Source organism: Epinephelus fuscoguttatus, linkage group LG18 (assembly GCF_011397635.1).
Source record: "Epinephelus fuscoguttatus linkage group LG18, E.fuscoguttatus.final_Chr_v1".
NCBI lineage: Eukaryota > Metazoa > Chordata > Actinopteri > Perciformes > Serranidae > Epinephelus > Epinephelus fuscoguttatus.
The window spans coordinates 18,531,158-18,634,215 of record NC_064769.1 but is presented as its reverse complement, the minus strand read 5'-3'; the positions used below and the strand labels follow the sequence as shown (position 1 = coordinate 18,634,215).

At 41.8% G+C, this 103,058-nt stretch overlaps 6 protein-coding genes across 11 annotated transcripts; 2 read left to right on the top strand and 4 right to left on the bottom strand.

Annotated features, from left to right (window-relative positions):
- Positions 1 to 16,868: 16,868 nt before the first annotated feature.
- On the bottom strand, positions 16,869 to 32,666 carry zdhhc8a (zinc finger DHHC-type palmitoyltransferase 8a). 2 transcript variants are annotated; one of them, XM_049604795.1, is made up of 10 exons: positions 32,219 to 32,666; positions 22,664 to 22,785; positions 22,425 to 22,582; positions 21,768 to 21,940; positions 21,551 to 21,653; positions 20,641 to 20,762; positions 20,422 to 20,551; positions 20,178 to 20,292; positions 19,023 to 19,135; positions 16,869 to 18,541 (listed from the first exon to the last, which is right to left on the bottom strand). In XM_049604795.1, the coding sequence occupies exons 1-10, from the start codon at positions 32,320 to 32,322 to the stop codon at positions 17,261 to 17,263; spliced, it is 2,421 nt and encodes an 806-aa protein (XP_049460752.1). In that variant the 5' UTR covers positions 32,323 to 32,666; the 3' UTR covers positions 16,869 to 17,260. The 2 variants fall into 2 exon arrangements, with proteins under 2 accessions (XP_049460752.1, XP_049460753.1); XM_049604796.1 differs by having other exon boundaries at positions 20,641 to 20,732; positions 32,219 to 32,664.
- A 2,833-nt stretch (positions 32,667 to 35,499) lies between these two features.
- Positions 35,500 to 36,649, top strand: LOC125878542 (rhodopsin). The gene has a single exon (XM_049559818.1). The coding sequence runs from the start codon at positions 35,534 to 35,536 to the stop codon at positions 36,647 to 36,649; it is 1,116 nt and encodes a 371-aa protein (XP_049415775.1). The 5' UTR covers positions 35,500 to 35,533.
- A 1,628-nt stretch (positions 36,650 to 38,277) lies between these two features.
- Positions 38,278 to 55,770, bottom strand: nup155 (nucleoporin 155). Of its 2 annotated transcripts, XM_049604533.1 has the most exons (34): positions 55,627 to 55,770; positions 55,215 to 55,381; positions 53,991 to 54,128; positions 53,749 to 53,845; positions 53,493 to 53,563; positions 53,122 to 53,214; positions 51,529 to 51,792; positions 51,366 to 51,439; positions 51,169 to 51,260; positions 50,967 to 51,064; positions 50,711 to 50,878; positions 50,487 to 50,587; positions 50,094 to 50,264; positions 49,875 to 49,985; positions 49,592 to 49,686; positions 49,414 to 49,499; positions 48,210 to 48,351; positions 47,977 to 48,043; positions 47,755 to 47,870; positions 47,137 to 47,240; positions 46,774 to 46,907; positions 46,388 to 46,579; positions 45,419 to 45,557; positions 43,969 to 44,104; positions 43,718 to 43,871; positions 43,525 to 43,629; positions 42,359 to 42,513; positions 42,046 to 42,175; positions 41,841 to 41,954; positions 41,603 to 41,723; positions 41,380 to 41,490; positions 40,888 to 41,024; positions 40,647 to 40,753; positions 38,279 to 39,590 (listed from the first exon to the last, which is right to left on the bottom strand). In XM_049604533.1, exons 2-34 carry the CDS (start codon positions 55,354 to 55,356, stop codon positions 39,452 to 39,454), a joined length of 4,104 nt encoding a protein of 1,367 aa, XP_049460490.1. In that variant the 5' UTR covers positions 55,357 to 55,381; positions 55,627 to 55,770; the 3' UTR covers positions 38,279 to 39,451. The 2 variants fall into 2 exon arrangements, with proteins under 2 accessions (XP_049460491.1, XP_049460490.1); XM_049604534.1 differs by lacking the exons at positions 53,991 to 54,128; positions 55,215 to 55,381; positions 55,627 to 55,770 and having other exon boundaries at positions 38,278 to 39,590; positions 53,122 to 53,216; positions 53,494 to 53,563; positions 53,749 to 53,804.
- A 1,284-nt stretch (positions 55,771 to 57,054) lies between these two features.
- On the bottom strand, positions 57,055 to 83,401 carry LOC125905496 (nipped-B-like protein B). 2 transcript variants are annotated; one of them, XM_049603461.1, is made up of 47 exons: positions 83,278 to 83,401; positions 81,831 to 81,979; positions 81,097 to 81,262; positions 80,333 to 80,433; positions 77,066 to 77,174; positions 76,832 to 76,980; positions 75,203 to 75,318; positions 75,014 to 75,104; positions 74,369 to 74,884; positions 72,603 to 74,282; positions 72,289 to 72,375; positions 72,001 to 72,135; positions 71,122 to 71,193; positions 70,939 to 71,028; positions 70,742 to 70,845; positions 70,569 to 70,655; positions 70,231 to 70,456; positions 69,818 to 69,969; positions 69,633 to 69,713; positions 69,409 to 69,509; positions 68,489 to 68,618; positions 68,325 to 68,407; positions 68,038 to 68,170; positions 67,780 to 67,923; positions 67,591 to 67,680; positions 67,100 to 67,305; positions 66,897 to 66,999; positions 66,707 to 66,805; positions 66,332 to 66,478; positions 65,838 to 65,972; positions 65,615 to 65,713; positions 65,444 to 65,497; positions 65,244 to 65,352; positions 65,012 to 65,148; positions 63,865 to 64,005; positions 63,634 to 63,727; positions 63,186 to 63,340; positions 62,230 to 62,320; positions 61,932 to 62,105; positions 61,620 to 61,810; positions 61,367 to 61,474; positions 60,829 to 61,029; positions 60,550 to 60,696; positions 59,933 to 60,348; positions 59,650 to 59,824; positions 58,431 to 58,619; positions 57,055 to 58,103 (listed from the first exon to the last, which is right to left on the bottom strand). In XM_049603461.1, exons 2-47 carry the CDS (start codon positions 81,892 to 81,894, stop codon positions 57,744 to 57,746), a joined length of 8,238 nt encoding a protein of 2,745 aa, XP_049459418.1. In that variant the 5' UTR covers positions 81,895 to 81,979; positions 83,278 to 83,401; the 3' UTR covers positions 57,055 to 57,743. The 2 variants fall into 2 exon arrangements, with proteins under 2 accessions (XP_049459418.1, XP_049459419.1); XM_049603462.1 differs by lacking the exon at positions 83,278 to 83,401 and adding an exon at positions 83,076 to 83,201.
- On the top strand, positions 83,092 to 88,948 carry mlana (melan-A). Of its 2 annotated transcripts, none has more exons than XM_049603467.1 (5): positions 83,092 to 83,225; positions 86,878 to 86,970; positions 87,141 to 87,237; positions 87,718 to 87,825; positions 88,498 to 88,948. In XM_049603467.1, the coding sequence occupies exons 2-5, from the start codon at positions 86,882 to 86,884 to the stop codon at positions 88,564 to 88,566; spliced, it is 363 nt and encodes a 120-aa protein (XP_049459424.1). In that variant the 5' UTR covers positions 83,092 to 83,225; positions 86,878 to 86,881; the 3' UTR covers positions 88,567 to 88,948. The 2 variants fall into 2 exon arrangements, with proteins under 2 accessions (XP_049459424.1, XP_049459423.1); XM_049603466.1 differs by lacking the exon at positions 83,092 to 83,225 and adding an exon at positions 85,677 to 85,816.
- Positions 88,929 to 102,737, bottom strand: LOC125905498 (uncharacterized protein KIAA2026). Of its 2 annotated transcripts, none has more exons than XM_049603464.1 (10): positions 102,210 to 102,737; positions 100,948 to 101,682; positions 100,431 to 100,631; positions 98,730 to 100,354; positions 98,576 to 98,637; positions 98,283 to 98,372; positions 97,608 to 97,723; positions 97,208 to 97,425; positions 93,370 to 95,421; positions 88,929 to 91,591 (listed from the first exon to the last, which is right to left on the bottom strand). In XM_049603464.1, exons 2-10 carry the CDS (start codon positions 101,646 to 101,648, stop codon positions 89,574 to 89,576), a joined length of 7,083 nt encoding a protein of 2,360 aa, XP_049459421.1. In that variant the 5' UTR covers positions 101,649 to 101,682; positions 102,210 to 102,737; the 3' UTR covers positions 88,929 to 89,573. The 2 variants fall into 2 exon arrangements, with proteins under 2 accessions (XP_049459421.1, XP_049459422.1); XM_049603465.1 differs by having other exon boundaries at positions 100,948 to 101,659.
- Between the last annotated feature and the right edge of the window lie 321 nt (positions 102,738 to 103,058).

Sequence of the window (103,058 nt, the reverse complement as noted above, 5' to 3'; positions counted from 1 at the left end):
TCATTTTTAAAAAAGAGAGGCCAACAAGAATGTCTGGTCTCCCTATGGTTGGTTTTACCTGCAACACGAACTCTTTCTAAATATTTTTAGAACAGGAGCATGTCCTTCACAAATAAAAGCATTCTATGGCACTTTCTGAATAACACAGCACCCGAGCCTCAGGTCTGCACTTCAACTAGATGTGAGGTGCTGCCTATTAAAGCTTAGGTGGATGTTACAGTCTATGACATACCTTGTTAACAACACTAAATCTGAAGACCTATCAAATATAATCGCCATATCAAGCTGAACTTAGGCACAACAGTAGGCTACTTTCCAGCTAAATGCTAATGTGTTGATGTTTAGCAGGTAGCCCAATGTTCATTGCCATCTTTTTCTTTAGCACGTCAGCATGCCAACATTTGCTAATTAGCACTAAACACAAAACAGGGCAACAACTGACGAGTATGGGAATGTCATAAACAAATGTATTTGGTATTCATGGTGGCACAACATGAAAAGTCTGAGGAACAGCAGAGTGTTTACAATTTATCCTGCTGGGAGCGTGGATGTGTGTTCGAAATTTCTCGAAAGTACATTTAATGGTTCAATGTCAATTTAAAGGTGGCAATAGAGCAGGGGTAGGCAACCTGTGGCTCCGAAGCCACATGCAGCTCTTTCGCCCCTCCCCAGTGGATCCCTGTGGCTTTATCAAAAAATATATATAGAAATTAATAACACCTGTTTTTTACCATTTTAGTTTAGTTTAGTAGAGAATGTAACAGTGCGTGGACATATTTGTTTGCCTTTACCGCCCACCCTGCAAACAACCATAAATAGCCAACTGTAGAGTAGTCACCTTGTTTGAAAACATATTAATAAAAGCTCATTTAGACCTATGTTGATGGGCGATTTTAGACTGTTACTTTCATTATAAGGCTCAAATATGTTTTGCGGTCCAGGCATTTTATTTAAGAGCTTTTTTGGCCAAACAGGGCTCTTTTGATAGTAAAGGTTGCTGGCCTCTATAGAGGAAAAGTCAGGTAATCATCAAAGTCATCAAAGATCCCCTCTACTAAAAAAAAAAGAAGCTCTGGCGAAAGTTCAGTCAGGAAGACAATACTATTCATGCTTTGTCCGTAACTTTCTTCCTCACCCTGCTATTCACCCCTCGCAGGCGTGCTCACTCTCTATCTCTGGCTGTTAGTGTTCGGGGCTGTCAATTGAGTTATCAGCTTTTCTACAGCTGTAAGTAACCAATAGCACAGTGACACACCCTCTCCGTCAGCCTATCATCGCTCTGCTCCTCATTTTAAATATGGTTTTCTGCCTACAGTCCATTCATGCTGCTGCCGTGCGTACCCTCCACCTCCCCACCACCACCTAGTCTCCTTGGATGCAGTCTCATTTCACCTCATCATACATCTACCAAGTCATCAGCCACCACCACCTCCACCAGTGTCTAGACTCCATGGGGGGATTTATCTTGCTGCAGCTCAGATGTCCCACAATCTCAAATAATCTCCCTGTGGTGTCTAAGCGTTAAAAGTTAAGTGTTAAAAGTCACAATCATCTGTTAATCTGTACACCTATATTTCACATCAAATTTGATCTTCACTCCTTACTCCTGCCTCCTGAAATGTCTTTGTTTTATGTTTATGTCCCCTAACATGTCTGATCTTGACTAACTTGTATCTGTGCAGAGTTTGTCACTACAGTCGTGTTTTTACATTCCTCTACTGAGGGAGGTAATGTTTATGCACTCAAGTATGAGATTTGAACGACTGCCGAGCAAGCTAGATTAGGAATGTCACAAATTCAAAAAGTTGATAGAGTGGTGCAGGGATGAGATTTCTTTGTAGGCCAACACGGACGTTAGTGTCACCCTGGTTCCCTCGATAAAAAAAAACAAAAAAACAATAGGATTTTTTCATTGGATTTTGGATTACTGCAGAAAATAAGCTTTGTGGCAAACAAAAGTTTGAGACTAACACATCTTATTCATCAAGATAATCGCCACAGATGAACACCATTTTTATTATTTTAAAGGGCAAATGCAGTCACCAGAAATATAATGTTAGCCTATAAACAACCTACACCATGGTTGCATGACTTCAGCATCACCACCACAACAAGGCCATGAAGCCATGTTCAGCAGAATGATGCTCAGTAGTCCCATTTAGCAACTGTTAGTAAGCTTTTTTAAGACGTATAAAAGTTTCAAAATTTATGAGTGGGATATTTACTGACATATTTTATGTCACAGAACAAAAAGTGAAAGTCCCTTAAGCTTGTGTTGACCACAGACCTTATTTCAGGCACCTTACTGAAACCCATTCAAAAAGTCTATTGACTTTGAGACAAGGGAACTGGGAGTGCTTGTAACAACTGGTGAACCAGGCGAGAATGGACTCAAACGCACGGGTCTGTAGACAGGTCAGGTAAAATAACACTGTCTTTACTGGTCAAAGGACCAGGTTCAGTACACAGAAGGACAGTGGAAGCAAACAAATCCAATGGGATGAGGCAGAAGCAGTCAATCAACAGGCTAAATCCAAAAAAACAAGAAAAGGACACAGAGTACCAAAAGGCTGGGACACTAGACACACCAGGAGCTAAGATGAACTGGCACTGAGAGAAAACAAGACACACAATAAATACTCTGGTGAAGGGAAGGATAACGAGACACAGGTGAGGGTAATCAGGGTGGGACAGACAATCAGATACAGGTGAACTCATCAAAATGGAGGGAAAACACACAGGAGCAGAAAGTGACATGATCTGAAACTTGAGGAGATGTGAGTTTCCAAGTAAAACAGGAAACAAGACAAATGAATGAAATAAAAAACAAAACCTAAGAAACTTGAGCTGTGACAGTGCTAAAATGTTAACTAATTTTCAGGTTTTAGGACTCAGTCCTGCACCACTCTATTGATATCTAATATGCAAATGCCAGCAAAGTAGCCTGAAACCACCAGCACAGAGCGGACTTATCACACATAATGTAAAAATCTTAGCCAGAAGGAATATATCTTTTTGCAAACTTTGTTTAGACTTCTTGTATGTAATTATGTAATAACATGTGGCAATGTGGACACGCTTTAACACTGTAGGTGCAGGTTAGCCTGCAAGTGAACAAACAACAATAATAAGATGCTAGGCACACTTACCATTTACTACGTCTGCTGGTCACCAATTTTGAAGCACAACAGACTTCTCAGTCTCGGTCTCACAGATGCTCCAACACGTGGCTGAATCTCTCTCTGTTTCCTCTAACACTAATGCTAGCCATCTTGATGTGCACTGTTCTTTCAATGGTCAATCTGCAAGCAAATGCAGCAGTAGTCGGCGGAGCAGAGACCAGATCCAGAAATTCTTACTAAGGGTGAGGTTGCTTTTGCTTTTTACTTTTTAGGTGGGAAAAACCTTGTTAAACTAAATATTAATCATATGAGTATTTTTACATACATGAAAACATATCTAGAGGGGAACTTTAAAGCCCAGTTCAGACCAATGATTCCTGACAAGATGAAACCGTTGTAGAACGTTGCAGTGACAAGTTATAGCAGTAACTGGCTGGTCTGAGCGCAACTCAAGCCAGTGATGATGTCACCTGCAACTCAGCTGGTCAAATCGCTGGCGGCTGGTTTTAGAACATATGTCATGTCACTTGTTTCAACAGCCAATCGGCTTGTAGTGAAGTCCACTGATAAAGTCAAAATGACCGCAGGTGGCATGTTAGCTTGTTGGAGCAGGTGCTTCACCTCTGCCGAGCCCTCTGTTTCTGTCCTCATGGTGTGCCGGTGTTGGACGGTGGGTCGCTGTTGCTCGCTGTATGTGCTTATGCCCCCTCACACACACATTCTCACTGACTGATTCATTTGCGCCAGTTGTTTATTTACTATGAATACAGTCCATCTGATGCTCATTTCGGTCTGTTTTTCACTGTTTCATCACTACTACAAATGCAGCTGTAGCCAGTATCTCACTATCACTATCCTCATTCACATTTTAAGAAGCTACAAATTACATTCAGCAACAAAATAAACTTGAAAAGCTGGAAATCAGAACTGGAGTTGTTACATAGAGATGATACACCATCTCATCCAGCTGCATTGGTGTAAACCGGCAGGTTTTTACAATGTAAGTAGCATTGTAAGTAGTTGCCTGTTTCAACTCGTCTTGTTAGGGAGGGATTCATGAGTGACTGTAACAGCTATACTCGATATGTTAGTTGTAATGATATTTCACAAATTAACAAAGTTGTCAATCTCATGATGGTGCTAAATATAAAGTTAGGAGATCACCAAAGTCATTCGGATTCAACCTCTGGGGACCATGAATGCCTGTACAAGATTTCAGACTATACATCCAAAGCTGAGGTATTTCAGTCTGACCAAAATGATGAACCAACTGAACAACATTGCCATTCACAGACAGATGCTGCGAGCATATGGCTAAAGACAAGATGAAATACACAGGTATAAAGTAAAGCATTAATAAAAGCCAGAATGCCAGAGCAATGAATGACCCCCAGAGAAAATTTGTTGAAGGATATGAAACCATTCCTACAAATGAGCACATGTAGGCTACACTATAAGCTGATTATACAGTCTAACCTCTGGTGGTTTTTAGCACTATAAATTCTCAACAGTCGCTGTGAAATGCAAAGTAAAGGTTGGTCAAGCAAGCTCACTACTGTCTGAAATTAGAAAAATTTGCATTACCAGATTTAATATCTTTACTCCGTCCTCCCCGTGGCTTTGCATGAGTCCATCAAAACAAGCAAGAAGTGAAGTTAAAATTAAATCCACACAGGTGACTGGGAGTCAGTGTGAGATAGCAGGGTATGACACCTAAGCGCAAGAGCTGAAAATGTCACTCATGATGGATTAGACCTTTCTATACTTAAAATGAATTATACCGGATTTATTGACATTTCCTCAGGGTGTAAATTTTCGGAAATTACTTTGAGTTTATTGCACTTAACGTTACAAAATGTCAGCTGTATAGATCTGTGAGCCAAAATTAATGTTTCGTTCATTACAAGCCTCTTCTCACATGCTGGCAAACCTCGTCTGATACCACCTCATATGCATGCTCCTGTTTTGCAACAGACTACGCACGCAGATGCTGATAAACAAGTCTAAACCACAACTTTTCCCTCAAGGACTTACTTCTGCATCATCTCTACAGGCTGAATAGAGAAACGGCTTCATTGTTGGAATGACAGCGAGGGCTGCTGTGACACAAAGAGTCTGCAACCACCTGATACACACACACATCTTCCAGTGTGTCAGCGTGTCTTGCCTGCAGGCTCTGTCATTTTCACTGAATTGCTTTTACTTTTAGGCATTTGCATGAGCCTACGGTAACACCCCCACAGTGAACTCATTACTCAGTCCATGTGGTTAAGTGGCCCTTCTGGATTTTAAATCCCAAATGACTGGTTACCCTCCATCACCCATGTGCGCCCTGACACACCAACTGCCCTCGTGGACACCCTGCCTGAATGCTCATCACCCGTCTCCGTTGGGTCTGCCACATGATGTATAATCACCATTTATAGATGTCATTAAACTTCAGCATGCGTCAGCTTTACGAACCTAAATCTCTCACTTTCTTTTGCCTTTCATTTCAACTGACATACTGTTGACAATTCCACACCTCATGACGCACCTGCATTTTGTTTTCTTTTCACCATGTGTCACACCACAGTTTTACATTTTTGTTCAACTACATATAGATCAGCTGAATGGGGTAAACGTCACATGATTTTCATGCTCATCAAACTGTCTCATATCCACCTGTGGTCTGTGGATGGAGGAGGAAAATTGCAGTTACCAGGACTCAGTATAGGGTGAAAGTGATCATTCAACCTGACTTTATATTTACGAGATGACTTCTGTTAAAGAATAAATAGTGTTTGTAACTGAACTATGGACTGTTGTAGCAGTGTCTGCCCAGGTGTGCTGCATTACTTAAGGAGATGCATTGTACCTGGCATGGAGGAGGGGCTTGAGAGCAGCAGAGGAGAGAGGCCTCTGGTGTGGGGACTGCTGGTCCTACTGCCTCTCAGACTGGGATTTTTTCTGTCTTCTTTGCTTGCTTTGTTCATAAATCCCATAGATTTGAGTGTTTTAAGGTGTCTTATGTGGTTATTTTGGGTCAGTGGTGGAGTTTTGTTCGTCCCCAAGGGCCGACCAAGGCTGGAGCGTGACACTTTACTTTCTCAGGGTTTACGCAGTCTTAAAGGGACAGTACACCCCAAAATCACAAACTATATTTTTTTTTCCTTTTACTTGTAGTGCTAGTTATCAGTCTAGACTGTTTTGGTGTGAGCTGCCTTTCATCCAATATATAAAGTTAATATGTTAACTTAGGTTCGGCAGCAGGGCCACGCCTCAACCGCACCCCTGAATACCTGCCAAGCCTACTTATGCCTGGTCAACCCATCCTGCTCTGTTTGTCTCAGATTTCTCGACCCATCCTCCCTTTCCCTACCCTTCATCCTTCATCCTGTCTTCCCTTCTTCCCGCATCTCTCCTTATTCAATCTGGTGCATACCTCTCCCATGTCACATTCTGGTACCGTCTGGCGGGTCTGTAATCAGCTTGCGTGGGAAAAACGCTGAGATGGAAGCCCCACACTGGCCGATCTCCAGTTCATCCTCCCAGACCAACCTAACAGAAGTCATCCCTCTTACACCTTCACCCCCACTTAAATCCATCAACCATTCCTCAACAACTAACACCTCCTGAATTGCAATTAAAGACATATTGTTGTGGCGTGGTCCTTGCTCATGAAAATGGAGCACCACAAGCCGAGTGCCATCTATTTCCATTATATCCAAGAGAAGGCAGACATCTCTACAGCTGATATCTCCAACACTTGGCAACGCACACCAAAACAATCTAGTCTGATAAATAGCACTACAGGTAAGAGGAAAAATATGACTTATTTGTTTGTGTACAGTATGTATGTGATACATGTAGAAGAAATCACACAGACAGGATCTGCACACTGTAACTTAATGAAAAGTTGTAGTTGGGGGGAGATGAGTAAGCCTGTTTTTAATTTTGTTTCTCAGATATCCTCATGTAACCTTCTACAGCATTTGTGTTGCTCTCTCTCTGACCTTTCCCCTTGTATCTTGCTTTTTCTATGACTTGTGCAGTGTTGTTGAAAAAAAAACTCTACAGATATTCTTTTAAAAAATTCTCTTTGTTTACCAGAATGCACAAATAATTCTTTACTGAAGAAATACAACACATAGCATGTACAATTTGAGTAAAGCTAAACATTTGTCACACATCAGATGGTCTATTTTACTTGCTGACGACAGTACAGTGTGACTCACATGACCATGAGACACTTGCCGCCTCTCAGTAAACCACTTATGTGTTTTTTGACTCAGAAAGTCGTAATGACTGCGGGGAGCATCACAATGTCAGCCAGGTTATGAGCCCTGTTGAAAGTCGGGGATGTGTTATCAACCTAGTCCTAAAGATGGAGATCAGTGCTGCAGAGGAGACAGTTCATTACTCTGTGTACTCAGGTCAGATAAATGGTGTCTTTTTCAGCACTGCCGTTGCACAGCGCCTAAACAGAACATTTTCAATTGTGCACATGGTGGCTGTAAAACCTTTTTTTCTCTGTCCAATCAAAGCAGAGTATAAAAGGCTAAGCACTGCAGTGTATTCATGAATAAAAAACATATTCGTCTGTTTAATTCCTCACAAACAGATAAATTGCGAGATTTTCTTTGTAATATCAGCAAGTCGGGAGGCTTTGTAGTCTAAAGGTGCATGCTGTGCGCTTAGTATTCATATGCATGCAACATTCAGGGTTGGGGACCATTTTGAATGTTATCACCCTCTCCCTCTCTCCCCCCATATTTCATAGTGCTCTCCAGTGTTTACTAACTAATAAAAAGACAGCAAAAATGCCTTAAAGGGATCCACAGCAGCGACTACCCTGCACACTCTGTTGACGTCAAGGACGTTTTGTGTTGGGATTAAAATGTTATAACTCCAGCCACTTTTTTTTCAACTTAAGGACATGTTCTCCTAAAGTCTACCTGAACACAAATTATACCAGAAAATGTTTTCATTTTGTTGCTTTTTTTTTAAGTCTGTGATTTATTCTCTGCTCCCATTGCCTGGCCTGATACTATTCACACACATACACACACACACACGGAGGAAACAATTTTCCCTATGCAAACAGCAAGAATAAATCCTGTTCTATTTAGTGTATTGATGAATTGAAAGCGCACATTTTAGCAGCCATACACCTCGTCTTTATGTGTAAATGCTGCTTTGTTGTAGCTGTCATCACCACAGTAGCTGGATAGTAAATTGGCACCACCATGTGACAGAGATGAATGTAATTATTGCTGCCCATTATCTAAACACACTGGGACAAACAGAGCGGGCACAGTAAAGTGTAACGCACAGGATCTGTCTGACAAACACCCACATAGAAAAAGACATATTGCATTACAGCGTGTATGGTGCTGTATTAATTGCAATGAAATGCCCACACAGTCTTTGGTGCTCAGCGGGGCATTTCACATCCTTTTCCTGTGGACTCTGCCACACAGAGGCACAGTCAGTGCAGATTTTTGTCCTAATTAAACCCCCGCGCTGCCCACCTCTGCTCTGTTCAAGCTGGCATGCGGAGCTGAGGCTAATTCAATTTAACGCGGAGACAAAACATCTATCAAGAGTTTACCAAAAAAACAGGGAATCGGTGCCAGCAGTGTTTTGAATGCTGCTTGTATTTCAGATGGCGCCGCCACACAGAGTGCATAATAACACTGGAAATACCAGAAAAGGTCACCAAATTCAGCTTCAGAAGAGAAAGGTCACATCTCATTTTCATAGTCAAATATTCAGAGGAACTAACACCAATTTGCAGTAAGTTAACCTGGAATCTGTGTAAATTCTGGAAAGGATTCAGTCAGATTGAGAGTTTGCCCTCAGACTATAAATGACAAAGCACCTGACGTCCTGACTTTCACATCAACTTACTGCTGCACCCCCTTGGTGAGCTATAGGAACAGCAGTAGCTTCCACTCAGGATCACCCATACAGAGAGCAACTTCTCCTGGAGCGGCACTACAATACATCCCTTCACAGGGATTTGATAAATAATGTAAATATTATAAAATGTACCCCCCCTCCTCTCCCCTCCAGGGAGAAACAAACCAGGGTGCTATTAATCCAACTCCTCTTTGTCAAGTGTGACTGCAGCAAGTGCTTAATCACACCAACAGAGAGCCCAGGGAGGAAATGAAATGCATCAGTGGCACTGCAGCTGAAAATGACAATCAGCCAGTTCAGCGATGCCTCTGATGATCAGGCATATCAATGAGCTGAGAGAAAGAGACTGAGAGAGGGAGAGAGACACCCGCTGCTACAGAGAGAGTCAGCCGCACAAATGTAGGTCAGTCTGCAGCACCTCTAAAAGTATCATGAAAGATTTAGGGGAACTGGAGATTGATCACAATGAAATTAACTCAAGTCAAGAGGTTATCGTGAGTCCATCGTCCTCATGAAGCCCCACATTATTATTATCTGCTCTTTTTTCATGGCTCTTTTCATCATATTATCATGCATCTAGATGCAAGAACCATGGCAACGCAGGGGAATCTGTGATCCAGAGGCAGAAAAAATGAATGTGATTGAACTATTGAAGAGTAATTGCTGGTTATTAAAGGGAAAGTTCAACCCAACATTTATAAATGTGTAATTTTCCTCTTAACCTGTAGTGCTATTTATCAATCCAGACTGCTTTGGTGTGAGTTGCCAAGTATTGGACATATCAACCACAGAGATGTTTGCCTTCTCTCAAATATAATGGAACTAGATGGCACTCAGCTTGTGGTGCTCAAAGTGCCAAAACATACATTTGAAAAACTGAACAGAAATATCACTTTCCAGAAATCCTGACTCACTTACTCAAGATAATCCACAGACCTTGTTGTGAGCACTTTCATGCAGGAACTACTTTCTTTCTACACCAGTCAACTGCATCACCATGCAAGTCAAGTTTTTTGGCACACTGAGCACCACAATCCCAGTGCCATCTAGTTCCTTTATATTTGAGAGAAAGCAGACATCTCTACAGCTGATAACACTTGGCAACTCACACCAAAACAATCTAGTCTGATAAATGTAGGAACTATTTTCTTTCTACACCTGCCAAATGCATCACTGTGCAGAAGGAAGTGTGCATTTACTCATGAACAAGAAACTCATGGTCATGACAGTGCGAGATGTAAACATTAATGGCGTCCTCCTCCGCTGAGCTGTGACAATAGCTAGTTCATTGGTGCTAGGTGAGCTAGCAGTAGATGCATGCTACCTTATTTGCCGAGTGCTGGAGATATCAGCTGTAGAGATGTCTGCCTTCTCTTGAATATAATGGAACTAGATGGCACTCAGCTTGTGGTGCTCAAAGTGCCAAGAAAAATACTTTTAAAGAACTCAACAGCAATGTTTCTTTCCAGAAATCATGACCTGGTTATTCAAGATAATCCACAGACCTTGCTGTGAGCAGTTTCATGTAGGAACTATTTTCTTTCTACCAAACTACACGCACCAACAGTATCACGGCGCAGAAGGAAACATGCATCTACTGCTAGCTCACCTAACACCACTGAACTAGCTAACGTTACAGTTCAGAGGAGGAGGATGCCATTAATGTTTACATCTCACACCATCACAAGTACAAGCTTCTTGTCCATGAGTATATGCATGCTTCCTTTTGCGTGGTGATACAGTTGGCGGATGTAGATCTGTACAGAGAAAATAGTTCCTCCATGAAACTGCTCACAACAAGGTCTGTGGATTATCTTGAGTAACTGAGTCATGATTTTTAGAAAGAGACATTGCTGTTGAGTTCTTCAAATGTACTGGACTTGCACTTGTGTAGGGTCTTTCTAGTCGTTTGACCACTTAAAGCTCTTCCATGCCACCTGCGACTCAGTTTTCAACCAGTCAACGCATTCATCAGGAGCAATTTGAGGTTTAGTATCTTGCCCAAGGATACTGCGACATGTGGACTGGAGGAGCCAGGGATAGAACCGCTGACCTTCCGATGGATGACCCACTCTGCCTCCTGAGACATTTTTACACATTGAGCAACACAAGCAGAGTGACATGTAGTTCCATTATATTCAAGAGAAGGCAGACATCTCTATATCTCCACTCACAACTTTGCAACTAACACAAAAACAATCTAGACTGATAAATAGCACAAGTAAGAGGAAAAATATACATTTTTGACTTCGGGGTGAACTGACCCTTTAATGTCTAGACTGAGGACTAAAGGTGATCAATGTTGCAAGCATTGATTACTTATTGATGAAAACACACATTAAATTCAGGTAATGATAAAGGTAGCGTTTTCTATTAATTTTACTTCAATGCAATATAATGCAATTATAAGTGGATTTAAAAGGTTTCACTTTACCCATAATTATATCTAGCCATGACTGTTTTAGTTTCACAGGTTTTGAGATATCTATCCTAGATTGTTTTAAAGGGCAAGTTCATATTTTTTAAGTGGTTTTCAGATAGTTATCAATTGTGCTATTATTCGTCCAGTCCATGCATCTGCTCTTGAGTGGATTCTAATGTAAGAGATGAAGGACAAAACTCAAAGTCCTCTGTGTAGAAGTGGATATTTTCCTTTTTGACATGAAATTCTTTCTTTGAGTCACTGTCCCTCCCTCAGAGCAAGGGGACAGTCCAAAAGACTCATTTTAGAAGACACCCACTTGACCTGTCAAAATCAGACTGACAAATCTCATATTAGTTTTGGCTGAATTTTAAAACATATTTTTGCACAGAATGAAGGCTGTGGAGTTTAGTACTGTACACTGCTACCATCTGTTTGCAGGGTTGTTAGCTCATTAGCTAATCAGCTGTAGCACATTAAACACCATATAAACTTACTTGCAAATATGACTGATCCATTTAGATGCAGACAAAACATTGTCTGTCCATGGTTATAGCCAAGTTTGTTTACCCAATCTCTTGTTCAGGTGCAGGAGCTCAGCCTGTCAGCTGCTGTCAATCAACCAAAGACACCGACACTCCCCTCCATTTCCCCTGAGACCTTTTATCTTCCTTTCATAGAACAAAACTTTTATCATTTTTTTAAGATGTTGACATTACTTGAAAGACGTGTAATTCCAGTTGGACTTTATGTTTGATGTCTATTGTTTACCACGCACAACAACCAAAGACGTCATGGTGTACAGATCAGCGTTGCTATAGCATCATACCTCCAGTTAGAGACATATTTGGGACAAATGTAGAGTATGAGGCAACCAGTCTCTTCTAAGTCGAATTTGTTATGGAGACAAATTGTAAAAATAGCATGATGTAAGACGGAGGACTTCTCAGACATTCTGCACGGAATACTTTTGATCCACTCCTCTAAGTCAACGACCTGCAATCCCTCTTTGCACAGCAGCCTTGTCATTACCGTCATTACAATTTTACCCCTGGCTACAGAAATTAGGATGGGTGAGAAGAGGGGAAGGAAAACAGCAAAAAAACCCAACAGGGAGCAAGGGAGAAAAAAAACATCAGGAGAACATCCAAATGTCTGTCCTGACATTAAATAATTTCTGCAATATTCACTTTTTAATGAACAGGTTAAGCAGTGGTCAAACACATGGATTTTAACAATGAATTGTATTTGATTGTGTTGGATTTGAAATAAAAAAGTCATTTCAACATTTCAGCACCATTACCTTCCCAAGACAAACAACTTACTTCAACATTACAAGAGAATAATAGAGACTACAGGACGGGAAAATAATAGAAATGTGTGAGGAAATAGATTTGCAAACTGTCAAGGAGAGCATGATTGAAATGTGTGCTTTTCTCTCACCGTCTTGTGTTATTTTCTGTTGTAATGGGATTGTGATGTGTCTCTTTCTGTTTATGAAAGGAAACTCAATAGTGCTTTCCTAACTGAAAATACCAGCCTTAGAGAAATGTTAAAATTGCTGGAGCAGGAGCCATATGACTAGATACAGCAATGCTTTTTGGTGTAATTTGTTTTTTGTTTGTTTTGTTTTTGGGAGACAGAGACTGGAGAATAAGTTTTCTGTCTTACATAATGCAGTGCTGGACCAAGGACATTCAGCACCCTATTTATAAAGTATTTTGGAGCTGCCACCCAAAATTATTATTATTATATTTCATATTTATTGTATCTAATACTAACAAGAATAAAAGCCAATGAAAAATTAACACAAGTGATCAACTAAGCTACTAAATGATAACAAAAAGTGAGAAACAATAAGAGAATATAGTATGTGGCTTTTCTTTTTTCATTTTCTACTGAAGTACTTCTACTGAAGAAATGGACTGCTTGGCAACCAGACCAAGCCTCTAATCGATTAATAATTATTTGACAAAATGTGGAGCTACACCGGGCTAGTAAAAGGGACTGGGCGTTTAATTGGGACTAGGCTTTTAAATGAAGTTTGATGGTGGTCTTGTATGTGTGGCTGAAAGATCTTTTCTCAGCCAAACATTCACCTAACCTCACTGGGCTGGCTTACATCGTGGTTTTGCAAAATACACCTGTGTACCTAAAACCCGAGCCAGCATTCAAAGATTTATCCACTGTGATGACCATTTTGCAGTAGCATCTTTATTAGGAGGGGAAAACACATCTTTAACTTTAGAACTGTGGTGGTCACAGCCAGTTTGGACTTAAGGAGCATTTGCAGGGGCCAAAAACTGTTTCAATGTAGATGCAAGCATTTTAAAAAATGGGAAATGTATCCTTTAATAAACAGGATATTTTTAAATTTAAGTTGAGGCAGTTTTTGAAGAGGGATCAGACATGTAGTCTGGGAGATTAGGTGCCTCTCACTGGGTCTTTTATGTTTATTTCTTAGTGAGCTGTGTGTATTTTTAAAAAGACGGGTGCTCCAAACTGCTGCAGCTCAGACTGTGACTGCAGTAGTCTGAGGTCTTGGTCGATGCTGCATACGTTCCCCTGTAAAAAGAAAATAATAGATTGAAGATAAAACATTTTAAAGAGCGAGCTCTGGCTCTCAGATACTCGAGGAGGGGACGTCAATGAATCATAAATTGCAGCTTGTTCACATCCCTCTTGGGTCCTAATGAGGCTTTGAAGGCCCTGATATTGTCCTCATCTCTCTGCTCTGAGTCTTGTGAGTGAAAAGACTGTGTAATATAATCTGCTATCTTGTTAGACATATTTGGCAAGAACAACTGCTCCGATGACTACCGAAAATGTTTGCACTTTACTTGTTGCTCTCTGGCACTCCAACTGAGAGGCTTTTTATTTTTTTTTTGTTCACGCTCCACGTCTTTTGTTGCTGTCGGGTCTTTAACTAAGCCTGTGCGAGTGTGTCATTCCCACTGAATTTACCGGTCTGGTGTGAGATCTGTCGGTTATTCAGCTGCGTCGTAAATTCCTGCCAACAGTCTTAAATCAGTCAATCCTCTCAAAGCTCTCCTGGTGTCAAATCTGCACTTCCCACCTGCTACAAGGTCAACTGCGACAATAACTCACATGAAACGCTCCAACCTCAAAGTGTCAAGCCTTGTCATTTACTGCCTAAACAAAAGTGTGTGATTGTTGATCAGACTCTCGGGGTAATAAAAGTTGCTGTCATTAGAAATATTTCTGTCACAGAGACCCTGGGTGACTCATGAGCCTGTCCTGGGACTGAAGGCCAGTCAGCAGAGCGAACTGGAAAAAGAAAAATGCAAAATGTGACACTCATCTGACCCCATGGAAACATGAAAAACACTTCACACATGCTTTTTTTCCTCCTGTAGTTTAAATGGAAAAGGCACAAGATTTCTGCCTTATAAAGTTTTGCATTAGTCTTGATTTTTCTTATTATGTTAATTTGAACTACCTGCAGTGATAACACACTGCGGTGTGAAATGGACCTTTTGGAATATAGGGCACATTGGAGAGCCTCCCCTGGTCTTTTCCATTACTTGTAGCCCTTGACATCGGCAACACGCTGTTTTCTGGCATTTTATACACAATAGCATCATCTGCTGGATTCGACAGCCTCAACAATATCACACCAACTTCTGAGACTGTTCACTAGAGGGTGCCAGACACAAATTCAATGCAGGAACTGGCATTGCAAACCCAAGGCATTAAACTCCCATTACATGTCTCATTTTTTTCCCAGCAGCACCATCATCACTGCTGTACAAATGTATGCATTGTAGCTGCTTGAATTGGAAATGACTGCAAGTACATTTTGCTTCTATCTCCATAAAGCATTCCATCTGCTGAGTTATGAGTTGTGAAATTATGGTTATGGGGGAAAATGTTGTACAAGTATAATATCTTTGAGGTAAGATTGATAACCAACAGTAAAACGCATTTTTTCCTTGTGCAGGATAGAGCTGCAGGTGCTATAAAGGTCAGTGGATTTAGGGGGTTATACTGGCAGTAATGGAATATGAGTAAGTTTTATTTAATGTACGATCACCTGAAAATACGATTGTCATGTTTTCATCACCTTAGAATGAGCCATTTATATCTACATAGGGAGTGGTTCTCATCCACGAAGACTGTCATGCACCGCCATGTTTCTACAGTTGCCTGGAATGGACAAACCTAACACTAGCTTTAGATAGGGCCTTTCGCCTTTTCACAATTTCAATTCGGCCACCATAGTTAGCAGCTCCTCTGCAATTAAAGTGACAGAAAACACTAACATGTTTTTACATGAAACTGCTTTCACCCAGAGACCTCTGGAGATAATACAGCTCCTGGTATAAACCTCTTGAAAGTCAGGATCTAAATCTATAAGAGGAAAAAAGGTGAGCACGCATTAGCAGGTGTTGGGCTAGCAGCCTCTCTGCAAAGTGTCAAACAGTGTAGGAGATGTGAACTGTGAAACTGCTTTATTCTGTGTTTTTACCAGTTTAAATAACTGGGTTTGTTTGTTTTGAAGAGGAAAAGTCCTCTATGAATAATTAAGTTCACAGTAAAATCCTAAACGAGAAAGAGACCTGGTCCGTTTGTTTTGGAGAACAGACCTCTGATAATAATTTGGCTCCTGCTAAAAACCCCTTGAACTTCTGGATCTGAAGTTATAAGAGAAAAAAAGGTAAGCACCTACTGGGGGGTGTTGGGCTAGCGACCTATTTGCAAGGTGTCAAACAGTGCAGGAGAAACACTAATTTGCAATGTGAAACTGCTTTATTCAGTGCTTTTACCAGTTTAAATATCTGACTCAGTTTGTTTTAGAGAGGAGGAGACCTCTGCGGATGATTCAGCTCCCACTAAAAACCCTCTTAACACTAAAGGGTGAAAAGGTGAGCACAGAGTTTTTACCAATTTCAATTACCAGGTCCGTTTTGTTTGGAGAGGAAGAGACCTCTGCGGATAATTTGGCTCCCGTTAAAAACCTCTTGAACATCTGAATCTTAATTCATCAGAGAAAAAGGGTGAGCACAAATTAGGTGCTGGACTAGCAGCCTGTCTCCGACATGCCAAACAGCACAGGGGAAACACTGATCTGCAATGTGAAACTGCTTTAGTCTGTTTGTTTTGGAGAGGAAGACACCTTTGCGGATAATTCAACACTGAAAAATATTCTAACAAGGAGAATTTTCAGCTGCAATCTGCAATTCTCACGATTAGATGCTACTAAATCCCCCTAAATCTTACACACTGTTCCGTTAAATATGTAAAGCCTCATTCACAATGTCATTAAATTCTATTGCAGCGCTGTGCAGGTGCCTTCACTGGCAGCCATTCACATGACAAAATAACCATAAAAACAGAACTGAAAATTACAAAATAAGTTTATTCATATAAACAACTACAAAATTCTATTAAAATGGGTATTTTTTTTGCAGCAGGACACATATTACATGATGTGGTATTACGTTGTTTCACAAAAGCAATATCAAAACACATAAAAACAGATAATAAGTTAATCTGTATTCTTCACATAGCTCTTCTGCTTTGACTGAGTTTATAGAGCTCGCTCTGTTTGTAAGAGGAGGCACCACTATCCTGAGATTCACCGTTTTGCGGATTTGGTCAAACTTGCATGACATTTCAAGAATATTTCTAAGTCTATCCTTCACTGTGTATTCTCATATGGCCTCCCACACAGGAAAAGTCCCATATGGCCTCTTATTTACAAAGTATTTTGGAGCTGTGAAGACTGAGACTAACACTGCATAGATGATTCATTCACACCATCGGAAACACAGAGTAATTTTTTTTTTTTTCATTTCAGGGCTCCCAGGGTGATTGAGTCCTTTCCCTCAGAGGAGTATGTGAGCGAGGATCGTTTTGCGGTGGCATAGGAGGCGTACGAGGGGGCAGAGGAGGTGGAGGAGGAGGGTAAACGGGGCAGGGTGGATGTAGAAGAAGGGAGGGGTTGAGTCTGTCTGTCAGGAGGGCAGTAAGCCGGAGAGGAAGACCTGCCCTTGCTCTGCAGGCTGCTGCTGCTGCTGCTCTGCAGAGGAGAGCTGGACGTTTTTGGGCCTCGAGTCAGAGACGACGTGGAAGAGCTGGAGAGAGGCGAGGTCCTCATGCCATAACCGAGGATGCCTGTACTCATCAGAAACTCCCTAGAGCCGTAGGCCGGAGGAGTTGGTCCACGGGAGCCTGGAGGTCGGATGTTGTCTGGTGGTAGGCTCCTCCTGCTGGGGATATCATAGATCCCCACATCTGGGCCGTAGAGGGCCTGGGATCTGGCTTGGAGACGCAGCATCCTATCCCTCTCCTCCATCTCTCGTCTCTCGTGGATTGATGCCATGATGGTTTTTGAAAAGTTGTCATAGCGTGCGGCGGCAGACTTCTGAGGTGTCAAACCCTGTGGACCGAGGTCGCGAAGGCTGTCTCGAAGACATTGAGAGGTCATATCGCGCATCGCCAGACCTGGAGGAGGGAGGTCTCGTGATGTTATGCTTTGGGATGCAAGGTCTCTCGGCAGCAGCCCTTGAAAACCTGGAGAAGAGTCTCTTTGAATGAAACCTTGGAATGAAGGTGAGGGATCCCTTGAGGTGAGGCCCTGCAATGAAGGTGAGGGGTCTCGGGGCTGAGGTGACTGTCTGGTGACGCCCATAAACACAGGGCTGTAAGCGTGAGGAGGGGGCCGCTGCACCACAGTCCCATCTGTGCCCAGAGTCATGAAGTGAGGGTGGTAGCCGACTGATGGAGCCCCTCTCTGAGCCAAGAACTGAGGGTCTGCAGGGTTAATGAGGTTATCATAGCTGCTGTGGTTGGCCAGCAGGCTGGAAGAGCTGATGATCCCCGGTGGGGGATTGGATCCCAAACTGTCATGCATGGCAGGTAGCTGGGACTTGCTGCCATGCCGACTGCTGTGTTTGAGGGTGAGAGAGCGCGAGTTAAGCGTCAGAGAGTTGAGCTGCAGCGAGCTGGAGATGGTGTTGGCCTGAACAGGATGGCCGGCCTGCTGACTGCCTCTCCTCGGACTTTCTCTGGACTCAGAGCGGAGGTCAGGACCTTTGTTGGTCCCTTGCTGCTCTGATGTCTTCAGCAACTAAACAACAAAAAACAGACAGCAATGCCTGTCAGACAAGGATCAAAACCAGGACTTGGATACTGAGAATCACTGTGCAAAAATACAACAAATTAAAAATATACTAAGCAGGATTTTCCTAAAAAACAATGCCTGGATTCATAAAGAAGTAATCCCTCTCAATCATCACTTATGACCCAGTAGAAGTGTGTAGCTGTGTATTTTTCTGCAGAGACTCATAGCCCTCTGTTTGTATTTTCTTATTTTATCCTTATTTGGTGTTCAGGACGTTTATGTGCATGTACCCTCACAGCGCAAGTCTGGGCTTTATAAAAAGGTAGTGACAGCGCTAAAACAAAAAAACTCAAATATAGTGGGGCAAAATGCCAAACAAGAGAGAATCTGGGGTTGGCCTTTGCTTTCACTTTTGCTGGCAACTGTGTTTATATACCATAACCAACAATTCTGCATAGTAAACCCTTAATATCAGACTGAAAAGCACCTGCTCTGGGGGAATGGGTGACGATCCTCTGGATATAGCTTCCAGGACGGGCCGTAGCTGCGGCACGGTGGGAATGGATACAGGAATGATGGATTTGGTGTGGTGTCCCATCTCTGGAAAAGAAAAGCCCTTGTGATTAATTACAGGATACAGATAGCAGATATTCTGTGTTTTTCTTGTAGTCAACAAATTGCAGGAAAAGACCAAAACCAACATTGAGTTTGTTTACTACTGAAAATTAAATCTTAAAAAATGTGAGTTACAAATATAGATGTTATATCTTAAAAACGACTAAATAATTCTTAAACACCTGGGCACTGTAGTTTTCAGCAGACATTATTCAAATAGGAGAAAATACTGGATTTGTTGGGGACTACTTTTAGCTGTGGATTAGTACACATTTGGTGCACTAGCTGCTAGCTAACACATAAATATGGCACTAGGATGGTGTATGTGGGATTGATTTAAACTAAACTACAACACCCTTGTTGATGGTAATGGAGGAACATGTCTTTTAGTACCTCTCTGTGGCTCAGTGATGAGTTTTTATTTGTTTTGGGGGAAAAATCGAGGTCTTTGGCACAGAGGAATAAGCTGTATCAGGCTTTGTAGGATCAGTTCATTGTTGGGTTTGGTCTTTCGTGGTACTTATCAACAATAAGAAAAATGTATGTAAATGTAAGCTTTAATTCCATGGTTCCCAACTGGTGGGTCGTAGTCCAAAAGTGGGTCACGGGTCCATTCTGTATGGACTGAAAGTGACTCGCAAATGTGTCTAGTTTGTATAAAACAAACTTTATTTTGAAGTACAATGAATTTCCAGCACAGAGCTTTTATTTTGAAATGCCGGATGCTGCTGTAGAGTGAGTGAATGATGTAAAACTACTTAACAGAGACAGCAAACTAGCACGGTGACATGGCCAAAATTAGGTATGATGCTGAATATATTAAACTGTGTGGGCCTTGAACTAATGACTAAGGAGAAATCTGGACCCTGTGTCTGCACCAGCTGAGAACCACTGCTTTATTTGACTCTGCAGGCTTATAAAATAAGACATTTCCTTGATGTTTTGTTATCTTTATCATTATATAAGTATGTATACTGTAAAATATGTTATCACAGTACATATATATATATGTGTCATTCTACAGTACCATCCATGACAGCTAGTTGGCTCTTCAGCAGGCTGTGGTCTGGTTTTGGTGGCAGCGGTGGTGGAGTTTTCATTTGTTTGATGTCTGACAGCTCGACAGCTCCAGCTGATGTCCGCTGGCAGGGGGGAAAAAAACCACAAACATGATAGATCTGATCCCTTGACAACTGAGGTTGCAATCCTTAGATGATGTGTGAGAAAATATTTAACTCTTGAAATTTGGCATGCAAGTCATTCATGCATACTTTATTTTGGAGATCCTGACTCTGTATGCCGTTGTCCCTGACTTTCACCGGCCTCTGCCTGTCGATCTCTGGTCTCAGGAACGGAGGCTGAACATGGATCACTGCTTTCTTACAGGGCCTCGCTGTGTAGCTGGTGTCACATGACAAACAGGGTGTCAGCCAGTGAGTTATAGGGAGGTCCTGAAAGACTGAAGATTAGGTAGAAGAAATGGCTCTTACTTTGGAGAGATGGGGCTGCAGACTAGATACTCCAGGTTGTTACAGCAACCTCGTGTGAAAGGATTGACGCCACCTTGAAACTTCCCAGTTACCTGTGGGATCATGCAGAAATAAAAGTGCATCTGTATATGAATCATAATTGTTACGTCTCAAAGGGACAGTTCACCCCAAAATCAAAAACACATATTCCCTCTTATCTATAGTGCTATTTATCAATCTACATTGTTCTGGTGTGAGTTGCAAAGTGTTGGAGATGTCTGCCTTATCTCAAATATAATGCAACTAAACAGCACTGGGCTTGTGGTGCTCAAAGCACCACAAAAATACATTTGACAAACTCAACAGTAATGTCTCTTTCCAGAAATCATGACCCAGTTATAATCCACAGACCTTGTTGTGAGCAGTTTCATGTAGGAACTATTTTCTTCCTACGGAACTACACCCTCGAACTGAGTCACTATGCAAAATGAAGTGTGTTCTTCAGCTGAACTGTAACATTAGCTGACTCAGTGATGCTAGGTGAGCTAGCTGTACATGCAGGCTTCCTCCTGTGCGGTGATACGGTTGGTGGGTGTAGTTCCGCAGCAAGAAAATAGTTCCTACATTTAACTCTTTGGATTATTTTGAATAATCAGGTCATGATTTCTGAAAAGAGACCTTACTGTTAAGTTTTTTTGGCACTTTGAGCACCACAAGCCGAGTGCCATCTAGTTCCATTATATTCAAGAGAAGTCAGACATCTCTACAGCTGATATCTCCAACACTCGACGACTCCCACCAAAACAATCTAGACTGATAAATAGCACTACAGATAAGAGGAAAAATATGTAGTTTTGATTTTGTGCAGAACTGTCCCTTTAAAGATTTGTCTTATAGATAGAGCCTTCACTTTCAATCAAATCAAACTAACTTGTTCGTTGGTGGTGCGTCCTCTGGACACCAGGTACAAGTGGAATCCAGTAAGCCCGAGGACCGGGATGAGAAACAGCCCTGATATACTGATCACTACCAAACTGTACATGCTGTTAAGGAAGACTGATTCTTTTAATCGCACTCAGACAGAGGATTTATACATTTACAAGATAAGCTCACAAGCACACACACATACTGAGTGTGTATAAGGATACGTGACAGTGCAGTGCAGCTTCCATAATTCATCCATGTGGTGCAGGACATATATGAGGCCAAAGGTGAAGACGCCAATCATGTGAGCTGTCAGTGACAACAGGAACAGGAAGAAGTAGCGGTAGTTTCGCCTCCCGATGCAGTTGTTCACCCAGGGACAGTGATGGTCAAAGTCCTGAGGGGAGATTGTGGGGAAAATGAAAATTAAAGTGACAGAAAAAAACATCATTCTCCATCAAATAATTTGCAATACTGATAAACTAGCATTCGTTGAAAACTTGTGGAACATCCAGTGTGCTTTCTAAATACACTTTGTTTAATGCAGGCTGTCTGAACCCTCTTTAAAATTGCATTTCTACCGAGACCACAAAGGATCTGAGAAAGGGATTAACCTGATTAATGAGATCTCTCTCTCTCCGTCACACTCTGTCCATCATTCACTCTGCAGAAATCCCCTTTATTGACTTTCCCCACACACACTGCTACACTCACTCATAAGCGCTACTCATTTTTCTCCGCTGATCTGTCCATCCATGTCCTTATCACTCATTTTCCACGATTTAAATTGTTTTGCTTTCTCCCCTGCGTGTAGTTTTTCTTCCTAAAAACTGTCAATACCATGACTCTGCTCTTGTCTTTATATCTGTCCGTGCACCAACCTCCACACAGTGATCACAGACGCTGCAGTGGGAGCAGCGTGGGGGTCTGTAGAAATGACACGAAGCACACCACTTCATCCGCACCTGGACGCCCTTCACATCCACGTTCTTGTATAGCGGAGCGCGGAACTCATCATCCTTGTCCTCATCCTCGTTTGCTGGAAACCAAAATGCGAAACTGTTACAGTAACACTTCCACAGCACTCTACTGTAAGCATAGCATCACTTTGATTACTAACCCATTGGGAGCACACCGGCATCCATAAAGGTTGCCATGGTGAAGTTGGCCAGCACAAAAAGGAAGAGGATGGCACAGCATGGCGGCACAGCAGGGCAGATGGTCGCAGCAAGCCACGGGCATCTGAATATACAAACACAGGAGGGAAAAAAGAGAAACATTTCCTGTACTTGTCACAAAGTGTGTTCACTCAAAGCAGAGTTCATGTTGTAAATCAAAGGTTTTACAGCATTTTCTGAGCCTTGCAAGTATCTATCCCTTAGAGGTTGAGGTTAACACAAATCAGGGCTACAACAAAGATTTTAAGGGATAATCTTCATCCCATTTATTCTGATGGGAGCAGTGGATCCCAAAAGTAATTGTTTACAGTGAAAGATAAGCATGTATTAGTGCGTGTTCAACAGTGCCCACAACAAGGGATTAAATGATGGGGTTTCTCCCAGGAAAGAGTTTCTGCACCATACAGTAAAGGCACTGTATGTGTTACACAATGATGCAGGTCTGGATGCTTAAATGGCTGCAACTAATGATTTTTTTCCAATATTGATTATGTTTTTAGCCATAAAATGTCAGACAATTGTAAAATAAGTTCCTCATTCCCAACGTGTTCCAAATATATTCAATTTATGATGATTCAAAACAGGCAAAAGACGCAAATCCTCACATTTGAGCACCTTGAACCAGCATATATCTGAATTTTTTTCTTCATAAATGACTTAAACAACTTCTCAATCATTAAATATACTGAAAATTAATTTCCAACTTCACATATATCTTTAAGGAAAATGACAAAAGACAGGTACTGCAGTGTCTGATGGTGACTGAGGATTACAGCCCGGTCATATTACTGTTGTGTTATGAAAAGCAAAAAGCCTGGTTTATACAACAGGTTCATAGGTTCAAGTAGAGCTAGTAGTAATCCGAGAGAGTAATCAGCAGATTAATCAATAAAAAAATAATTGTTAGTTGGAGCCAAATGTGTATTGGAATAAGGTTTGCACATTATCACTGCACTGACCATAATAAACAGATAGATAGTCACTATAATTAAAGCTGTCCAGTTAAAGCAAATGTTGAAATGAGTGAATGCGCTAAAAGACAAAATGAAGAAAATAAATTTAAATCTGTGGCATTAGTGTTAAAGGGACAGTTCACCCCCAAATCAAAACTATGTATTTTTCCTCTTAGTTGTAGTGCTATTTATCAGTCTACATTGTTTTGTCACACCTTTAAGGTCCTTCATAATCAAGGCCCTTCCTACCTGTCTGAACTCCTTCATATCTACACTCCCTCCCGTACTCTTTGATCCTTTTCTGCAGTCCAACTCACATCACCATCTGTCTGCTTGACTACAACTACTAGAGCCTTCAGCCGTTCTGCCCCCACCACTGGAACTCTCTACTCAACGACATTCCCAATATTGGCTCCCTTTCCACTTTCAAATCCCGTCTGAAAACACACCTTTTATTTTATTAACATTTATTGTATATTGTGCAACATGATCTATGGATACACTGCTGCTTGCTTTTTTAACTGTCTTGTAAAGCGTCCTTGAGTGCTTTAAAAGGTGCCTATAAATAAAGTTATCATCATTATTATTATTATTATTATGATTTTGGTGTGAACTGCAGAGTGTTGGAGATATCGGCCGTAGAGATGTCTGCCTGTAGTTCGGTAGAAATAAAATAAAATAACAATCTAGACTGATAAATAGCACTACAGGTAAGAGGAAAAATATGCATTTTTCATTTCAGGGTGAACTGTCCCTTTAAATTAAATGTACATGCTTCTTAACGAATAACATAATGTCAAACTATCTTTTTTAAATCACAGTATTGAGAACGTTCTGTTAGGATTATATCGAGTGTAACATCTTTCTGTGTGCCCTAAAATCTTAGAGGACCATCACTTATCTCCTCCACTGACTCAGTGTGTGTGTGAGCATGTGTGTGTGTGTGTGTGTGTGTGTGTGTGTGTGCGTGTGCTGAATTAAACTGAATGGGAGTATGATTATATCTCCACTGTGTGAGATTAGAGGGAGGGGCAGTGTAATCAGGTTACAGTGGTAGACACAGAGGAAAAGATTCACTGGATTATATTTACAGTGTTTGATTGAACATCACATGTTTAACCTACATATACACTGTGTGGGAATTTTCCTTTTGAATAGTCGAATGTTACAGTTTTTGGTTTGGTATTAGCAAAGGTATCAGAAAAATAATCATGTACTTTCTGGACTGTTAATTGGAAATAGAATAACCAGGGTCAGGTTCCATTTCCCATGCAATTGTTTTCACACATGACTCCATGGGGAAGTAAACCACGAACACATATGAGCGATTAAACAAAAGGTATTAACGAAAGTGAAAACACTGACAAAATTAAGAGTCATCCGCCTCAATTATGTGCTTCAACCCAGCGCAGCTCCAATCCCCAAACCCCCCCGGCTGGTTTTAGGTTGTGGGGGAGGGGTCCACCCCCTCGAGAGGAACGCCTGCTGATGCCATGCCAGCTGCAAACCCAGTAATCCCTGGATTATGATCTCTGGATTACAGACCATTTCTGCCAGTCCAGTGTATTGTGGATTCCTCACATTAGACACCAAACACACAGATCGTGCGGTCACCATATATCACAGCACACGCCACCATGTACTGTAAATCCAATCGATTCACTCCACACCTGCAGGAGACTCCCTCGTACAACAGATAATGAGGAAACACTGGAAATAGGACAAGGATTTCTTTTGTAGTCTTGGACAAATTTAGCATAATGAAATTATGAGGATCTTAAGAAGCAGTGAATATGTGACAAAAAGATTAAGAAGCATAGCATGATCCCACCCCCACACCCCCAAGGCTGCTAGTCAGGATGTGTGTCAAAGTTCCTCTTACTAAACATGGACATGTTTGACATGTGCTTAAACTGTCACAGCTGATCAGATACATTAATCTGTGTAACTCGAGCTGGATAGTAACAAGAATCCTCTCATCATCCTACAAAAGATCTTTAAAATATTAAGTGAGGATAATCATTATTTTTTCTGGTTTGCTGTTAAATTACTACTCAGAGTCTGAAATAAGAGTGCTATTCCATAGATAGATAGATAGATAGATAGATAGATAGATAGATAGATAGATAGTGCTGCAGACGAAACACTGAAGGTGAACTGGGAGCCTGTATGAGTTCATCCATCTGATTTCTTGTGGGCCAGATTACAGTGCGGACGCCTCTGCGAGGACGGCGAGCTTCCATCATCGGTCTGAGGCCATCTGGACCGCAGAGAGAGACAGTTCATTACACTGCAGCGTGGCAAAGACAAGCCCCACCTAATGAAACGGCCCGGGCAGAGCTGTATTAAATCACACAGAACAGTAAGCTGCTCTCTCAATCTGCACGCTGCCCTCATCCCTGCAGTGGGTCAGTGGCACAGCAGACGCCGCACGGTTGGTCAAGCGGCAAGTTCACCCCTGCTGGCAGCCAGGGCACCTTTTGTGAAGTATTGTCACGGTTACATAAATGGCATCACCGCCATGTGATCTGTCAGACTTCTAGACATCACATCACATCAGTACAAAAAGCACTGGTGGTGAATAGATTGCCACAGACTCAGACAATAAATTTCTTCATGGCGTGCAGTGTCGTGGGTTCAACTTTTTTCACGTGATCCGTGACTTGTGTCATCCACATTCATCATCACTGTGCACCACTGCATACAAATGAAGGAAACTGAGGATTGTGGCTGAGTAAAGCATCTAAAAAAACGATTTTCAATGGTCTACTGGACTTCTTCTTTTGATGCATGCCAGTAACACACTTTAAGCTTTAAATCAGGACTGAGATGGAGCAGGGATATACAGTATCTATATATCTAATAGATGCATTCTAGTGTAGTGCATGAACACACTAAAAGAGCACGTTCATCAAATATCCTTATATTTTTAGTGAACTGTGAACTGAACGCATCACTTTGCAACTTATGATCTTGAACGTGAGCATCGTTCACTGTCGCAACAGTTAAAAACGCTCATTTTACCGCACCCAGCATGCTGACACAACACCTGCATTGCAAGTACAACTGTCAATTTGGACAACACAGCTACCAGTCCTGCTTAAGACAGTTTTGATGGATAATAAAGGATGTCTATGAACAAATCAGTACAGATTAAAAAAAAACAAAAACAGAAACATCAGACATTTTTTTTTGCAAGTAGTGCCCGCCAGGTCTAAAAAACACGTCTGAACGGCAGCCTAATTGACAACGAAACTACACATCGAGTTGAAGCATCAGACCATTCTGAGGAAACACCTGTGAGTGAACTATTATCACAAAATTTTATTCTACAAGACAAGGAAAAAATGCCAGACTAAAAAGGGAGGAAAACAGACTAAAAAAGAAAAAATAGACCACACTAGGAAAGGCTACAACAGTGCGACGGTTAACGTTTGCTAATTTTAGCAGACAGACAGATAACGCAGAGTAACTAGCATTACTCAGTCAGTTCAATGACTTGAGGACTCATCCTTTTCTGTGCTACCGTTAACCTACACTGCGCACATGTACAGTATATTAGCATTTAGCACATTGTAATTGCCATTTGTGGCCATAGTGGCCGCTCTCCAGCATAGGTTACATAGTCAAGGATAGGTTGGATTTTGTAAGTAGGGTTGTATGAGGTACTTATCCACAGTCAGTGTATTATCGAAAATAGACGGCCATCAGCACACCTTGCCGCTGCCTCGATTGGTTAGCTTGTGTTGTTGTGTGACTTTGGTGTTAAAGGGTTAGTTCGGATTCATCAAAGTGACACAATAACACTCACAGATGGAGGCAACAGTAGACCAGCGACTCCCGTGTTCTGCAAGGTAAAATTACTGTTTTTGTCAGAGGAGTCTGGTGGCTTTAAAGAGAGCAAAACAGCTTCGATTCCCCACAGGAAAGGGCTGTCTGACGACGAAGGTTATTCTAGGTAGCTGAAATACGTCTTGCTGCCATCCCCAACCACAGCAGTACGTTGCTTAGCTCCCATGGCGGTACCCCTGCCTGCTTCCTTAAACTGGGGGCGTACCGACTGCCATCAACTGTATGTAATACCCTGACTCTCAAAATATAATACCCTTGTACCTCATAGAACCCGACTTAAAAAATTCTGCACTATCCCTTTAAGTGTTTCACTTAAACTGCACCTCCCGTACAATATTTCACATGCAAAGGCTGACATTCTGTCCCGCTACAGTGTTTGCACATGTAATTTTCAGCATAAGTGAGCACACCTCTCCGCAGAATATGTTTCCTTTTCTACTTTCAACATATTTCAGTATTCTGTACAGTTTACTCAGTAGATAAGCAAGATGGTCTGAGTCTGGGCAGAGTGAAACATAACTTAATTAACAAGGGACATTTTTCTTGGTCTCTGATGTACGCGGCCTTTGTTGGGCGTCGGCGACCAGCCTGAGTTTAACAATGCACAAAACCTTAAGCACTAACCCAAACAAAAGTTCACGGTCAGAGGAACAAAAGCAGGAAGCCGGTAACTGATGAATTTTATCGGGCGAGGGAAGACAAAAGAACCTGCACAACCTTAAAGGTTGTTTTCTAGGTCTAGCAAACTGGCAATGGAAACTGAATTACTAATGCACACACACACACTCACACTGGCTGATAATTGCATGAATATTACCAGATGAAAGGACTTTATATGACTGGAGGGGTTATGATTAAAACTGGGGATGAAAGTGTTCACCAGTATAAAAAGTGACAAAACAATAGGACACGAGGCGCGACTGGATGGCATGCAGTGTGCTCCTATGATTCACAGTAACCAGGGTAAAGGCCAAGGTGATGTTATGGCAGATGACAAGCTACGTCCCTTTGACTCAGTGTAACCATGGCAGGGCTGAACAGAGCGTGGCACCTGTCCATCTCTGCTTTTGGAGGTAGGGAGCCGCTCCAGCTGCAGCTGCTGACTTGGCAGACACACAGGATATCAAACAAGTTATTGCTCATATCAGAAAAGTGTGATATTATCTGGCAGTTGACGAGACACTGAGTTTCTGCCAATTTTCTGCTGCATGCTGATATGAATGGCCTTTAAGTTTACTGTATGTACTCCCAGATTATAAGGGCAAAAAAGCACACAGGCACATTAATGGGTCAGTCAGACAGCGAGGTTATCAACTTCCCTTAAAGGTTGATGTATAGTCGTCAGAGTGCGCCGAGACTCGCTGTGGGCTCACTTTAAGCCATGAGCTCTTTTCTACTGGGCTGTGTTAATTAAAAAGATTTTTAGGTTATAAGGTCATTCCAGCTAAAATGCAACCCTTGTCCCACAAGAAGCAGCAGATTCATCACTTGTTCGTTCAATCATTTGCAGTATCCTGGTTTTGCTGGTTTAGCAATGCAGTCCCAATTAAGCAGTCTCTTCTCAATCTATCACGTCTGCGGGCCATTGATTTTTTTTCCTCTCTCTCTCTCTCTCTCTCTCTCTCTCTCACAGAGAATAGATGGAGTTCATCAGGGTTTCTCTACCTTTTCTGGACTGTGAGCTTGTCTCTACATCCCAAAGGACTCCAGCAATTAGACAGCTGGGAATTTGAGTGTGGCATATTTTTGTATTCTTGCATGGGGAGAGCGCTGCAAATGGATGAAAATGATTCCAAATGTCAAACCCATTTAAGTAGTTTGTGTAATAAAGTGAGGTAGATAAATACATCACCAACAACAAAATCTGTCCAGATAAAGTAATGAAAAGCGTTGGATATAGTTCCCACATGAGATGATGTAATCATAAGACATTTGTAAGACATTTGTGTCTTAAGAGCAGTGATACTGAATCTGCAGCCTGTGGGCCAAATCTGGCCTGTTATAGGGAGCCAGGTGGGCCGCTGACAAGTATTTGATTCACAAAAAAATAAATTGATTCTACAGTTGTTCTGATACCAATACCAGCATCAGGAATGCCTCTGACACTGTCTAAATGCTGGATTGGTTATCAGCAAATATACGAGTCTACGCACTGATCCAATACCATGTAATTTATAGATATGCTTTAAAGTAGTTTCACACATAGACAAAAAGGCAGTTTACCTGGAAATCAATTCTTAGTTAGCCAGCATACAAAGTTGTGCTCTGCAGCCACTAGCAACTACTGTTTTAGAGCGACGAGGAATTGTTTTCTCGCAAAAAACAAAAAAAACCCAAAAAGTGTAATGTGGGGCGTCTACTAGCTCCTCTGGTGGAGGGGGTGCCCAGTGTAGGCTACATGTCCTTGCCCCAGTGGCCGCAGTTTCAATTCCAAACCATGGCCCTTTGTTGCATGTTACCCATCTCTCTGCCCATTTCACTCAAAAGCTTTCCTGTCCAATTCAGGCAAAATGCCAAAAAAATAATCTTTAAAAAAGTACAGTATCAGCAATTAGCTAAATGTCAAACTGAGGCAATAAATATTCTATGGTGTTCATTCTCTGGATGATTTGCACCTTTTACAAAGGGCTTTAACCTGAACCATGCTATACAACAATTTATTTCACATCCATACAGTGTTAGGAGTAAAGATGGGAACCAAAGAGGCCCCACGATACATAATTACCATGATATTTAGGCCATGATACAATATTATTGTGATTTTAAATGTTTTGTAATATGCTGAATGCTGCAATAACATATATTCCAGTATACTACAATTTATTACCTCTTAACAGCTGCAGAATGTCTCCAAAGGAAACATTTGTCTGCATCTGTATTTATTCATAAAATAAAATTTCCAGTCTGTTCATCTCACTTCAGTCATTTTTATTGCAGCAAAATGCATTTTGTGGACTGAAAAAAAGTGACTAATTTTTATATTCTAGCGGACAATCACAAGTTTAATTTGTATTTGCAATATTAGTCAAAATTAAAATCAATTCTTGGTGCCTATGTATCGATATAATATTGTCATACAAAATATCACAATACTATGCTGTACTGATTTTTCCCTCCCACCCTTAGAAAGAAGAAAAATGGTTTTGGAACATCCCTTAGTTATTCACACTGGGATTTTGTTTTCTTTGGATGTAAATAATGTGTCAGAGTGCATTAAGCATCAAAATAGGGTTTGTTTATAACAAAAAAAAAAAAAAAAATCGGGAGAGAATCCTCCAGACACCCCAACAGAGGTCTGGGCTAAATATTTAGGCTGTGTATTCATTATTAATATTTGTTTGTTAATGGGCCCCTGGCCATTTTGCAAAAGTGGCAAAGCAAGTTTAGTCTCCCTGCTTTAGAGCATCTCCCATGAACAAGCACCCATATTTCTGCTGACATCTATAACTCTGAGCTTTTCATACCCCTATAGAATGGAAAATGGAAATAAGGAAAAGATAATAGAGTGGCGCGTGCAAAAATAACCACTGAATGAATGTGTATTCCACAGTGAAAGTCACTCCAAGGAGAGTACAGTAAATATCTGCTGGTAGTAAATTCAAAGATCCCAGACTCCATTTTTCCCAGATGGGGGGATCACATGGCGTTGGCAAGAGGATCCTAATCCCGTACTCCCAATCTGGTGTCAGATTCCAGTGGAAACGGTGCGCTGCTGGAGAATACGGGAGAAAGTAGGGCAGATATGGCTACGGAGGTCAAGGGTCAGTTGACTGGCATAGAGCTGATGAGGTGGGAGCCTCCAATCAGGAAGTCAACAGTGGATATCAGAGGGGTTTTCATATGGAAAGTAGGGTACTTGTTTTTTTCTTCATGTATGAACATAAGTAAAGCCTCTGAAATGTATAGATAAACCTATAGTCCTCGTTTAAATTGGATTCTAGGGTATTATGGGATATTATATTTCATTTTTTCCCTGCATGCCAGCGTTGGCTTGAGTGCAGTCTTTACAGCCTCCCACTAGTTCCTCACAAATAGGTCAAAACGAGGCTAAAATTAACCATTTGAACACTTTTCACCAAATGTATTAAAACTTCAGTTTCAAATCAGGCTGTCTGATCTTGACACAAAAAACGCCTTCGCAGAGAATTCCATTTCCTCCTACATTTATGTCAAAATGTGGGTCATTATGATAGTTTTTGATACATGTTGATTGTGGGTGGCTTATCCCCTAAACTGTGCTTACTCTTGAGTCCTCAGGGTGCACTGGGCAGGCACCCAGGCTAGCCCACACTGAGAGCCAACCAGGTCAGATGTTAGCCGCTCCTGGTGGGTCTGCCAGCAGGGGGAAGTCAGTGAAGAAGAAAGGGTGCTGTTTATGGACATTTGTCATTTAGACACTGGTTTAAGCAGCTTTTTAGAAATGAAAATGAACTAAAAATAAGACAATTGGATAAGGCTGTTATTGTACAGTTATATTAGGCTTAATGGCAATTCATAGAGGAAGAAAGTGAACAACATTTTAACATTTTATAATCCTAAAATCCAACTCCATATGCAGAAATACAGACATATTTGGAAGAAAGGATACCTGATGCATTGTGGATCAAGAGCAATGGTGTCTGGACACATTTCCTGTGGAGCATACCAACAGTGCATGTCACCAACTTTTCATTTTTTAGGGTTTGCACTCACGTGAAGACGAAGAACAAGGAGGTAGAGCCGACCAGGAGGCAGGCGGCCGTGCACACCGGGATGAAGGCGCTGGGTTTCAGTGAGTCGGCGCCGCTGGCGGGCATCCTGTCCTCTCCGCACTCATCAGAGTCTCATACTAACCGAACCGACAGCAAACGCACCGTGCAAGTACCTGATTGTTTGGGGATCTGTGTCTGACAAAAACCCTTCATCAATCTCAGAGCGCCCGGAGACGAAAATCATAGTCGAAAAATAAAAAAGCCAGAGCCCCGTAGCGGCACTGCTCAGTCCCGCATCCCGTCCTGTCTGTGTGTCTGTCCCGGCAGGCAGGCAGCGGCGCACAGATGCCGCCTCTGGTTTATCCTAAAGGTGGAGCTTTGACTCATGGATCACGTGCAGCACTACTACACTACACAGAGACCCCCCACTGTGTCCTGCCTGCAGCTTATTTCTCTTTTTAAAGAACTGCAGTCGTCAGCCAGCTCCACTGTTGTCCATATGAGCAAGTTATTATGAAAGTGGAGGAATGTAACTAAGTAAATTTACTCAAGTACTGTACTTGAGTACAATTTCGTGCTACGTTATACTTCTACTCCTCTACATCTCAGAAAAAAATGCTGAACTTTTAACTCCTCTGCATTTATGTAACAGCTTTAGTTCCTCATTACTTTGCAGATTTACAAAATACAAATCACCTAATTAATTATAATGTATTCAGTGTAATCTATAGCAGCATATAAAGTCATTAAAATGAGCTCCATCTTTATGAGCTGCAACATTAAAGTGATGATTACATGAATGCATCATGTGTGCATCATATAGAGCTACTGGGCCCTGGGTTGGGAACCAGAGGGTCACTGGCTCATGTCCCCTTCCAGATCAAATATGGAGTGTGGGCTGGTAGCTACAGAGGTGCCACCTCACCTCTTGGGCACTGTCAAGGTACTCTTGAGCATGGCACTGAACCCTCATCCATGGGCAGTCCCCTCACTCTAACATCCTTCATTTCATGCACGTATAGGTCCTGTTTGTGCATGTGTGTGTATTTCAGGTCTGTGTGTGTATGACAACCGATCGAAAAAAACGAATTTACCCTCAGGGATTAATAAAGTACATCTTCTTCTTCTTAATTATTATCCAGTAATATATATTATTGTGAAATAGGTCATTCTGTATATCGAGTACTTTAACTTTTGGTGCCTTAAGTATTTTTTGATGCTAATACTTTTGTACTTTAACTTAGCAGTTTTTGAATGCAGGGCATTAACTTGTAAGTATTTCAAGGTATTTGTACTTTTGCTGAAGTAAAAACTCTGAATAGCCTACTGCTATCGCCACTGTTAATAACATGCAAAATTCAGAAATCAAAAAATAATCAGATCAATTTTTTTTTTTTTTTTTGCAGTATCAGACCATCTATTTTATAAACTGATATTTTTATCCCCAAGTCTCCACAAACTGGTGTTAAAGATCAGGTACAACCCTCCTTAATAAAGGTTTAACTACTGGCTTTATTAGTGGTTTATGTATATTACATTTGGCATGCAAGGTTGTGGAAACTCACTCTGGCTGGTGTTCATCTATGGGTTACCAACCTTTATAAAGCATTATGAAATGACTTATTAACCACTAATAATGCTCTTGGTTAACACTGTATTTTTAGTGAGGAAAGAGAAAGTGAGAAAAGTAGTAATGCCACAGATTTCAGACATTGCATCCAGACAGCTTGGTACAGTTTAGTCAGTGTTTGTTCATTTCTAAAGATTAAATCGGAGAGAAAATTACAAATTTGTGTCACCATTGGGGTGTAAAATCAACTGCTGCTGCATGGGGAAATAACGAGGTGCTCACTTTGTGCAGCTGTGTGAGGATAAGTTAATTTTCTAAAATGAAATGAAGGCCCAATCTGCACGCAGGAAGTCCACTGAGTCTGTTTCCTCAAATGTTGCAAAGAAGCATAAAGTGAACTGCATCTGCATCTGCAAAGGAATAACAATGCTGAAATGATAAAATAGGTGTCATTCTCCTTTAGGTGATCCAACAGTGCAGAGACCAAGTTTGTGTGTCTTTATTACCTGAAGTTACATTTTGTTTGTAATTTAAAGCAGAGGAAATACGTTTTCATTAAAGATATTTGTATCAACTCAATAAAGATAAAGAAGCTGTAACATGTTAGTCCATAAATTATGAGGTATAAATTTGAAACACACAGGATAAAAATATTGAACACACACTGATACCTATTTTAATACTTGGTGGTGAATCTTTTGTTGGCAATGCCAGCTTCAAGATGCTTCCTACCTTCCAAAAATATTGATTTTTGTCTTATCTAACCACAATACATCCTCCCAATAACCTCCAAGCTTCTCCAAATGTTGTGTAGCAAACTTCAAATGAGCTTTTCTGCAAGGATACGACATGCCATGTTTAGAGGTGAAATGGATCTGCATATGTGTCACGCCCCACCCTTAGGCGGCCCTATGGGGCTAACAAAACTGCAACACTGACCCAAAATAATCACATGAACACCTTTAAAACACTCAAATCCATGGGATTTGCTGTCCACCAGGATGAAAAATACGAGACACGGGTGGATCTTCCTGCAGGACAACAATCTAACGCATACTGCAAAGAAGACAGTCAACTGGTTTCAGATAAAGACAGTAAAGCTATTGGAATAGCTATGTCAATATCAAGGCATAAACCCATAGAGCAGGGGTAGGCAACCTTTAAAATTTTAACTATTCAATTTAATTTATCACTGTTGAAGGCCTAAAAAAATTTGGGTAAGGAACAAGATTCACCAGCGTGCCACCGAAATCTTCCAGATTTAAAGAATGTGTGTGGAAGAACGGGCCAAATCTCATCTGATCACTGTGAGAGATTCGTTTCTTCGTACAGGAAGCATCTCGAAGCTGGCATTGGAAATATGGTTGAAGAAAAGTTTACTTATGTCCCCCACTGTATGAGAGGACTCAGAGCTTCAGCATGTGGCTCTTCGGGGACTTCCACAGTCGCTCAATGGACATTCAGATTCTGCTGTCTGTGCTGCTCTGTCTATTTTTAGTCAGGGGAAGCTCCATGGGAGAGCCTGCCATGAAAAAGATACACCTCCATCTCAGTGGGACTCATGATGAAGGCTCCACGAGGGAAAACTAAATGCTGAGGCGTTTAAACTCTACAGCGTGATTGGGTCTGGCTTCTCACCCGCCTCTATAAATGTCCGATGAAAAAGCATGCCTCATTATAAGCTTCGCAGACCAGTCGACTGTATAGTGAAGATCAAGTGAAGCTGTCACCTGATCTTACAGAACGATGGATGTGGAAGAGCTGATTGAATCCATCATCAGAGCACTCATGTTTCTGGCAGGGATCCTGGGAAACAACTGGCTGGCTATACGCTCCCTGCCTGGGAAGAAATCTGGCATCCGCACCAACGAGATCCTTTTCATCAACCTAGCCGTCTCCAACCTCATCACCAACTACCTAGTGGACCTGCCCGACACCATGGCAGATTTCGCTGGGCGTTGGTTCCTGGGGGAAACCTTCTGTGGCGTGTTTCGTTTTTGTGCTGACCTTTCTGAAACTAGCAGCATCTACACGACCTTTTTCATCAGCACTTTCTGGCACCAGAAGCTCGTCGGCTCCCTGAAGCGCGGAGGAGCGCCGGTGCAGCTGGACAACCTGTGCTTGGTGGGATGTCTACTGGCCGGGAGCTGGTCGGTGGCTTTGGTCTTCAGCATCCCACACTTTTTCTTTGTCAAAGTGGAGAGCGGAAATGGCAGCGAAGAAGACTGTATAGATGTTTTCCCCAATGCAATTGCAAGGCAAACCTATGAGATCCTTTATTTAACCTTGGCTAATGCAATCCCTGTTGCAGGGATTGTATTTGCCAGCGTCCAGATTGTCATCACTCTGCTTCAAAACCAGCGACGCATTAAGGGTCATAACTCTGACGCTACCAAGGAGATGGTTAAGGACAACAACAAGAGTGTTGAGAACAGACGTGATGACACGTCAGACAGTGCTGTCTCTATTCCAGGCACCTCAAATGCTGCATCCCTAACCCACATTCATTCTCCTTCCCGTCCAAATGAAGGGCGGTCAGGTCAAAGCTCTCCCCTCAACAGGGAAACAAACACAGAAAGCAGAGCTGGAGCTCAACCAAATCTTTCAAGGCCCAGCCAGATGCCAGCTAAGCCTAGCTCGAGCTCAAGCACTCAGGTGAGGGCAGCCAAGAGCGTGGTGGCTGTAGCCAGCGTGTTCCTGGTCTGCTGGCTGACTCATCTGCTTCTGCGCATCACCAACAACATCCACACCTCGTCGATTTTGGTGGAGGTGGCCAGCTATATCGCAGCCTCCTACACCTGCATCATCCCCTACATATTCCTGCACGGAGTGAAAAAGCTTTCTTGCTCCTGCAAAGGGTAGAAATGATCCGAATCTGTAAGAATTGGCCCTCTGATAAATAAAAGTATCTTACTATTATAACTTGAACAAGAAACTGAACTATGAACTATTTTCTTTTATTATTACAATGCCAGCTTTTGTCTTTAGTACTACTTTTGAGCTGAAACAATTAGTTGACCTATAGATATAGCAACTATTTAGTTCAAGTCATTCTCAAGCTCAAGTACCAAATATTTAAAACTTTTTCAGGTATGAAGATTTGCTGCATTTTTTTGTCTTGTGTGATAATAAATGAAATATTTTGGGGTTTGGACTATTGGCCAGACATCACATTGGGTCTTAAGGATTTTAATGGGTGTTTTTCTTTTACGGTTTTCTGTCATTTTATAGAAGAGACAACAGGGATTTATGGAGAAAATAATCAGAAGATTAAGGTGACACAATTAATGGACCTGCTCGATGATCTCAGGTCATCAGTATCATCTTTTAAATACTGTGCTGAAGGTTATGAGAAGACTGTCGCCTCACAGCAAGAAGGTTCCAGCTACAAACTTCTGTGTGGAGTCTGCGTGTTCTCCCCACGTCAGCGTGTTTTTGCCAGGTTCTCCAGCTTCTTCCCACAGTCCAGAGACATAGGTAGGTTAGATAGACAGATAGGTTAAATTGGTGACTTTAAATTGCCTGTAGTAAGGGTGAGTGGTTGTCTGTCTCCATGTGTCAGCCCTGTGATAGTTTTGCGAACTATCTAGAGCTAGACCCCACCTCTTACCCAATGTCAGCTGGGATCAGTTTGAGCACCGCATGACCCTGAATAGGATAAATGGTTACCAAAAATTAGATGGATGGATTTTTGTTCCATTTGCCAGGACTACATCACACATCATATGAATATGTGTATACACATATATATATATATACATATATATGTGTGTGTGTGTGTGTGTGTGTGTGTGAGAGACACACACGTCAGTACTCTTTCCAAGTAAAAACACTGATGTCAGTTCAAAATGAACAGTAACAAAAAATGTCAACAATTGGGTGAGTTTAAGTTTAATGTATTTAACGTAAAAATAAAACAAAATCTCATCGCTGTCATACATGTCATTTATTATTGCCAATTCATTGGTCTGTCTAATGATCGTAAACAGTCATTGGGTCTGTCAGGCTGGAGAAATTTTCGTGGTAATGTGACCTAAAATATTTAAGACCCATCGAATCTAAATTTTAGACAATTTAAGACTTTTTGAGGGCCTGTAGTCACCCTTAATTCTATTGGTTTGTCATTTGTCCAGTCATTTACTTTTTAACAATGCAATGCCTTGCAAGTTTATTTTGAAAAGCTTGATTATATTCTATTTCTAAAATGCACAAATGCAAAAAGTTGGCGGAGTAGGTAAAAATATAATATTGCTGCTCACACTGCAGATTACAAACACAAACCTAAAATGTCTTCTAGTTACCTGTTGTCCACAAAGATGCCTAAAGATAACAAACATTTAGATTAAGTTAGATTTGATGGAAGAAGTGGGAGTGTCTTTACTGATTGCATCATTAGTCCTATCTCATAGATGTTATGCATGATATACTTTATTGGCCCTTGTGTAAGTGCACTGACTCTGAGTCATTAAGAGAAAAATCAACCCAGCATCAAGTAAAAATTATTTTATTTTTCACGAGGCAACAAATTTAGTGTAATTGTGCACTAGAGTGCAGAGCTAATTGGAGGAAAAAACCTTGAGCAATTATTGCTCGGTTGGTGACGACTATAAGAAACCCTGAGTGCTATTTTCAATTAAAGATAATTATGTATACAAACATTGAAGACATTATGTCCATAACTGTGCTCCCTCTGCAGTGTCATATTATCAACCCATAGCAATTTAATCCACCCCCCTGCTGCTAATTATTTGTAAAACTGAACACACTACTGTACCTGAGAAGGCAGTTTTAAAGGTTTTGAATAGTGTTTTCAAAACATCATACACAAAAGCAATGACAACTTTTATTTCTTTATAAAAATGTTTTATGATTTTTTTCCTCAAAGTTTTCAGTGTAGCAACGTGAACTGTATCGTGTTAAAAATTTGTTCTACATTCAAAAAAAAAAAAAAAAAAATCAAATCACAAAAGCACTGTTAGATGTATGAGCCACTGCTCACTGTAAATAATACACATGAAAAAAAATTGTTTAGGTGTGTGCATGACCTTTGGCAGAAGAGACATTATGGCCAAGATATGTACATAAATACAACATCCAACACTGAACTGTTCGTTTGGAGGCAAACAATCAAAATAATTCTCCTGTGATCAAAAAGCTTTAGTCAGGTTTTCATATGAAAATATCTCAAATCAACTGTCAGTAAGTGCATTTTCAATATACGAAAACTCGCCTGTAAATTTCAGTGATTTCATGTTTTTATAAACACAGGTAACTCAAATATCTTTGTCGTTTTAGACCTCTGACAGTTACTTGCACACAATGCAAATAACCAACAGCGCCTTGCTTTCCAAAGTTGTATCCCAGCATGTTTAGACTTATAACAAAATGTATTAAATAAGTTATAAAACTTGTCTCTTCTGTCTCCCTCGTCTTTATCAGAAGACTTTACCATCATGTGCTCCCACTGTCCATCAACAACAAGCACTTGTTAAGCTGTAACACATCAGACTGAAGAGAAAAAGAAGCAAACTCTACTGTGGAATACAAACATCATGTTGTGTGTGCTGATCACACTTTTAAATCAGCTGTTTAATTAAGGCCTACAGTGCACAATCCAGAGGTCACCTGTCCCTTGTCCTGAGAAGAACCTCATTATAAGGAACGTCAGTGGAGTTTCTCCAGTTTCGCCTGCAGTGACTTGAAGTTGCCAATGGTTTGTTGAAGGGCCGAGTTTGGGCTCAGAGACTGCAGCTCCACAAGGTATCCACAGATGTTGTCGAGACACACGTTAGTGAATCGGCGTCTGAAATAGAGGGATAACAAACTGGTAAACGAAGCTGAAGTAAAACACTAGACACTTTGCTGAAGCTAATATGAGGCTTCAGCAGTCTGAGTTGGCCAAATCAAGTAAGGCATGTGAGTAATTGTTTTAAGACAGATTTGAATACATATGAACCTATCCTTTAAATAAGACCCCCCTGCACTGAGCACTTCTGACACAAATCTATCCCACCTCACAGAGATTTTATCATGACATAAACAATAAGCATCAAGCTCGAACAAACATTAGTGGGCATATGGAGTTAAGGTGTGTTTGACTGACTGAATGTAGCTGCTGTTGGGGGTACACAACTGACTGTCAGACATGATGTGTTGCCTAGAAACAGCAAAAATGCCTCTCGTTGCAAAAAACGACCGAGTGTGATCAGGATGAAAGCTGTTCCCAATGGTTATAATTTTGTTGCTCTCAGTGGAGATGCTGTTATTCAAAATGTTCCTCATCAAAGTAATTAATGTTTTTTAAAGCTGTGTAGACAGTGAAAGGTTTAATCCAGCACCACAATTTACAGCTACAGTTTATGGCTCTAACTAGAGCCGCTTATGATAAAATAGGGCTGCAACTGAAAATGTATTTCTGCTTTGGTGATTGGTTGTTTGGTCTATAAAGTCAGAAAATAGTGAAAAATGTGCATCAGTGTTTCACAAGGGCCAAGATACCGTCCTTAAATGTCTTGTTTTGTCCACAACCCAAAGACTTTCAGTTTACTGTCATAGAGGAGCGAAGAAAGCAGAAAATATTCACATTTAAGAAGCTGGAATATGAGTTTTTTTTCCTTGAAAAATTACTCAAACTGATTAATCAATAGCCAAATTAGTTGGCCTGTAATTTATAAGGTGACAACTTTGTGATTAATCGTTGCAGCTCTGCAGTAAAGTGAGCAAAAAATAGGAAATTCTTGTCACAGTTTTAACCAGGGACCACACAGTATGCTCAGGTTAACGTCTCTGCAAACACAACCCCAACACTACAGCGCCCACCACAGGCCAGCAGCTGAACAGCTACTCAGCTAGTGATTACCTGTCATAGGTTGGCACTCTGCTGGGATCATCCACATATCCCGACAGAAGCACGTGGATACACTCCACCAAGTGGAGAGGTTTCTTCAGCCGCTGCCAACAGGGATCCTGCAGGCAAGAGGCAGATTGGTGGATTAAGTAAAAGACAATTTAATCCCCAATCCACAAAAGCCGCAACTGCTGCTTATAAACATGAGCATCAACTTTAGCTTAGCTGTAAAAGTTTTATCTGAAGCACGTACTCGAGTTTTGAAGAGTTGGTCATAGACCTCCAGGAGACGCGGCAGCTGTACTCCAATCTCCTGCATAGTCGAGGTGACGAAGCCCACGTCCCAGTTCAGTCGACACACCTCCTGCTCTAGAAACTTCACTAGGAACTCTACAATCACAGGACATATTGGCACTTGTTAGCATTGTATTCTCAGCAACTTGTTCATTGCTGTCGGGAAAATGCTTTGTGTCTGACATAGTTGGTTCTAAGACGTATATGAAGTGAATCAATGTCTCCACAGCGAAGACAAGTTTGAACAGGCTAATTGTAATGAGAGGATAATGAAGCAATCACCTAGAGAACCAGCATGACCCTGCAGTACTGTACCGCAGAGGCGTGCTGACATAAATGATGCAAAGGGGAAGTCTAATTATATTACTGGTAACAAAACAGTAAACAGCGAGCTGGAAAATTCTAACGAGAGGAAAAATGAACATAATTACAGGAAGGTATGAGTGCTTACCCAGAGGGAAATATCTTGGTGTTCCGGCATAAATCTTCCCCAGTGATACCAGTTTCAAACTGAGAGACCTCATCCTGTCTGCTGGACTCATAGCCACGGTGTCTCCCAGTTCTAGACGAGACAAAACAATCACTGACAGTTACATCACATGTGGCGCAGGAAGGACACTTTGTAAGATGTCTGGCAGAGGTACATTTTTGCGAGCTGTTGACACTTCACTTGCCTTTCTCCATGATTTCCTGCCACAGTGAGTGCACCAGGATGGGGTCAGAGTGTCCGGCACAGTGAATGATGGCCAGCTTGCACTCGGACAATTTAAAATGGTCAGCAAACTCCCCGTAGAGCTACAGCAGAGAACATCGATTCAGCATTTATAAACATTTTCCCTTCACTGTAATAAAAATTCTTCATAATCCCAAACTCTGTGTCATTGTTCTGCTGCTGCATGTTGCTGCTGTTACCTTGGTGATGTCCATGAGCTCCGAGTCCAACTGAGAGATGACGTTTTTCACTGAGGGATGATGGGAGTACTGTCTGATCAGGGTCTCCTGGATCTGTACTTGGATACGCACCAGCTGGGAAGAGGAACCAAACACAGAAACTTTATGGCTACAGTGTTGGATCATGCCTGGATTTCTTTCACTGCGATCACCGCTGCATACATACCTCCATCTTTTCCTCCAGCTCGTGAAGGAACTCTCCATCAGATGCCTGGGCTGAGATGCAGGAGGAACTCTTAGCAGACAGGATGGCTCGGGCGATGTACTCCAAACGTTGCTTCAATGAGATCTCCGTGCTGCATGATAAGAGAACGAACAACACGGTACAATGAGAAAGAGTCCCTGTAGTGTATATACGGCATTTGTGGAGTTTGCACAAGAGTCAGTAGTGGTTGTTCACGCTTTTATGGTGAACATATGTTAAGTAATAAAAATCAACCAGAATAAAAAAACTGTATCCAGTTAGTGTGTGTCCAAACCTGTGCATGTCAGCGAGACGGGCCAATACGTGAGCTGCCTTGCCAAAGTTACGGTTCTTCTCGTAGTAGCGCCACAACAAGTCCATGTTGTGCACCTTACTCTGGTCCTGCTTGATCATATGCATCAGATGTTCCTCAAGGTACGGAGAATTCACCTGGACAACAGGTAAAAGGGGGTAAAAAGGGAAGCCGTCAGACAGATGGTGCGTAATCACAATCACACTAACAGTGCTGACAGACACAAGCTTACACTGGATGTAAATAGGGCTATAGGCATATGCAAAAACAAGTGCAAATTCACAATAGCTGCTACCACTTACAAGCATGCATCCACACACTTGCACACACAAACACTTGTCACTAGTACAATGATACAATGACGTACAATGATGGGACGTAGTCTCTTTCTTTCTCTGCGCTTTTCTAATCACACATAGAGCTCATCTTGTCAGTCTGCTTGTTTGTGTGTGTGTGTGTGTGTGTGTGTCTGCTCATCTCCGTGGCTCTCTGTTTAGACACCACTGTCAAATATGTGGCTTAAGTATGTAATTTCGAAAGGCAAAAACAGTCATAAACAGCAATAATACTACGCTATATTTAAACTAAAATTGAAAAGATAAAAGACCAGATGCTATCGGTGCTGCAGAGATAATGTCAGCTTGCTGGGAAGCTGGTTCAGCTTTGGGATGCTCTGCGGTGCCTCCACCTCCTGTCTGAACCCAGCGTTCTCACCCAAATGTACTCTCAGATACCGAAATTTGGCACTCATTTAACGTGAAGCCATAATCTGCAGTACTGATATAACATAAAATTTGGTCTGTGCCCTTAAACGTTATGAGTTCAGAACCCAACCCTCCTCCCTACAACAACCAGGTGATAAGTTACGAAAGGAGACGTGGCAAAATGGTGTGTGTGTATGTGTATGTGTCTTTCTACGAAATTTAGTCATGTTTAGTTAATTTGTTTATAAGTTACTGGCCACTCTCACTGAACACAAACCCGCACACGTTTAAACACACACTCTTGACTCACTCAGCATGTTATGGCAAAATTGTGGCTGCTAAAGGATGGGGAATTTTTTTTGGACTGATCGTTTTTTAGTTGCTGGTTGCAGCTAAAAAACGTTTTAACTAAAAACCAAAAACACACATGAACAGACACACTACCTCAAGCAGCTTGTCAGTCAGGTCGGCCTGGATCAGCCAGTTGTACAGTGCGATGTGAAACAGCTCGTCCTGAGACCTCTGGGCCAGACCTAGGATCTGCTCAAACTACAAGGGAAAATATTTTCATTAATAATGCAGCTCATGTACACTTCTGTGGCAAAAAACAAGCATCAACCTTTCCCTTTTTACTCACATGAGCTGTAGCTTCTTCGTTGCTGAGCATGTTTGGGTCAGAGGTCATGACAGGAGGACCGGGCTGCTTCGGAACGCTGGGGGACTGAGGGGCAGCTTTGCTCTGGTTCACCAGCTCCTGCATGGTGTCTGTGATGCACTTATAACAACAAAGTCTAACGCAGAGAGAGGAGGGGTGAAAATTGTTGGTGAAAGACGGCAAAAATAGTCATCAATGGAGCTGATTCGTGTACTACTGCTTTCTTGTGTTACCTTTCCAGGAAGGCCTGCTGTCCTACTCCGTCCTCTTCAGGCTCTCCGTTCTTGTAGAAGTGGGGCCCAAGTCTTTGTGGATCCTTCTTGTCTGCTGCTGTGAGGCAAAGCTCAAGGACTCCCTCGTAGAAACGCACTAAGACAATTCAATTGCATAAATTTAAGTGCCACAAAAAATAAATAACAGCATTATTTAAAGGGGCAATAAGCGAAATCGTTTCACCGCTAGGTTTGCTGTTGTGCACTGCCTGTAGAGCAAAACAAAGTGTGTCATGAGCCACTCCTTCCTCTACCTCTACCTCCAACTCCCCCCCGGGTTGGAGAGCCGGCGAGACGAGTACCGCAGCACAGACTATCACATCCAGACGGTCCCGGTGTTTCTTCCGCAGACTCTGCTTCTCTCAGCTGCCCGATATACCCGCTGCTTCTTCCCACTTTAACCTGAATAACAAACCAGGGCTCGGTGCTCCGGTTGCATCCAAACGGAGAACTAGCGGAGGCTAACTGGCTGTGCTGGCAGCTGAGTGAAGTGTAGCATGAGGAGGAAGCACCGGTTAGTCCCCGCTTTCACTGCAGGCAGATTCACTCGCCACAGGGGCAAGGAAATAAAACCTAAACAGCCAACTTAGTCTAGCAGTTAGCAATGTCTTTCACTCACTCTCGGTCTCTGCTGTGTTTAGCTATTTCCCTGCTTTCCTGTTAGCGTTAGCACTACTTGGCTACCACGCTAACGCTCCAACTCCAACTGAGCCGGGCTCACGGTCTCACGGAAAAGAGTTGGAATGTTAGCATGGCAGCCCATTAGTGCTAACGTCCCCACGCTTCTCTGTCAGGCTCAGTGAGTTGGAGCCGAGAAGCATGAGGACGTTAATGTCATGCTAACGTTCCGGGAGCCTGCTTCTCGGCTCCGGCGAGCTCTAGTGTGGAGCCTGGCGGGCTCACGGAGAAGAGAGGAATGTTAGCGTTAGCTCCCAGAGTTAGCAGTAGAGCTACTACGGCTACTGGAGTAGCTTGCAGCTATGGAGTGCTTCTACCAGCTCTTCTAGTCACTGAGCCTCGCCTCCATTTCAGCAAATATAGTGCATTTATTACAGGGACCATCATCATTGAAGTAGGCAGGGGAATGGCTAAACACAGCCTGCCAGGCTGCCCGCCGGGCTACATTTTACAATGCTAATTGCAAATGTTAGCTGGGCTGCCAGGCTAATCACCTAACACAACAGATTCACATGAACGTACATGAACGCACAGCCGGACCGGCTTGTAAACAATGGGCTAGAGATCAACACAGAGAGAGGGTGTGTGAGGTCATGCTATACTCCAGATGAAATTACACCTCTAGTTCTTCACAAAGCAATTTTTTAACTCCTTCAATCTAGAAATGATGAATTTCGCTTATTGCTCCTTTAACATAAGAACTACACAAATGCATAAAGTGTGTGTCTCATACCTTGTCTGTACTGGGAGCAGACCAGCGGCAGGTCTGTGTGTTGGCTGATCTGCTGATAGAGCCGCAGAGACTCCCTCAGTGTTCGTTCTTTATCTGCTTTATTCTGAATCTGCTTGGAGCTCTGCAGCAACTCATTAGCCTGAGTGGGAGACAAAAGCAACAAATTCAGTATTAAGACACATGAATCAATGTGGTTAAATCAATCCCTCGTAACGACTCTGATGCCCCCCAAATTATCCTGAAGACGGCAAGAAATGTGAAAGAGTTTGTGGAAGACATCGATAAAACTAAAATTGCAGACTGCTGAAGCTGCAAGAGTGAGACATTAAACTATATCTAGTAGCCTTAAATGTTAAAAAAATTCAGCTCAGAATATCTGAAAAACCTACAATGACCCAGTACACCATGTCAGGGCTTGACAGCTACAGTTGCCACCAATTCTTGGCCTTTAGTTGCCATCAGTGTCAGCCACATTTTTACATAAAAAAAGCAGGGACAGCAAACAGCAAATAGGTACCCCAAAATAGATTCATTGTAAATATTTGTTGCATTAGTTATGACTAAATACTGCTGTTACAGCCAGAACTGGAGCTCATCAACGCTGCATGTGTGTTGGTGCGTTACTCGAGTGAGTACATGCATCTGTTTTAGAAACAATGGTAAAGCTAATTAGGTTGTTAGCAAAAAGTTTGACTGACTTGTCACCATCACAAATTATCGTGCAAATGTATTCAACTGAACAAGATGAACATGAACAAACAGATAACGAAACACAAACAACAAAGAATTTTGTTAAGTTACTGTAATAGGGCTTTAAAACATTCAGCTGTCGATAACCGCATAACCCCTTAATTACGGAAAACCTAAGGTTATGACAAATGGCAACCATATTTTCAGTTTCAGTTTTGCAAGCCTGGCAACTACTTTTAAAAGTTAGTTTGAGCCCTGCATATGTTTGTGTGTATGTACCTTGGAGCACACGCTGTCATCGCTGCTGTACAGCAGGGGGCAGATGTCCCGCAGGTGATTGCTGATGGCCTCCACAGAGGCATTATCTTTGATGTAGACATTAATGAGTGCTGTGATGAGTGCTCCAGACAGCTCCTTGCCCCTGATCACTATATCCTTAAAACTTGCTCCCTTCATCTGCTCTTGAAACTCCTACGAACACAGAATAAACAAGGCACAGTGAGCAATGAGCGCTTCAGGAACAATGGCAAGCTCACACTGTACACTGGGTTTTTGGCTGAAAACAAAAGGTACTGCACTGAGGACAGCATATGTATGAATACCACAGAGATGATATATGAGCATCTGCAGTTGTGTACAGGAGAAGTGTTTGTGCACACATGTACCTTTGGCAGCTCAGACATAATGAGGCTGAACTGATGATCACAGAGAAGCTTCAAAAGGGCCAGAGTCTGATAGGAGCGATGCACTAACTGCTGGATGCCCTGCAGGGATACTTTCTCATAGACCTGAGCCTTTGCTGGATACAGAGATGAAAACACACAGAGACAAGAGTTGCTGGGATTTGAAAGAATAAAGACATCAGTGATGAGAGTGAAACGCAAAGTAAATCATTTTTTCCTCTTTGCTGAGACATTAAAGTTCCACATTTACTCTCTTCACGTTGATTCATAATACCATTGATATTTGAGATACTGATTCTCGGAACAATTCTCAGAAAAAAGTGGAAACCTGCTCTCATAACTCACTGTGATATTTCCTCTGGAGCTCCTGCTGGACCTGCTGAGAGCTGGCTCCGTCAGGACGCATAAATCCCAGCAGCCTTTGCTGCAGGTTGGCAGGGGAGCTGAAACTAACAGGGAGCAGAACAGATGTTATTCAGGGGGGATGGGAAACAAGACTTGGTTACAGTAGAGGTTTTGCAGATCTGGATCCTGTTTTGCAGATTTCACTTCCATGTAGGAAGTACTAACAGTGAAAAATAAACACAAAATTAAACGAGAATATATTCTATGTTCCATGTTAGCCACATAATCAGTCATTTAAAGTTTGACAAGGCCTTCAACATTAAAATACAGCTTTGATTTCGATTCCTGCTTCTCTCTGCTGCTGTATGGAGCAGACACTTTCAGCTCATAATTTTAGCATTGATTGTCCAACTTGTATTGATTTAAAAGAAGCAAAATGGTGAAGTGGGTAGAAGGTAAGTAATGTAATCCGTGAATGCCCAAACAAAACCATCTGTTGTCACATGAGCTAAGTCCTGTATGTCACATGATGACACCTGGAGGAAGCTGTGTGGTAATGTGTTTAAGAACTCACAATAGTTCAGTGTAAGACTAAGGAAGCAAAAAAGGAGCTCTTACCTTGCAGCGCCAAGAGCGGACGGACTGAACTGAGAGTTTTTATCAAGGAACTCCCGCAGACCACAGAGCTCCATAAGCACTGACTCCAGATCAAACGAACTAACGCTGCTTTCCAACTGTGGAGACAACAGATAACAGTTAGTGTTAATTATCCACTACTAGCATCATTCTAAAAACTTACAATCACTATGAAACTGTTAAATAAGTGCCTGGTGTACTTACAATACTGACGGTCTGATTTCCTTTGCTGATGGTTTTCTCAACAGCAAGACTGCCGTCCCAAATATTTCTGTTGCAGTGAGGTCAGCAGGGAACGGGAGAGAAAGACATGTTGCTCATTATTGACACCATCATCACACATCAGCATCCACACCTCTGACTAATGAGACACACATTTAGGCTCTCACCCAGAAAACAGATTCAAAATGTAACAAGTGATGACAGGATTTTCTCACCCAAGTATTCGAGCAAAGTAGATGCAGATGCCGTTGTGTTTCCCTGAGAAAATCACCTCCGGGCCAGCTGACATGGGTGTGATGGGGGCAGACCCGGAGTGCATTGGTGCAAAAGGTGTGGCCAAAGCTGGGGGCACGATGCCTAAAGAAGAGAGTAACAAAAATTATTAAAGTTTAAACATGTGTTAAAAGATATGTGATGTTTGAAAAGTTTTAACATGACACTTTTGAGAGTGGCCTTGGTCCCTCGTCTGCTATGTGAAGTCTGCTGCCAGAAATGTGGAAGTAATATGTGATTCAGATCTATGCTTCCAACTACAAATCAAAAAGTTGTCCAGTTCTGCTTCCTGCATAGAAGAACTCTCATGCTACGACTTGGAAAAGTCAGTCATACACTTATAACTCCTTCCTTTCTGGCATCAATCAAAAGTCACTCTTCCACCTCCAACTAGTTCAAAACGCTGCTGGTGGACTTCTCCTCTCTTCAACATCACATAACATCACTCAAATCCTGGGGACTCTTTATTGGCACCCTGTACATTTTGGAATCGATTTTAAGATTTTACTGATCACTTTTAAAGCTCGTCTGGGTCTGGTCCCATTCTGCAAAACAGAAATTACCCCATACGAGCCAGTTCACAGCCTTAAATCCTCTGGTGGGGCCCTTCTGGCCATTGCAAAGTTGAAGCTTAAATCTAGACCAAGCTTTTGCCCTCAGGGCCCTGCCGCTTTGGAACGACCTGCTTGAGAAGATAAGGCTCCCAGAATACAAACCAATCTTTATAAACTTGTTTTAATGTGATGTCATCTTTATCGCTTTTATTCTTTATATTTGTGTTCATTTATAGCAACATTTTGTGTCCTGCATTTTTTGTCTTCTTGTTAACCTTAACTGAACTTCACTGTTATTTTATCTTGCTTATGTTTGGTAGAACCATTTGACTTTCTGTTGTTATATTACCTCCTTCTGAGTATCCTGTTTCGCTCTTGTTTGTCTGTCAAAGCACTTTGTAAACTCTCTTTTGAAGGTGCTATATATACACAAAATTGTTATTATAATCTGAATGGTCACATACTTGTAACATAATAATCATAATGTCTGTGTATGCGGCTTTACATAATATTAAAGAAATTTAAGCTGCCATGTTTGGTCTTTATGCATTTACTTCCCTCCAGGCCAGGACGACAGTATTTTCTCATTTACCTGGTGCTGGAGAGCTCATCACAGGTCCGACATTACTGGGAGATGTCATGGCTGCTGGGAATCTCATCTGTGCTTCTCCTCCATATCTGATTACAGCAACAACAGAGGAACTGTTTTTCGTATGTGTTTTTGCTGACTGAGTGTAAATCTGAGCATGTATAAACAATGTTAATCTGACCTGAAGAAAGCTCTGGTGGCCCACTGTGAAACCTCTCTGTCACTAGCAGCGCTGGAACAGGCCAGGATCAATGCTGTGGCACAAGCCTGCTCCTCCTGTACAGAACAGATAAACACCTCAAATATATACTGTGTGTATGTGTGTCTGTGTGTGTGAGAAGGTTTTTTGTGTGTCATGCCAGCTTGCAGTGTGCAACCTAAAATCATGCGTGTCATACACAGGTGTCCGGCTAAAAACAATGAAAGGGGGATAATAAAATATTAGACAATGAATAGCTCTGTACCCTGTGCAGCTTGAAGAAACGCTCAATTTCTTCACTCTCTCCTCCAGCGCAGCTCACCAGCAGGTGACGGAGCTGGTCTACCGGCCGCAGTTTTTGGAAGATATGACTCCCCTGCAGGACAGTAAGGAGTCTACACTTAGTGTATAAAATCAAAGCATTATTTTGTCACACTAGATTGAGCATTTGTGCAACATGGGGAGTCATGAAAGCAGTTTTAACCTTTGCAGAAAGAAGGACAAACTTCTGCGGAGGAATGTTGTGCTGCTGGACCACCACAGGTGAATCTGTGATGGGAATCTGGTCCTTGTTCAGAGGAGTGAAAATCTTGGATGGCCTCTCCTCGCTAAGGGCACAAAGAGCCCAAGAGTGTCCATCTACATTCGACATCATCTGCAAACAACACAGAAGAAAGAGATCCATATTGTATGGTTTCTAGGTTGTTAAACAAGCTGTTATCAGACAAAAACAGCCAAGAGTCTGTTAGATTATTTTTGACCAAAAAGCACATGGATACACAAGCTGCACTGCAGAGCTGCAACCACTGGTAGTGAGATACCTTAAACTGATATCAAACATTATAATCATTTTATTGTACGTTTCTTATGTTCTAACCTGAGTCTCCATCAGGGGTTTCTTGAAGGGGAAGGAGTCATGGTTGATGCACCACAGAATGTCGCTGTCCTCTGTCTCAGAAGCAGCCATTAACAGAACGCCTGCAAGAGTTAAACAAAGAAAAGACAAAATGGTATTACAGGTAGATTCTTGCCACGTAACGCCACAACAATGTTATATCCCATTAGGTCTTTATGGTAAACTAAACAGACAAATAGTTTTACCTTTGCTATGTAGTGCTTTATGAACCTTTGCAGGTTTCTGCAGGGTAGAGGATGCAGAAAACCCTGGTGGCAGACGGACGTGGACCAAAGCTAGCAGGCTAGGTCGAACTGCCACATGCCTCTGGTGTGGAAGGGCAAAAGGTGTGGTGCTGAAGTAGAGACGCACACCTACAGAAACAGAATACGCACAAGCACACATTAAGTAAAAATATTTCATATTACCCTACAGTTTTGGCTCATCTTCATTAATCTTTACCTGCATGAGTGATGGCGAGCAGGTGACAGTCTGAGGACTCGGATCGGTCAATCACAGAGATCTGGACAATAGGTTTGAAGACAGAACGATCGATTGTCCTGCAAAGGAAGGAGAGTTTCAGAGAGAGAAAATAAATTCTTATTTCCCTGTAAGGAAAATTAGATGACAGATGTAAAAGAAACATATTTGAAGGTCAACATACCTGGCAATGTTTCCAGCAGCTGCAACAATGGTGTTCTGGGACATGGTTGCCACACGACTCATACCCTGTCCATCAGCTCCCAGGTCATACACCTAAAAAAACCAAAACAAACAAATTGTTAATAATTTCGCCACTCTGACAATTAACACAGACTTGTTAGTTTCTCAGCTAATCAGAAACAGCCACATACGTCATACCTGCAGGACACCTTTCTCCGAGCGTGTGAATAGTGTGTTGCGGGAGTTGTCAATAGCAATCTGCACAATGGGGTCTGCGGAGCACAAGGACAACAAAAGGTTAAAGTTAAGTTGAATTAAATCAAGGACATCTTTCTATAAAGAACTGTGTCCCGCTCCTCACCATCTTCAGAGAAGGAGAACTGGAGCACAGAGGGGACGAGGAAGGACAGGGAGCTTTTGGAGTGGTTGATTTTTCTGCAGCGCTGACTCAGCCATCCTGCCTCGGCCTGGTAAGCTATCTCATAGAGGCAGCCATCCTTTCCTGCCATAAAGATGCGTCCCAGGTCTGTGGAGGTGATGGATAGGATGTAGGTGTTGTCTGTGGGGATTGAGAAGAGGGGGTCTGGTAGCAGCTGCATCCCGCCAGACATGCTGTCATTCAACCCTACAAAAAAAAAAAGAAAGAGAGACACAAAGATGACCCAGATAAACAAATCGAGGTACGTGAGGATATTAATAGCATTGTTGCAAGTAAAACACAGCAAGAATGTGGGACATGACACTTGAGTTCTCTCCATATGACACCCTGAAGTTTATACAAGTACCATATCAATCAAACACAGCATTAGCTGTGGTCTGATTTTTTTTTAACTGTGTGTGTGTGTGTGTGTTAAGCAAGACAGTGTTACAATGGAACAGTGTTGTGGCACAGCAGCTGTCCTTATCTTGCCCATTTGCCTAGCTTATGAATATCTGGCACTTGCTTGCACATATTTGACAACGCCAGCGGCAACATATCTAGCCACAAGTTGCCATGTTATGCATGTTCTTTGCAGCTCTAAAGCAGTTGGGCATCTTTTATTGTACTGCAGCGTGATACAATTATCTTGTTAAACCCCAGAGGACTCATGATAAGAGGTTAAACTCTCAAAGTTAAAAAAATGTCAATCTACATAATTACTTTCTACAGGGAAAAACTCAAATGCTGTGTCACTATGTTCACATGCACAAAATATTTCAGTTTTTGCCCTTATTCCAAAAAATACAATCTTCCTACTAAGCTGCTTACATGACTAATGAAAACGTGAATATTCCACTAAAATGCCTGTTTACATGCAGCCGTGTATATTCCAATTAACATGCCCTATTGTATAACTTAGAGCTGAAGCCACTTATGCCATTTTGCTTCTACGCACAGAAATAAGATCATGACGTTTTCCACCAGTGGCAGACTTGTTGAACCGTGCGATCACAGCCTCCCCCTTTCATTCCTTCAGCAACCTTCTTGAAAAGGTCATCGTTGAGATAAAACCCTGTTGGCCAAGTTTTTAAAAATGTTTAAATGTAGATGTGTCTCTCCTTCCGACCAGAAATGTGAGCCTTTCTTTTGGGGGATGCATCTTTGACCCAGTCTTGTAAACTGCTTGGGCATTGGTTTGTGTACAACGTTCCAATAAAAATGAAACAGACAAGAAACCGTGTGGAGCAAACTGCATTAAAACAAAACAACTGAGACACATATTCCAAATGCACTGTACACATGCCAAAATAATTCTCCTAAAACCTGAATAAAAGTAGCATATCCTGCATGTCTTAATCAGACAAATTCAGAAAAAAAGGCCTAATTTAGAATATCTAAGCAGAATATGATATTTACATGACCCACATCAAATTTAGAATATTGACATTTTTGGAATAATAGTCAGAATAATTGTGAAATATTAGTGTGCATGTAAACGTAGCCACTGTGATAGGAGTTGTAGGAGGGACTCACCAGCCTGGCTCTTGGGGAAACTCAGCCCCAGGATCACTACATCCACAGACGTAGCCAATACTAAGAGGTAGTGAATGTGTGGCTGTAAAATCCCTGAGAAGAAAAACACAACTCATTAACATTACTCAAGTTAAAAACAGGCTTTTTCCATGACTTTTTAAGGACCCATGCACAACTTGCCTAGCATTTTTCAAACATATCAGACTCAAACTCTATTCAAAAAATATCTCATAATAATTCATTACACACAACAAAATTTTCCAAAACTTTTAATGATTTTACTAATTCCATGACTTTTCCAGGTTTTCCATGACAGTGGGAACCCTGAAAAAATGTTTCACTTAATGCTGCGTTTAAGTGTTCACACATACCTTTTTTGGGTTTAACAAGACCCACTGCCAGAATGGTTTCAATAAGGCCATCAAAATAGGCAACATCTCCTCTGCAAAAAACAATATCAGACAAGTAAATAATTGTCTTCACTTTGGATTTATCATAAATGACAGTTCACAATAAAAAAGTGAATACAAATAATGCTTTTAAGTGCAGTGCATGAACACTTTTGGTTTCATATAATGCTCATCATGAACATTGTCACTCAATCACATATAAGGTAAATTTACTCACCCATCTTCATAACTCCACATGAAGATGTCATTGTCAATAGTAAGCCATGCTCGACAGATCTCTGGAAAAACTCCCATCATGCAGTTACATTGCATATCTGTAGAACTGTTAAGTTGAAAACTCAAATTCAACTGAAAACAAAAACAACCAACCTAACATTTTTGCAACATAGCTAGTGGAAACCTCTGGATCGTGAAAGTGAGAGTATTTGATTAGTATTTTCTGAATGACCAAAAGGATACGGCTGAACTGCTCCACCAGCTCAGGCGGCAGAGGGACCCGGCGGACTGCACTGAGCTCTGGGAGATTTGGCACACTGAGTAAACCCGGTCCCTGGAGGGGGTAGTCCATGTCTGACACTCCAGAGAGGGACGGCATATCTGTCAACACAACAACAAAGTTAAAGTCTGTGCACGACATCCAGACCAAATTTGTCATCGTAGTCATAATACATTTCTCTTGTATACAAACTTATTTTCTCATAAAGCAAACAGTGTAGAAAAGAAGGACGATGAGGACAGCATAGTGTCGCAGTGGATAGCATTGTTGCCTCCCAGCAGCAGGGTTTGAACCCACTTAGCAGCTTGGGCCTTAGTGTGAAGAGTTTGCTTGACCTTCCTATGTTTTCATTTTGTTTTCTCTAGCTCCGTCGCACAGTCCAAAAACATGCTGGTTAGATTATTGTTGACCCTAAAGTGCCCGTAGGTGTGAATGTGAGCGTGACTGATTGTCAGTCTCCATGTGTCAGCCCTCTGCTAGTCTGGTAACCTGTCTGGGGTGTAGCCCACCTCTCGCTCAATGTCAGCTGGATATTTTGACAGCCCCAGCATTAACTTCATGTCAACATATGTTTCCAACCCTATCACCTATGGGCCATAAAACTGGTATGTTCAAGAGGAAAACAGATACTGACAGATATAAACAAAACATGGCACAGATGTAAAACAGCAGACACCTAATTTCTGAAATAAATCTGGTTAGTATTTGTTTTCCTGCTTTGACAATTGAGTGAAAAACTGACATACTAGTGTCTTGTTATGTACTGATATGTAGAAAATGTGTATATAATACTCTGAATAAAGCTTGCAAACTACTTTTCCTTTAACCACTATCACAATATTTAATCTTAATGACAGGTTTTCCTTTTGATGGATCCCGACTGAATGTTACAGCTACCTTTTTCGTCATTATATTCAGTAACACAAGATCATTCCTCGAGCCTTTCTTGAGTCGTGCTTATGTCTGTGTAAACAATCACTAAAAGCACTAACAGTGACTTCCTTTGTCGGTATCAAAGTTGTGATTGAACTGCCATACTTGCTTTTATCAGCATAGTCCAGCCGCCCATTTTATCCCACCATTTGATCTTTGGCAGGGCAGCCTTTAAGTGTAAACAGAAACACTCGAGTTTGATAGCTAACTTACTGTTAGGTCTGTCTCTCCACCTCCCTACATAACTGACTTACTGTGAGAGGGGACGCTGAGCAGCTCCGACAGGTCAGGAAAGCAGCGATCATCCTGCAGGTGTCTGTCAATCAGCCGGGAAGAGTTTTCCAGCGCTTCGGCGAGTGCAGCGGCGGGGCTGCTGGGTCCAGCGCTGGACGGCATGGCTGAGCTACCACCGTTAACTTACCTACAGATTAAACCAGAATTAAACAAAAACATAAGCAAAGTCAGACGATATGTCATACGTAAACTGACATATCTATACTGCCAACTTCACGAGTTAAATATTCATTGCTCCCTAATGCTAGCGAGCTAGTAGAAGAACGCCGGTTAGTTAGCCGACTGCTAGCATAAACTCTTATTATTTAGCATGCAAGCTAAATGCTAGCTAAGTGTGAAATAAAGTGTTTTACTGTGAACTCGTTGCTTTACCCGACTGAAAAGATTCCGCGTGGTACTGAGTGATTTGGCTACGAAGTTTCCTTCACGAGTTGTGCAGCAAAATTTAAAGAAATATATCCAAGACACATAGAACTAGCAGCCCGCCAACCTCATGCACAACGGCAGAGGTGAAAGGTTTTTTTCCGGTGAATCATCTTCTTGTTCGTCTCCTTTTTTTTCCGGCAGACACTGCCAAGTGAAACGCTGTGCTGCCACCCACCGGCCAATGTAATACTGTCTGAAACAGTCGCCACACAAACTATCTACATTTTTTTTAAAAGGATATTAAAGGTAAAAACAAAAAAACAAAAACTATAGCCTATACCTATACCAAATCACCTCCCCTTTTATTTTCTTTAATTTATTTTGTTTTTTGATAGATTTTTTATTTTTAATCTAATGCAGTCTCTGGAACATTTGAACAGTAAGAAAAGTATATCCACCATACATCTTTATAACCAGCTGTTTGGTGGTTTGTTACATGATTTTAAAATGCTGTCTCTGTTTTTTGTTTTTATTTCTTTTGTCCTTATTGTTCAATCTCAATCTATCTCGACTTTGATAATATGCGGTTTCTACGTTTGACACTGTAACGTTTACCTTGTTCAATTAAGTTGAATAAAAAAAATAAATGAATGAAATAAATAATGAAATAAACAACCAAAAAAAGCATTTTACTGGACTGGTTGCCTTAGTATGCAAAGAAAAGATATTGTCTTTTCATTCTTAGATTATCCAATAGAATATATGTCTTTATTTTCAAATAATTCTTTTTTTTAATCATTGTAGCAGCTAAAGAAGAAAAATATGATTCCCTTAACAAGACATATGCAAGACCTATGATATTTTGCAATACTTTGATATGTTATGGTAAATGCGCATGATTTGAAATCATTTTTTATCTATTTCAAAAAGCATGTGACATGTGACCAACCACCACAAGGGGCATTCTTGATAAAACGAATGCAGGTCGGCTTGGTTTCACACAGGAACAGATAGTACAGGACACGTGTGCTTGCAGCTTAAACAGCATGTATTTAAATTTACCATTTCCACCAAAATGCAACAAATCTTTAGGCGAAGAGAGAAACTGTGCACATCAACCATCAGTGTGGGGCGAGGTCCGAGATATTTTATAAAGTGCACATCCTCACAACTATAATTACAATGGCAAGATAATCCTTGGGGTTTATTTGTTCCAGCAAATGTTGTGTAGTCAGGAGAGACTTAAAGTAAGTGACAGGAAAATATCTGGTATTATTTCTTCTGCTATCCAGACAGAACTGGCAAAAAATTGCTTCACTCCCTGATCTCTGTCACACAGGTGAATCACAGTACAGCCAAAAGAAAAAGAAAGAAAGAAAAAAAAGATGAGCCTGATAATTGTGAAAATGACATGCTAAATATTCTGAGGTGAGGAAAAAAAGCGCAAACAAGTAAAGAAGACGTAAGAAAATTTTATTGCAGTATTTGTTCCACCAGAAGAGCGGGGGATCACTTTTTTCTTGCTCTGTGTTCTATAACATCAAAATCTATATTAAAAACAATATAACTTCCCCTGCATATAGGCACAGATACTGCACTGCTCTTAACATAAATAAATCATATCAAAGATACTCCATTACACAGTGTGGGTAAACAACAAAATGATAAACAAAACAAGAAAAAAAAAGTAAAGTTAAAACTTGTTGGAGCTCAGGTCAAGTGAATAAATCCATCTGGTGCTAGTTTAAACTCCAAAAACACTTTATTAAGAACATCATCAATACACTAATTTCCAACATTCAGTTTATTTTTTTACAGAATTATGTTCAGATATAAACATGTGTTTAGTTAAACTATGATACAGTGGGAGTAAAAATCAAACAACGAAGTTGCTGCACAACAGCGAAGGAACTCCCACACAATGTTTTCCCAAACATTTCCTTCTTTATGTTTTTCTTGTGTTTAACTTAAACATGTCTGTGGTCAAACAGATCAGTGTTCACAATACTTTTCCTCCACCTGGTCCTTTAATCTAAAGAGGTTTTGTTTTCTCTCTGTAACATATTGGTTCCACATAGATTTGGGCTGTGAGGGGTTTCTGTCTGAGTAATGTCGGTTAACTCTTAGTCCCCGTCCTTGGCGGCGTATAGCGCCCGTAACGTCTGTGCCACTTTGTTCGTCAGCTTGTTTCCACTTGTCAAAGATATTTTCTTGTAAATAATGTCTGACTCCTTGATAGTGTCAACCCAAGGCACCTTTTTGCGACCGTCCCGTTTCTTTACCTCGGCCCAGGGCCCAGAGTAAGATCCAGTCATCCAGTGTATACTGTAGCCAGTTTTGATCCTCTGGATGACCCTGGCAATCTGTGGTCTGTCCTTGTATTTGGGACAGCAGATGGCGATGACGTCCATGGCCTTCACTCTCTCGTTCATGTGACCTGTATCCTCCGGGGGCTCCCTGCCTTTCCTTGGTTTCCGCTGTGGCTAGAAGAAGCACAGCGTGACAGACATGAACAAACTTTTTATACAAGAAGCACTGCACAGAAATCTTCCAGACATTCTCCATGTTGCGATGATGTGCGAACAGCAGCTCCCTCTGAAACTTAAAATCCAGGAAAACCATTATGATGTTTGTGGAGGTGAAAAGCATTAGAAGGTCATATAATTTCATACTGACATCCTATATAGCTTTACAGTATATTAATTTATATTAAAGAGGGTAAGTCATCTTCTCTTCTCTTACTTGTGAACCCTAAATAACTCTCAAGAAAGTCTATGCGTAATCACTAATCTGAGGATTTTAATTCCTACCGCAGGGGGATCTTCCTCCTCACTCTCCTCCTCATCTGTCTCCACTGGAGCAGCGTGATTATTGTGGTTGTGGTTCAAAGGTTTCGGGCCTTTCAACAGTGAAGTAATGGCTTTGTTTCTGGCGTTGGCACTCGCTTCGCCCTCCTCGTCCTCTTCGTCACGATCCAAGTGCTCCATCAGTACCTTGAACTAAGAGATACAAGCAGACATGTTCCGAAGACAATCAGAGACAGCATGTTTAGAAATCCCTATAAGTCAGAAGTTGTGTTTACTGGGGGCCGATCGCAAATACTAAATGTATCCAAGTGTGCATTTTCTGTTATTATTCTGGGTCTAATAACTGTCTGTCAAGTTATTCTAAGACACTGGAAGACAACAAAGGCCCAGGCATTGAAAGAATGAGTTAATGCAATGGTGGAAATAGCATCTTATGAATGTATGGTCAGTAGAATAAACGATGATCAGGAGAAAGGAGTATCTCCTTGGGAGCCATTATGGACTCATATCAAAATGGAAGATAAGCCTACCTAATTATGAACTTGCTCTGTGATTATGTGACCCTGTGGAGTGATGTATGAGGACACATGTGCGACATGTTGTTAGTTTGTTTTCTTCTCTATCCCTCCAGACTTATTTGTTAATTTTTCTTCATGTACTGGAGTCCACCTCCATATTATAAAAACTACATGCCTTGTATTCTTGTATGCCTAGAAAATAAAATATGTATGCCATGTACCGAGCCTTTCAAACCAGTAAAAACCTCAATTATAAAAATTCAGATCAAGTTTTGTTTTCAGGTCTTGTACCTGAGTAGGATGCCATAACAGCTTCAGTCACGTCAGCAGACTGGTTTAATGTGATGCATGAAATATTTGTAATAAAAAAAATTAACATTTGCTTTGAGATTCAAGACAGATATGTTTGATAAATGCTAGAATGGATAGATTGAGTCTATCAGGCTATATAAAACAGATTTCCCCGTCTACGTTACACACAAACACTTTCCCTTTCTTTCCTCTTTGTTCTCTTTTTGTTTGTTTTGATTAAAAAACTTAAGTGTATAATGTGAGATGCTTTGTACCCGCTGACTTTGTATTCAAATAAAATGAAAATATATTAAAAACAAAAGAAAACAAAAAAAAAAACACAGACATATTCCTCATATTCCTGAGACTAAAATAATACAAAATACACTCAAAGCACAGTACTGAATGCTTACGTCCAAATACTGTTTCACAATATGCCTCTTTGTCTCATGGCTTAGCTCCATGTTGGCGAGGTTGTTCTTCAGGTAATCCAGTGTCTGACGCGGGTTGAAGTGCACCTTAGATTTCCTGTTCACTGCCTTGTCATATACTTTGGCAGACTCCGTTGGGGAATATTTCTGGATTTTGCTGCAATGCAAACAGAAAGTTCAGTTACGTTTTTGTCACGTAAGTAAGTGTACTATAAAGAAAGAATTAAGGGAAGATCCGTTGACTGGTATTTGTGATGTGGCCTACCTGTCTGAGAAGCCATAGAGATTCTTCAGATGTTGCTTCAGCATCAGCAGCAGCAGGATAGCCTGTGAAGCACTGGCGAAGTCCAGCAGAGGGTTAGGGTTTTCGGGTAGGCGGTCCATCAGTGCATCCTCATCTTCGGAGTCGGATTCAGAAGCAGCGGCTTTCTTTTGCCTGTGGACCACCTCCTCTTCCTCATCGCTGCTGCTGGAAGTACTACTGCTCTGCTCAGATTCCTCGTCTTCATCCTCATCGTCACCGTCCTCGTCATCATCTGAGCTGTATTTTCTCCTCTGTGGCTTCTTCTTCTTCTTCTTCTTCTTCTTCTTTTTCTTTTTTGTCTTTGACTTCTTTTCCGTTTTCGTCTCCTTTTCGGTCTTGGTCTTCTTTTCCTGCTGTACGGTCTGTTTCTGTAAAGACTGCATAGAGAACAAAACCATTTAAACGTAGAGCAAATATACATCAGATACTAGGACTGGGCAATATGGCTTCTAAATATTATCGAAATGTTTTCATATACTCCTAATGCATATTTTACACAAACTTTAATTTTCATCTCATGATAAAAAATAACATCTAAGAGTAAAAAGTTATACATAGAATCAAACAAATTTCCTCACCTCCTTGAAAGACTGGAGCAGGTTGCTTCCAGAGACAGACAGAGCAATATCTACATGATGCATGATGAAAAGAGGCTCCTCCTGAGTCTGGTAGGGGAAGCAGGCCAAGTTGTCTGCTATGAACAACAGCATGTTCACCTCTGTTTTCTGCAGGGGGACAAAGTGTAAAACATCACAGCTCTAATCAGTTGTTCATGACCAGTAAAGCTTGAGCAGTGAGCGGCTAGAGACACACAAACCTGCAAAACAACACACAGAGAGGGAGAGAGGTGAACTTACGCAGCTGTCATCAAATAGGTTGAGCAGCGAAATGAGGAAAGCACGTCTATGTTGTCGGTTCCCTCGGACCAGAGTGTAGAGATGAGAGCAGAGAGCAGAGTCCGAGTCGTCGTGACGGAAACCTCGGATCACTGCGCTTTTGGATCCGTTTATAGCCTGCTGCACCTGGTGAGACATCTTTAACCCTGCTACGGCCTTCATCTGCGAATTCAAAAAATGATGATGGTTGAAATCTTTTTGATAAATAAGACTTGAAGCCTGTATTTTATTTTTTATCAGACCTACAAAGTGTAGGGTCAAAAGTTAAATGACAGTACAGCAGTTGTTTTGTTTGTCACAACAAATAAAAATAAAGAAATACATTTTTGTGTAACTTTGGGGCTTCTGTGTGAGTGAAAAAGCAAATTTTCCCTCCTCATAGCATTCAGTGTTTAGAAGGGCCCGCTGTGTCAATATATATAACATCAGTGCCCACAGATGCATTCAAAGCAACACTTTCACACCTAGGCCGGTGATTGTAAACCCACAAGCCACTCACATGGATGAAGCCTGAGTATTTCTTGTCGATCTCCACCAGCTGTTGATCGGCCTTGTTCTTCATGGTTGGCTCAGGGTCTGTTCCCATGGCGATCAAGAAGGGCACACACTAAAAAACAAAACAAAACAAAAAATGGTTCTAAATCTGCGAACAGCTCATGGTGTATTCAAGACAGCAAAGAATCTCGTTGCTATGAGATAAAACATACTGCATATCTTGCTGTTGCTATGCTGGAGTGACACAATGAACATACCTGTACAGGATGGATGAGGCCCTGGTTGAGAGTCAGTGAAATGACGTTCAGGGCAAAGTGTCGAACAGTGGACTGTGAGTGGAAGAAGGACTCCAGCACCTGCTTCAAGTAAATCTGCATTATAGAGCTGCTCATGCCTGAGGAGATGTCTCCCATTTCTTTCAGATCCTCCTGCTTGGATTGGTTCTTCCCTGTGTAAGAAAATGACATCACGTTGATCAGTCTACGAATGTTCTACACGACTGACTGCTGAATATACAGCAACAATTTGAGGCAGTAACACAACACATGAGGCAAATTTGTCAAACTCACATTCGCGATCGGCCTCCTGCATTCGAGAGTCCTCCTCTTGCAGATATGTCTGCAGGTTTTTTAGCACCTGGATCTTCAGGCTGACTGAACTGTTTTCATCTGACAGGGTATTGTTATACAGAACCTTCACGTCCTGCATGAACATGAGCTCTGGGTGCATGATGAACTGGAAGCCTTGACACAATGGAAATTGTTTAAATACACATGTCAAACACAGGCAAATAAAAAGATCTTTAGAAATTACAGTTTAAATACAGTGATTGCATTTTATGTTAGTCTGAGATGAGGTGCAACATACCTAAACCAATGATGGCCTTGATCTGGACCTCCTCTTCTTCGTGAGTGGTGAAGTACAGCAGAAGGTCCAACACTTTGTCCTTGATGACAATCTAAGAGACACGGAGAGAGACAGTGAGTCAAGCATCAGAACAGTTTGTACAGTAGTGTTGCACGATATACTGGTAACAACGGTAGACCGCGGTACTAAAACACCACAGTACATATGATACCATAATGTTGGAGTACCGTAGTACTATGGTGCCTCACGGTACCACCACTGTGGGATAAGTTCAAAGTCCAGTCGCAAGAGGATGAGTGTCCATGCGCCGTCCAATAACGCTGTGTGCTGGTCACCTGGCACTCAATATGCTGCTGCAGTGGTTTGTTTTCCAGTGACATTTGAGGTATTAGCTGAGCTATTGAGTATCTTTAAGCGGTGAAAGTTATTATCTATTTCTTTTTACTTGTAGGCTAGATTTGTTTATATATGGTACAGTGACTTGCTTTCCACTGTATTTAAGTGTTAAATAAAGTGTTAAATAAACAGAGCTCTACGGTGGGAGCATTTTACTCACATTTGCAACTAAAAATAGTTTTGTGCGAGCAAGAGAAATCATTCAGGAGCACGCTGTGCAAGTACAGATTTCAACCAGCAGCAGAAACGAAAGGCGAATCCTGCCGGTTGTGGGTTGAATGCGGGTCACAGCTCCAGGTCCAATAATTTCCTCTTCAGTGTCATGACTGCCCAGAAGTACCTGAACAGCCGAGCTGTGGCGGCACACAGGTATGTGACGTGTCAGAGGAGAAACGAGCCCAAAAGGCACATCTGCCTAATTTTTGCTGTGGTATCGTGATACTACTCAGAACTGTGATACTTTCACTGGTATCGGACCGTGGGTCCCAATTTTGGTACCGTGACAACACTATTGTACAGTAGTCCTGCACACACAGTTTAAGCAGACTGCTGGTGTTTACCTTGTTGGTACCCTTGAACTCCTCCTGGTCAAAATCAAAGTGTCGACAGAGAGCCCCCACAGTGAACAGTGAGCGCAGCAGAGTGGGTTTGTTAGCAGCTAGAGTGGAGCTGTTGGGGTCCTCTTGGTGCTGGGTCTTCAGTTTTGCCAGAGCTCCTGTAGAATGATACACAGGGCAATGAAAATTAACTTTTGCTCTTCTTGTTACACAGTGAACTATCAAAGAATCAGGACAATAAAACAATATTTGGTGTGTGTTCAGCAAGAGCATAATTTAACTTTTAATTTGAAGGCGAAAGAACAGGTTAACAATTATAAACCCTTCGTGTGCACGTGCTTAAAATATTGGTGTATTTTAGATTTAGCCTTTTTCATATTGAGATACATAAAAACTCTGGTATAAGAAAATGTATCTTTATATAAAAATGTATGTACAACATAACCCTTACCATAGTAGCGATTGAAACAAGCCCAAACAAACTTGTAGTTGTGTGTGACCTTGTTGACAACAGCACCGAGACAGCTCACGCAGTGCTGTACAACCTGAGAAACAGACAAAACAAATCACATCACGCTCAAATCGAATCTGTACACTCAGAGCAGGAGTTTCACTTTCACGCTGTTGGTGGGTTGCTGTTATTTTAGGTATCTGTGAGCACTAAGCTGTAAATGACACTCACCGTCATGCCATATTTGATGATGAGCTTCATCAGGTCTTCTTCTATGGTGGTGAGGAAAGTCTCACTTGGCTGCTCCATCAGAGGCACAACCAGCTCCAGGATCTTTGCCACGTTACAGATCACCATGAAGTCATTCTGAGTCTGAAATTACAATACAGAGACAGCTGCACAGTCAAAAGCTGAGCTGGAAATGACTTTATGAACCACTATTAACGACTACTGCTTTATTAATTATACTCCTCCTCTCAGCTCCTGAATGTGTATATTTCTTTAAGATCATCTGAATGTAACCGTAAAATTGTGTGGTTGGTCTTACTCATTTGTTCCAATAAAAACATCTGAGCTTAAATTGTGACATGTACAGTGTTTGGAAGTGTGTCCCAGTGAGCTCCAATAAACCTCTACATGTTTGTGGTCTTGATATGTCACACAAGTAGGCACTTGACTACTCACAAAAAAAGAATCCGCCCACTCCACCAAGTTTGAGTTAACTGATTCATGTGACATTGTAAAACAAAACAGCAGTTTCTCGGTTAAAGTAAAAAACAAACTGTGAGTGCTGCAGGAGGACTCAATTAGCAATCAGTGCGGGACTAACGCTGTCAAGCTGAAGTCAAGCCTTGTCAAGTGGTGTGCTGGAGCTCTTGAGGATTATTAACAACAACTGCGAGCATTACAGACTAGATAGATGCTGCTATTGAGGCTGTTCTAAATTAACAATAACATCAACATCGTAGTTTGTTTTACTTTGCTCCTCTCCACTGTTGAAACCCCAGTAAAACAGGTATGTTAGCATGGCTATGTGTCAGTGTGGACCTAAAATTACATTAGATTCAGGCAGATATGTGGTTGTTTAGTGATTGGTTAGGGAAAATCGAATCCTCCTCCCCCACACAGAAATCAGTTAGAATGGATGCAATGTCAGCCTGAAGATGGAAACAGAGTGTAATGAGTTGACAGCTGTCTGACATAACAAGGATGGACCCTGCGTGATTTCATTTAGCTGCCACTAGATGGCCCTATAACACAACATAAAAGTTGGTATTCAATTCTGCACCAGACACATCAGATGATTTCCTATTTCCATTCTTTCAGACAGGTAAAAAATAATATAGACTTGGACAGAACAAAATTGCTTTGTACTTACATTGCACTTGGTGGTCAAGTAGGGCTGCATAGTCATGGCATGTTTGACCATTAACTGTGCTCGGATCTTGCTGAACAGGTAGAGAGTGGTGATGCATGCTACCAGACGACCTGAGTTGACCCCTTTGTCCTCACAGTCTGGAATGCAAACACATAGCACGGTTAAGTTTAACACAATAATAATGTAATAAGAATTATTACAGCAAACGTACGATTACCTTTATTCTTATTACCTGCGAGAGACTCCTCATATTTCAGTATGTGTTCCACTAGATTGTCCACCAACTGAACGCAGGCCTTCTTGGCAGGTTTGTATGAAGCTTGCTCTTCTGACTTCAGCAGCTAAACAGATGCCATGCAGAAGTTAAATAAGATGCCTGACAAAATATGCACATGCCAGCTATCATAAAGACACACAAGTTAAACAACTCACATTTTGGAGAAGCTGCTCAAACCAGTCGTAGCCTGAATCTTTGCATGCCGACACCTGGGATGGAATGAAAACATTGCACGAGATAGATTAGGACAAGATGAAACATTGTGTGTTTCTGATTTGAATGATGATGGTGCCAAAAGATTTGTCACAACCCAAGGTAGTACGCACCACATCTGTGATGTTCAGGATCTTCCTGGTCATGGCGTCTTTGTCGTGACTGGGTGTGGGAGTGAACCAGATTTTCTGGAATGTCTCATTCACAAGTTTCTGTATGGGAAAAGATATTTATGTGTTTAATCTGTATATCAAAAGCTAAAAACTGTTACTTGTAAGTGGCATTCACACACACACACACACACACACACACACACACACACCAATAAACACCAACCTTGATCCCCTCTTCATCGTTGACCCTCCGGATCATCTTGACACACATTTCAGTGATCTTGTGGAAATCCGGCTGCTCCAGGCAAATATCCCTCAAGATCTTGATGACCCTCTTTCTCACACTAATTCCTGTATCCTGTTGGGAAAAAAAGGTACAAGTACAGCTCAATATAAAGAAGAGGACATTTCTCAATGGCAATTTCAACTTTCAATTGGTTGCAGTTCTTCATTTGGTCTTTAGGTGGCAGTGTGGGGGAAAAGATGAATTAACCTCAGCTGAACTTGTGCACTTTAAATGACCTTTTTGGTCAGAGTTTACTAAAGTCAAAGGTGAAGTTCCACTTGAGTTTGTCTTAATTTAGAGTAGCCTGTTCCTCTCCACAAGCTGCTCAGAGGGCACTTGATGGGACCGAATCAATTTTAACTTTAACCCTGTGAATAAAAAATTGTTAATTTTTTGAAAAAAGACGTAAAGAGGGAAGCTTAAGAAATTACCAGTATCCTTTCAATGAGCATGTCGTAGTACTGCTCAATGAGCTCCGGTCGACTAAGCACAAAACGGCCAAGGAGCTCCACAGCTGCTTCCCGCACGCTGGTAGAGTTGTCCATGAGGCGACAGTGAACCCCTCGCTGCATATCCAGCTGCAAGGCAAATAGGGGAGATTAGTCAAGCACAGATGAACATTACTGAATGTTATGGCTGCTGTTGTGACTGTGGTAAACTGGCCTAATTGCCTAGTAATGCCACAACACCACCCTAGCACACAGGCTATAACAAGATCTTCTAAAAAAAAAAAAAAAGAAAAAATAGTGTTAGCGTTTTCATTCCACTGGTTTAAGACGTGCAGCAGCCAATACAGGATGACTTACCCGAGCAAGGATACTCGGATCCACAGCAACTACTTCAGACAGACACTTCATGGCTTTAGTTCTGACTGCGATGGCACTTTCACCCAGCACTCTCAGAATCTATACAAGAGAGACAGCAAGAGGAAAAAGTTAGCGCCAGCCAACACAATATAATTTTTCACAGACATTTTCTTTGACTGAATCCTCTTACCTGTGATAAATAAATATCAAAGCTCTGTGCAAACGGCCTCATGGAGGCCAGATATCTGACAATCAGACACGAGTCCTCATAGTCTACTGTGTCAGAGTTTATCCTGAAATAAAAATGAGGAGGATCGTTTTAATACCAGGATTGGTGAATGAGTCAAACAGCTAACAAATCGGTGCACTGATCCAGAGTGAAGTAGTATTTACCCCAGAGAACTGGACTGTGACGTCTTGATGACCTTGCGGAGAAATTTCTTTCGGCTATCGGCCCTCTGCACAATCTCCTCAGCTGAGTCAACGTCCATGGAATGATGTCGACCTTTCAAGTCCTCATCATCTTGAGACTTCATTGCTTTCTCTGCCTCACTTATGGCGTCCCTGAACCACTGGGCAATGTAAAACTTCCTGGCAAACTATATGAAAAAAATGCATACGTTTGTTATGAAAATTGCTGAACATTTAAAAGCATACTATTCAGTATAATACCACTTTGACACCAAGGTACCCAGTTAAACCCGTGCCTTTGCCTACCCGCAATATCCATCTGTCAAGCCCTATGAGAGCTTCAAGTAACAGGAGCACTACGGCTGCATATTACCGCATGTAAACACTGAGCATCCACTCCTTAGGGACCCATAAATGTGACCATAATGATTTCTGTAAATACACAGCTTCGTATCTGGAAATTAAGTGCTCACCACTAGAGATGGATCTGTCTCAGCGTTCTCATCGAGGTAGTCCAGCAAGGCCCTCTGGAGTTGCTGGATCTCATCATCACTTCGCTGAGTCTGTGAGGAGATCAATAAGCCAGGAGCATATCAGAAGCAGCTCAACATCGCTATTCATTTACATGTGTTTAGATGTGTTAAAATAATTATCTAGTCTACCTTTCTGAGGATGCGGTCGACAGCCTTTTGGTCCATGTTGCTAGAGACAGCGTCTTTACGCAGACGAGAAGCGACGGTGCCGAGGTAGTCCAGTGATGCCACCCTGAGTGCCATTTCTGTCTGCTTGTTACTGAACTGGTGCACCTGGGGCACAACAAGTGGAGGACAAATGGCACAACAAAAGCAAACACATAAGCAGCTGTTTCTTCTGGACAGATGATCTGTGATGGCACCTTTGAAGTGAGTGATGCTACTCACCAACAGCCGGCCTAGTAAACTGAGCAGCAGTTCAGCTGCAGGCCACTCGGGCCTGTTGACTGTAGACAGCAGGTCATGAACAAAGTTCTCAAACAGAGGTCTGTAGTCTTCCTCTCCCTGTTTACTACCACACCTGAAATATACAAAATACAATATTTCATTATCATATGTATTTGAACATTATTTTAGTTAATATTACAGCCTGTTCCACAGCAGAAGACGGTGTACTCTCTCAGGACACTCAAGTGTAAAAGTCCCTTTAAGCAGTCTACAGACCAGTGACTTACTTCTTGAGAAACACTGACAGGAAGTTCTGTGCTGTCCTCATGGCAGTTCCATAAGAGTTTGTGATGAAGGTATCTTTATCCACCTAAAAAAAGTACCCAAATTTCTGAATCCAAACATCTTTTCGGATAAGTACGTTTTAAATTAGTTCCATCCTTGTAATTACCTTCTTGTTATGTTCATCTTCTGGGTCCCTATCTGAGGGAAGGTGTACAACACACTGGATGAGCTGAAGCACCAGTGCCGTCACCATCTGGATATACACGGGCTCTTCATCCGAATCACTACTGTTTAGCCTGGGGAGTATAAGACATAAGTGTTGTCAGGTTTACTGCAACATACCCTTGTACCTAAACTGCAGAATAGGTTGTTTGCCAGTGATTCTCAAAATGACAGACAGTATATGACTGTTGAAGGGTGCCAGCAACAGGTGCAAGCACTTAGAGAACTGGAGTTACATCCAGTAACTGGTATTAACTTAACTATTATACTATATACAGAGTGGGAATGTTGTCTTGGGCCCTACACCCAGAGTGCAGCCACAGAAATACAGCAAACAACATATTACATGGACAAATCATTACACCCAACATAGCAAAAGGAAACACAAAAAGATAAATAAACAGAAAACATCATACCCTAAAAATACCTCTATAAAAATGCAAATCAGCAAATCATCATAATCCAATCCAGTTCTGGCTTTATCTGCCATTGTTAAAAGCTTTATAGATAGAGGTATTGCATGCCAACATTGACTTTTGGTTTAACTCCGGACAGGAACAGCAGTCTCCTGGGTAAAAGTCCTGTACTTGTTTGACCCATCAATCCACCCCGACCTCGTCCCTGTGCAGACATTGTCACCTGACTTCCTCCTTTGCTCCCATCACAGTTACTATGACCACTGGAGGTCCCTGCCTAGCAATTCACATAAATACAGGTCATAATAAGCTGCTTGCACAAATGACCTATTCGGCCATTTTTTGGAGGAGGATGGTGTGGTTTACTGCATGACGCTGTGGATTTCGACGACCAACTTCTTCATTTGTGTAATTTTAATAAGCAAATATTTCCATAATATGTAGTTACCAAAAGTTCCTGAGGCTGCGTTTATTAGTAGGCAGTCTGGCCAGGGAGGTGAAGATCTCTTCAAGAATGAGCTGTCTGTGCTTCTCGTAACGAGAGAAAACCTGAAGGAAAGTTAAAAGCAAAGGGCTTAATCAAAACATTATTAAGACGCTGTGCAGGAGCATACCTTAAAACAATTTATAAAATAATGTGTAAATTGCATGCCAATTTTTTGCACAACTTACTGCTGTCACTAGTGAGATGGCACATAACTGCAGCTCACTGACATTCTCCACGAAAAAAGGTGTAATACCCAAGGTGGACACCTAAGAGTCAGGCACAAAAGCAGTCAGGAATGTTAGAATTCAAGGGTCAAAAGTTAAACATGGTCATGAATCTAGATGACGTACCACCAGATAAAGAGTCTCACCTGGAGAATAGTGATGTCAGTTAGCAGCTGGATCTCCAGGAGCTCAGAGAGGTTGCTGACTATATCACACACTTTGTTGTAGAGCGTGACAACCACCTTCTGTTTATGGGGGGCGCCCTTTGCTCTCTTGGACTTTGAAGAATGCGTGCCACCTTAGGTGAGGAAGATAAAAGGAAAATAAGAGTTGAATAAAATATAGGTACACCACTTTAAACATGGGCTGCAACATACCAATTTCAAACCTATTTAGAGCTATTTTTAGTAAGTGCATAGATAATTTAGACCAGTGTGGACCAGCATAAGCACTGTACTAAAATGCAAAATTTTGCACACACAAAAACAGCTTCTTGAAATTAAGATTCTTGCCATATTTTGCAGAACTACTTAGAAGAACCGAAGAAAACTGTGCTGACCTCCATCAGCTCTGTATGACCGGTCATACTGAGGATACAAAGAGTTTTGCAGATGGTACTTGGTGTACTGCAATACCCTCTCAATGACATCCTCTATATAAACAGCCTTGGGCATGCGTGGAGACGTCATGATGTTGAGCGCAGTCAGACAGGCATCAGCAGACTTAGCAACCCGCTCCATGATAAGGTCACGCCACAACCGCTCCTCATCCATGGAATCATTATCCTACAGATTTAAAAGATAGTAAAAAAGTAATAAAACAATAGATTTACTGAAAAATTCCAAAAGAACAATCGGTATGAAAAATCACAAAAATAATACCCGGCTGGTAACTTACATGATTCATTAGTGTGGAAAGTTTGACACTGTCCTGAATGTTCTTCTCCAGGATATTCAACATTTTCACCAGTTTATCAGATGGAAACTATGGACCAAACAAATTATGGTTACTTTAACAATGATGTGAATTGAATGTAACCATGTGACAGTGTACAAACATACTCCTCTCACCTTGTTAAAGATGCGCATAGCTTTGAGCTTAGCAGAATCGCTGCCTAGCTCGCTCAACTGGTGCTTTCCAAGCAAGAGCTCTTTAGGTATCTCATCATCATCATCTGTTTGAGGGCACAAAATTATAATGTTAACATTTTTCACCTCAACACTTCAACATATGCAACTTTGGAAACCATAGAGCACTTGATGTTTACCTGCGGCAGTGAGGTCCACGTCCTCAAGGCTCTCAAGAATGTTGTCCACGTTGGCGGTGAATCTCTTAAAGGTGGAGGAGTCCATCATTTCTGGGAATCAAATGTAAAGAAATTGATTAATAAAAGCATTTAGTTTTAAAATGCATTCATATTATGAAAGATCTTAATGTAGTGAAACAATACCCTCTGGTGTCATCTTGGAATCGTACACGATCCTGTTTTTCTGTTTCTCCTTCTTCTTCCATTTTCTGGCAGCTGAACAAAAAGAAAACAACATTAGTTAAATCCTGGACAGCAGGAACTCACCCTCAAGCAACTGAATATTTAATAGAAAAAGACATGAGTGTCGTAATCCAGCTATCCAGGGAACTGGCCTGACTGATCACTGGTTTCGAATGGCACTAATCTGAATGACAGCCGTCAGAAACAGTGATCACAAATTTTGCACTGTCTGACACAATTAACATTGTAGGTAATAACTGAAAAAAAAAAATAATTTTTGCCTTCTTAGAGACAAATAAAATAAAAACACTACAACATTTACAGGGTTACTACAGCTTGAGGCAAGTTAGATTTAAGACTTTCATAATGCCACTCAGAGTGAAATTCAAGTTTAGCAAAATTAAAGAGGAAATAAAACATGTATCGACATCAATTACTTAGGGTTAGGGATAATTTTAGCCAGTTGTTGTAACATAAAACAGAATTTTTTTTTGTCTTGTGGCGGAGACAATGGTAGACCAAAACTGGGAAGTACCTGAAATTACTTGCCAATTTTGTGTTTCTCACTACTGTGCAGGTGGGATTTCACTGCCTTGATTCCTATCGTGCAATTATTGTGAGATCAACATTAGACAAAAATGATTTATGAAATCCTTTGTCCCATGTCTTAGCATTTTTAAGACTTCTGATTGATTCAGGACATTTTAATACCAATTGCGGACTTATTTTCACATTAATCCAATGCCTTTTAAGACGTTTTAAGGATTGTTGGGAGCCCTGCATTTAGAAATATTTTTCTTTTGCCTATGCTCCCTTGCAAGCCGATGCAAGAAGGCTCACCATCATTCAGGCTTGGTGGTGGAGAGCCTTCATTGTCATCACTTGAGTTCCATCCACGGCGACGGCTACCGGACCCCTTGCGAGCATCATTCTTCCATGTCTTGTCGCGATCTTTCTTGTACCTCTTCTTTGCAGCTGTAACAATAACAAAGACAGCGTAAATCTTGAGGATTGCATGGTACATCAATATTTCATCAAAAGTGGAGACAGTGTGGTGGTTTTGGTAGATTTTGTATTAGTCTGATGTGTTTGTGGTAATATGTAAATTGTTTTAGGTTAACTACTGACACTCATATTCAGAGTCATCAGAATCATCATCTTCATCCGACTCAGCATACTTGGATTTCTTACTGATCATATGGTGCTTTCGTTTCTCTGTAAGCATAAGAGATGAGTTAGTTTTCAGCACAGAATTCTCTATACTTCAAAGGAAGATACAATCAGTAACTCGTTAATCCACAGTGATATATTAAAATTAATGACTTGGATTCCTGAAACAGTGGTTTTAAGTACACAAACAATCCATAAACTGGGCAGTCTCATTGCACATATCAATCCCCTACAGTTTTGTGTACATATCAAATAAACAAAGTAAATCATACCTCCTCTGGATCTGGAGCTTTGAGCAAGTCTGCTTTCCTGAATGATGCTTTTGACCTCATCAATACTGAGTCTGTTGACCACAACGACAGGCTTAGCTCTTTTGTTGAGGTTCTCTACCAGTGACACTCTCTCCAGCCTGACCAGGGGTTCTTTCCAGCCCTCTAACAGTTTGCTTGGAACCTGGGGACCTTTATCTTTCCCGTCCCGTTTCAGTTTGGGAATCACAAAGTTCTTCAGACTTCCTGACTTGCCACCTAGCAGGTATGAGGGGAACTCGCTAAGTTTTGTCTCAAAAGACTGCTGCTTGTTTCCAGGTTGGCAGCTGATGCTGTCATCCCCACTTTTGCTCTCTTTCTTATTTTGGGAATTTTGAAGGCTGGAGCTCTCTGTACTCTGTCGACCATTGAGGTCAGTGGATTTTCTGCTTCCGTCTTGCCTCACTCTTGGGCTGTCAGGTTTAGTATGCCGGTCAGGAGAGTGTCTGTTGCAGTTTTCCCTTGACGTCTTGTGCTTCCTTTCCCTGTCTCTATCTCTGTTCTTATCCCTATCTTTATCTTTGTCCTTATCCCTATCTTTATCTTTTTCTTTATCTCTGTCCTTATCTCTATCTCTATCCTTATCTCTTTCTCTATCTTTTTCTTTAACTCTATCTCTGTCCTTGTCCCTTTCCTTGTCTTTTTCTCTGTCTCTGTCCTTATCTCTTTCTTTATCTTTTTCTCTATCTCTCGCTCTGTTCTTAACCTTTTCTCTATCTCTGTCCTTATGCCTATCTCTATCTTTTTCATTTTCTCTATCTCTGTCCTTATGCCTATCTCTATCTTTTTCATTTTCTCTATCTCTGTCCTTATCTCTGTCTTTTTCATGTTCTCTATCTCTGTCCTTATCTCTATCTTTATCTCTATCACTGACCTTATCCCTTTCTCTATCTTTACCTCTATCACTGTCCTTATCCCTTTCTCTATCTTTACCTCTATCACTGTCCTTATCCCTTTCTCCATCTTTATCTCTGTCTCTCACCTTATCCTTTTCTCTATTATTATCTCTCTCCTTATCCCTTTCTCTATCCCTGACTTTCTTCTCTCCGTGTCTGATGTTACGCTCCACCTTGCTCGTGGTTTTCGGTGTCTCAGGTTGGCTGACATGGGCTTGGTGACTGTTGTGGTTCTTGTCCTCTTGGTGGCGCGAGTCTGAATGCTTGTCATGTTTTTGCCGTGGCATGTCTGGCTCTCTGTCGTCCAAGTGTTCCTTCGCAGTGAGAGTTTTGCTGTCATGTCTGCGTTTGGATTCGCGCCGACTTTCCTGCTTCTGTTTGGGGGTGTCTGGCTGCCCATCCAACCCGGACTTCCTGGGGTTGTCAGCGTGCTGTTTGATGATACCAGGTCTGTTTTCAACACCTTTGTCTGCATTTTCATCAGTCTTTGACTTAAGGCGCCTTAGGTGTTCCTCACACAACTGCTGCGCTTCCAAGACCACTACCGGCTGCCCTATGACTCTGCCAGCTTGCTGCAGATCAATACTGACCATCAGAGCAGGCCGACTGGCACCATTACTTGCAGAATTCGTCTTCTTGGGTGTCAACTTGCTGTCAGTGTTGCCCCCTTGCACAGTTGGCCCGTCACTTGCCTCAGCTCCAGATTCCTGAGGATACGAGTCTTGCTTCCGTTTCTTCAGTGGCTTATCTATGATAAAGAAACATGAAGCTTAGAACTACAAACCAAAACAAATCTAGGTCATGGCAAAAATGCAAAAGGCCACAGGGCAATACCTTTATCCTGGACTTCTTTAGACCATCGTTCACTGGCTGTCTCACGTTCTATTCTCTCAATCTCTGCAAGTGTGTCCATCTCAGCATCGTCAAACACAACCCCACTGATGACTCCAGACTCCTTAATACTTGGCTGAAAAGGAACCGACTGGCAGTTTGCCTGCTCCTCAGCACCTAACTTGTGTGACAAGTCCTGAGCAGTCCTTGACAACTGATTATTATTACTCATTAAATCAGTTTCGGGATCTGAGTCGACACGTGGCCTGGGAGGAAGATCTCCAGCTTGATCCATGTCTGAAAACCTAACTCGCGATAGTTTTAAAGTCAGCCTGGTGGACTGTTTTGATGGAGAACTAACAATGTCATACGAGGCGTTTTTGTCCATCTCCGCATTGTCTTCTTTACTCCTGTCTCTATGCTTCTTTTTGCGGTCAGCAGCAGTGAGGAGCAGTTCAGGTGCTGCACCTGGTGGCACATCAGGCGGAGGGGACTGCATGATAAGCGGAGGTCTGGACCCTGTTTAAACACAGACAAATTCAAGAAAAAAGTGAGCGCCAGGCAGTAAATCTTGGCACAACATTGTGTGTACAATGGTGCATTATTTGTGATCCAGAAAAGAAGAATGTTGTTGCTAAGGAAGCATACTTTTTGCAGTCTCTTCACTCTCAGCAGGAGAACACACAGACTGTGGTGATTTAACTGGAAACGTGGCAGCCCTCATGGAGGGGTCATTCTCCTGTTGGAAAACAAGACATTTATCATCCCTTTTTCATCACTTTTAACAGTCGCCATCTGCTGAGGTCCAGTTCAAAATATCTTGATTCTCTGCATTACCTCATTTCCAAGTCTGTGAGCCATGTCCATGTAGTCTTCATTGGAGCCTAGTCTCGCATTATGATTTGAAGTACTTGATAGCTGACCAGAGACCTTGTTGTCATGGATATTTCTAACTAAAACAGAGAGCAAATTAAATATCCAGTTAAATTATTTGTGATGTGAAATGTGTCACGTCTCGCTGAGAGATAGATGACCTCTTTTCCAACTTAACAGACAGCTGCAGTGATATTGGGATGTATGCTTCCTGCGTCCCTTGTAAAATAAAATCTGAAAAGAAAACGCAGTAAACTCATTGACGGGTCAGGGGGAGACACTGTTATTTTCCCTGATAATGTCACATTGTAAACAACAAATTAGTGCTGAAATCATAGAAACAGCAGCATTGCACGACTTTACTTATTTTGAAAGTATTTCATGTCACAGAGAGAGAGAGAACTGACAGAGAACATTGTGACTGAATGTTATAAATATACTGTTGGTGACGTGTTGGTGTTTTTGTTCAAGTCCTCTGCACCGACACCTTCCCACCCGCCCTCATCCCCAGCTCTCTGAAGCTCTGAACACCAGGGTATTGTGGCAAAGGTGGTGGTGTAAGCAGCAAGGCATAAAGGTCCCAGGAACGGCCAGTAGACTATAATCTTGTATTTCTAGGTTCATTGAAATTACCCAATTTCACAAATATGTAGTTAATTAATACAGATATCCCTGTAGTCTTATGATGCAACATCTCCCGTGACAGCAGATACTGTACTGACCCATGTCAACGATGACCCAACAATGCTTTTCTATCCAGGGGACTCCCCTTATTGAAAAAATAGCTTCACAAAAGAACAAATTTTACTATCGTCATGGGTATATATCTTACGCAAGACAAGATCCTGTTATGTTCATAGTCTCATTGAGTGAAAGAGAACATAAAAAATCTTTTGTATTCGATTTACTTGATAAATACTGGGTAGACGATTTGGTGACCACCAGTGGGTGCCGGGGCATCACTACATTGAAAACCTATCAACATCACTGCAGCTGTAATTTTACCATGTAACAGAAAGTTTTAGCTTGACAACTTACTCTCCACCATGCAATTGTGTATTAAAATTGGTTCGGTGAAGCAATTTGCTTGCGTCCAGTTAAGTTAAAATGCAACCATTCTGGCAGAGTCATTTTAAAAAGAATTGTCTTGTTTTAGCCAGAATGCTTGAGTAACATATTAATCAAGATTATTACTCAAAATCGACACATTGTCAACATAACTGCACCTCAGACTTAAGACAGTTTTTACTGGTCTTTTAGCAAACCTGGGCATGCCTTTACAAGTTATTGATTTATAACAGCTTCTAGTATCCAAACCATCTTGTTTCCTGGTCAGTCTTCCCTCTATACATGTACACCCTCAGTGTGTGCATTTCTTTGGCCGTGATATTTTAACCTGCTCAAACACGAACATGCAATTGCTGCAGGAACATACAGACAAAAATGCACTACGCAGTTCTCATCTTGTCGAATACTGTCCACCTTGACTTGTGTTAAGGCAGCAACAACTCTTCTACCTTATTCATCAAACATTTGCTACTTGCTGTTCCTCTGAGAGGTGTGGTAGCCAGCTAATGGCTGTACTGTACTTACCTTGCTGTGTTTGTTGGTGTTGAGAATAACTGGGTGGATTGTACTGCATGTAGTCTGCAGGACTCTGAGGGGTATAGGGACTGGGTATAGGACTGTTCTGCTGGGGTACGAACCGAGCACCTGATCCAGACTGTGGGGATGTAAAGCATCTGTGAAGGAGGAAGAAGTAGTCTTAGTAGAAATTCAGATACTTCTGTGCTTTCATCATCTGGCTGTATGCTGGCAGTGCCTTACCCAGGGGAGCTCTGAGGGACAGTGGTTTGCTGATAGTTTGATCCTGGACTCCCATGCACCTGATTCTGAGACATCTTATACTGTTGCATCATTGGCTGCTGCATTACACCTAAGAGATACGGATAAAAAAAACCAATGATTATTAAGGTCATACTAACGAGAAGCCGAACATACACAATTCCGTATGGCGCCCATGTGCCTCAGGAATGTAAACTTAGTGATACAGAGGTACATATCTGATCTACACTTGTTGAAATAAGGTAGCTTAGTCAAACAAAATATTCAAAAATTAGATAGAATAACAGTGCCAGATTATCAACAGTCTCTAGCCCTCACCATCTACTCAATACAGCAATACTGGGCAATACTAGTAAGCTACAATCTTATAAATCCTACCTTCCCTTTTCCCATTAACAGTGTGTCAGAAAGGTGTTTCTAATATCCTGCCCCCCTGATTTGTGTACTGTAAACTGTAAAAGGGGGTGGATATAACATTGCAAATGGTAGCTTTCAGTATAATGCCACACCACCACCATCACTATTATGTGCAGCCACAACAATGACTATAGAGTTGAATCAAAAACAAAGCTAACAAAAACAACAAAACATTAGAAGCTCAAAAGAAAAAAATGATTTGTTGCATTGTATTATAATTGCCTCAATCATCTATTATGGTTATCTGTACACACAATGAACTGGTTACTCAGTGTATATTTGCAAAATTTCAGTCACACATACACACTTGAAAGGAATACTTTAGTTGCAAAATAACCATTTGCATAACAATGACTCAGTGATTTACCTTTAATTTGTGAAGAAAACTGTTTTTCTGACATGCCTCCACTGTCAACGGAGAATCAAAAAAAACAACAAAAAAAAAAACAGACATCCTTTATGAACTGAAGTAAACAGGGGCTGTGTATAATAACAGCAAAACTATATTAAAAAAATCCACTTACAAACTCTTGCACAACTTCCCAAACACATGCATTTTTGCTAAAACATAGAGGTTTAAAACATGTCGGTACAAACAGCCATGGCCGAGTAGCGTGCCTGGGCTCACATGTGCGATTGAACTCTGCTCAAGCGAACTTACATGCATGCGTGTGCCCAAGCGAGCTCAGGGTCTTCTACTTGTAAGCAAAAGTGTACATTTTTAGCAAAAATGCATGTGTTTGAGAAGTACTGAGCATATGACTAGATAAATGAGACTTGGATTATACTGCATGAATTGTGTAAGAGTTTGTAGACGATGCTAATTCATGAAGAATGTTTGACATTTTTTGGATTCTCCGTTCACCATGGAGGCAAGTTTTCTTCATAAATTTAAGGTAACACACAGTGAGTAACTGATATTCAAATGGTCATTTAGAGGTATTTTAATGTATATATATATATATATATATATATATTTCAAAACAAAGATGATGAGCGTGATTTGTGATGTTAGTATGATAATACTACCAGTGATATGATAATCATATCACATGGTGAGGTACTTCACAAGGCCAAAACTACTGTTTCTGTATTGCAGGCTTCATCTAGTATACTCAAATGTGTCACCACAAAAACTACTTGGAGTTCACAGTGATAAAGGAAGAGGTTATAGCTGCAGGAGAATGGTGAGTTTACCCAGGTACATGGTTATGCATATCCAGTCTAGTAACAAGTACACATTGAGCACATTTCTGGAGCAGCATTTCACCAGATCAGAGGCATTAAATTCCCAATACTGGCCAAAATGTCACAAATAATGATTTCACTCAGCTTCAACAGGCTCATGTATGACTGTTAATGAATAATCTTTGATTAATCATCTTTGATGATATATTTTTATGGGCTGAGTATGCGGTCACTACCAGAAACGCTTGGGGTTTATTTTTTGTGACATTTCTAATGTTCATCTTGCAGTTGCCAGCACATCTAGGTCACACTGTCGTAGAGTCTAGTACATAGTGTGCACACAGCTTTTCTGTCTTTTTGCCTCTTTGGCACACCTAATGAGTCAATATGAAAGTGTTTATGCAAACTATATACTTATAATTACCTGTAATTGCAAGCTAGTGCAGCTGTTCATAAAACTAGACAGCTTTCCTGAACAAAGGTGAAAAGACAAATATGCAACTGTTTATGGCAATTAGTGACATCATTTATGATGGCAAAACAAATACAGCTGAGCCTTCAAGAGCTGTGTATTGGTTTCATGCTAAATATATTTTCTAAAAAAATTCCGATGCTAAATATTGTGTGACATGCACTTATACTTGTCGGCAAACTATAAACCATTAATTTATATTTGGATGGGAAAAAACATTATCTAACAAGCTGTGCTTCCAACACTAAGTGGAATTGTACAAGAAACTTTGATTGCACTCATGGAGATTTTAAAAGAGGCAAAGAGATTAATAGCAGATTTTATCTTTGTGTTTAGTAAAGACAGACATTTAAAGGGTTGGCTGAGCTAAACAACCAAGATTTCTTCCTCCTCCCTAAAACAATGGAGGTGAATGGAAGTCCATGTTGGTGCTGACCACACTGGAAAATGACAAAAACTCAACAGTGAGGCACCCCCATATTTAAGTTAAGCTGAAGATGCTGACCCTGAAACACAACTTCCCCAGTTTAAGTCTGGCTGGGGACATTTGTTGCATCTCTCTTGGCTCATTTCCTCTCTTCCTCTCTCTACTGGTGCTGTCTAATAAAAGCAGAAAATGCCCCACAACACAATTAAAAAAACAAGAGCAGTGTGTTTTTCCAGAAACAATGTCTTGGTTACACTGGATAATCCAAACTCTGTGTTGTGAACAGTTTTAAATGGAATTACTTTCTATTTTTGTCATTCCCATAATTAGAAGCCGAAAAAATCCGACTTATTACAGTATAAAAAACGCAGGTGGAACTAATAACAGCAAAGATGGCCAAGTTCCAGTAATTACTCCAATCCAATACAATAATAAAGATGGTATTATTTTCACTTTCTGTTTTACAGTTCCAAAGGTCTGCTGTGAAAAGGTTTATTGAAATTAAGTTTACAACAAGGACTTTCCCTCGTGCAATGGTCATGCCGAGTTTGGGAATCACTAGTGTAGTGAAATTAGGCACAAGCAGCGCCTCTGAACCAGGATATGCACAGGTGAAGAACTAGTTACAGTGAAAACAAAGTGTACAGCCAGTGGAAGAGCATGCACTGGGCTCAACTGCAGAGTCAACAGCAATGACTCCACCTTTCCTCCTTACAACCCCAAACCTTGCACTGGATTGACATACTTTTGTCCCTGAAGATTTTGGGGTTCCTGGACAGCAAAGTTTGGAGAAGCATTGGCATGTCACCCTCGGGCTCATCGTTCCCCAAGTTGTCCTTCAACTCTCTGGAAAGCAAACAAAAGCATAGTTCAGTGTCATATTGCAGAAAATAGCTGCCCACTGGGCCTGAATGTAGTTTTAACAAATGCATTCTGATACCATCCAGTCTCAATTAACATTTTCACTGGAGTTTAGATTAACTCTTCATGACTGTGACAACCCTGAGAAAATTGATAATTACCACAGCATGAACATTTGCTTGTCTACAGAACTGAAAAAGCAGTGCAACGAGATGTAAAATCTCACTGCATGTGCACATTTCCTCTTCTCCTTGTCTGCCTGTGCGATATTTACATATTTTCCATTTAAAAATGGTTTTAAGTTTCAATTAAATAAAACATTTGTTTAAACAAAAAAACCCTTCTGTTTCCATTATTTTAAGAGTCACTGTAACTGATAATAATAATAATAATTTTGTAATACAGCAAACCATGATACTGACAATCTGTGCTATTTTCTGAGATGATTATCATACCATGAAAATTTCATACCATTGCAACACTGCTGACAACAACATAGACTTAACAGTGATTTCTTCCCCAAATCAAAACTAGTTTTAGAGTCAGCACACCTTTGTGAACTTACTGTAGTGGCTGTTGCCAAGTTTTCTTCTCCTAAATTTCAATTCTCTTAAGATGCTGTGAAAAAAATCAGTGAGTGCTACTCACATGTGTTCAGTGGAGACCTGGTTAAGGCTATGTGCCAGCTGAGTCACCAGATTCTCGTCCCGACACACCAGCAGGCTGCTGACCTCTTCGGAGATCCTTCCATTGTAGAGCAGACTCTTAGCAGTGGTGGCAGGAAGAGGAGAAGGCAAGGGCAGCTGGTTCAACACTAAAACGATGATGGACAGACGAGTTAGGTTGGCTGGAAAATGAAAGGGAGCAGGATGGGAAAAAAAATATAAAAGAGAACTGTTTGGAAAAAGATGCATGACATGACAAAATGTGTGTGTGTAAGGATTTAAAATTTGAAACATGAAACTGACCCACATTGTATGGTAGTAATAGCAAACTTATAATGCAATCATTACATTTTCTTTTGGTGTTCACAACATTTTTTTATCAGAATAAACATGTTGATCCTAATAAATACAATTTTGCTGCAAGAAATCTTTGTGAAATGTATAATGCTTCATTGTTTTGATTTTTTGTTCGAGGTTTGTGAGCCTACAACTTCCCATCTTCAGGAACATAAGCCACTTCACTTCTGTCTGCTGTGAAATCACCAGTAGTGAGAAGCATCACAATTACCACTATTTAGCTTTTTGTGTAACTACACATTACACTCGAAGCACTAGAACACTACTCATGGTATAATATTAGCCTTGCCACATCTTGGTTTCAAATGTTAGCATTTAGGGTGCGTGAACAGCATTAGAGAGAGATGATGTTGCACTTACAGTCTGTCAGGCTAGCAATTCCAGCAAGAGTAGTGATGGGAACATGAGGCATATCACCATTCATGCTGAAGATGAGGTCAAGAGGTCGTGTCACTGCACAGGCTGCTCAATATCACCAATCTCTTCCTATTCCTCACATCTCCAAAATGCTGCAGAGACAAAAAAAAATGTGGGAACAGACACTTTTATCAGAATGTTCACCGTCAGCAAGGTATAGATGTCAATACATGCAGCACTGCCTATATTATGATTATGAGCATTAAGAAATAGCTAAATGTTTCCAGTATAGCTACAGTGTTTCTTCTGGGATGGGGATTTTAAAATGTGTCAGCTCATGAGTGTGCATTATTACACTGCCAACATAACTGCACCTCTGACGTAGACAGTTTATACCGGCCTTATAGCAAGACTGGGCATGCCTTTACAAATCATTGATTTTTAGCAGCTTCTGGTACCCAAACCATCTTGTCCCCTGCTTCGTTCACCTCCATACATACACAGCATCAGTGTGTGCATATTTCAACCTGCTCAAGTCGAAAATGCAATTGCTAAAGCAACATACAATGAACAATGTTAACGTTAGCTCTCATACGAATGAAGTATGTCGTGCATTGCAAGTAGTTAAGACTCCAGTGGAGACAAATCTAGCTAACGTTAGCTACCTGATACAATTAATGATAAAAAGTTACAACCATTTTGCCTTTTTTGCCTCTATGCATGAACTCAACCGTCTGCTTGCGAGCTTTTCATATTCATAGCCGTAGCTGACACCTTCTAACAAAAGGGAATACAGAGAAGCTTGTAGTTAGCTTTATCTCAAATTATTTCTTTTGTTACAGTGTCAGTTAAGGTTTCCGGGGCTGTCCAAACACACAACAGCGACATTAGCTTATCTTAACACCGGGCTGTGACTGTATTATTATTCGTTTATTATTATCTCTGCGTTGTTGACACTTGCTAAGAGGACTAGCAGCGTAGCAATGTCTGTAAAAAGTGACTAAAATCAACTCGGTGTTAGCCGGCTAGCAACAACTGGAGATGTAGTTAGCTAACGTATGCTAACTGGCAAAGGTATATCTGGAACTTGCCTAAGCTAGCATCACCGGGAGTGCATCAAGCCCGGTTAGCCTGCTCTGTGTCGCTCTTTTTATCGCTCGGGTCGTGTACGGGTTTCGATTTTCACCTCACACTCACTATGGCCTTCATCGACGCATCTCTAGCTCACAAAGAGGACCACGGACTTGCCTTAGGAAGCGTAACCCCGACCCGACGCCAGGGAGGCGGGGGTACAAAGCAAAGACCCCATCACAAATCAAAATTATCCCCTTGGCTGATCCCGTTAACGATTCCCAACGGCTGCCCGACGTGTCTGACAAACCGGAAACACCCGGGAAGGTAAACAATTTGTCTGAATAGACGTTGTTATTGTTGAATCTGGCTTATTTACCTCTGGATGTGATGAGAAAGAGAAGTGGTTCTGGTGGAGGAGGAGGTGGAGGAGGAGGAGGAGGGGGAGGAGCAGGAGCAGGAGTAGGATGGCAGCTGGAGCTGAGAAGAGTCTCTAGCTCCCTCTCCGTCCCACCGTTCAAACAGCTCCTTCGAGTAAGCAGCTAACACAACGGCAGCCCTCGTCGGGAGGACCGCGGGGATTTCTCGTTTGTCAGGGCGAGCATGTCTACAGGGAGGGGGGAGAGCATCCCCTCAAATCGGCCTCACCAGGCGACGGTTTTATCAGGGCATCGATTAATTTTCGAGGGTGAAAACAATCATAGATCAGAGAAAAAGGGGGATCCACATTGTCTACCCCCCCACACCAGTCCCCCTCTTTCAAAATGCCGACCGGAAGAGCCGGTAAAGGGTATAACTCCCTCAACCGGTGAGGAGCCAGGCTAATTAACATGTATTAACTGCCTGCAAGGACCTCCAGGTATCCTTGGATGTTATTACACTGGTACATTTTGTCAAAGATAAGATCTATACATGGAAATAATGAAATCCAGTGGTGATACAAGAGTCTGGTATAGCATCATATTGCTCTGTGGTGTTTGCATCTGGAAAATCATGCTGCACTAACAGGGGATCTACTAATTTCAATCCCTAAACTTAAATTATATATATCTTTTGTGATCAGATGTCATCATCTTTGTTAAATTTGTCTTGTCTGCTCAGCTGAGAAGTGATGTACTTAGACTTGTCATCACAACAAACACTTGCACAATCAGCTGACTGCTTCCCACACACACACATACACAAATCTGACCCAAAGCTGCTGCAAAAATCTCCTCTTATTTGTCTCACCAAACTATAGCGCAGAAACGTGTGGACCCATTGAAAATATTCACTAATTCATAGCATCTAAGAGGCCAACATGAAGGCCTGCTGGGATGAAGCACACCGTTTGAGACAAATCAATATTGACTCACTTTCATACAAAAAAAGAGAAGATTTTGGTCTCCCTCTTGTGGAGGAACATTTTAATATATTTGCAGACTAAAGTAAAGTTTTCCTATTTTCCAGTCTGGGTGCCTCCTTGTCCTGCTTACCCTTTTCAGGACTGTGACGCATCCATTTTGATGATCTTTGGAAAATATCTGCACCACAATGGGTCTTGTGTTGCACAGCTTGAATTATAAGAACCAACAAAAGCAATAAAGGCCATTTTGTGTACTGTATTTGTGACTGAGCTACTGTAAGAATACCCCTTAAACTCTGACATTTATTGCTGAAGAAGACTAGAGAACAATTTATTTAGAAAAAAAACACACATGAAGCTCAAGGTGAGTCAAAAGATGGACTTTGTTATTGAAAGGTAGTGTGGCACATTCTACATCAAATCTGAGACTAAAAAGGTTGCCTTCAGGACTTCATCTATCCTATAACCATGTAGTTGACTGAGCAAATAAGTCACCTGGTTATCCTTTTTGCCACTGAAATAGGGTGGCAGAGTTGTTTTGCACCAATCACATTTGCTTTTTAACTTGGCACCCTGAAAATTGACTGAGGAGAAAGGAGATCACCCTGTGCCCCCATCTCTTCAAAAAGGTTGACTCCACTTTTTGGAGATTTAAACGCCACCAAATGTCATAAGGTGTGTGCACACTGCACTTCATGAATCACAAAAAAGTCCCCATGAGTACATTGAACAATTATCAAACAGTCTTGAACAATGTTTATGAGAGGTTTTGCCAATGTTATTGAATCACCATGTTTTCCATCAACATGTTTTCTCGGTTACAATGCACCAGCAGACTGAGGACTTGGCTGTAGGGCTAGATAAACGATAAACAAGATTTTTTTCATCTTTTCATCTCATGAGAGTGAACAAATTATGTGCCTCAAAGCTAAATATTATTAAGATGATGAGTTCAAGTTGTCCTTTCCAGAGATTACATTCACATCTATTTTAGCATGACAAAATGTTTTTTTACTCGTTTTGAAAGTCTATCCATAATTTTTGAAGAAAAATAGAAGAAAATAACTAAAATATTGCTTCTTTAACAATAAAATATTTGATAGGGAACTTATATGATATTACAATATTTGTCTATATGTAATGATACAGCCATTATATTTCCAAGGCACTTGTTGTCTGCTATGGTCCTGAATATTAAATATATCATTTAGTGGGTTGAAAGTGTTACCTCGCCTAAAAATTAACTGTGGCTCTTTGATTAGGATATTTGTGAGTAACAATACCACACACAGTCACTTTCATGTGAAAAGCCAGCAGCTGACGCCTGTAGTTCACGAGTGGATAAAGATGTTGCGTTCAAGACCGCGGGGTTTCACGGTAATTACTCTGCTTCAATGGGTTTAACCATGAGCCTCTAACCCGTGACGGTCATGAGGGTTTGCTGCCCCTCTCTGCTCTCCGGCATACCGAGGTAAGATATTTGAGGAGGAAAGTATCCCAGAGCTCCGAGGACCAAGTCTTTTGGAGAAGGCATCCCAACCAGAGGAGCTCTGAACTCTAATTATCCAATTTGGTAAGATGATGATCTGTTTATTTTTTTCTAGCAGAGGCAGCACTATTGGGCACATATATTTTGTATTGTGCAGATTTACTTTTAATCAATATTACATTAAGTTTCAGCACTTAATCTGTTTGTTCTGTTCAGACAGGACAAACAGATTCATCATCATCAATTGATACTTGACACAGCAGGTGATGCTGTCACCCAACAGGAGGACCCTAGTTTTGACAGAAACATTTAATATAACTATGCATTTTCGTTGTTTGGTAACAAAAAAATGTAAAAGCTACGTATTCACATAGCCTATTTTTCAAGATGATCAACCAGTTACAAGGTGGATTACTGGGCAAGAGAGTATCAGTCAACAGGCTGCCAGGTGACAGTGGATGAAAATGCAGCAGGACACTGATTAGGTTTTGTCCTGAGGGCAGTGATCCATGAAGTAGCAACACAATTTTATTTTAATGAACAGAGCAAATTGAACTCTATCTGAATGTTCAAATGCTGCGTATTCCTACCCAGAATCTATTGTATTCTGTCACTAAAAAGCCAATGGCACATTGTAGGCTTGATGCATTTCAGTGGACAGCTCAGCGTCAGCACTGGATTATCTGAACAAAATGTAACACAAAAAAAGCAACAGGGAGGAGAAAGTCAGAGATAACCCATTTCCATTACAAGTAAAAATGGTTGCAAAAAATGTGAATGCTGCATTTAAATAATTTCAAACTTCATATTCCTTTATCATAATGAGATATAAAGAACCAAAGACAGTGATTACAACAAAGCAGTGCACAGCTTCGTGTTGGTTAGGTGTCTCTAGACTATTCTGTTTTTGTTTGCTGTTTATACACCTTGGTGTGGCAGTAATGTTGGGTGTTGTTCTTTACAAAGGCACATTTAATTCAGTTCAGTGCAGCAGAATGGTTTGATACCTGCCATGGCAGTCTTATTTCTATTATTGCATTCTTAAGGGAATATGATTTGATGCACCGAAAGAAAATATGATTTCATAAAACTGTTACTACAATGTACTTGGTCAGCTTACAGAGTGATTTTCTGTTGACTTTCAGCTTGATGCCGTGTAATCGTACAGACGGGATGCCTCGTGGAGACTTCAACATTTATTTTGCCAGCGGCAGACGAGGATATGTCAGAGCTGAAGAGTATGTGCATCTTTTTTATTTCGAAATTCTTTTGCACCAGAGCTTTGTGTATTTTGATCTCCCTTAAATGAATCAATTGTATATAGCTATACTGTGATGAACATTATCCAACTGGTATGCTAAAGTAATAGATATTGCCATAAACTAAAAATCTGTGTTGTACACCACAGGGCAGTGGGAATAGTTCTGCTGGTGGTGATCTTGGCAGCTCTCCTCATCGTGGGCTGCTGGTACTTCAAGAAGAGGAGTGGCTACAGAATAATCAGGGTAAGACTTATGAAGTACTAGCCTTAACATTTTACACTTAAAGCAAAGATTCATCTGAGTTATTCTATCTAATAAAAGCAGGATTGTTTCTGTACAATTATATATATGCTATAAAAAAATTTCTACACACTTGAGGGGTCAAATTGGCAATGCAGTAACAGAATCTTGATTCATATTTGATCAGCGTTGCCTAGTTTCACCACAGTTTATGGGCAGTGATTGACAGCTGCATCAGAGACTCCTTGGCTCCTTGAGACAAAGAACAGATTTTTTTCACAGATTATCTGTCTCATGTATTGCTGTCTACTAAATGTTGTTTCACAAATATGACAAAATGTATTTTTATTGAAGTTACCAACTACCTTTGTTCCGTTTTGTATATCCTTTCAACCTGCTTTACTTGTTTTCTCCATTATATCACCAAATTTTTATTTCTTGCTGTTTTCCCACAACTCCTCACACATCTTTCTCTCCCTGCAGAACCCAAGATCAGGTTCACCAGGTTTCACAGGAGGCCAGTATTCAGAGGCAGGACCTTCCTCAGAAAACAAGATGGCTCTAACTGACTTTGGCAGCTTCCGGCCTGCGGTGAGGGACAGGAAGCTACTTTGTGACTGACCTTACTGGCCTTCTATTGTATCTCCCTGAGTCAAGTATTTTTAGGAAAAAGATAACAACACAGTCAACGACTGGACACAGAGGAAGTGTTTTTTTGCCTATTTAAATTATATCTAGCATTTTTCATACATCACCAATTCACAGTTAGCAAAGTTAAACTCTGTCCACAACAGGGTGCTTGTTTGGTACAAAGCCTCAGGGCTCTGAACACAGTGTGGAGCACGTGAAGCTGACGCAATACATGCCTGAGGGGGAGATTATTGTGTCACCAGACAAGGGGTGGGTATTAAAAATGTTTCATTCCCAGGGGTGGTGTGAGTATCCATGTGTGCAGGGAGAGGTGAAGGGAGGAGGATCAGATCAGCAGCCTCACATGTGAGATGAGGTTGCAAAAGCACAATGCCCTCTGAATTCCCTTCCTTTCCTTTCTTTTATAATGCAGCCGTTATGCTGGATGCACTGTTGAGTCCATCAGTACATAGACCAAGATTGTTTAGTTGAGAGTGCCTGAATTACATGTGTAAACATTTGAGGTTATGATATAGCAATTGAAAAAAGATAACATCAGTTTAAAGTTGATCCCATCAAGAGTATGAGAGTTAAGCTGTTTCATCTGGATGTATTTATCCCTCTCTTCTTCAGGTTCCTAATGCTCCTCCAGCCTATGAAAAGCTTTCCTCAGGGCCGCTGCCTCCTCCATATTCTCCCTGAAGGACTTCTGAAGACAGACAGATGTCTGGAGAAGGAAGGAAGATACTGAAGAACAAACTTTAAACTCCATCTGTTGTCTGATACTCTGATGTCACTGTCAATATGGTTCTTTATGCTTTGTAGCTTAATATAGCAATCGGTGAAATTACTCTCATTTTGTAAAATTATTCATATGAATGAACACAATGTATATACTGTAGGTTGTTTAAATAAACACTAACAAAATTATGTATATGAGTAAGGAAACAGCTCAAACACTTGTTGGGGACAGTCGCATTGTTTATTTCCATGCAGTAACGTCCACACTTGTTCAATGAAAATGTATCTAGTAAATATTTTTGAAAAATCTATATGGTAAAAATAAATAAATGTGACTTCAAAACATTTTATATGGGCTCAAACATGTAGTACAAATTTATCTATTAGTTTATTTATATTTCTAAAAAGTAAGATGTAGTTTTCAAACGGTTACGAGTTGAAAAGAAGGACATGACAGACTTTGAATACAGACAGTTGTATTGTACAAACTGACAAAGTAGAGCAAGTTGTACCAATGAAGAGTATCCCAATTATTACTTCTTGAAGCAATATCTAATGGCGTTGAAAAGTAATACAAAAGCTTGAATTGAAATTCATTTTATCTACCCTTCCATTCTACTGCTTTGTTTTAACAGTTGTTATTACTGGCCATGAAGTAAAAAAAAATAAAATAAAGGAAAGTCAAGAGTCTATAACATTCATCTGAGGGCAACCTCACCAGTTTTCACTTGTGAAAACCATCACAGTATACATTTCCAGTATGTCTGATTGAGCTATAGGATTATCTAACCAGATGGTATAACCTACTGTGTCCTAAATGTAAGTTATGAGTCAACTACAGCTGCAAAGCAGTTCTTTAACTAACCCCAGGATTACTACAAGCAATGGATATGAGCCCAGGTGAAACTACTCAGCTGAAAAGTGGCGTCTTAGTCCTCACATTGCTGGCACAGTCCCAGTTACTTGGTTCATTTTCTGTCCGCCTGTGAAGGCTGTAAAGAGGAATCATGTGTGTGTAGTGCTCCAGTGGAACTGTTGGGGGAAACCACCAGTGCATCCAGTGGTTTAGGGCAGGCAGTCAGCTCAACTGGATTGACCTGGCGTTGAACTGTGTTCAAAACAGCACCATCAGGACTAATGAGTAGCTTGGATGCTACATTGGTGTGCATACCTAAGGATGAGGTCTGCAGAGAGTGCTTTCCAAGTGCTTGATTGGTTAGAACGACAGGTGGGTAGATGGTGCTGTTTGTCTTCAGTGATGTGATTGGTTGAGCTGGAGTGATTATTACAGTGCTGCTTGAAGAAGGCGCTGCAACCACAGGTGCTGTTTCAAAGGTGTTGACAGTGCTTCCGATTGGTGGGACTGTAGCAACGGGCAGCGTCTGCATCCTAGACACTCCACTTACAATTGGTGGGACAGCCACTGTCGGCAGTACCTGTGTCCGTGTGCCAGCAAGCACTGATTGCATGACTGCAGGCACCGTTTTTCTGACTGATGTGCTAACTAGTCCCGTGTGCACTAAAGCCTGTGATGGAACAGTGGAGGGTGCTGCAATTCCAACTGCTGTCTGCTGGGGCTGTATGCTTGGGCCTGGGGTTGTCACTGAAACCATCTGCTGGGCAGGAAGAGAAGAATGCAAAGCTGGTGTGCCTGCTACCACCGGAGCTGCAGCTGAGGAGAGGGGTGCAGGAACTGGTATGACTGGGCTGGGCAAGGCAACAGCTGATGGGCTGGGTAAAACAGACAAGGATGATACAGGTGCTGATAATCTGGACAAGGGGGGTGCTACTGCAGGCGGGAAGGTGGATGAACATTCAGCTCGTGTGTGTGTACCACCAGCTAATCTGATTGTTGTCAGTGCTGAGCCAAGAGCAGGAGCACTGGTTACCACTGGGGAAACTACGGCTGGTACACTGCCTAACCTTGGAGGGGATGAGACCAGAGTGGGTGTACCTATAGGTGGAGATGCGAAGTTACCAGCCTGAGCATCTGGCAACCTAGGCAGAGCAGACACTACATTTGTTTTACTGGGTAACCATGATGAACCCATGCCAGGTGTTCCCGTTAGACGGACTGGCGTGACATTTGGAGTGGTTGCTAGCAAAGATGGACCAACAGCAGGTGTGCATGCTACAAAAGGAGAACTTACGGCTGGCACACCAGGCAGCCTGGCCGGGGACTGGGGTAAAACTGGTGCTCTAGGGGTTACAGTGGCCTGACTTGCCCCTTGGGGAGGTACTGATGCTCCAGTGCTGGGAGCACTGACAGTAGGCACTTGTTGTGGTGCAGGGCTAGAGATGATAAGGACGTGGCTGCCTGGACCCAAACCCTGGGGAGGGACTACAAAACGTGCATTATTAAGGAGGATTTGTGTGCCAGCAGCAAGAGGCGTAGAGGTGTTGATGACTATCCTCTGCTGGATTGTGCCAGTAGCAGAGGTGGTGAATGGGGTACTGGTGGTTGTTGCAGAGGAGATAGGTGTTTGGGTTTTCTTGAGAGCAAGCTGAGAGGAAGATAAGAAGGAAGTGGTTTCCTCACCAATGCCACTTTGGATATTTGAAGGCTGACGGACGAGGGTGGGTGTGGAGGTTTGGGCTGGGCTACTCTGCACAGTTGGGGTTACCTGAGCAGGAGAGTTGCTTGACAGTATACTTGCATGCATACCAAGGTCCTTCTTAATCACTGGTCCTGCCGGCAGAGTGGCAGCGGTAGATGTGGCTGTGGAAGAGCCTGGTTGGGAGATCATGGAGAAGGAAGGGATACCCTGGAGCTGACAGCTGGTGGTCAGAGAAGCGTGAGAGCCCAGCTGGCTAGGACAGCTTGTGATGATATTTGAACTTGTAACCGGGACAAGTCCAGTGGTGGTGACTGGCGGACGGCCAGCGTCTGACACAGACACTGGTGTGCTCTTGGAAGGAGAACGTGACAGGGCCCCGATGGTCTGTCCAATGGTTGTTGTCTTTCCTGACAACTGGATTTGAACCCCTGGAGTCACACAAGAGATATTTTCTTCAATAGTTTGACTTTGATAAGGGGCTGTATGTAAGACTACAGCTTTAATCCAATACTTATAAAGTCCCCCTCCACTCAAAAACGTTTTTTCTTATGTTTATGTCCCCTAAAATATATATGATCTAGACCTCACTGACTTGTATCTGTGCAAGGTTAGTTACTAGAGAGGTGTTTTTGAATTCTTCTACTGAAGGAAGGGATGCCTGTTCACTTCCCTAAAATCTGAGAATCAAACGTACGTTGGGGAAACTAGATTAGGTGTGTCGCTAATACGAACACCAGTAACTGAGAACAAACTTTGACAGCAAAAAAAATCTGCAACCTCCAGTGCAGAGCAGATTGGTGAGTACATAGGGCAAGAGTTTGCAATACCATAGGTAAAGTTTTGACAGCAAACATGCTAGTGTGCAGTTTTAGGGAAAAACCAGACCCTGAAGCTTCCTTCCACTATGCACAAAACCCCCCATTGTAGCAGATATTACTGTATGTTTCACAACCACTAATGCTGTGTCAGCCACAACCAGCTAGCTTGCAAGCTAACAAACAACATAAACAAATACAAGATTCTAGCTACGCTGTCTATTCTGAAATGTCTGCTAGTCACCAATTTTGGTGCACGACAGACTCCTCAACTGAAATTTGGTCTTACTAAGGCTAAAATATGAATCTCTCCAACGTTTCCTCTAATGCCAACACTAGCTATCTTGATGCACACTGCTCTTTCACCATACTTGTCAACCCTCCCATCTTCTCTTGGGGTCACAATGCTCTGTTTTTTTCTGGCAACTTATGACATATTTTCACTTAATTTTCCTTTAAGTCATCACAACCTGTTTCCGGCACTGTAAAACATGTTTAAGCCATACTTTTCTGCTTTCCCCTCTCCCCCTCCAGCGCAAATCCTCCTGCCCTGCATGAGTTGGGTGCAGCTGCCAGTGGACACCTTGTTTCCCTGCTAAGTGCATGCATATGTCAGATGGGACTTTGAGGGGTGCCTCGAGAATTGTGGAAACCAGCTTGCCCTAGTCCGCAGTAGCAGAGGACCTAGCTGTCTGTCAGAGACCATGAGCCTCCTGTTCTGTCTCGCTAAGGCATCCAGGACCCAGTGGTGTGTGGGACAGGGAGGACAGCCAGCTGGTCCCTGGTGTGGGCCAAGCCTACAGCATGGCCTCCCTCCTGCCTGCTGGCACTGGAGTAGGATCATGAACCAAAAACTAAATGAAATTAAATTTAGTTAGCATACGTAGTTATTTTGTTGGAAACAGTTTTTGAAACTAAAATGTTTCTGGGGGAGGAGCCCTAGACCCCCTGCTTAGGTTTCAAAATCCTCCCTATTTTTGAGGTCTCAAGGTTGGCAAGTATGGCTTTCGCCAGTTTTAGTGCAGGGAGTACGGGAGAAAGCGGAAAGCGAAAGTGAAATCTATCACAGTGTGGTGGGTAGGGTGGAGGCCAGATTCAGAATTTTTCAATGAGGGAGAAAGGGTGGATCTGCTTCCGACCCCTTTTTTAGAGTTTTATTTAACTATTTTGTGGGAAAACCATGTTAAACAAAATATTAGCATTTGTACTTTAAAATGTGTCTGGAGGGGGACTTTAAACTACTTAACACTGTAACATTCAAAAAACACATAACATTCCTCCAACTACATTATATCTACATGTATAAATTAATAACTGTCCCACTGTTGCAAAGTTTACAGACTGAATCAAACACAAGATACACAAGACAAGATCACACCATACAAACCCACCTGAGGGCAGAGTGATGTTCTTGACCTTGGACAAGGTGTCTGAGTTGACAACAGATTGGCCTGGACTTAATCCCATCTTTAGAGTTTGACTTGTTAATGAAGTGGTCAGCAGCTGTCCAGTCGCCCCTGTTGCTACCGCCTGCTTTGGGATGCTTCCCATGGAGGTGGTGGATGATGTTGATGTGGGCTGGCTGATGAACATGACTCTTGAACTAGGAAGTGATTTTGTGTAAGAGGGTGTACCTTTTGATAATGATACATTTGAGGTGGAGGAAGAAGAGGGAGTGACCAGGATGAATTTAGTAACTTGGGATCTCTCCTCTGTACTGGCCCGTTTCACACCAGTCTTGCTGATGAACTCTGCTTGTGTGAGAACTTGGGGAACGCCAGAACTACTCAGTGATGGGACAACAACAGTGTTTTTTATTAATGAAGCTTGTAAGTGAGAACCAGCAGCAGGTGTCTGCATTAGCTGGCCAAACTTTTTTGCAACCGTAGAACAAGCTGAGGTGTTGGAACCTTGACTTGTAGCAACAGAAGTGCCTGTAGTCTGGATTCCTGGGCATGTAACAGGAATGCTACCAGTGACTGCAGTGAGCATAGGAGTTGTGACCGCTGAAGGGGACTTTAATACTGAAGGAACCTGCTTTTGAGGTTGGGCCACTGAGACACTTGTCCCTGCTGAAATGGTGCAAGGAGAAGTTTGAGAGGGAGCAGAAGGAGAGAAAGTCTGTGATGTCTTGGACACAAGGAAGGCTTTAAACTGAGGTGAAATGGTGATGACTGGACTGGTGGGCAAAGAGCCAAGCGCATTCTGGTCTGAGGATGTCTGGACTTTGACGATGCCTGTGTTGCCTCCTCTGGTTGTTACCAGGATGGACTGTGAGTCACGGATACACACAGTCTTAAGCTCCTGTTTAGGGTCTGTAGATTTAGTAGGCTCAGTAGAAACTGCACTAGAAGAAGTTGTGATGGGTGAGGACATTGGCGTGACAACTTGTGGTGTGCTAGCTTGGGGACTGCAGACTTGTGCCCCCTTAAACCCTGCTGTGTTCAGGGCCCCCTGCTGCAGACGAGGGGAAACAGAAGGAGAAGGGGTCCTCACTGTCCTGGCATCTTTTAGGGGAGCCACTTGCTGAACAGGGATTCTGTTTTCGGGGATTGTGAACCCAGGCACATTGGTGGACATACGTAAGGGGCTGGCTGCTTTAGAAACTGGGACCTGAATGCCCGTAGACTGTTGTTGTTGGAAAGAGGACACCTTTTCTTCAGTTTTCTGAATAAGAAGATTAGAAGGCAGAATTACCAATTGCTGCATGATCTTCTCCCCGGTGTTCTGGTCCACAACAGGATGAACAGATATCTTGACTGGGCTGCTGTCTCTCCTTACTAGGTGACCCAGTCCCTCAGGTACTTTGTACACCACTTGGACAGGATTTTTTGGTACAGTCTGTGTTGGTTTGGCCTGTAGTGATTTAGGAAGAGCTGCCGTCACTGTAGCCATTCTTGGCTGTCTTAGTACTTCTGTCTGTTGTAGTCCTTGTGCCTGCATTTCATGCGGGTTCTGCTGGAAACTGGATGGAGAACTTTGTGCTTTTGAAAGTTTTGTGGTAGTCACTGCAGAGGTAGGCAGGGAGACCCCTTTGCTCTGTCTATCTATGTTGTTGATCCCTGGAAAATCAGCAGGCCGTTTCATTAAGGTCACTTTGTTTCCCACACTCTTAGCCAGCAGGGTGGGGATGGGCGTGTAGCCCTTAGGTAGTCCAGTGGTGGGATGGAGGATGGGGGTTCTGGGTGACAGTGAAGCCTGAGCTGGTACCCTTGTTGCCCGTGGTGAGTTTGAATCCCTGGATTGATTTGATGGTCTCAGTTCAGATGTAGACTGTGGCTCAGAGTCAGGAGAAGAAGTAATGTTACTGCTACCAGTCTGACCTCTTGACAGGAAACTAATGTGTTTCTCTGGGCTGGCCAGAGGGTGTTTTAGGTGGTTGGAAGGTACGTAGGTCATTGTTCTTTCTCCAGCAGACTCAGCCAGAAACTCCCTGGTGCTTGCTGAGAAAATAATAGAGATGTCTATTAGGGATGTACAGATCAATTAGCCAGTTATACAGGGGTCAACAGACACATGCTGACGTTAATTTAAATTGGTTCAGAACTGTGAAAGGCCCCAATCAGACAGAGCTCGTTTTGAAGCTTGCTGCATCTTTATGTTTTTTACATTGTTGCCAAGCAACCACTGAATCACATGCCCTTAGCTTAACCGCTATTTTATTGTGAAGTAAACTCACAGATCTGCAACTTAAAATCTGCATAACATATAGACAGATGGAGGGCACCTGGGGACTTGAGACAGAAAAAAGGGAGATTCCTGTGGGTATAAAAGACCCCCAGAAAGAGGAGAAATCCCCAGGAGTACCACCAGCTGGTTCAGGAGCTTCGCTTGGATGACGGTCGGTTCAAGGATTATTTATTTAGGATGAGTCAGGGACAGTTTGACAATCTGCTGTCAATTGTTGGGCCTAATTACAATTGTTTATATGTGAGTAAACAGTTGAGGCTACAATTTGTTTTGATATGTCTTACAGCTTGCCTAAGGTAATGATAAAAGGGAGCTAATGCTAGCTTCACACAAGCCATGTATGCTACCACATGTTGTCACTGCCACTACAGAAGGCCTTGGGCTGCGCAATTAGCCATATATTAATCACAATCATGGTTTTGGCTCCCCACAATTAAAAGAACATGATCAAAATTTAAAATGTGTCCTCCGCTCATAGAAAATGAATCAAACCTGCAGATAAACACAACTAAAATAACGTGGCCATCAACCATCATCATCTGTTGTTTGGAAGTATTCGGAAAGAACAAATCATATACAAAGAGTGAATGAGACTTGTGTCTGTGCTGCAAAGCAACACAACTGACTCAACCACGTTAAAAAAACACCACAAACTGCAGTATGATGAGTACTGAAGGCCAAGAAGAATAACTTCGCCAACAAAACCTCACTGAATCCCTGTCCTTGTCCAGCATCAACTCAGACATCCACAACAATGCTGCTGTACAGCGTGTCACAGTACTGTGACCTGTCAGAAATACAAATAAAAAATAAATACAGTGGTGAATATATCTAACCAGCTATCAAAGACAGACTGAGATAACAAATGCAACTGCATTCCATTTGGCCAAAGGTATGTGGCCAATAAACTGTTTTCAGCTGCCTGTATTTTGCGATGGTACATTTTTTTAGTTAGCCTATTTTTATTCGTATTTTGAGAGATGCACTGAATTCAGGCGAAGAAGAAACTTATTTTAAGTCTTGTTGTGATGCAATGATTCGTAAATTATCAGGAATGTAGCACGACAAGGAAGTAAGAGCAGGGCTCTGTGTATCTAAATGTGAATTTGCCAAAAAAAAAAAAAAGGTCCCTACAATCAATGAATAATTGCATTAACTAATTGGGATCTCAGTTTTGATCAAACAAATTGTGATTATCATTCTGGCCATAATCATGCAGCCCTAAGAAGGCCTGCCTCTCTATGCATCTGACTAGACAATAGGAAACAATGCCAATGACGTTGGGCACTTAACTTTAGGCATCCAGGACGCACAAGCAAAAGCCACAATGTGCATAGAGCGGAAAAACACAAGAGCTCAGCACCGCAAAAATGCTTCAGTCCCATTGAAAACAATTAAAAAGAGCTGCTTCAGGCTGCTACAACGCCCTCTGTCTGTTTGCGGGCTAACTGCAGCTTTTAGGACCAGGTAAACACATTTTTTATTACAACATTACAGCAACCAAAACTCAAATGATAGATTCTAATTTAATAACTTTACCTCCACTCCAAAGACCTCTGGGAACCATATGTTCCAGGTCCTCCTCTTCTGATCTTCTATAATGATCCGAAAGTGAACACATCTCCTTCTCCATACCCCTGTCTTCATCATCATCGTCATCATCGTCTGATGATGAGGAGGAAATACACTCTTCACGGACAAAGTTATTGTATTCTGGGTGCTTCTTGAAATCATCAAATTCCTTCTTCAAACGAAGCCTGAAGTAAAAGAATGGAAAGAAACAACAGAGGATGTCTCCAGTCCAGTAATGATAATCTGATACAAAGAGCTATTTAATCAAAAGTGTGGTCATTATACTTTGTGCTGGTAAACTGAGCTCAAACTGCACATGTCTACGAATTATTATTAGAACAAAGCTTAAGTTTGATCCGATCAGTACCTGTTCCTTTGGTAGGCCTTGACAAGTTTGGGTTCCCAGGGTGAAAGCTCATTCAGTAGTCTGATCAGAGTGCTGTGGAGGTCTTTCACTGCTTCTCTCCTATAATACCACCGACCCTGCAAATTCAAACATGCAAAAGAAATCTTGGTCAAGTCACAAACACTAAAATGTGAGACACTGGCTACGGTTACATGATGGCTTCTCATTCAGAATGAAATAAATCTGAATGAAATCATTCGGAATTAAAGTCTTTCCAGGTAGTTTACATGTAATAGGAAATATTCATTCCGAATGAGGGTTTACATGGGAGATCAGTTCAATCGCCTTTATTCAGGTCTGTGCAAGGTTTGGGGCAGACCGGATTTAATTTTCAATCGGAATGACCATTTTTCAATCGGAATGACCGTTCATTCCGATTAAAAGTGGAATTAAACTGTCCATGTAAACGTACTGAGTCAGTACGTTCACATGTCACGTACTGCCTCATTCGGACTTAATATTTCCCATGTAAACTACCTGGAAACACTTTAATTCCGAATGATTTCATTCAGATTCATTTCATTCCTAATGAGAAGCCATCATGTAACCGTAGCCACTGTGTGAGCACACCATATTCTTCACCAGATACAGAAGGTTCTAAAGCGTTAGAGTAAATTTTCCATGATTGCCACGTACCAATCTCTTTTTGGTGCTCTCCAGGTCATCAAGCTCATCTTCTGTCTTACTGATCAGCTCTCGCAACTCCTCAAGACTGGTGCACACCAACTACAGAGGAGAAATAATAAACTGAGTAAGACAAGCTCAGGAAAGAAAGAGAGACAAGAAAAAAAGAGAATGAGCACAATGGGGCTTAAATTAAGACCATAAAACAACAAATTACTTTTTCAGATAATTACTTAAATAATACAGCATTAAAAATACACACCTAGAGAAAGAAAAAGTGAATATTTGGGTATGAATGTGACTACCTTAAATGATGGCTCAGCTGCAGGTTCATCTTTAATTTTCTTTGAAGATTCAAGCTTTTTTCCTGTCAACAAGATAACAGGTACAATCGTTTAACTAACAAGGTAATACTGAAAAGAATAAACTTAATAACACCAACACAGAGCTTTTTCTCACCTGCTTTATGTTTTTTCTTCTTGTCTTTCCTTTTAATCGTTGTGGCAACCCTCCGCACTGCAGACTTGGCAGTCTCAGCTGGGGACAGCCTCATCCTGTCCACGTGCTGCAGCTGCTTGTGCTCTCCTTTCACCCTCGGCAGCTGTTCCCTCCCTCGCTTTTTCTTCTGCTTTTTTTTTTTAGTCCAGATTTTGTCATTCGCCCTCTCGTCACTTGAGTTTTGAGAACTCTCAGAAGACAACTGTGCTGCTAGCCCCGACATGCCACAGAAGCAGTCGCGCTCCTCAGATGTTACATTACTAGTTTTGCTTTCACAACAATCCAAACAGGAAGACCTTTGGTGTCCCTGGCTGGGACTTTCTCTCTCCATTTTGAATGGTTTGGTTGGAGAGGCCAGATTTACTAAGCGAGCAGGTGATCTGCCCGTGTAGCTGTGCTCCCCTACACTCAGACAGGGCTCCTGTGTCTCTGCTTTAATGGTGCGCATTGAGCCCAATGGGAAGCCATGCTCTTGTTTCAATGTGAGTCTCTTGGATTGATGCTCGAACTCTGCAGTTTTTTCCTTCAAATTAATTTCCACACCCCTTCCTACAGGACTAGTGTGTGAAAGGGATAATGAGTGTGTGTGTATTATTAAGTCCAATTTTGGGTCTTCACAGGAGTCTTCACCAGAGCAGCCTGAGTCGGACCCATCCTCATTCTTCAGTGACCATGATTTAAACCTTTTTTTATCCTCCTCTCCATCCCCATTTTCCCCTTTGAAAACCCCAAGTGTCTCTGCTCTCCCCTTTCCAAAATCAGCACACTCGCCTGTGTCCATTGAGCCTCCATAACACCCCCTGTCACTTGCAACCCCCTCCTCCTTCATTCCATCCGACTCTTCACCGTCTGTCACTGGCTGTCTATCAACCCTTTTGACCCATACAGAAGGGAAAGGGAAAACTGGGGGTGCGCTGGGGCTCTGGCAGTAGATCCTCAAGTCTGCCCCACAGAAATGTGGGAAATGTATATAGGCATTCTCCTTGCTGTCATAGCCCAAAATAGACTCCCTACATTCATGGATGGGCTGGGCAAGGAGAGCATCCTGCACATATTTCTGCGTCTCATACACATGATCACACAGCCCCTTCAGAAGCCATACTCGCTGGTAGAAGGGCAGCAAGTGAAAGGGTTTCTCCTCCAAAGGACTCACCTCCCCGAGAATGCTGAAAAACTGGTTGCAGAGTCCCAGCTGCTCAGCCCGACCCAGCTGGTCATGGGAGGCACCAACAGCTCGATACCAGCTCATGACCCGCTGCCTGAGTTCTGACTCCCAGCGGCGGTAAGGCAGGGCAGGCCGGCGGTGCAGAGTGGCCCTCCGCTGGGGTGGGGACAGTAGGGAAGACATGATTTTGGACAGAAGGAGGCTGCAGCGGGGCATCAGCAAACAACGCTCCAGATCAAAAAATACAATCTCTGGGAGGTTAAGGGCAGTCTGAGCTAGACAGAGGAAGTGTCCTATGGCAGGGAGTTCCCAAAGTGTGTCCACAGTGTGGGGGGAAGCCTGTGACAACAACGTCTGCTCCCACTCTTCTACCTCTTTGGCTGACATTTCTTCTGCCTCTTTCTTCTCAAGCTCACGTTGCCTGAAAATCAAAAAGACATGTACAGTGTTGGTGGGTTTACAACAGCAATTTAAATCTCTCTAAAATATTCACTTACCTCCTCTCCTCCTTGACCCTCTGTTGTTCTTCCAGACGTAGGGCCTGGACCATAATAGACTCATGCCCACCAACAGTGATAGTTGCCAAGCTACGAGGTGCCAGCCTCCTCCTGGTGGAGGTGCCCCCTGAACTCCGCTCCTCCTCAGCACCAAAACGCCCTTTAGAAGTCACTGCTAAGGTCGTCTTCTCTCTCAGTGTCCTAATTTTACAGGTGAGAAGAATAAAATATGTTTCAATATTAGTTGAGGGGCTTGGGAGTAGCTAAATAACCAATAAACATTGTGAGATCATGGTGTACTGCTGAACAGACTCACATTTTCTTATTAATAATAACAATAAATATAATATAAACACTTCACATTTATGCAATAGAGAAATAATAGAGGGCAAAAAAATATATCTACTGCTTTATTTCAAAAATGGCATCTACTAAATTCTATTATTGCTGTTGTATAATGGGTTTCAGCTATTTCAGCTAAGAATTGTGTTCAAAGGTTTAGTTACACTACATTTACCTGGACAGCAACGTAAGCTTCTGCTCCAACATGATTTCCAGCTTTTGAGCCTGTTTGGAGATCCAGTGGTCCACTCCATGGTAGCGATAACAGTTCTCCAACATTAGCCTGAAGTCTGCAACAAACTCTGTAATGGTCTCATACTCTTGGTTGATAAACTTCTCCTCCATCCTCCGCAAGCACATCGACTGCCTGAGCTGTGCCTGACCCCGGCCCCGGACCCCTCCAATACCATGCTGGGCTTCCTGGTGGCCAATGGGGTGGAGGAATGGGCTGGTGATCCCTTTGTGCTTGTCCAAGAGAAAGCCAGTGAATATCCTATAGGCTTGCTGGACCTCATAGTTCATATCCTCCTCGAAGCTGTTGCTGTTGGTGGAAATGCAGACCTCAGGCAGAGAGAGGTCACTGTTAGAAAACTCTGACATGCCATCGTTGCTCAGTGCAAGGTGGTCATCTTCAGCAGCTACATCCCCACTGTAGCCAGGACAGTGTAACGCTACCATAGTCTCAACTTCACATGTGCCATTACTGAGCCCGTCTTCAGTTATGATCAGGTCAGTGTCCTCAGTGCTGTTGCTCACCCATTTGGATTGTGAAGACATGATGTCTGAGCTTGGCTGTGGGGGTGCCGAGTCTTTTTTGGGGAACAAGGGTTGGCTACAAGCTGCTGTGATTTGGTCTGTCACATCCACCTGATCCATGGTGCAGGCACCTGAAGTGGGTAACAGGTGTCACCTATGGTGAACAGTGATGTCACAACGACACTCAAGCATAGTTGTGATGCATGGGAAAACAAAACCAAACAAACAAACAGTGCTTACTAAGCATTTATATTGCAAGGTCCAAAATAATACACAGCAGGGAGATGAGCTGTTCACACCTAACATACAACATCGCTTGGCTAAGTTTGCCTACATTTTAATTCTTGCCATGGCAGGTGCTCACAATATTTCAGCCACATTATACAACACTGGCATGTTTATCTCGTGTGGCTCTGTCTTAATTACTAGCACTTAAACTTACTTTATTTCCCTGCCTCATCTTAACAAACTTTCTTTTTCCACTGGATCAATGGCTAGCTAGCTTGAAGTTAGCTACTAGCGACCTAGCTAACGGTACTTAAAACAACAATAAGTAAACAAACTTTGTTCTGCTTTTTCATAGAGCGATATACAGTGCACTCCCTTATCACGTCCCGTCTCCTGTCACGTGTTAAATAAGACCAAAACAAAGTGACCAGCTTGGCTGGTTGAACAACATACCTCGACGTTTTCAGTGCCGCTCCAGACACGCACCAGGCAAGACAGCTTTTAGCAAGCTTAGCAGCCACGACAGCTTGCTAGCTAGGTTAGCTTGCTATTGTCTCCAATCTGGGGCCTGCAATTGCTGCGTTCGCTGTCCATAATGGAAATTTTGGAGTAATTAAATGCCGAACAGATAAAAAGTTATGCATACACCGCATGTCGTCAGCGCACGGAGTGATGTCAGTGACAGCAAGATGGCTAAAGGAGCATTAGCCGGAGTAACACTAGCTGATTGTCCGACAATGCATAACACTTCATTATCACTAGCCATCCAGCTAACCAGCTAGGTTTGCAAGTTGACAGCCACTTTGTGACAAGTAAAAAAATCCAGGTTTACTTTAGAGAGAAATTTCCGCCTTGTGTCGGATAGCTACTGAAGCCTGTAGGCTTTACAAAAAGCTAGTAACCGACTACTCTGTCTGGCTTGCTTGAAGACTACTGTACCGTCCACTTCACTTCCACCCTGCGTGCGCCCGATGCAAATGTGCGCAGCCTGACGTAGCTAGCTGGTCGCGTGCCACACCAAATTGTTATTTTGGTTTTGGAGCTATTGCTGACAGAGCCTCACTTCACACTGTATTATTAATAACCTTGTCGTGATTGTTTCACCCATTGTCACGGAAAGAGGAGCATCTTGAGACAGCTGTCATTGGAAATAAAATGCACATTATCGACAACGCTTCTGTGCGCAACAATGAATGAACAGCATCAACCCGTAAACTCTCATTCATAACTTGAGCGTGTCAGTATCTTTCAATTAGTTACAGAAGACACAGTGGAAACTCCATGTACAGTGTGAAACTTCAG

What these genes read in the sequence shown, in the direction of transcription:
- zdhhc8a (XM_049604795.1), bottom strand. Translation starts at nt 32,322, where the DNA reads ATGCCCGCCAGCGGCGCCGACTCACTGAAACCCAGCGCCTTCATCCCG. An exon ending in TGCCGGTGTGCTCCCAATGG is followed by an intron (nt 22,583 to 22,663) that starts GTTAGTAATCAA and finishes TTTGGTTTCCAG; the next exon opens with CAAACGAGGATGAGGACAAG. An exon ending in GTCAGGATCTCCAAAATAAA is followed by an intron (nt 20,293 to 20,421) that starts GTATGCATGAAT and finishes CCCCCCTGCCAG; the next exon opens with CGGACATCAGCTGGAGCTGT.
- LOC125878542 (XM_049559818.1), top strand. Translation starts at nt 35,534, where the DNA reads ATGGATGTGGAAGAGCTGATTGAATCCATCATCAGAGCACTCATGTTT.
- nup155 (XM_049604533.1), bottom strand. Translation starts at nt 55,356, where the DNA reads ATGCCGTCCAGCGCTGGACCCAGCAGCCCCGCCGCTGCACTCGCCGAA. An exon ending in GATGAGCTCTCCAGCACCAG is followed by an intron (nt 48,352 to 49,413) that starts GTAAATGAGAAA and finishes TCTCTTCTTTAG; the next exon opens with GCATCGTGCCCCCAGCTTTG. An exon ending in ACGAAGAAGCTACAGCTCAT is followed by an intron (nt 43,630 to 43,717) that starts GTGAGTAAAAAG and finishes TTTCCCTTGTAG; the next exon opens with TTTGAGCAGATCCTAGGTCT.
- LOC125905496 (XM_049603461.1), bottom strand. Translation starts at nt 81,894, where the DNA reads ATGAATGGTGATATGCCTCATGTTCCCATCACTACTCTTGCTGGAATT. An exon ending in ACACCAACAAACACAGCAAG is followed by an intron (nt 75,319 to 76,831) that starts GTAAGTACAGTA and finishes TCTCTGTTTTAG; the next exon opens with TTAGAAATATCCATGACAAC. An exon ending in ACGATGAAGAGGGGATCAAG is followed by an intron (nt 65,714 to 65,837) that starts GTTGGTGTTTAT and finishes TTTCCCATACAG; the next exon opens with AAACTTGTGAATGAGACATT.
- mlana (XM_049603467.1), top strand. Translation starts at nt 86,882, where the DNA reads ATGCCGTGTAATCGTACAGACGGGATGCCTCGTGGAGACTTCAACATT. An exon ending in GTGGCTACAGAATAATCAGG is followed by an intron (nt 87,238 to 87,717) that starts GTAAGACTTATG and finishes CTCTCCCTGCAG; the next exon opens with AACCCAAGATCAGGTTCACC. An exon ending in TTGGCAGCTTCCGGCCTGCG is followed by an intron (nt 87,826 to 88,497) that starts GTGAGGGACAGG and finishes TCTCTTCTTCAG; the next exon opens with GTTCCTAATGCTCCTCCAGC.
- LOC125905498 (XM_049603464.1), bottom strand. Translation starts at nt 101,648, where the DNA reads ATGGATCAGGTGGATGTGACAGACCAAATCACAGCAGCTTGTAGCCAA. An exon ending in GAAGAAAAAACATAAAGCAG is followed by an intron (nt 98,638 to 98,729) that starts GTGAGAAAAAGC and finishes TCTTGTTGACAG; the next exon opens with GAAAAAAGCTTGAATCTTCA. An exon ending in AGAGCACCAAAAAGAGATTG is followed by an intron (nt 97,724 to 98,282) that starts GTACGTGGCAAT and finishes TTGAATTTGCAG; the next exon opens with GGTCGGTGGTATTATAGGAG.